At 39.3% G+C, this 144,179-nt stretch overlaps 1 protein-coding gene and 1 pseudogene across 1 annotated transcript; both read left to right on the top strand.

The window, feature by feature from the left end:
• The first annotated feature begins 40,699 nt into the window (after positions 1-40,699).
• Tmem182 (transmembrane protein 182) lies at positions 40,700-120,234 on the top strand. The gene is made up of 5 exons (XM_004651785.2): positions 40,700-40,831; positions 41,078-41,177; positions 42,858-42,956; positions 85,214-85,351; positions 120,014-120,234. Exons 1-5 carry the CDS (start codon positions 40,700-40,702, stop codon positions 120,232-120,234), a joined length of 690 nt encoding a protein of 229 aa, XP_004651842.1.
• On the top strand, positions 93,545-95,730 carry LOC105945109 (annotated as a pseudogene).
• Positions 120,235-144,179: the final 23,945 nt, after the last annotated feature.

The following is a 144,179-nucleotide window of genomic DNA, read 5'->3' as shown; positions in this document are numbered from 1 at the left end:
CAGCAGATTACTCAACATAATCGTTACAAGACAAAAGGGCTTAGAATGATATATTCAAAGTTCTGAAAGATAACAATTGTCAACCAAGTTTACTTTATCCTGCAACGCTATCCATTCAAATAGACAGAGAAATAAGGACATTCCACAACAAAAGCAGGCTAAAGGAATATTTGAAGACAAGCTTTACAGAAAATACTTGACAGGATCCTCCATGCTGAAGAGAAAGAAACAGCACACATATAAGGAACGGCAGGGGGGGGGGGAACACAACATACTCACATACTATTTAATACAAGAGAGCAAAGGTAAAACCAGAAGAACTACAAAGCAAGAGAAATGGTAAAAATAAATTCATGGGGCTGGAGAAATGGCTTAGCAGTTAAGGCACTTGCTCGCAAAACCAAAGGACCCATCGGTTCAATTCCCCAATACCCAGGTAAGCCAGATGCACAAGGGGGCGCATGCATCTGGAATTTGATTGCAGTGGTTAGAAGCCCTGGTCTCTCCCTCTCCCTCCCTCTCCCCCCCCTCTTTCTCTCCCTCTCCCTCTCCCTCTCCCTCTCCCTCTCCCTCTCCCTCTCCCTCTCCCTCTCCCTCTCCCTCTCTCCCTCTCCCTTTTTCTCCCTCCTTCCCTCTCTCAAATAAATAAATAAAAATAAAATACTTTTTTAAAAAAATAAATTCATACCTTTCAGTAATAATTCAAGGTCAACAGCCTCAATGCCCCAACCAAAAGACATAGGTTTGCAGACTGGGTTAAAAAAAAAAAAAAAAAAGAAAAGAATAAAAAAGCAGGATTCATCAATTTGTTGCCTCCAAGAAACTCACCTTTCTACAAAGGATGGACACTGTCTTAGGGTAAAAGTTTGGAAAATGGTGGCTCAAGCAAATGGGCCTAGAAAACAAGCAGTGGTCACTATCCTAATATCTGACAAGGTAGACTTCAATCCAACATTAGTTAGGAAAGATAAGGAAGGTCACTTTACATTGATTAAAGGAACACTCCAACAGGAGGGCATTATAATCCTAAATATATAAGCACCTAACATGGGGAGGGGATCCCAACTTCATCAAACAAATTCTACTAGAACTAAGGTCACAGATAATGTCAAACACAGTTGTAGTGGGTGACTTCAACACTCCACTGTCATCAATTGACAGGTCATCCCAGCAAAAAATAAACAGAGATCTGGATTAAATGAGGTCATAGAACAAATGGACTTAACAGATATATATATATATATATATATATATATAGGACATTTCATCCAAATGCTGTGGAATGCACATTCTTTTCAGCAGCAAATGGAACATCCTCTAAAAAAAGATCATATATTAGCACACAAAGCAAATCTTAACAAATACAGGAAAATTGAAATATTTCCTTGCAATCCATCTGATCACAGTGGGGTCAAACTACAAATCAAATGCAAGAAAAGCTATAGAGCATACAAAAAATCATGGAAACAAAACAACACATTACTAAATAATGAATTGGTCAATGAAGAAATCAAGAAGGAAATCAAAATATTCATAGAGTCAAATGGCAATGAGAATACAACATACCAAAACCATTGGGACAAAATGAAGGCAGTCCTAAGAGGGAAATTTATAGCTTTAAATGCCTATATTAAGAAGTTAGAAAGGTCACAAGTAAACAACTTAATGCTCCACCTTAAAGCCTTGGAAAAAGAATAACAAGGCAAACCAAAAATCAGTAGATGGGAAGAAATAATAAATATTCAGGCAGAAATTAATGAAATAGAAATAAAAAGCAAAGAATCTATGAAACAAAAAGTTGGCTCTTTGAAAGATGAAAAAGATTGATAAACCTTTAGCAAACCTGACCAAAAGAAAGAAAGAAGAGACACAAATTAATAAAATTAGAGATGAAAAAAGGCACCATCACAATAGATACTAGAGAAATTTTAAAAAATCATAGGGGCATATTATAAGAACATATACTCAACTAAGTTTAAAAATCTGAATGAAATGGATAATTTCCTTGATTTATATGACCTACCTAAATTAAATCAAGATGAGATTAACCACTTAAATAGACCTATAACAAATACGGAGATCCCAGCAGTTACCAAAAGTCTCCCAACTAAATAAAATCCAGGCCCAAATGGATTCACTGTTGGATTTTACCAGACTTTCATGGGAGAAATAACACCAATGCTTCTTAAACTTTTCCATGAAATAGAAAAAAGAAGGAATCCTACTAAACTCCTTCTACAAAGACAGCATCACCCTGTTACCAAAACCAGGTAAAGATAGGACAAAAAAAGATAAAAGAAAAAGAAAATTATAGACCAATCTCCCTCTTGAATGTAGATGCAAAAATTCTCAACAAAATATTAGCAAACAGAATATAAGAATATATCAGAAAGATCATTCACCCTGACCAAGTAGGCTTAATCTCAGAGATACAGAGATGGCTCAACATATGGAAATTGATAAATATAATACATTATATAAATGGACTGTAGGACAAAAATCATATGTTCATCTCATTAGATGCAGAGAAACCATTTGAAAAAAATACAGCATCCCTTCATGATAAAAGTCCTACACAGACTGGGAATAGAAGGAATATATCTCAACATAATAAAGGCTATTTATGACAGACCTACAGCCAACATAATACTAAATGGAGCAAAACTTGAAGCTTGTCCATCAGGAAGAAGACAAGGGTGTCCACAGTCCCCACTTTAATTTTATATAATACTGAAAGTCTTAGCTATAGCAATAAGGCAAGAGACACACATAAAAGGAATATAATTGGAATGGAAGAGATCACGTTATTATTTGCAGATGACATGATTCAATAAAGGACCCTAAAGACTCTACCAGCAAATATACCTGTAGCCATGCAGAAGGATACAAAATAAACACACAGAAATCAATAACCTTCCTATATGCTAACAACAAACACACAAATGATGAAATCAGAGAATCACTCCCATTTACAATTGCATCAAAAAATAAATAAATAAAGGAGTTTGAAATAAACCTAACCAAGGAAGCAATGAAAACTTTAAAATACTCAAGTGAGAAATTGCAGCGGACACTAGGAAATGGAAAGACATCTCTTGTTCCTGAATCAGAAGAATAAATATTGTGAAAATGGCAGTCTTACCAAAAGCAATCAATGTAATTAATGTAATCACCATCAAAATTCCAATGGCATTATTCACAGAATTAAAAAAAATCCAAAATATCATTTGGAAACACAAACAGCATTGAATACCTAAAGCAAGTTTGAGCAACAAAATAAGGCTGGTGGTATCACCATATCTGATTTTAACCTATATTACTGGGCCGTAGTAACAAAAACAGCCTGGTAATGGCACAAAAATGGACATGTAGATCAATGAAACATAAAAGAGGACCCAGATGTAAGTACAGACAGATTTAGCCACCTGATATTCGACAAAAAAATGTCAAAAATAGTCACTGGCGAAAAGATATCCTCTTTAGCAAATGGTGCCAGGAAAAGTGGATGTGTATCTGTAGAAGGATGAAAATAGATCAGTATCTCTCTCCATGCACAAGAATTAAGACCAAATGGACTAAAGACCTTAATATCAGTCCTGAAACTCTGAAACTGCTAGAGGAAAAAGTAGGGGAACCCCTTCAACATATTGGTATTGGCAAAGACTTTCTGAATACAACCCCACTTGCTCAGGAAATAGAACCACAGATCAACTGCTGAGACATAATGAAATTACAAAGCTTTTGTATGGCAGAAGACACTGTGAAAGAGGCAATCTGCAAAATGGGAGAAAATCTTTGCTAGTATACATCTGGTAGAGGATTAATATCTAGGATCTATAAAGAACTCAAAAAATTAAATAATAAAAATCAAATGACTCAATTAAAAACTGGGCAGTGGAACTAAATAGAGAGTTCTCAACAAAAGAAATATAAATAACATATAAACATCTAAAAAAAAATGTTCTACAACCCTAGTCATCAGGGAAATTCAGATTAAAACTACATTGAGATATCATCTTACTCCTGTCAGATTGGCTACCATCATGAAAACAAATGACCATAAATGGTGGCAAGGATGTGGAAAAAGAGGAACCCTTCTACACTGTTGATGGTAATGCAATCTGGTCCAGCCATTGTGGAAATCAGTGTGTAGGTTCCTGAGACAGCTAAAACTAGATCTACCATATGACCCAGCTATACCACTCCTAGGCATATATCCTAAGGACGTGTCTCACTACCTTAGAGATACTTTGTCAACATGTTCATTGCTGCTCTCTTCACAATAACTAGGAAATGAAACCAGTGTAGATGTCCCTCAACTGGAGTGGATAATGAAGATGTGGCACATTTATACAGTGGAGTACTACTCAGCAGTAAAGAAAAATGAAATTATGAAATTTGCAGGAAAATGGATGTACTGGAAAGGACTATACTTAGTGAGGAAACCCAGGCCCAGAAAGCCAGGTGTCACAGGTTCTCTCTCACATGTGGATCCTAGCTACAGATGATTGGGCTTCTATGTAAGTAGGAAGAAAACTCAGTAGCACATGCCAGTTAACTAGAAAGGAGATATAAAGGGAATAGAAAGTGAGTGGGGACTTAGTAGGATGGTATTGTATATATGTAGGTAGAAGAATAAATTAATGGGGGTGAAAATGCCCAAGTGGGATCAGGGGAAGAGACTGAGTAAAGGATAGGTGGATGGAGGGCTAAATAAAATCTAAAAGGATGTAAGTAAATCATATGGAAATAAACTTTTTTGGACAATAGATCACTCAGGAGCCATAGATTGTTACTAGAAAATTTTCAGTGCCAGGGATGGGACACCTTCCTGTGAGTTGTTGGCCAGGGAGGTCCTTGATGCCCCCAAAACATTACAGGCCATTGCAAAGGCCCTTGGCTCCTCATCAGGAATAGATGGTAAAACCATATTGCTGAAGACTCCACAAACTTGGGCTGCAAGGTCACTGAGAAATCCTGCTAGAGCTGAGCTGAAAACCTCCTCCATGTTGACAAGATGACAGAAAGCTGGAAAAAGCCACACTGCATGCAGTTCAATGGTATAGAGAGAAATCACCAGTGAAGATACTCAACAGTGGACACTGCAAACCTTATATTTAGCCAGCCATGACAAATAAGCCAATGAGTGCAATAGTGGCATGTCTGTTATGGAAGAAACCAATCACCCTCTAAGTTGACTGGAGGCCCTCTCCATGGGAGGGAATACATCCCTGATACTGAAATCCTATAACAGGGGTAGTCTTGAGTCCTAGGGGTGTAATGTCTGCTGTTGTCTTCCTAAATGTATATACTATGTTCATCAAACTGCCCAGTAAGCACTCTTCTTAATGTTCATACACATCTATTATTTCTACTCTCACTTTTGATTAGAAAAACTTCTCTTTTCAGGTGGCAGTGACCTTGGGATGACTCAGAAGGCACCACAATGCTGAGAAGTGACAGAGAAGTACACAGCAATGAAATATCTCTACCACATCTTCCAAGGCTCGGGGTCCATTGTGGAAGAGGTGGCAAAAAGATTTTAAGAGCAAAAGAAAGGGTAGGATTCCTTAAAACATATTCCTCCAGACACAAAATGGCCGGGCTTGGATATCCATGACCTCACAGTACCTGACACTACCTACACAAGACCATCATAATAGGAGGAAAAGATTATGACATCAAAATAAAAAATACTGATGGAAAAGGAGAGGGGATATTTTGGAGAGTGGAGTTTCAAAGGGGAAAGTGGGGAGATGGAGGGAATTACCATGGGATATTGTTTACAATTATGGAAGTTGTCAATAAAAAACTCATCAAACAGAAATTCAGAGAATATAGGCAGCTCAACACTGAAGGAGACTTGTAAAATGCTAACAGAGGTTCTGGTAACATTGCTAAGTGGGAGTGGAAAGATTGTAAGAGCCACAGGATGGGAAGAAATATCCTGAAATATGGTGTTTAACTCTTCCATAAAGACTGATTAGTGTATTCATGACCCCACAGTGAATACCAGTAATCCTACTAAGGAGAGGGGATGGGGACATGAAATAGGGGATATAAGAGTATAACCCAAGGGGAATATTACAAATATGCAATATGTTCGTATAATGAAGTTTATAATTAATTTTTAAAAATTAGAAACAAAAATAAGCATATAGTTAGGTCAGAGAAAATGAATGGAGGTAATTATGTTTATAAAACCAATAATATGAAGAACAAATTGACCCGCCTGTGTACAGTCAAATCAAATGATTATAACTCATTGAAACTGTAGATACAGGCCAGGAATGGTGGTGCACACCTTTAGTCCCAGCACTTGGGTGGCAGAGGTAGGAGGATCACTGTGAGTTCAAGGACAGCCTGGGACTACAGGTGAGTTCTAGGTTCTAGGTTAGCTCGGGCTAGAGTGAGACTCTACCTCAAAAAAATCAAAATAAATAAATAAAAATAAAATTTGCAGATAAAATGGTATTACTTTAAGTTACTCAACTCAGGAACAGTTTGCAATACCATAATAGATAACTGAAAGAGATATTACTTCTCAGCATTACATAAAACACAGTAACATTACTTACTTTATAAATGATGATTCAGATTATAATATATGAAAAGCTTGGAAGAATAGGGGTAGTATCATTAAACAAATATGAAAGTAGGACAAAGGTGGTAAAAGGATCTCCTTATAGAATGCTGTGTTATCACCAAGAAGACATGGCTATGGCATGAAGCTATTTACAGGGTCAATTAAAGGGAAAGTTGTAAACAGAGGATTGCAAATCAATCATAGATTTATGGAGCTGCTGGTGCCCTGGGACAAAGGATATGTTTAGGATGGTTGGAGATATTTGGTGGGAAATTAGTCTGATGAATCAGACCACAGATAGAAAAAGTAGTTTAAATGCATTATATTCTATTCTGATTAAAAAACTTGTTCAAGAATGATCTCCAGCAAACTTCTGGATAGAAGACAAGTGTCACTGATAAAAGCACAAACTCATTTGACATATATCATCTGTCACATCTTTATCATAGATACCTAATAATTTCCTTAGACGTTGTTCCCATTTTCCTTATAGTCAGAGATTCATAATTAAACCATGAGCTTGAAGTCACTCAGATATGAAAGGAAACCCCATTCTTTTAAAAAATTGTTTATTTTTATTTATTTATTTGAAAGCAACAGAGAGAGAGAGGCAGATAGAGAGAGAGAATAGATGTGTCAGGGCCTCCAGCCACTGCAGATAAACCCCAGATGCATGCTCCATGCATGAGCACCTGGCTTATGTGGGTCCTGGGAAATGGAGCCTTAAACCTGGTTTCTTAGACTTCACAGGCAAGCGCTTAACTGCTAAGCCATCTCCTCATCCAAGAAACCTCACTCTTATGTCAGTCAGATTTTCATTCCAGAAGGCTGGTAAGGAAGTAGAGTATCTATTTGGGGAAGGGAGCTCTTGCCTGTGGTTCATTGTCATGCTCTTAAATATAATGCTCCCATAGCCGCGGGTGTTTGTGACTGTTTCTTACTTAGTGCCCACCTAATAGAGCATTTGGAATCCTGCTGGAGGAAATGTGTCTCTCTTTGGATAGAGTCCAGTCCTGTCTGTTCAGAGTTAGATGGTGCCTGCTGTTCTCTCTCTGCCGTTGACGTGTGATGAAGTGAGCCAGCTTCTTTTGCCATGATGAATCTCCCTCTCAAAACTGTAAGCCTGAATTATAAACCTTTCCTCACATAAGCTGTTTCTGCTTGGCTGTTTGATCTAGCAACTAGAAAGTAAATGCAATACTCATCTTATCCTGGATACATACTTTCAGTCCCTGCTCAGCCCCATTAACTCTTCCTCTAGACTTGGTGTCACAGAGAGGATGAAGACCTTATGTAAAATGGAGGAAGGTCACATTTAGAAAATAATCATAGAAATATAACTTATAAATAATTGTGAATTATGCCCAAACACAAAACAGATCTATGATTCCATAGTCCTAGCAGAAAAACGTTTTATGTACTGTAAATGAGCTCAAATCTCATTGTGAGTTGGGTTGCATTTCTCCCTGGATATACTAGAGGATAAGTCTTTTCATTGCTCTTCCAGTGTTTAGATACTGTCAACATTTCTTTGATTTGTGGCTTCATATTTTCATTGTTTCCACTGTTAAACTAAAAACTCCCTGATCCCTTTCCACCTGGTCATCCAGCATAATGCCAGGTTGGATAACATTCATAGATTATGTGGTTGTGTTACCAGTTTCTTAGGTCAGAGTTTATTGTCTCATTATTGTAGAGAATGACAAGTGAAGACAGTAGAAGGGCAAGCAGGCAAAATTTTAAATCCAAAGGAATGTAAAGTAACAGCTCCCTACAACAGGGAGACATCCCAGATTGGGTCACCAAGTAGCACTCTGCACTGGAGAGTTTTATTTCTTAAGAATAAACCTGACTGGTTTCTGTCTAGGCATCAAGTTGGGGTGAATGTGTTGGTTAATATGAACATACAAAAGAGATCCCAAGTGGTCATAGGGATTGTGTAGGAAAGGGCAGATTCAGAAAAAGCCCCCCCCCCCCTAAAATAATGACCTCATAAAATAGTCTCAAGGAGGAGGAAAAACCAGGAAGTAAAAAGAAAACAGAATAAAAGGCTGGTGGTCAGCTGATACCATTTTGGGTTTCAGCTCCCAACCTCTCTCTTCTTTAGGTTATCACTGATTGTGCAGGGTTCAATAGGAAGCTTCTGTGTTCTTTGAGTTGACTACTGGTTGTGCCAGTGCATGTAGATATTTTTGTTCATTTGAGCCCATGGCCCTGAGTTGCAGAATAAGGCTGCCTTGCTCCTCATTCCTACAGTAGCATTTAGAATTTTCAGGAGGTTGCTGCCATCCTTATCACAGTATGCAGACTAGGAATGCGGTAGTGTTAAGTTAGGCTACTGAAGTTAGTGCTTATAAATTCATGCTACCTTGGCATTAAGTTTTCAACATAAGATTAACTTATTTTTTTAGGAAAAGATCTTTATTAACATTTGTTTCAAACTTTATTACTAGAATTCAGTTTAAATAGCTAAAAAGAAATGAATGTGTATAAGCAAACACTGAAAAGAGCTGCAATGTTTAAAGGACTTGGGATTAAAAGTATTATAGACCTAGATTTTATCAGATCCACAAACAAAAGAATTTTTAGCAGCAGTCATAATAAATAATAGCATCTCACTGTAATTTCTATAAATTTAATCTTTGTCAGAAGTTGACTAAGTTTAATTTGCCTCCTTCATTTTATTTTTATTTTTATTTATTTATGTTTGTTACAGACATACTTAGTATGGATACATCATATGTTGGTACCATCCTTTCTCTCATCCCTGCCCCCATTCTGCTGCAACCTCTGTTCAGTGGGGTTTCAGGTGTTCCCCATGGGGTTGTAGGTTACACATCATGGGAGCAACAGTCAGTTATCCAGGGGGAGGCAATGCCTTTGAGCACAGTGTCCAAATCTGTGACTCTTACAATCTTTCTACCCCCTCTTCTGTAAAATTCTCTGAGTCCTAGTGAGTGTGTTTTAAGGCTACTTTAGTGATGAACTCCTAGGAGCCTCTGGATCCCTGCTTTGGTATGTGTTGAGTAACCTCAGTGTCTGTCCCTTCACCCTGGCACTAATTGTCAGGCTCACTATGGAAGCAGCATTCTTGCTCCTCTCCCCAATTCCTCTGTGCTTTCAGCTGGGGCTTGGCTGAAGTGCTAGGTAGTTTATCTCCTCAGGTCTTGTTACCTTTGGAAAAAGAAGAACAGATGTCCAGTGAAGAGTGAATTTGGCACAGGTTAAATCAGACAAGCATTATTGATTTAGGAAGAATTTGATGGATATAGTCCCTCTTTTGGCTAAAGACTAGTGAGAGATTGACACTGGAGGAGAGCACAATCTCTGTGACCATAGGATTCTTTCTGGTTTCCAACTCAAGATTTGGTTTCCTGTCCACTGAGTGGATCTCTTCAGTTTGCCTACTTCTTCAAGTTTCCTGAAAATTGCCCACAACACTGGAACTTATTATCGTTGTCATCATCATTATCATCTTCAACAGCAAGTCATGGTTTCCTGTCCATTCTCACTGAGTTATTCAGACTAGCTACCCTGCACTGACTTAGGATGCTGGGAACTGGTCAGTTGTTCTGTCTCAGCATGCTTGTCATGGTGAAAAAAGTTTTGGCTGTCAGGTTGGGAACTGAAGTTTGGACTTGAGGGATGGTAAAGTAGACCATTGGTTCATGATTTTTTAACATATTCACCTCTTCAATATCAGGGACATTGTTTACCTTCGACTTCTTTAAGAACTGAAGCCTTTTATCATCTGCTGCAGCTGTTTTATGGCAACCTTCTTTTTACAAGCAGCTCCTTTCTTACCAATGTGCTTGTGCCTACAATTAGAGTTTCTCCTGATTCATCCTTATTTCTTTCATCTTGTTGGAACAGAAATGGGGCTGTGTAGGGGACTAGGTTTGGTGCTCAGGAGTCTCAGGCAGACAAACTGAGATTACCTGCACCCAGGATCAAGTTTAATTTTCTAATCATACTAGGTTTTGCTTGAAAGTTTCTAGTTATAAATCACACTAATGGCTCCTCCTGGTGGTCAAAATAGGAACTTACAAACATGTCTCTACCTGGCAGGCTGTGTTTCCTACTTTGCTGTCACTTTCTTAGAAAGCAAAATAAAATAAAATAAATCAGATATATTCTTGTGGATGTCTCTACTCAGACACAGTGTGACCTCCACAACTAGTGATCACTTGCTTTAAACCATTAATTAAAGCTTTCCTCAAGAAATCGGCTTAGGTAAGACCTTGGATCTAACAAAGAAGTTGGTCCACAGACATGTTTCTCAACTTGCCTGTATTTCCTGACCTCCCTGTGAGTGGCTTTGGGGCATGTCATGTAATCCTAGAGCTGTAAATTCTGAAAATGTCTGAAAAGTTTATGGTGCACTTATGTCACGGAAGTTATGCTGCAGTCTCACCCTGTCGATGTGGCTGAAAGAACTTTTGCAAATGTATCCTTGGCTCTTCTACCATCCACTAAGGGCTAGTAGGCACACTGGAAGCCACTCTTATTCAAAACAATTACAACTCACAACAAGATGCTTGAAAAGTGCAAGAAAGAACCTGAACTGAAAAGATTGTCACAGTAGCAGTTTCACAGATGCTTGAATGAAAAGAATGTTTAAAAAAGGAAGATTGTAGTTACAACTAAAAGGAGGCTATGGATTCAAGAGGCAAGAGGTAATGACAAAATATCAGGAAGCTCTGTGCCATGATGGATGATTTCAACGTGTTGTGTGTGATCTCAGGGGATGGATTAGGATGAATATCAACACGCTCGTAAGCTACAGCTTTTGGCAGGATGTGAAGCAGAATTGTATAGCCAGTGGGAAGAGCCCAAACCAAAGTAACACCATGACAGACTTTAAATATATTAATAGGCCTAAGTTTCTGTTTCCCTGCAGGGTCCAAATTACTGACACAGCACTTTGCAGTTACTGGGAAAAACAACCACAATTGCTCAGTACTCAAAATGATCCCTGTACCTGGCCAATCAAAAAGGAACAAGTGGATATTATACATTCCTGTGGCTCTTGTGACTGTAGATGTTTGCTTAACGTTCCTCAGCTACCAATCAGCTTACAACATATATTATCTTGCTAAATGTCAACCTATTATGTAATTGCTACATTGGAAATTCCCCTTTTCTTTGTTTGAACCTACTAAAAGCTCCACCTAGGCGCCATTCAGGGCTCTTGGATGGACCCACAGCATTGGTAAAGTCTGGAGCCTGAGCTTAAGCCCAAAATAAAACTCTTTGCTGTTGCATTCATGTCCAACTCTCTTGGTGGTCTTTAGGAACTCCGTGATCTAGGCATAAGAAGTGTCTTGGATGGCACAGGCTAGATATGCCATACCTAGCTTGTGCTGAGTCTTACACTTGAGCACTGGTGAGGGTCAGTTCATATGAACTTTTAATTCCATTTCACCCTCACAAGTAGTGCCTTTATGGTGTAAATTTTATCCATGGTCTTTTTACACATCCAGATCCATATAGGAAGACTCAACTATGACCGTTCATCTTTATTAAGGATTTTCCATCTTCACATAATCCATCCTCCAGATTTACCCTGCACCAAACAAAAGAAGGGAACAGGGAAGCTAGCAGAGTGCACATTCATTCTTAGAACATTAAGTAGCTCATGTTATTGTTGAGAAACAGATTAGTGGTCAGCCTGAGGTTATAAATAGCATACAAATACTTTTTAAAAACATTGTCATATTAAGATGTGGATATATAATAATGAATTTGTATTAATAAGGGTTCTCTAGAGGAACAGAACTGAATAATATATTAGAAAGGTAATTTATTGGATTAGTTTATGGTAGTCCAATAGCAGTTGTAGGCTCGACAATCAAGGAACCTGATAGCTGCTTAGTCTGTGTGGTCAGATGCCTCAGCAGTCCCAATCTGGCACTGAAGTCCTGGAGAATTCCTGAGGAGCCATTGGGTTTTGATCCACATGGGTCTTCAGTTGATGCTGCTCTTCAATCCATGCTAGAAGGCAGCAAGCAGCTCTGGCAGTCATGTATAAGTAAGGAAGGGGCTCTTTTCACCCTGAGATTCCTTACATAAAGTCCTCCTCTGTGAGGGGCTGCACATTCTGGAGGAAGGGGTCACTCTGGGGTAAGGACTTCCTCCTTCAGTTAATCTTTCCTGGAAGCTACCTCAGGAACCCACCTGAAAGGGATTTCTGTAGATTACTAAACAGGTCAACTTGACATCTTAACTATCACAAGTCCAACCCTTGTCAACTTGATACTAAACCACATCACCTTATATCATACTTAATTTCCAAATGAAAACAGTAACAAGCTCATAACTCTGACTAACATGGTACAACTATCCCACATACAAACAAAAAGGCAAAATCTTCCCCCCCACACAAGGCAAGGTTCCTTGAGGAATGTTTAGTCTCTATTACAATAGGTATAATATAAATCCAACAGTTAATTAGTGATATAATCTTAATATTGGTATAGATATGTACAAACACCCTGTATCAAGGTAGGACAGAAACATTGCAATTGCAGTCCTCGTTTCTGCAAGTGGTCACGTGGCCTTAGCTGGTATTTGTAACTACCTTCTTCTACTATCCATTCTGCATTTCCTCCACCTTCATCAAGCACTTCAGCAGGTCTTGGTTCTTTACCTGGAAGGGTGACTCATACCTTCATTTCTGAAGTATCTGGGCCATTTATCACACTACCTCAATTGAGTTGTTGCAGTTGTCCATTGACTTTGATAACAGGGCATAGTAAAACCAAGAGATGCCCTAAAGGATCTCCTGCTCTCCAGACATACTCTTCCTTACCTCCATTGTGGAGCAGCAGTCCAATTTCCCCTTGGTAGTCTGGATAAATCACCTCTGCTATCACTGTAACTCCTTTCTCAGCCTGTTCACTCAATGGCATCAGGAGCCCAAAGTAGCCATGGGGGAGTCTTAGCTTCCAGTTCAATGGAATATTCTTTTTGTCTCCTGGCAAAAGCAATACCCCATCTGGCACCAATACCTATAGGCCAGCAGAGCATATGGTTGTGGGAACAGGAAGCAAAAATTTAGCTAATGGGACTTCCTGGTAAGATAATGGCATAGGAGCCAAGCCAAACTAGCCTATGGAGGGATTTAAGCAAAACCCCAACAAAATACACTCTTCTTCTGAAAAAGTGAAGAGTATAGGTTATTCATTCACACAGCAGAGAAACCAGAGAGACCAAGATCCACCAGAAAGGAAGAAAATGGCCCAATCAGCACAATACTTATACCCACCTGGCACCACCCTGCCAGGTGTGCCAAGCGGTGGCAGCAGCAGAAACCAAACAAGGGGCTTTTCAATTTCATTAGGCTCCTTGAAAAGTTAAGAAAACAGAAGTAAAGACAGCTAAGATTAACCAAAGAGCTACTGAAAGGGATATAGGTGGAATTCCATGAGCAACTACAGAAGTCTGAACTCCCTGATCCCCCACCATCAGAACCAGGAACCTCCTACATTCAGCCCCCAGTGGCAGAGCAGCCAGCAGGGCTGATCAGAGCTCCAGCTTCACAACATGGAGGGAAGGAGATGGGCACTCAGCATTGGTGAGATTGGAAGACACCCCTAAAGGCAATGAGGCCAACTGACAAAAAAAATAAAAAAAGGAAAGAAAGAAAACAGTGCTGGAGAGATGGCTTAGTGGTTAAGCACTTGCCTGTGAAGCCTAAGAACCCAGGTTCAAGGCTCAGTTCCCCAGGACCCACATTAGCCAGATACACAAGGGGGTGCACAGGCATCTGGAGTTCATTTGCAGTGGCTAGAAGATCTGGTGCACCCATTTTCTCTCTCTCTCTCTCTTGCTCTTTCTCTCTCTGTGTTGCTCTCAAATAAATAAATAAATAATGAACAAAAAAGAGCCGCACTGCACATACTCAGGAAAGAAAGGCAAGACATTAAGGATTCACTGTGTCTTTTAGGGGAGAGCAATCTCTAATAGATTGCCAGTGGGAGGGCACAGCAGGGGAAAAAGCAGGGAATTGTTGATTCCCACTCGTGTGGGTAGCCCATCCCTCCCCCCCAAGCAGCCACTGTACCCACAGTCCCAGCTTCAGGGAACTCCTGCACTTATTGGAGGAAAAGGGTCCCAGGCCAACATAGTTCTACTTGCCTCACTGCTCAAGGGCGATTGCCCTGCTAACCCTGCCCACAAGTGACCTTGGCCAGGCTATGCCTGCTGGCCCATTGGAGCTCAGGCTCCTTTGATCCTGCCAAATGGCGCCAATCTGCCGATCCCTGCTTTTGGAAGCTTGGCCTGCTCCACCCACTCACTCACTTACTGCTTCAGCTGCTGCACAATTATGCATGAGCACCCAGGCCCATTTCAACTTCCCACACGAGCTCAGACTGTGTCTGTTGCTTGTGCTAGCCCAGGTGCCATCCCCTCCCTGTCTGCTGCACTGGCTGGCAGCCATTGTCCTGTTGCAGGGGAGTGCAGGCTGCTTCCAGTTCCCATTGTTCCACCACACCAGAGTTTGGGCTGCTTCAGTGCTCGGTGCCTCAGTGTGCACAGACAGCTTTGGCACATTACCGCAGCTCAGCTCAGGCAACTTTGGTGCCCCGGTCAGGCAAGAGCTCATGCGGCTTTAGCAAGTGACAGCCAAAGCCCAGACTGCTTGGCAACTGTCTCAGGCTGCTTGAGATATCCAATGTCGTTGAGACCAGGCTGATCCATCAACCTAAGTGCCCATACACTGCAATGGGCAGACCACAGTGCATAAGAAATGACATGAAAACTCAAGTGCAAGAAAATCCAGTTAGATTACCCAGTCCTACACTGAACATCTCTAATCAAAACATAGAAGAATTATTAGGATCAGAACACCAAAATGAAGCTATGAGCAATGCAACCCTGACCAAGCTACTGATAGAATTTGCAGAAAAGCAACAAAGGACCAATGATCATGAAGATGCTGCCATCACTAGATTAGACCTAACAGATAAGAAAATGGAAGGAGTTCAAGGACAGTTAAACAATATGAGGGAGAGTGAAAAAAAAAGAGGACCTCAAAACTTAGCTGGTGGTGCTAAATGAAGACATAAAGAAATGCAAGGATGAATTTCAGGAAGCATCAAGAAAATCAGAAAATGATGTGAAAAGGTAGCTTGACAGAGGGATGGAAATTATACATAGAAAAGTAGTAGAAAATGCAAACTTAATCGAACAAGTCCAAAACTCTCTAGAAGCTCTCAAGAATAGAGTCAGCCATGTAGAGGATAGAAACTCTGATCTGGAAGACAAGATGGAAGAAACAGTTTGAGACTTCAAAAATTTCAGTAATTCAAAAGTTTCTGTGAACAGAACATGAGGGAATTGTGGGATACACTTAAACGCCCTAGTATCAGGATCATTGGAATACCAGAAGGAGAAGAAATTCAGATCAAAGGCATGGAGAACTTATTTAACAAAATAATTGAAGAAAACTTCTATTTCTTTCTCTTAAAAGAAAGGCCCATCAAGATAAAAGAAGCCAACAGAATGCCAAACAGACTGGACCAAAGGAGACACTCTCCAAGACATACTGTCCTTAAGACTCTAAACACTGACACCAAAGAGAAAATCCCAAAAGCAGCTAGGGGAAAACAGCACACCACTTTCAAAGGTAACCCTCTCAGAATTACTCCAGACTTCTCAATGGAAACCTTGAAAGCTAAAAGGGCCTGGAAAAAAACACTGCAAAGACTAAGAACCTATGGCTTCCAACCCAAACTACTCTACCCAGCAATAGTATCCCTAATAATATATGGTGAAAGAAAAACTTTCCATGACAAAACTCAGCTTTACAATTCTATGAACACAAAACCAAACCTACAGAGAGTATTTCAGGAAATTCTCCACAGAGAAGAAACAAATAATCACACTCAAATACCTACAAGAACAGATCAGAATAACCAAACTCAGAGTAGGCACAAAAAACTTCAAAGTCCATGAGAACACCAAACCACATGACCAACACAATATGGCAGGGATCAAATCAAATCTCATAGTCATTACCCTAAATATTAATGGCCTTAATTCACACATCAAGAGCACAAGATAACAGGATGGTACAAAAAATTAGTCCCCTCAATCTGTTGTCTTCAAGAAACCCACCTCACCACTAAAGAAAGATACCTCCTCATGGTGAAAGGGTGGTAAACAATATTCCAAGCAAACTGGAAAAAGAAACAAGCAGGCATAACTATATTAATATCAGATAAAATAGACTTCAAAACAAAAATAATCAAAAAAGACAAAGAAGGCCACTTCCTACTTATCAAGGGAACGATCCATCAAGAGGATATTACAATCATAAATCTGTATGTACCAAACACAGGGCACCACAGTTCATAAACCAAAACCTACTTGACAATAAGACAGAAATAAGTAACAACACCATCATAGTTGGGGGCTCCAATACACCATTATCAGGAATAGACAGATCATCCAAACAGGAACTCAATAGGTAAGTAAGAGAGCTCAACAAAATCATACATCACTTAGACCTAATGGATATATACAGAACTTTCCATCCCAAATCCACTGACTACACATTTTCCTTAGCAGCCCATGGAACATTCTCTAAAATAGACCATATACAGGGTCACAAAGCCTGCCTCCACATATTTAGGAAGATTGACATAATTCCCTGCATGATATCAGATCACAATGTTATATTGCTAGATATTAACAACAAAAGACCCACCAAGAATCCCAATGGAACCTGGAAACTGAACAGCACACTTTTAAACAATAAATGGATAGTGGATAAAATTAAACATGAAATTGTAAATTTCTAGAATTGAATGATAATGAGAACAGTAAAAACTCAAACACCCCACTCACAAAATGGGGCAAAGAGGTGAACAGGCAGTTCACAGAGGAAGAAATACAAATCACAAATACACACTTAAGAAAATTTTCATCATCCTTAATCATCAGGGAAATGCAAATTAAAACAACTATGTGATTCCACCTTACCCCAATAATGATAGCAAACATCAAAAAATCAATGAAAATAAATGCTGGCCAGGACGTGGAGAAGAAGGAGCACTCATCCACTGTTGGTGGGAATGTAAGATGGTACAATCACTTTGGAAAACAATATGGAGACTCCTGAAAAATCTGACTATAGAGATACCAACAGATCCAGTTATTCTCTTATTGGGCATCTACCCTAAAATCTTCAAACCACAGGCCAGAGAGATTTGCTCAACCATGTTTGTAGTGGTTCAATTCATAATAGCTAAGAGCTGGAATCAACCCAGATGTCCATCACTAGAAGAATGGATAACTAAGAGGTAGTATAATATATATAATATTATAAAATATATATATATATATATATATATATATATAATGGAAGTCTACACAGCAGTAAGAAAAAATGACACAATGAACTTTGAGGAAAAATGGTTGAACCTGGAACAGTTCATTCTCAGTGAACTTACCCAATCACAGAAAAAAAAAAAAAAATTGCCACATAGTCTCACTCATCTACAGCACCTAACCTGAATCTACTCAAGATGCCCTACATACCCAGCAAGCATCTCGTGGACTAGACAACAGGATGGGTGGGGTGGGAGGGAAGGGCAATGGACGGGGTGGGAAACACAAATCTAGACCCAAACGGCAATGGCAATGGTACCATAAAATTCTATATCCTAAAAGGCAGACCAAATGGCTGAACCTCCACTAGGTCCTAAGAGGGAACACCTGAGCCACAAGACACTGGAGAGGGTATGATGAAGACTGTCCTTAATCTTCTACAGCTTCTCTCTCTCTCTCTCTTTATCTCTCTTCTCTCTCTTTTATATTAGTTTTTTTTTTTTTTCTACTTTTTCTTAGTGGGCACTACCTGTAACTCCCAGTACCAGCATGGGAATATCATCCACAATGAGCTTTTGATCAAAGAAACCTACAAGGATTCCTAAAAGAAAGACAGATTTCTGTCAGAGTATTTGATGACCCACCAATGGTTAGTGGTAAGACCCTACTGCTGAAGACCTTATGTGGTTTACACTTAAAATGTAATGGCATGGCTGGAAGCTAGAAGAGAGTCAGTCCTCAGTTGGTCAGCGTGTCTAGTGCCAGAAGGTGCTACATGGGCGACTGGGGGAAAATGACCAATATCGGTCCACACAACTCATGGTCTAACCTACTTAGCAGCAAATAACCTGTCATGATGCTCACATAAGTGCAATAATGGTGTGCACAGCCATTGTGGGAAACCAACTGCTCTTGATTTGGCTAACTGATACCTTCAGTGGTACGGGACCCATATCTAGAGCTGGGAAACAAGTCAGAACCATATCCAAAAATGAGCCCACTCTCCATTACCAAGCTACTACCAATCGTGGGCTACAAGAGGGCCTACATCTATTAAGTTCTCTATGAAAAGTAAGGGTTATCTCATTTGTCTGGTGCTAACTTACTCTCCATTGGAGAATATACTTCTCTTTTTCAGATAGATGCAGATACTAAGGAGATAGCCACCCCATCATACCTCAAAAGGGCCCTGGTGAAACTAAGAACAATTGGTGAAACTAGCAAGGGTGCTGTTTTCTTGGTGAACCAGGTACCAGCACAAGGGTGAAGGAGATCATCACAGAGAAAAATCAACTCCTACCAAATCAGAGATCCAGAGACCCAGAGGCCCCCAACACCTCATCACTGAAGCAGACAAAAATTGAATCCAACATGAATCAGGGAAATTTTGCAGAAGAGGGGGCAGAAAGAATGTCAGAGCCACATGTTGGTTCATGATATGCATAGACATTTATCCTATCTGTAACTGTGGCCTAACTCCAGGATGAATGACCCATATACCTCAACAAGGAGGGGCTAAGGGGAGTGGGTAGGTCATGGATGAGCCTAATAATGGTACCAAATTGACTGTATTCACTCAGTACAACATTAATAAACAAACAAATAAATAAATAAATGAACATAAAAATTTAAAAAAAGAAAAAAAGAAAACAACAACAAAACAAAACAGCTACTTTGGCCTGCATTGGAAGAGCTAATCTCTCTTTCTTTGTCAGGGTAGGTTATGGGGTATATATTCTTGGTTGGTTTTACCATATTCAAATAGCCTTTTACCATATTCACATAGTATTTGGGGGTTGAATGTTGTTGCCTTTAATGCATTCAAATTTATAGGGCCTTTGTCTTTTTCTTCTGTCATTATTGGGGGCAGGGTCTGATCCAGATCCAGGTTGACCTGGAACCCAATTCATAACAGAAATCTCTACCTCCCAGATGACAAGATTAAGGGAGTAGAAAGCACACTTCCATAGGGAATTTGGTTTTTTAAGATTATCTGTTTGATTTAATCTCCACAATTGCATACTTTGTGATAGTTTTTATTGATTTTGTATGTTGTTTGGTTGAAGTCTAGAATTTGCCAGTAAATTGTTCCACCCAGTGCACTAGAATACTTGCTTAGCAAGCAAACTCAACACCTAGGATTACTTCTGTGGCTTGATTGTGGGACAAGAGCTACACTTGGCACCTTGAACTCATATCCTGAGCATATATAGAGGTGGATTACCACATGTGAGAACACTGCAGATAAGTAGAAAACCCAACCATCAAATCAATTCAGGATGCAAAAGTTGCTATAATATAATACAAGAAACTCAAAGAATCAAGACAATACTATCTCATCAAAAACTATAAATCCATCAGAAATGATCACCAACGTGTCTGTTATAGATGAAATGCCTGGCAAAGATTTCAAGAAAATGATGGTATCTATGCTCAAAGAAATCAAAGAAGAAATGAAGTGAATCAAAGAAGAAAACAAAGGAATTAAAGAAGAAAACAAACTTCTAAAAGACAACACAGGAAACCAGCTTAAAGAAATAAGGAGGTCATTACAAGACATGAGTAAAGAAATAGAAACACTGAGGAAAAACCAGGCTGAATTCCTAGCTGTGAAGAATACAGTCAGTGAAATAAAAAAAAACTTTTAGGAAAGTCTCACCACTAGAATGGATGAAGGAGAGAACAGAATATCTAAATTAGAAAACCAGAAGGCAGATATAATACAGTCCAACAAGGAGACAGACAAACTAATAGGAAGGTATGAATAGAAAATTCAAGATATCTTGGACAGTATGAAAAGATCAAACTTAAAAAGTCAGGGAATCATAGAAGGAGAAAAATTTCAATCCAGACTTAGTAGGTGTTTCCAGCAAACCCATAGAGGAAAATTTTTTTTGGAAAGAAATGCCAATGGATATACAAGAAGCTTTTAGAACACCAAACAGACAAAACCTGGAAAGAACCTCTCCTTGCCATGTTATAATTAAACTACTAAACACACAAATCAAATAAAATACATTGAAAGCACGTAGAGAGAAAAAGCAAATCACCTACAAAGGCAAGTCCATCAGAATAACTGTAGATTGCTCAACACAAACTTAAAAGACAGAAGGGCTTGGAATGATGTATTCCAAGTTCTGAAAAATAACAACTGTCAACCAAGATTACTTTGTCCTGCAAAGAAAGCCATCTATCAAAATTTATGGAGAAATAAGGACATTCCACAACAAAAACAGGCTAAAGGAATTGATGATAACTAAACCAGTTCTATATAAAATACTTGAAGGAATTCTTCATGCTGAAGAGAAAGCAAAACACACACAGAGGGAATAAGAAAAAATAAAGCAGACTCAAATAATAGTTAAAATAAATAAGCAAATGGACAACAGGAAACACTAAAGAATAAGAAGAATGGCAAAAATAAAGGCATACCTTTCAATAATAACTCTTAAAATCAATGGCCACAATGCATCAACCACAAGACACAGGCTTGCAGACTGGAAACTCATCTCTCATTAAAAGATAGACACTATCTTATTGGTATTTCAAGCAAATGGACTTAGGAAACAAGCATGGGTTGCTATCCTAATATCCTAATATCTGACAGGATAGACTTCAAACCAACAGGAGAACATTACAACCCTCAACATATATGCACTTTACATGGGGGCTTCCAGTATCATCAAACAAACACTGTTAGACTTAAGGTCACAGATAACATCAAACACAGTTACAGTGGTAGACTTCATTACTCCACTTTCATCAACAGACAGGTCATCGCAGCAAAAAATAAACAGAGAGACATCTGAATTAAATGATGTCATGGAACAAATGGACCTAACCAGTATCTACAAAACATTCCATCCAAATGCTGCAGAATATACATTTTTCTCAGCAGCACCTGGAACATTCTATAAAATAGACCATATATTAGGACACAAAGCAAATCTTAACAAATATAGGAAAATTGAAATAATCCCTTATACCCTATCTGACCACAATGGGGTTGAATTGCAAATCAGCAACAAGAAAAGTTACAGAGCATACAGAAACTCACAGATACTAAACCGTACACTGTTGAATGATCAATGGGTCAATAAAGATATCAAAAAGGAAATCAATAAATAAATTTATAAAATCAAATGATGATGACAATACAACATACCAAAACTTTTGGGACACAATGAAGGCAGTCCTAAGAGGGAAATTTATAGCTATATGTGCCAATATTAAGAAATTAGAGCATTCACAAATAAACAACTTAATCTTTCACATTAATGCCATGGAAAAAGAAGAACATGGCAAACCAAAAATCAGTAGATGAAAAGAAATAATAAAGATTAGGGCAAAAAGTAATGAAATAGAAACAAAAAAAAATTGAAAGAATCAGTGAAATGAAGAGTTGGCTCTTTGAAAGGATAAACAAGATTGATAAACTCTGAGAAAATTTGACCAGAAGGAAGAGAGAAGAAACAAAAATTAATAGGATTAAAGATGAAAAAGGCACCATTACAAGAGATAGCAAAGAAATTCAGAAAATTATAAGGACATACCTTAAGAATATATATGCCACTATGTTTGAAAATCTGAAAGAAATGGATGATTTCCTTGATTCATATGACTTACCAAAATTAAATCAAGATGTGATAAACCATTTAAATAGACATATAACAAGTTTGGACATCCAAGCAGTTATAAAAAATCTCCCAACTAAAAAATGTCCAGGTTCAGATGGATTCGCTGGTGAATTTTACCAGATCTAATACCACTAATACTATTGCTTCTCAAACTTTTCTATAAAATAGAAAAGGAAGGAATTCTACTGAACTCCTTCTATGGATCCAATATCACCCTCTTACCAAAACCAGACAATGACAGAACAAAAATAGAAAATCACAGACCAATCTCCCTCATGAACATAGATGCAAAAATTCTCAACAAAATATTGGCAAACAGAATACAAGAATATATCAAAAAATTATTCACCCTGACTAAGATGACTTCATCCCAAGGATGCAGGGATGGTTCAACATATGCAAATTAATAAATGTAATACATCATATAAATGGTCTGGAGGACAAAAAACACATGATCATCTGAATAGGTGCAGAAAAGGCATTCAACAAAATCCAACATCTTTTCATGGTAAAAGTATTATAGAAACTGGGAATAGAAGCAACATATCTCAGCATAATAAAAGCTCTTTATGACAAAACTACAGCTAACATAATACCAAATGGAGAAAAACTTGAAGCTTTTACACTAAAATCAGGAACAAAACAATAGTACCCACTGTCCCCACTTTTATTTAATATAGTACTGTAAGTCTTAGCTAAGACAATAAGGCACAAGAGACTCATAAAAGGGATACAACTTGGAAAGGAAAATATAAAGTTATCATTATTTGCAAATGACATGATTCTAGACATAAAGGGCCCTAAAGACTCTACTAGCAAACTGTTAGGGCTGATAAACACTTTTAGCAATGTAGCAGGATACAAAATAAATACACAGAAATCAGTAGCTTTCCTATATACTAACAAAAACCATGCAGAGGATGAAATCAGGAAATTTGTCCCATTCACAGTTGCCTCAAAAAAAAGCATTGTTTAGTATACAGCCTAGATAGAGTAAGCACCTGATCCTAAAACAGCCTAGGCAGAGTGAGAACATGATTCTAAGGCATTGTTTAGTACACAGCCTAGGTGGAGAGAGTGCCTGATAGAGGGATTAACATACAACCCTGGTGAAACTGACCTTAGGCAGGTAAGCATGTCAAAAATGTTCTATCTTCTATATATAAGCTATGTCTGCCTGAATAAACCCCAAGCCTTGATCAGAAAGAAAAAAAGAAAGGAAGAAAAAAGAAATAAAGTACCTTGGAATAAACTTAACCAAGGAAGTGAACAAAATCTACAATGCGAACTTTAAAGCACTTAAGTGAGAAATTACAGAAGACACAAGGAAATGTTAAGACATTCCATGTTCTTGGTTTGGAAGAATCAACATTGTGAAAATTTCAATTTATTTAATGAAATCCCCATTAAAATTCCGATGGCATTCTTCACAGAGATCAAACAAAAAACTAGAATTAATTTGGAAGCACAAAACAACAACAACAACAACAACAACAACAACAACAACAACAAACAAAAAAAACCTTGAATAGCCAAAATGATTTTGAGCAACAAAAATAAGGCTGGTGGTATAACCATCTCTGATTTTAAGCTATATTACAAAGCCATACTAACAAAAACAGTATGGCATTTGGAAAGACATGACATGTAGATCAATGGAATAGAATAGAGGACTCAGAAGTTAATCCACGCAGCTATAGCTGCAGCCCCCCACCCCGCCCCCACCCACTGCCCCAGGTAGTGCTGGGGGAGGACCAGGCTTCCTCCCAAGGGGTTGAGGAGGAGGATGGGAGTTGATGGCCAGGAACAAAACCACCCAGCAGGGAGTCTCTTCAAAGCAGGAACTCACTTAATTGTTGCTGGCAGGTGCTTATATAATGTTAAGAATGAAGGCCGGGATTTTAGGATGGGGTGAGATGTAAGGGCCAATACCATACCACCACCTCTAAGATGACTGGTTCTAACTCTCTAACTTCCTGTGCGGAAGTATCAGGCTAGAGGCCATTTGACCCCCTGCTGAGTGTGGGCTGGAACTCTAATTTCCTGTGTGGAAGCATCAGGCTTGAGGACATTTGGCCCCCTGCTGAGTCATAGCTAGGCAGAGGCAGTTGCCAAACGTTAGCTAGGCTCAGGAAGTTCCACTAGGCCTCAAGTCGGACCTCTCAAGGCCCAACATACAGCCATCTGATTTTTAACAAAAATATTCATTGGAGAAAAGACAGCCTCTTCAACAAGTGGTGCTGGGAAAACTGGATATCTGTATGTAGAAAGATGAAAATAGATCCTTGCCTTTCTCCATGCACAGGAATCAAATTGAAGTGGATCAGGAACCTTAATATCAAATCTGAAACTCTGAAATTGCTTGAGGAAAAGGTAGGGGAAACCCTTCAACATATTGACATAGGTAATGACTTTCTGAATATTGCTCAGAAAATAAAACCACTAATCAACCACTGGGAGCTCATAAAATTACAAGGCTTTTGTACAGCAAAGAATGAAAGGCCCAAGAATTCAGAAGCCCAGAAATACTATCACGCTCCAAAGGGAGCTTAAGCGGGCCCCTGCATACCTCAAACTCCAGGCTTTACTCTCTGTTAAAAGCAAGTAAAGAATCCCTCTTCTCATTATATCAGAGCCCGCTCCTAATATAAAACTAGGTAAAAAGGACATGAGATAGCCCTCAAGGAGGGAAATGAGTAATAAAGTGAACCACTTATTTGGTTTCTGTAAATAGCCTGCACCATAAGCCTTAACAGCCCACACCGTAAGCCTTAGTAGCCTGCACCATAAGCCGTAGCAGCCTGCCTCAGACCACCAAGGTCATAGGAGACTGATACCACACTCTGCTACTCCCACCCAAGGACCTGCACAAATGCTGACCTCCAAGGTCATAGGAGACTGATTGGTCTAATGCACAGGCTTTGTTAGAAACCCTATAAAAACTGTCCCGTTTCTGCATTCGGGGCTCTGCAGTCCTCTACCCCTGTGCGGTGTATGACTGTGGGCCCCAGCGTGCTTGGAATAAAATCCTCTTGCAGTTTGCATCAAGACCGCTTCTCGTGAGTGATTTGGGGTGTCGCCATATCCAGGCAGTGTGTGGGGTCCTCGTTTTGGGGGTCTTACAAAAACACTGTGAATAGAGCAAAGAGACAACCTATAGAATGGGAGAAAATCTTTGCCAGCTACACATCTGACAGGGGATTAATATCCAGACTATACAAAAAATTCAAAAAACAGAACAACAAGAAATCAAATAGCCCAATTAAAAATGGGCTATAGAACTGAAAGGCCCAAGAATTCAGAAGCCCAGAAATACTATCACGCTCCAAAGGGAGCTTAAGCAGGCCCCTGCATACCTCAAACTCCAGGCTTTACTCTCTGTTGGAAGCAAGTAAAGAATCCCTCTTCTCATTATATCAGAGCCTGCTCCTAATATAAAACTAGGTAAAAAGGGCATGAGATAGCCCTCAAGGATGGGAAATGAGTAATGAAGTGAACAACTTATTTGGTTTCTGGAAATAGCCTGCACCATAAGCCTTAATAGCCCACACTGTAAGCCTTAGTAGCTCACACCATAAGCTATAGCAGCCTGCCTCAGACCACCAAGGTCATAGGAGACTGATACCACACTCTGCTACTCCCACCCAAGGACCTGCACAAATGCTGACCACCAAGGTCATAAGAGAATGATTGGTCCACGAGGGGCTTGAACAAATTAAACTAATTGGCTTAGAAACTATGGGGTGGCACAAACTGACTGGCTCGCACCCTGTGGGCTCCTGATATTAAAGAATGATTGGTCTAATGCACAGGCTTTGTTAGAAACCCTATAAAAACTGTCCCGTTCCTGCATTCAGGGCTCTGCAGTCCTCTACCCCTGTGCGGTGTACGACTGTGGGCCCCAGCGCGCTTGGAATAAAATCCTCTTGCAGTTTGCATCAAGACCGCTTCTCATGAGTGATTTGGGGTGTCGCCATATCCGGGCAGAGTGTTGGGTCCCCCTCCTGGGGTTCCTTCATTGGGGGCTTGTCTGGGATCTGAAGGCCCCCCACACACCCGAGAACTGACTTGGAGGTTAGGGGGGCCCCCCTGGAGTGAATGTATGCCGGCCGGTGTTTTCGTTCTGAGTATCTAGTTTCTGGGACGCGCGCTTTTGGCTTGGTTTGATTTGCAGCCATCCTCTAGGGCCGTAAAGGACCAGAGGGCTGTGATCAGTAGACATGCTAGGAGGATCACAGCCTGCCACCCTGGGGGACACTCTGGGAGGTGAGGAAAGCCAGGGACGCCTGGTGGTCTACTACTGTCGGTCAGAGGACCGAGTTCTGTCGTTAGAGCGGAAGCTTCCTACTTCGCGGTGGTCCAATTCTTTTGCCTGCTTGTGGAAGACACGGATGGGTCGCTAGTGTCTGGATTTGTTAGTCTCAGTTGTGTGTGTTGTTGTTCTTTGTGTCTTTGTCTATAGTTCTAAAATGGGACAGACGGTGACAACGCCCCTTAGCTTGACTCTTGACCATTGGACTGAAGTTAAGTCTAGGGCCCATAATTTGTCAGTTTAGGTTAGAAGGAGACCCTGGCAAACGTTTTGTGCCTCTTATCGGCCAATTTATGAGGTCGGATGGCCATCAGAAGGAACCTTTAATTCGAGACTATTCTGGCTGTTAAAGATATTATTTTTCAGAATGGACCAGGCTCCCGTCACAACCAAGAGGCTTATATCCTCACCTGGAAGGATTTGGTGGACAACCCCTCGCCGTGGGTCAGGCCGTGGCTGAATAAACCAAGGAACTCAAGCTCCAGAGTCCTGACTCTCGAAAATGCAAAAAAGCCCTCTCCTGAGGGAGCCAGACCTCCCCCTCGCATCTATCCTGAGATTGAGGAGCCTCCGGCTTGGCCAGAGACTCAGCCTGCCACCCCCCCTTACCTAGTCCCAGGAGCTGAGAGAGGGCCTCTTACCCTTCCCGAAACTCTGCCCTCCGCCCCTCCCAAGCCTCCGCCCCCCACCCTCCCCGAACCTCCGCCTCTCAGCTTGCCCAAGCTTCCTCCCTCCGCCCCTCCTGAGCCCCTGGAAATGGGAGGGCCAGCCGCCAGGACGCGGAGCTGGAGAGATGCTACCCCGGAGGGTGCAAATGGAATTGTAACACTGCCACTACCCAAGGCAGTTCCTCCCATGCTGGGGGGCCAACTACAACCCCTCCAATATTGGCCTTTTTCCACTGCAGATCTTCATAACTGGAAAGCTAACCACCCCCCTTTTTCAGAGGAACCCCAACGCCTCACGAGGCTGATGGAGTCTCTTATGTTTTCTCATCAGCCTACCTGGGATGATTGCCAACAGCTGTTGCAGACACTCTTCACAACCGAGGAATGAGAGAGAATTTTAATAGAGGCCAGAAAAAATGTCCCTGGGGCTGACAGGGCCCATGCAGCTGCAGCATGAGATAGACATGGGGTTCCCTCTGACTCGCCCTGTTTGGGACCACAACACGGCTGAAGGTAGGGAGAGCTTAAAAATCTATTGCCAGGCTAGGGTGGTGGGTCTCCGAAGTGCCTCCAGAAGGCCCACCAATTTGGCCAAGGTGAGAGAGGTGATGCAGGGGCCAATGGAGTCTCCCTCAATGTTGCTTGAGAGGCTCATGGAAGCATTTAGGAGGTTCACACCCTTTGACCCCACCTCTGAGTTTCAAAAAAGCTCAGTAGTCAAGCATTGTGTACCTTGCCAGATGGTCAATGCTAATCCCTCAAGAATGCCTCCTGGGAAGAGGCTAAGGGGAGACAGCCCAGGTGCTCACTGGGAAGTGGACTTCACTGAGGTAAAACCAGCTAAGTATGGTAATATGTATTTACTAGTTTTTGTAGACACTTTTTCAGGATGGGTAGAGGCTTAGCCTACCAAGAAAGAAACCTCAACTGTGGTGGCTAAGAAAATACTGGAAGAAATTTTCCCAAGATTTGGGATACCCAAGGTAATAAGATCAGACAATGGTCCAGCCTTTGTTGCCCAGGTAAGTCAAGGACTGGCCAAAATATTGGGGATTGATTGGAAATTACATTGTGCATACAGACCCCAAAGTTCAGGACAGGTAGAAAGGATGAATAGAACCATTAAAGAGACCCTCATCAAATTGACTGCAGAGACTGGTGCTAATGATTGGATATCTCTCCCACCCCTTGTGCTCTTTAGGGTCAGAAACACACCCGGACAATTTGGACTGATCCCCTATGAATTGCTATACTGGAGGCCTCCTCCACTGGTAGAAATAACCTTTATACATAGTACTGATGTGCCGCTTTCCCAGCCTCTGTTCTCTAGGCTCAAGGTGCTCGAGTGGGTGAGACAATGAGTGTGGAAGCGACTCCGGGAGGCTTACTCAGGAGAAGGAGACTTACAGGTCCCACATCGCTTCCAGGTGGGAGATTCGGTCTATGTCAGACGCCACTGCGCAGGAAACCTTGAGACTTGGTGGAAGGGCCCCTACCTCACCCTACTGACCACTCCAATGGCCATGAAAGTTGAAGGAATACCCGCCTGGATCCATGCATCTCACGTCAAGCCTGCTCCGCCACCGGGCCCCGAATGGCAAGCCGAGAGGACAGACAATCCCCTTAAACTTAGGCTTCTCCGTGTGGCTTCTCCTTCTCCAGCTAGGTGATGCCTCCAATCCCCATGCCCCCAAAAAGTTGACTTGGCAAGTGCTTTCTCAAATGGGGGATATAATATGGACTGCAACTAGGGAAGTGTCCCCCTGGACTTGGTGGCCTGTCCTGACCCCAGACATATGTGCCCTGGTAGCTGGGGTAGAATTTTGGGATATCCCAGAGCTCACCCCGGAGGAGGTCCCTAGTGAAGTCCACTCTCATGTGGCTAAGCGGGCACTCATGCAAGGGGTCATCTCCCAAGGCCAATACAGGGCAGACAACCCGGGGTGCAGCTCTGGGCCAGCCCAACGTAAGATGCAGCGTACTCCATTTTATGTCTGCCCCCGAACTTCTAAATGAAGTTGTAGAGGGATAAAACAGTTCTACTGTAAATACTGAGGTTGTGAAACTACAGGCAATACTTACTGGCACCCAGTTTCCTCCTGGGACCTGATTACTGTGCAGGAAGGATTAGATGGGAAAAAAGCAGTTCCTCTCAGCATCTCTTTCAACCCCCAAGGTCGAGAGTCCCGAGACTGGATAAAAGGAAAAACTTGGGGACTCAGGTTTTATATGACAGGATGGGATAAGGGCCTAACCTTTACTATATGACTTAAGATAGAGCCTCCCACCCCAAGACCAGTAGGACCTAATAAAGTTCTAGTAGAACAGGGACCCCCTAAAGTGGCATTACACAAGCTCCCACTCACAGTGGCAGTCTCAGGAAGGGGGGCATGTATAGGAAAGGCCCCCCCCCATCCCACCAACATCTTTGTAATGTTACTCTGACCTATAGTCAGACTTCAGACAACCAATATCTAGTGCCAGGGTATAACAGGTGGTGGGCATGTGATACTGGGCTAACTCTCTGTGTTTCTACTTCAGTTTTTAACCCATCCAAAAATTTCTGTATAATGGTCCAGCTTGTCCCCCAGGTTTACTACCATCCTGAGGAAGTAGTCATCGATAAATATAACTATCATCCCACCCGATCCAAAAGGGAGCCTGTAATCCTTACCCTAGCAGTCATACTTGGATTAGGGATAGCCGCCGGTGTGGGGACAGGGACCATAGCCCTGGTCACGGGACCACAACAATTAGAAAGAGGGCTTGGTGAACTACATGCTGTCATAAATGAGGATCTCCAAGCTTTACAGAAATCTGTTAGTAATCTAGAGGAGTCCCTGACCTCCTTATCTGAAGTAGTCTTACAAAACCGGAGGGGATTAGACCTACTGTTCCTAAAAGAAGGCAGATTATGTGCAGCCTTAAAAGAAGAAGGTTGCTTTTATGTAGATCACTCAGGAGCTATCAGAGACTCCATGAGCAAACTCAGGGAAAGACTAGAAAAGCGTCAAAGGGAGAGGGAAACTGACCAAGGATGGTTTGAGGGATGGTTCAACAAGTCCCCCTGGATGACTACTCTGCTTTCCACAGATCACTCAGGAGCTATCAGTGTCTCCATGAGCAAACTCAGGGAAAGACTAGAAAAGCGTCAAAGGGAGAGGGAAACTGACCAAGGATGGTTTGAGGGATGGTTCAACAAGTCCCCTTGGATGACTACTCTGCTTTCCACCCTGATGGGACCCTTAATGGTTTTGCTTCTGATGCTTTCAGTTGGGCCTTGCATACTTAATAAGATTTTTACTTTTGTTAGAGAACGAGTGAGCGCGGTCCAGATCATGATACTTAGACAACAATATAAGGGCCTTCAGGGCAGAGAGGAAGATTATATTTAGTCCTTCCAAGTTCTAGGATTAGAACTATTAACAAAAGAAAAGTGGGAAATGAAAGGCCCAAGAATTCAGAAGCCCAGAAATACTATCACACTCCAAAGGGAGCTTAAGCAGGCCCCTGCATACCTCAAACTCCAGGCTTTACTCTCTGTTGGAAGCAAGTAAAGAATCCCTCTTCTCATTATATCAGAGCCTGCTCCTAATATAAAACTAGGTAAAAAGGGCATGAGATAGCCCTCAAGGATGGGAAATGAGTAATGAATTGAACCACTTATTTGGTTTCTGGAAATAGCCTGCACCATAAGCCTTAATAGCCCACACTGTAAGCCTTAGTAGCTCACACCATAAGCTGTAGCAGCCTGCCTCAGACCACCAAGGTCATAGGAGACTGATACCACACTCTGCTACTCCCACCCAAGGACCTGCGCAAATGCTGACCACCAAGGTCATAAGAGAATGATTGGTCCACGAGGGGCTTGAACAAATTAAACTAATTGGCTTAGAAACTATGGGGTGGCACAAACTGACTGGCTCGCACCCTGTGGGCTCCTGATATTAAAGAATGATTGGTCTAATGCACAGGCTTTGTTAGAAACCCTATAAAAACTGTCCCGTTCCTGCATTCAGGGCTCTGCAGTCCTCTACCCCTGTGCGGTGTACGACTGTGGGCCCCAGCGTGCTTGGAATAAAATCCTCTTGCAGTTTGCATCAAGACTGCTTCTCATGAGTGATTTGGGGTGTTGCCATATCTGGGCAGATTGTGGGGTCCTCCTCCTGGGGTTCCTTCACAACTAGAGAGTTCTCATTGGAAGAAATACAGAAGGCATATAAACATCTAAAAATGTGTTCTACATCCTTAGCAGTCAGGGAAATGCAAATTAAAATTACCTTGAGATTATATCTCTCTCCTGTCAGAATGCCTACCATCAAGAAAACAAATGAGAATAAATGTTGGTGAGGATGTGATAAAATGGGAACCCTTCTGCATTGTTGGGGGAAAGTAATCTGGTATAGCCATTGTGGAAATCAGTATGGAGGCTTTTGAGACAGCTTAAGATAGATTTGCCATATGTTCCAGCTATAGCACTCCTAGGCACATATCCTAATGACTATTCTGACTACCTTAGAGATACTTGAACAACCATGTTTATTGTTGCTCTACTCACAATAGCTAGGAAGTGGAACCAGCCTAGCTGTCTATCCACAGATGAATGGATAATAAAGATGTGGTACATTTACACAATGGAGTTCTATTCAGCAGTAAAGAAAAATGAAATTATGAAATTCACTGGGAAATGGATGGATCTGGAAAGGATTATTGTAAATGATGTAACCCAAGCCCAGAAAGACAAATGTCACGTATTCCCTCTCATATGTGGATCTTAGCTACAAGTATATAGACTTGTGAGTGATCTAGAACTAAAAAAGTCAGTAGCAGAGACCCATAAGCTAGAAAAAGGTATAAGGGAAGGCAAAAGGGAGACGGAGGACTTTAAGGGATAGTATTGTATATATGTAAGTACAAGAACAGATTACAGCAAGGGGAAGTCCTAAGTGAAATCAGGGGAAGAGATTGTATAAAAGAAGGGTGGGGGTGAGAGTCAATCAAAATTCAAGATATTCTGAATAAAACATATGAAAATCTACTTTCTTGAATAATGGCACATCCCATCCAGAAGTCATAGATTGTTACTAGAAAATATTCAGTGCCAGGGATGGTGTGGTGGTTTGAATAGAATAGATGGCCCCCAATATATTCAGTTGTTTGTTTGTAGTTTGCATCTCCAGCCATCTGGCTGGAGACAATGTCACTGGGTGGATCTTTAGGTGTGGTGGTCGGTTTCAGATTCCAATCTAAATATATGCAAAGTGTGACTAGCTGGAGTTCCTGAAGTGTGCTGTGTGGCTTTTGGCCTCTTGGCTTGTACTTCTCTCTCTCTCTGCTTGGGCCTGTAAAGGCAGGCCATATTCTTCTGCCATTATGGAACTTCCCCTGGATCTGTAAGCTTCAATAAATCCCTTCCTCCATAACTGTGCCTGGTTTGGAAGTTTATCTCACGGAACCTGAATCTGTCTGCTACAGATGGGATACCTTACAGTGAATTGTTGGCCAGGGAAGTCCATGTTGCTCCAAAACATTATAGGCTTTGGCCAAGGCCTTTGGTTTTCTGTGATAAAGAGATGGTAAGACCCTATTGCTGAAGACTTCACATGCTTGAGTGGCAACATCACTGAGAAATAAAGCTGGTGTTGAGTAGAAAACCTTGTCATTGTATCCCATTCAACTGAAAGCTGGAAAAAAGCTGCATTGTATGAGCCTTATGGGAGACAGAAATCATTAGCAGTGAAAACAGTGGACACTGGAAGCCTCAAGTTTGGCCAGACAGGGCAAATGACTAAATGAGTGCAATAGTGGCATGTCTGTTCTGGAGGAAACCAACTTTTTTCTAATTGGACTGAAGGCCCACTGTATGGGACAGAATACATGCTTGGTACTGAAAATCTAATCAAAAGCCTATGGCAGGGGAGGTCATGAGCCTTAGGGGTATAAAGCCTGCTCTTGTCTGGATAAATGCATATGTTACTTTCACCAAATTGCCCTGAAAACACTACACTTAATGTTCATATTCATATATTAATGCTACTCTCACTTCTTGTTAGAAAAGCTTCTCTTTTCAGATGGTGATGACCACTGGGATGCCCCAAAAGGCAACATACTGATGAGAAGAGATGGGGGAGTGTCCAGCACTAAAACATCTCACACCTTCTAAGGCTCAGCGTCCATTATTGAAGAGGTGTCAGAAAGAATTTAAAAGCCAAAAAGTTAAATAATAAGGAATCAAACAAGCCAATCAAAAAATGGGCTATGGAGCTAAATAGAGTGTTCTCAAAGGAAGAAATATGAATGGCATATAAGCATCTAAAAAAATGTTCTATGTCACTAGTCATCAGGGAAATGCAGATTAAAACTACATTGAGATTCCATCTCACTCCTGTCAGATTGGCCACCATCATGAAAACAAATGATCATAAATGTTGGCAGGGATGTGGAAAAAAAGGAACCCTTCTGCACTGCTGGTGGGAATGCAATCTGGTCCAGCCATTGTGGAAAACAGTGTGGAGGTTCCTAAAACAGCTAGAGATTGTTCTACCATATGACCCAGCTATAGCACTCCTAGGCATATATCCAAAGGACTCATCTCATTTCCTTAGAAGTACGTGCTCAATCATGTTTATTGCTGCTCAATTTATAATAGCTGGGAAATGGAACCAGCCTAGATGTCCCTCAACAGATAAGTGGATAATGAAGATGTGGCACATTTTTTTTTAAAATTTTTATTTCTTTATTTGAGAGCGACAGACACAGAGAGAAAGACAGATAGAGGGAGAGAGAGAGAATGGGCGCGCCAGGGCTTCCAGCCTCTGCAAACGAACTCCAGATGTGTGCGCCCCCTTGTGCATCTGGCTAACATGGGACCTGGGGAACCGAGCCTCGAACCAGGGTCCTTAGGCTTCACAGGCAAGCACTTAACTGCTAGGCCATCTCTCCAGCCCAGATGTGGCACATTTATACAATGGAGTTCTACTCAGCGGTAAAGAAAAATGAAGTTATGAAATTTGCAGAAAAATGGATGGACCTGGAAAGTATTATACTAAGTGAGGTAACCCAGACCCAGAAAGCCAAGCGCCACATGTTCTCTCTCATATGTGGATCCTAGCTCCAGATGACTGGGCTTCTGCGTGAGAATGAAAATACTTAGTAGCAAGGCCAGTAAGTTAAAAAGGAGACATAAAGGGTAGAGAAAGGAAGGGAGGAGGATACTTAATAGATTGATATTGTATATATGTAATTACAATGATTATAATGGGGAGGTAATATGATGGAGAATGGAGTTTCAAATGGGAAAGTGGGGGGGGGTGGGGAGGGAGGGAATTACCATGGGATATATTTTATAATCATGGAAAATGTTAATTAAAAAAATAAAATATTATTATTGTTACCTTTACTGAAGATGAGTAAACTAAGACTCAGAAATGTTTGCTATGGCATGTCAGGTTAACGCCCTCATGTCCATGAGTACCAGAACTTAGTGGGGATGTGATTGGCAGGTCCATCTTGGCCCTTAACTCCTGGGTGGCCACACTGCCCCCTTTGTCCTCTATCACTATCACTAATGACAGGTTTTTCAAATACAGAGCCCTTGCATACAATAGCTTCATACAAATGAAAATGCATAACCAGAATAATAGTCTATACCAGTAAGGACCAAACACTGCCCTTTCATGATGGAAGTGGTACACCTGCCACTGAGTTGTTGGCTGGTCACCCTGAGGAATGCTACCATATTGAAGGCTCAGAGTTGGTTTCTGCTGCTGGAAAATTTTGCACCCAAACAATTGGCCACAACACATGAAATCAGTGTATAACCACACATCTGGCCATTTTCCTTTCCAAGCAAAATGCACAACCATGTGCATTGCCCATAGTTCTGCCCATTGTGAAGACTTCCATTCACCACAGTCCTTCAGAGTTGTCCCAGAAAGGGGCTGTAATACTCCAGCTGTCCACTTCTGGGAGGTGCTTGCATAATGTGCTGAACCATCTATAAACCATGCCCTTGCCCTTTCCTCCTCAGTCAATTGATCATAGGCCACACCCCATGTTGCCATAGGTGCATGCTTGGGAACAGAAGGCATTGTTACAGTAGTAGACACCATAGGCATTTGAGCAACTTCCTTATGTAACCTACTTGTGCCTTCAGGGCCTGCTTGAGCCTGATTACAGAAATATCTCTTCCACTTGATGATGGACTGCTGCTGTGCACGTCCAACTTTATGGTTTGGTGGGTCAGATAACACTCAGCTCATAATGGGCAGCTCAGTTGGCGTAGTAACCTGATGGTCCATTGTCAAGCATTCAGTTTCCACTAAGGCCCAATAGTAGGCTAAGAGCTGTCTCTCAAAGGGGAAATAATTGTCTGCAGATGATGGGAAGGCCTTGCTCCAAAATCCCTAAGTCCTCCAGTGTGATTTACCTATGGGCACCTGCCAAGGGCTCCAAACAGAATCTCCATCTGCCACTGACAACTCAAGTACCATCAAATCTGCTGGATCATATGGCCCAAGAGGCAGAGCAGCCTGTACAGCAGCCTGGACCTGTTGAAGAGCCTTTTCTTGTTCTGGGCCCCACTGAAAACTAGTAGGTTTGTTGTATGGGATGGACTAAGACACCTAAATGAGGAATGTGTTGTCTTCAAAATTCAAATAGGCCTTTCCTTAGTGGTAGGAGGGGCCAAATGCAACAGCTTACCCTTCACATTAAAAGGAATATTTCTGAATGCCCCACACCACTTAACTCATAGAAATTTCACTGAGGTGGAAGTTCCTTGAATTTTGGATGGATTTATTTTCCATCCCTTGATTCATATATGCTGTACCAGCAACTCCAGAGTGGTTGCCACCTGCTGCTCATTTGACCTAGTCAACATAATGTCATTGATATAATGGACCAATGGACCTCGTGGAAGGGACAGGCCATTAAGATCCCTGTGAACTAAGCTATGACATAGGCCTGGGGAGTTAATATAACCTTGAGGTAAAACAGTAAAGGTATACTGCTGGCCTTGCTGGCTGAAGGCAAATTACTTCTGGTAGACCTTATGGACAGGTCTCACAAAATCAATAGTTGCATACCAGGTATCAGGAGATGTGTTAATCTGCTCAAGTAAAGAAAACACATCTGGTACAGCAGCTGCAATTGGAGTCACCACCTAATTAAGTTTCTGATAATCTACTGTCATTATGCAGGATCCATCTGGCTTCCAAACAGGCCAGATAGGTGAATTAAAGAGAGAGGTGGTAGGAACCACTACCCCTGCATCCGTCAAGTCCTTTATAATGCATTAAGTCATGAAATCCCTCCAGGGATGCTAGACTGTTTTTATTTCACTATTTTCCCCAGTGGTGGGAGCATCAGTGGCTTCCATTTGGCCTTTCCAATCATAATAGCCCTCACTCCACAAGTCAGAGAGCCAATGTTGTGGTTCTGCCAACTTCTCGGTTTATATATATATCCCAATTATGCATTCTGGTACTGGAGAAATAACCATAAGGTGAGTTCCGATTGCCAAAACCTCATTGATCACCTGACCTCCATAAGCACCTACTTTAATTGGAGGGCCAAGATGCTTTCTGGGTTCTCCTGGAATCAATGTCAATTCAGAGCCAGTGTCCAGTAGGCCCCAAAATGTCTGATTATTTCCTTTTTCCCAGTGAACAGTTACCTGGAAAAAGGCGACAGTCCCTCTGAGGAAGAATAGAGTAAGCTTAAAATTGAAACTTTTGGGGGTTGTAGGAGGGTCCTTGGGACCCATCTACCACTTCAATGAAAGGGCTCAGGATCTGTAAACTGGCTCAAGTTTGGAAACTGATTAAGAGAACTTGATTCTCTGTTGCTATAATTCAAAGTCGCTTTATGTTCCTTTGCTTAGGAACTTTTCTGCTTATACAGATCAAGCAGGAACTTAGTAGTCTTCTTATCTATTTGAATTATGGGAATACCATGATTAATCAACCAATGCCAAATACTTTTACTGTCTATTATGAAAAACATGTTCACCTCACCTTTGGTGATCCAGCACTGCCACTTGGACCTTGTTACACTGAGATCAGTTAGACCCATTGCATCTAAGTCACCTAATGTAGCAACTGCAGTTCCAACTGCAATGTCTTCTTTATATAAAAGACCAATGATGAGGGACTTTAAGTATGCTGGCGCTCCCCTGACAAATCTGTTTCTATAGTCTTAGTGAAGGACACATCTTCTGGATGCTCCCATTGTGGGGGCAAAGATGAGTTTACATGGCCAATCCACTCCAGCCTTCCAAGTTCTCTGAGCCATTTACTCCCTTCATCAACATTAAGCCAAGGGATATCAGGCAGCTTGAGCTCATTCACCATAGGCCATCTTTGAATCCATACTTCAGCCAACCAATCAAATAAACTCTTGGCACCTCTTCCAACTGCAAGAGCTGCAATGTTAAATCTAAAATCTCTGCTCAATGGGCTCATTTCAGTAAATTCATCCTGATCTAGTCTTATGTTCCTTCCTCCATCACCCCACACTATTAAAGTCCATTCCATACACATTCCCCATGCTTTTGCCTGTACAAGTTAGAAAACTCCTAAAGTTCTTTAAGGGTGTATCTTACCGCTTGTGTCACACTTTCTATTTCACCTTTAGGGACCTGCCTAGCCTTCTGTCTGGTTATAGACCTAGAGGCAAAGATGGGTGGGAAATGAAAAGCATCAGCACCTCCTGCTGGTTCCTCAGACAAGGAGGGAAAAATTTTCTCAGGCAAGGGTGGGGAGGATAATAAGTCAGGGTGTGGAGGCGGGGATACAAAGGCTGCTAAGGGAAGGGAGATCATAGTTTCATCCAAAACAACTTCTTCAAAATCTGGCACTTCAATGCCACCATATTCTTCAGGGTCTTCCCACACATGACCATCCCAAGCCCACTCTTTTCCAATCAGTACCCTTTAACTTCTGATAGCTTGTGAGGCTGGGATTTGGGTTTACATTGAAAGTTAGCCAATCTTACAATGAGAGCTTGGGTTTGGTTTTCTGCAATTTGAGTCCTGATCTGGCTAGAGAGGAGAGTATCCTCCAGGGCTCCCTTACAAACCTTCAGATCATATATGTGATTCTTAAGCTTAGAATTTTCCTTTCTGAGCTTCTGTTGTTCTCTCATTAGTTTGTCCAGAGTTGCTAGAAGCAACCAACCAGCCTCATCATTTGTCTTACTTTTCCATAAATATTCAAATGTTTTAAATACAAAGTCACTAAATTCCTTGCTCTTTACAAGACATGAGTGAGGATCACCAAAAGCATTTATCCTACAGAGTTTTTTAAATATTTCACACCATGGATTATTAGTGCCCACCTGATTTCCAGTAAAAGCACTCTCCTTATCACCAGTAGGGCCTTTAGTAGCCCTGAAGTTGATAAGCCAACCCCAGATAGCCCACCAGAGAAATCCATCCTTACAATTCTATTTCTCTAGAATCACTTCTGGTACCAAAATCTGTATTAGTCAGGGTTCTCCAGAGGAACATAACTGCTAGAATGAATTATATTAAATAGGAAATTTATTGGATTAGCTTACAGTAGTACAATAGCAGTTGTAGGCCCTAGAACCAAGGAACCCAGTAGCTGCTCAGTCCACTTGGCCAGATGCCTCAGCAGACCAAATCTAGCACTGAAGGCCTGGAGGTTTCCTTAAGAGCCTCTGGTTTTACAATCAACATGGGTCTTCAGTTGATGCTGGTCTTCAGTACACGCTGTCTTCAATGCACACTGGAAGGCAGCAGGCAGCTCCAGTAGCCAAGTGAAAGGAAGGAAGGGGCTCTTTCCACTGAGAGCTTACTTATATAAAGCTCCCCTCTGAGAAGGGCCACCTGCTCTGGAGGAAGGGCTCACTCTGAGGGAAGGACTTCCTCCTTAGTTACTCATTGCTGGAAGCAACCTCAGGGACCCACCCTAAAGTGATTTCTGTGAATTACCAATCAGATCAAGTTGACAACACCTTAAATGTCCCAGAACTGTAAAGAGACAAAGACTGGGGCTAGAGAGCTGGCTTGATGATCAAGTCACTTGCTGGCAAAGCCAAAGGACCCAGGTTCAATTCTCCAGTCCCCACATAAATCAGGATGTACAAAGTAGCACATTCATCTAGAGTTCATTTTCAGCAGATAGAGACCCTTGCTCATTCATGTTATCTCTGTCTGCTCCTTTCTCGCAAAAATAAATTAAAAAAAAACATTATGATTTTTTTTAAAAAAAAGGATAAGGATTGAAGATAATTTAAAGTTGTTTTTTTGGAGTGGTTTGTATGGATATTAAAGTATGACTGAACATTTAAGATAGCTAGATATTTTAAATGTAGAAATAAAAGCAGACCAGAGCCTTCAGATTAATCCAGAAAACAATATATTTTTGAGACTTTTTCATCAGTTCACTTTTGGGATGATCATTTAGAATTTGGATTGGCCCATGAGTTGCCATAGAAGATGTCATCTCATATCACTAAGTGAATGCTCCATAAAGATGTAATTTTAGTACCATGGCTGTTTTGGATCTCCTAAGTGTGTATTTGAATGTGTAAGTTATAAACTTGAAAAAAAAATATCCCAAAAGTGTCCATAAGGAACAGAGATTAATAATAAATTCAGTTGTACTTAAGAGGTCTTTGTTGTTCTTTTTAATCATGATTTAGACTTCGAAGAGAATCTAAAATTTCTTCCAGGTTGTCATGGTCACTCTATACCAATAGGAGCTTGCTCAAATATTTAAGATTTGAGGCCAATGCCGTCAATGACTTCAGAGCTGTTCTTTCTCCATTCCACTTCTGTATGGATTACCCAACAGCAATCATAATAATCCCAGCCAGCTCCTGTTATAGACAGGGGAAGGTCAGCTATTTTTTGATCCCTATGGAAGAAAGAGAGTGCCTCAATCAGAATCTTAAAATAGCCTGTAATTCTCAGCTGCTGGGCTGGACCCCCTCCAGCAAGAGCAAAGGGATAGGAATCTGCCAGCTGGGTGGAAATGAGAAGCTACCACAACCCTAGCTAGGCCAGACTTCTCCAGAAGAGCTTATTGGATCTTTCTACTCAAAACTATTACTCTTTTTTTTTTTATTGTTTTTGAGTCTTTGACTGTTTACAATTGCTTATTTTATTTAAAAGGAAACTAGTGGGTTGAAGATGAGACTAAATGTCACCATCTTCTTTGGGGCTCTCTTTGGTGCTTTGGGTGTTTTGCTGTTTTTGGTGGCTTTTGGATCAGATTATTGGCTTCTTGCAACTGAAGTGGGCAGATGTTCAGGTGAACAGAATGTGCGTTCCTTCTTCAAACTATTGGTGTACATGGTAGTGTGGATAGCAGCCTTATGCACCCCTACATTGTGTGCTGCTTTCTCTGGTTCTTCATAGAAGAAATCTTTTAGGGAGCTGCTAGTCAGCATCATTGGGTATCAAAGAAGTTTTTTTTTTATTATTTATTTATTTTAATTCCCTAGAGACAGTGGATGTGATTATCTTCCTTGGGTTAACAGCAGGTGACTTCATTTGTTTTCTGTGTAGATTGAGAATGTCACTTTCCACCATGAAGGGTTCTTCTGGAGATGTTGGTTCAGTGGGTTTGCTGAAGAGAACAACTCTGATATCTGGAAGTTCTGGTACAGTAAGTGCACCTGATCTTTGCTTTTTTCCTTATATCTGAGACAAAATCCAATAGCTTATTTAGCCCATGTCACTTTCAAGAGGATACCTAATTGTAATGTCTTAGTATGATGACTTCAAAGGATTTATGAAGAGAGTCCTTTTCAATAGAAATGTCTGTAGGAACAATGTATCTTCTATCATAAAAAGAAGAACTTGAATATGTATAGCAAATCTGAAGTACATGTTGTTTCTCTGCCCACATTTAAAGTACACTATCTTTAGCAAACAAAGCATTGTCAGTAGTATTTTCTTTTCAAGTGTCTATTATGGTCATATTGAAAGTAAGTGTTTAAAAATTTGGCTATGAACTCCTAAAGTCTCTAATGTAAAATTCATAAATACAGGTATTATTTTATATTTATGGCTTCAGTGTTTTTAAGTCTATCTTTTATAATGAATCATAATTACCTGTGTTAGCAGATGAAAGCATTTTCCTTGGGCTTTGCCCAAATTAGTAGGCAATATCAAGAAATGCTTTGCTTTTGATGTTTGCATTCTCATATAGAAACTTTAAAGTTCCCCTTTGAAGTCAAATAACTTTTAAGACTATGCTGTACTCTTTCAGTTGCATTCCTTATATTGTATTAATCTTTACAAAGCAATTTGTTGGAAATATCCAGTATCAATTTTATTTCCTATAGTAATGACAGAACTCTTTATTAGTCCAAAGCTCATTGAGGGTTGAAACAATTAGTCTTCTTATCAAATACTCCTATGAAGAATCAAGGTATATATTTACACAATAGTCCACAATTATGGAATATATATTAAGAACAGAAGGCTACTGAAGACCTAAGCAGGCTGATGGCATAATACTACTAGTAATAAAAAAAAAAAAAAAACAAAAAAAAACAAAAAAAAACCAGAAACAAAGGACTGATAGAATGGCACTTAGAGAGGAATTCTTGGGAGGCCTTACAATTCATTTTGATCTGAGGAATAGACATGCAAGTTGCTTGTGGAAATTATTTACATATGTAAAAGAGAGAAAATCAGACTGTACAGGAGGTAGATTGTACCAATGAAAAATGTTTCACTTATGTAACTCCACTTTAAAGTGTACATAATGATATTTTTAAATTTTCCTACAGCATAAATGCTTCTGTTGTGTTTTCCTCAAGTGCTAATTTTTCTGTGTTGTTACCTTAATCATTTTAATCATTTCTATCTTTTTCCTAAAAAGTAAATGAATATAGAAGAAATTTTTCATTAGTTGAAGCTAGCAAAATTTGGATTTAACTAAAAATGGGGTGAAATATTATGCATTTAGTTTTAGGGTACTAAGGATTTTTGCATGTATTCTACTAAATTTTATCATGAAGCTAGATGTTTTAGAAAATTCCCCTTCCAAGTTACCTGTGTTTTTCTAGAGGTTTTTTTTTTTTCTTTTTAAAGTATATTATCTTAGCAAACAAAGCATCATCTGTAGTATTTTGTTTCAAGAATCTATTACTGCCATATTGCAAATAAGTGGTCCAAAATTTCAACTCCTAAAATCTCAATCAGTTCTCTGGATTTGTTGACAGGCCAGCAGTTCTGTTTTGGTTATTACCCTGGTTCCTGTAGTTTTGTGGCCTTGAGAGTGAGTCATTGCTGAGCTCCTCAGTAACAGTTCCCGTTTCTCTGCTCTGCTCTCTAGCCAATCAGTCACCGTCCAAGAACTGCACACATGCCTACCTGTCACCATACCCCTTCATGCGGGGCGAGCACAATTCTACCGCCTATGACTCTGCAGTTAGTAAGTACCTCATTCCCCACTTGTCTCTGGTGAGGACTTGCCTTGTTACAAGATTTTGATGAGTACTTCAAATGAATTTAACTCCTGTTTATCTGCTATTAAATAGTTAACTATAAAATATTATTCTTTTTAACATAATAATTAGTTTACCAGAACATTAATTTGATCTAAAATTATAGCATTTGTAATTCACTTGCTACTTAGATACATAATTTTAATGAGTTTTGGTAGGGAGGCTAGATATCAATGTTTGTTAGGATGGATTGCTTCTTAAGATTTTACCTGACCAAAGCAAGTCTTTTAACTGAAAATGTGATATACATCCTCCTTTAAAAATAGTTTTTGCAACTATTCATACAAAACAAATGGACGCTACTAACTGTGATATCTGCTGAATACATACATTATTTACTGTAATTTATATAACATTGTTTTAATAACTAAAGCAAGAATTCATAAAATCAATTAATGCCTTATAATGTTGTTTTGAAAAACTTTCCAATACATATAATACTTGAATAAAATTGATAACCAATAGATCACACACATACACACATACACACACATACACACACTTGTTTTTTAATTGTTATTATTATTGGTGGATTACTTCCAGGAATCTCCATAGATAGCCAAATCCTCATATGCTCATGTACCTTATATAAAATGTATAGAATATGTGTATACAACCTTCACATATCCTGCTATATACTTTAAATCATGTCTGGGTTTTTTTTTTATAACTAATACAATGTGATGTATAGTTAAATAATTAATATACTGTATTCTTTTGGGAATAATGACAAGAATAAAAAGTGTATACATTCATAATACAGGCATTGCTTTTCTGAATCTTTTCAACCCATGGTTGGCTGAAACCATCAATGTGTATTCCAATGGGAAGATAAGGGAATGAGGTAGAGAAATGTAAAGAAATTATCTATCTATCTATCTATCTATTATCTATCTATCTATTATCTATCTATCTATCTATCTATCTATCTATCTATCTATCTGCCATCTATACATCTATCTTTCTTTCATTCATTCATTCTATCGATAGAATTTCTGTCTATTGAAAGATTGATTTTTAAGGATTTGGCTCATTTGTGTATAGGGCCTGGCAATTCTGAAACCTGTTGAGGTAGCTAGCATACTAGAGATTCAGATAAGATTTGATGTTGTGATCTTGAGTCTGAAGGCTGTAAATGCCAATCAGTTTTTATGTTGTAGCCTACTAGATAAATTTCTTTTTTTTATAGTAATTCTATCTTTGTTCTTTAATGCCTTCAGTTACTGAGATTCACCCACTTATGGAGAGTAATTTATGTTTCTCAAACCAATTAATTATAAGTGCTTAATCAAACCTGACAAACACACCTACACAGAAATATCTAGCCTGTGTTTGGCCCACATGCTTGGCACTGTCATCTGACCAAGTTGACACGTGGCATTTACAATCACAGAGCATAGCAGACCTTCTCATGAGCCTCTATTTTCCATCTTTTGTCAGATATGTATTTCTGTATATTTTAGGGTTTGTTTGTCAAAGATCATAGCATATCGCTTGAGCACATTACCATTACAATTTATGGAACTGGTGTCAGGTCTGGACAGGGATAAAAACAAGGTATCTGCAATTGTCCTTGTCCACCCAAGATCCTTGGGTCCAACAACCATAGCCTTGAAAATACGTGTAGTATGGGTGTTCCTTCCTCAAAAAACACATGGAGCATCTCATTCACATTTGTCAGAAAACCCCATGTCCTACAGAATGTGGGCATTTTTACTGGTAACAGAAAAGATGGGTTGTACAGGTAAGAGAAGAGCAAGTTATTTTTGTATATGTGGGAAAGTTATACAGAAGATGTCCCTTACTCAATATCCTTCGTTTTATAAAGAGAGCTAGAAAATAATTTGGAGTTGGATTTCCAGAACATCAGGTAGTTGCTTTCATATTATTGCTGTTGTTTTTATTCATATGTTGATAGAGATTTATCAATACCATTTATCTGAAAGTCTGTACTTTAAGGGGATAGTGGAGAAGTAGAAAAACATGGTAACATCAGCAGCACATAATGATTATGATAGAGATGGAGAGTAAATGCATGTCAGAGAAATTACACTGTAATTACACTTAGAATTATTATGTAGCACTGCAAGTAATTAGTGTGCCATTTTTTGGATCTACTGACAAAACTACTTCCAATTTTTTTAATTATCAGACACTTGTTTGGCATACATATTGCAACTCCTTATTCATTTTAAGCCACTTTGTTGAATGCTGAGTAAAATTGACTGAGATGTACAAAGATACATCCTAGAGCAGAAATAATAAATGAGTTTCATTTATCCTTATAGAACTGTACATGAGTATCTGATGTTTGTGTGATTTATATTTTTCTTATTTTTCTTTGTTTCTTGTATCCAAGAGAATATCATGGATTTCAAGAAAAATGGTCTACCTTACTTTTGTATTTGTGTTTCTCTGAGTTACTACATGCTTTTATATAGCTTCATAATTATCAGGTTTTACATACTTACCAAGATATTTTCAGTAAATTGCAAGTATTTATAAAACATAATATATTTTGACTTGGAAAACTATTGTTTAGTATGTTTGTATCCACTTGAATTTTTACAATGACAATTGTAAAATAATACTAGTTTGGTATATAATTCTTTTGGGATGTCTGCTTTAGAAAAATAGAGCAGTATGAATGACTTTAGAACAGAGAATTCAAGAAATCATAGGAGTGTATTATCACAGTTGGTCAAACTAAAACAAAGATACAAATCTCTGGACCCTGTTTTGTTGATAATCTCATAACTACAGTGAAAGAAAAGGGTGATTGTATGCTCAATGTGAAAAACTATGAGGATGAGCTTGGTGGTACATGCGTGTATTCCAGTACTCAGGAAGCAGATGGGCAATCCAATACCAGTCTGTTACATAGCCAAGACCCAGTCAAACAACAACAACAACAGAAAACAAGCAACAACCTAGTTTTTTGTCTGAACCAAACTTGTGTGTATGTACAGTCATTTCATTTCTTATTTGGTATTTTATTTCTTTGAACTTCTTTTTAAATGTTAAAGACACATCCTGAATTTACTTACTCACAAATCTAGTTATCTGAGTGATTTCCTGGGCCTAGTGAGTAGGGTCTGATTCTCAGAATTGCTTTTGAGACAAGCTTGTATATTTTGAAGTCTATGAAATAGTTGTATGACCTTTTTAGGTTTGGTAGAGTTCAGATATTCTACATTTCATGCTTAGAGTTCATCACATTTTACTTCTTTGATAATGATGTCCTGGGCATAAATTAAATTGCAAGATGATTCCACCTTGATTGAATTGATATTTTCCTTTCTTGGTGTCAACATAGTATCTGGCATTCCCTCCCACCCACATCTAGGTGCTGTTATGCTTAAATGCTTAAGTATAATTGCTCATCTCTGCTTCTTCCTGCTTTCCAATAGTACAAAATGTAACTTATTTGTATTTATATCCTTAGAGGTAACTGGTAGATGCATAAAAAGTTTTTGTAGAATGACTTCATGTAAGAATGACATTTAGAGGCTGAGGAGTAGTGATAGAGTACTTACTCAGCATCCACAAGGCTATGGGTTCAATTCCCAGCACAATAGGAATGAAGAAAGAAAGAGAGAGAGAGAGAGAGAGAGAGAGAGAGAGAGAGAGAGAGAGGGAGGGAGGGAGGGAGAAAGGAAGGAAGGAAGGAAGAAAGGAAGAAAGAAAGAATGGGTTTTCACCAACAAACTACTTATTTTAGGTGTGAAAAAATTAGATGAATTACACCCATGATTTTTCTTTGCTTTGGTTGTATTGGAGATAGGACCCAAGGCCTTCCACATGCTACCTGCAAGCTGTCCTAGAACCATTGATATTCCTGCCTCCAGTCTCCCATGTACTAGAATTACAAGTGTGTGCCACCAGGGCCACCTTCTATTTTCTAATTAGGCAGCATATATTGAACATATTGTTATCTTTTCTAGTAAGTGACAACAAATATGCACTCCTAGGCGGGTGGCCAGAACTTTGAAATCCTTTATTTCCACAGATTTGATATTTCTCTTTGGTCTCTGGGAGACTTTAAATGTAATGACCTCTGAATTACATCGAAACATGCTGTTGTTCTTTTCTTACACACGCCTTTCATTTCTCTAAATGATTTATGTTTCCAGCTAGTTCAAACATCAGTTTTCTGAGGAAGTCTTCCTTGTCAGATCCCTGGAGCAGCCCAGGTTCACCTTTTAAAAATATTCTTTTAATACAGACATTTCAATTATTCACATGGACAGCTTTTTGTTCATGAGTTTTCTCATAACTCAAGTCTGAGCTCCATTTTCACTTTGTTTGGTTCACTATTGTAGTGCATCCACTGTAGACTAAATGATCCATGAGTATTTCTGGACATGCTGCATTGCTTCAGTGTACTGTGATGTGGATACTGGTGCCTAACAGCCTAAACAACTATTCATGTGTGTTGCCTTTCCTAATAAAGGTTCTTTTGTATGATTTTTGTAAGTTTCAGCATTCAGTATTTTTTTTTCCCACTGGTCAGCTTCCTTAGCATTTACTGTCAATGTCTATGTCTTAGTATTCTTTCCCAGTCTTTCCTTTCTTAGTCCTGATGTGAAGTGTAGCTGAAGTGAATGGTATTAAACTTAAGTAGCAGAAAGACAGCTGGGCAAGACATTAGTCAGCAGCAGTACATTAGAATGCAAGCAACAGCAAACAGATTGCTAAAACAAGGGTTATTTTAGTCATACAAGAAGGTTGAAGCCGGGCGTGGTGGCGCACGCCTTTAATCCCAGCACTCGGGAGGCAGAGGTAGGAGGATTGCCATGAGTTCAAGGCCACCCTGAGATGACAGTTAATTCCAGGTCAGCCTGGACCAGAGTGAGACCCTACCTCGAAAAACCAAAAAAAAAAAAAAAAAAAAAAAAAAAAGAAGGTTGAGGGCAACAGCTATGATGGGTTCTGTGAGGGATCCATGCTTTTTTTTTTTAAATTTTTTTTTGGTTCATTTTTTATTTATTTATTTGAGAGCGACAGACATAGAGAGAAAGACACATGGAGGGAAAGAGAGAGAATGGGCGCGCCAGGGCTTCCAGCCACTGCAAACGAACTCCAGACGTGTGCGCCCCCTTGTGCATCTGGCTAACGTGGGACCTGGGGAACCGAGCCTCGAACCGAGGTCCTTAGGCTTCACAGGCAAGCGCTTAACCGCTAAGCCATCTCTCCAGCCCGGATCCATGCTTTTTGATCCTTGCCTTCACCTTTCCCTCCCAAGTGAATAGTCACCATGTCATCTTCATGCTTTACTAATTTCATCCTACAGTGGTGTGAGAACTTACTACTAAGTTTCTAACAATTTGTTTTATATAGCATGGATGTTGCTACATGTTCCATAGGATACAGAGCTTGGGATGTAGAGAGCTTAGTTTTTTAGTTACTGTGAAGGATGAGGTTAAGGGAAGAAAGGTGAGGATGAGGACTAAGTGAATCAACCAGGAAAATTAACCCAGGGATCTGACATCATAGTCTTGCTTAAAAAAATCATTAGGGTAGAATAAACTTATGAGAGAGAAAGATACAAAGAGATAATGAGTATAATAAATATGTGAAGAATGAAGTTGTAGACTGTGATATCCCAACAAAAGAAGTTGGGGAAGTGAAGAATGAACAATTTCCTTTCCAGGAATGTTTAATTCATATACTAAAAAACAATATGCTTTACTTCTTAACAATAATTATTATTTTAGGGCTGGAGATATGGTTTAGCAGTTAGGCACTTGCCTGTGAAGCCTAAGGACCCTGGTTCAAGGCTTGATTTTCCAGGACCCATATTAGCCAGATGCACAAGGGGGCACATGCGTCTGGAGCTCGTTTGCAGTGGCTGGAGGCCCTGGCACTCCCATTCTCTCTCTCTCTGCCTCTTTCTCTCTGTCTCTCTCAAATAAATAAATAAAAAATTTAAAAATATTTTTAAAATAATAATTATTTTAGTATTTTTATTTTGTTGCTTTTTATGCTTATAATTTTTTATATGCTACAAAGTTTTACTCATTATATGCACCAGTGGACATCTTGCTTTCTCCCTACTGTTGTGTTACTACATATATATATATATATACACACACACACACATATATATATGTGTGTGTTCTATGTTTTTTTGCATGTGTGTATTATGTATTATGTATGATGTGTGGTATATAGCTATGTGTGTGCAGATGCACGTGTCCTCTGCGGGATCTTGCAAAGGGCCAGAGGAGAAAGTTGGGTGTCCTCTTAACCATCATCTGTATATATTTTTTGAGATTCTGTCTATCTTTCAGTGTAGAGCTTCTGCCAATCAGCAAACCCCAAGGATTTTCTGACCTCTGCCTACTCCTTAAGATTGGGGTTACTGACATGTGTGGTCATATCCGTTTTTGTTTTTACATGGGTTCTGAATAGTCAAACTTGGGGGTCTCTGGCCCAGAAAGCTCTCATGCTTAAGCAACAAGTACCCTTAACTCTGAGTTATCTGCCCATCTCCTTCTCATGTTTTGTCTAGAAATATCTCAAAATTTATGCAGTAGCCACTACCTATAGATTAAAAATAATTTTATGTAACATTTTTCATAATTTACATGAATTCTTCAGAGTACATTGCCAGATGTGTGAATAGTAAAGTAAAAGATAGAGAGATAGAGAAGTTCTTTAGTGGTTAAGATGCTTGCCTGCAAAGCCTAAGAACACAGGTTCAGTTCCTCAGTACCCACATAAAGTCAGCTGCACAAAGGGTCAAATGCATCTGAAATTTGTTTGCAGTGGCTAGAGGCTCTGGCACTCTCCCACTTTCTCTCTCTACTTGCAAATAAATAATAGCAATTTATTTTCAAAAAAGATAAGAGCAGATTTCCCTTGTCACAATTGTGTTGTTGTGCCCAGTTGCTGGACCACTGGTCCTTGGCAGTAAATGACTCCTAAGTAAGAAAATTTGATTAGCTTTACCTCTCCCAAGTGAGAAAGTTTGATTAGCTTTATCTCAAAAGGAGGAAATGTGACTTTAAGAAAATGAGGAACAAGGAAGGGAATGTCAAAGCTTCTTTAAGAAAATTCAACTATACAGGATCAGGATTTTGAAAGCAGTATATTTATTCAGAAAAGAAGTTAGTAACAGGGCAGCTAATGTTTATTTAACATATCTAGCATTGACTTGATTTCTCACCAAATTGGATTAGTAGCCTGATTAATGGACACGTACTTATTAAAAAATTATAGAACAATTCTCTACCTTCTGTGTTTGTAATTCAATTTCAGGGAATTATTGTTTATAGTTAAAAGTAGGAAGAAAAGGAAGAGAAAGTTTGATCAGGATAGAAATATGATCATGAAGAGAAATGATATACTTAGAAGTGAAGGATGTTGCTTTATTTTGGGGTGAGACATATTCAATTTGATCTGATGATAGAATAGCAGTGAAAAATCAGTAAGTACTTTGATATATAAATTTGTTTTTTCTAAAAAGTATTAATTTGTCAAGCAGATAGTAAGGAGAAATAACAGAGGTGAGTTTTGATATGAAATGTAATTTTTCAGAACAAAAATCACCAGGAAAAAACATAAATTATATTTGGGGCAACAAGAATAAATAAAAAAAAAAAACAGTCCAAAGGTGAGAATGACACATGGAAACAAGTTCGTAAATATTCTAGTGCCTTATTAAAATAGCCAGAGGAGGAGAGGGTGTCGGAAAGGAGACATGCTCCCTAATGAAAAAATGCAAACTGAGAAGGGTGCAAGAAGTTGAATCTTGTGCTGATGATGTGAACATTCAGGGAACATTCAGCAGGTTCATGTGCTCCACTACTATGGTGCTTATATATATTGCTTCTCCCAGACACCTACCTCGACCCTGAGTTCATGCTATGGTGGTTCCACTGAAGAGTTCTGACACTCTGGCTCACAGCTCCATTCCCATTCTCTAGAGTGAATTTAAGGAGTTTTCCTGCAAGTGCTCTTCTCCCCCTACTCCAGGCGCCTCTTGTTTTTCCTGCATATTTTATCAAGTCATAATCCTCTTGAGATCCAAGTCCAAGCCCAGGCTTCCTCTTCTCTTCTTCCAAATGGCAGTTCAGGAAGCTACTATGCAATTCATCAAGGGTGGGGCCACAGAATCTTGGAATGTGAAACCTCACTGGGATGTTCAGGGAGTGGGCATTGAGAAAGCTGAAACCTGTGCAGTTAGCCAATAACTTGGGTTTGGGTTCACTACCCCAAGAACACAGCATTATTGAGAGTCCTTACAAACACACACACACACACACACACACACACACACACACACACACATACATGCACACATGCTTTACTAGACAAAAAAAAACAAATTAGAAATAAATGTCCTGACGTTTGATCGTATGAAATTGCAGAAATTAATTCAGTTTCAGTGTAGAGACCATGTAAATGTTAAATATTTAGGAAATATAGTGACATGTGCTTTGTATCTGTAGAACTGAAAGAATGAATTGTATTAATAGGGAATTTATTCTATCATGAACTGGTAGCTGTTCTGTCCACGAGGCTGGATGCCACAGCAGTCCAAACTTGGCACTGAAGGCCTGGAGGCCTCCTTGAGAGACATTGCTCTTTAGTCCATGCTGATCTTCAGTCCACACTGGAGCAGCGACTGCAGCCAGGTGGGAGGAGGGCATTCTTTCCTTTCCAGAGCTTCCTAAAATGAAGACGCCCCTCTGAGAGGGGCCACCCACCATAGGGGAAGAGCTCATGCTGGGGGAAGGATTCCTCCTTTAGTTAATCCTTCCTGGAAGCCTCAGAAACCCACTTATGAAGAATGTCTGTGGATTCCTAAACAGATCAGGTTGACACAAAACTTAACCATCATAGTATCCAATCACCTTGTGGGGAAACTTGCAGAATGACTTTCTTTTGTATCTCTGTCTTATTTATCAAGTCCTACATATTCATGCATGGTAATTCTGCACATTGTTCTGTAAGCTTTGGGAGTGACCAAGACCATGTAAACTACTCTGAAGCAAAGATTAAAGCTTTTATTTGTGAAAAGCACAAGCTGCCAGGGCTTACTCACAAGAAAGGAGCACAGCCAAGTTGAGTTTTCAGGTAGTGGGTTTTATAGGGCTTTTTCAGTTGAAGGAAGGTGAGGAAGGGAAAAGAACTCACTTTTTAAGTTGAATAGAAAAGTTCCTTTATGGGAGATCATTAACCATTTAAAATAGCTGGAATGTGACACCAGAATAGTGACCAAGTAATTTACAAGACAAAAGGGCAGGAACCCATGACCTGGGTCATTGATAGGGAAGCAGGGGATAAGGAATGGGTGGTTTCTTGAGGACTGTGGATAATCCACTTTCCTATGCCTCTGTTACCATTCTGCCAATTTTGGTGACTCCATCTTTTTTTTTTTTAAATTTTTTATTTATTTATTTGAGAGCAGTAGACACAGAGAGAAAGACAGATAGCGGGAGAGAGACAGAATGGGCGCGCCAGGGCTTTCAAGCCTCTGCAAACGAACTCCAGACGGGTGCTCCCCTTGTGCATCTGGCTAACCTGGGACCTGGGGAACCGAGCCTCGAACCGGGGTCCTTAGGCTTCACAGGCAAGTGCTTAACCGCTAAGCCATCTCTCCAGCCCTGGTGACTCCATCTTGAGAGCACCTAACCTAACAGTTCCTAAATCAGCAAATGTTCCTAAATATTAAATAAATCAGTCTAATTTTTCTTATGAATAAAAATTAAAAAACAATCCACTGTAAAATTTATTAGAAAATACAATCTGGTCATTTTTTCCCATGAATGCTAAATGTCTACATGTTTGTACATGTGGTAGCAGCTTAATTTTCTGCTATTCATTCAAATATTTAGGATCACAGAGTCATGACAAAGACACAACATAAATCACAGGAGTGGCTGCAGTTTGTGATTAACAGCTGGTATTTCATAAGAGACCCGAGCTGAGGCTCCATGTTGTTGGGAGTATGAAGGCCACCCCTAGAGCCCAGCTCTGAACTTTCCCAAACAGGAACCCTGAAAGTAGAGCCTGCTTTGTACATGTAGGGCCCAACATCACAGTTATAGTTGAAAATCACTCTTTTGCAGGGTGCTATTTTGTATTATCTAAAACATGTAACTTTCCCAAGATTGGTTTCAAGCTTGTAGAACATCTCTCCAGTAATGGGAGAGGATTATTTTCTGAATATGAGACTGTACGGTTAGTCACACCACTGTAGCTTGGCTTTCTTTTATGAGGAGAGGTTTTTAGCACTGAAGAACTTTCTGGTACATACAAAAAAAAAAAAAAAATCTGCCATGCTTAGAAATGGAATTCTGTTCCCATGGTAGGGGCTTCCATGAGTACAGAGTAGGGCTTTTCACCTTGGTGCTATTGAGGACTAGAGAATTATTTGTTGTAGGGACTCTCTTATACATTTTAGGATATTTTGTAACATCCCTGGCTTCCATCCAGTAGGTCTCCTCAGTAGTGACTACTAAAGATGTCTCTAGATATTGAAATATGACCAAGAGGCATAAGGGGTGGCTGGAAAAAAATTGTCCTCTGATAAGAACCTTGGGCACTTCTATATGCCTGTCCCAACATTTCTGCCTCAGGGCACAAGTTCTTTGGAATTACGTGACACATCCATCAATTATTTGTGGAATTGGTTCCAGGAGCACCCACTCACACCCAGAAAATGGCATACATGGTCATTCAAGACCCTTGTAAAAAAATGGTGTCACATTTTTTCATAGGACAACTTTTTGGTATTGGTCCTTGATTTCCACCTCATTTGAGGCAAGGTGTCTTATTCACTGCTCAGTTTTCCAGGATAGGTGGCCCACAAGGTTCTGGTGGATTCTCTTGTCTGCCTCCCTTTTTGCCATAGGTGTCCTGTGATTACAGATGTTTACTATATAATCCACCCTTTACATGGGGTCTGGAGTTGTGAATACAGGTACTCAGATTTTCAGGGCAAGAGCTTTATCCACTGAGCAATCTCCCCAGTTTGAGAATAGTGTCATTTTGGCCAAAAAAAAAAAAAAATACCCAAAACTGTGCACCTCATATCATATCCTTTGACTCATTTCTGCATAGCTACTGATACCTAATATGATATAAATGCTTTATAAGTATTCATTGTGCTATATTGCTTTGGGAAAAATGACAAGAAAAAAGTTGTGTCTGTGTTGAACACGTACAATATTTTCTTTTTTAAAATTTTTTTTTAACTTTTATTTATTTGAGATCGACAGACACAGAGAGAAAGAAATAGAGGGAGAGAGAGAGAATGGGCACGCCAGGGCTTCCAGCCTCTGCAAACGAACTCCAGACGCGTGTGCCCCCTTGTGCATCTGGCTAACGTGGGACCTGGGGAACTGAGCCTCGAACCGAGGTCCTTAGGCTTCACAGGCAAGCACTTAACCGCTAAGCCATCTCTCCAGCCCTGCAATATTTTCTTGTCATTAATACATGAAAACTTTATTAACATTTAAGTTTTCCTTAATATTTGATCCAATGTTGGTCAAATCATTAGGTGTGAAACCTGTGGACATGAAAGTCATCCTGCCTACACTGTGTTGCCAGATCCAGTCCTCAGCCCCAAGTCACATTACAGTAGTTACTTTCTGTCTGCATCTTTCAGCTTGAAAGGAGTGAGTAGTTCATTCAGGCTCTTGTGTTTTCATGTTACCTCTTTGTCCCCACTGTGGATCTTGCTTTAGAAGACAGTATCAAAACAGTAACCTGGAATTATTAAAGGAAATACTATTAAGTGCCTCTAGTATGTCTGAAACTGTTCTGCATGCTTTAGGATAAGCAGTAAGTTTTTGTACTCATGGGGTTAGTTTATAGTGAGAAAACAAAACATAAAAATGAAACACACAAAACTGGAATCAGAGAAGCAGGAATCTGAGAGATATGAAATACTGTAGGGAATGTAATGTAGGGAATGTAATGTAGGGAATGTGAGAAGTCTTCAGCAAAATGGTGAGGGAGTCTTTGTGAGATCTTATCTGTTTGAACTGGGCTGCTTGGATCGGAAGTGGGCCCTGTTGTGTGGCTGAGTTGTCTCTGTGGCTTCTAGGTCTCTCTAGAGGCAAGATGTGGGCTGTGCAGTGATTCCTATATGGTGTGGTTCATGGCTAGTTTCATGGGAACTGTGAGTCTGGCTTCTTGTCCATGTTCTTCCCCTGGCACCACCCCTTGGGCTAAGAGCACTCATGTAGATTTCTCTGTCTCCAAACACTGGGGTTAATATCAACATGAGAACAGGACCCACCTTTACATATGTTATGAAAATGAAAAGATAGTAAGTTAAGCATTTAGCAAAGCAGTTGTCATATTATCACATCCAATAAAAATTAGCTATCCTATGATGCTTCTAGAATGAAACATCATCAAGCCACAAACATTCATCATAGCTTTTCACTAGAATATTCCCTGTTCTGTGTGTGTGTGTGTGTGTGTGTGAGAAAGAGAAGGGGGGGGGAGATAAGATATGTGGTAATTTCTACACAGAGTAAAGGTTTCATAAATAAATGTTTAATGCTATTATTGTTGTCATGTTATTACACTAGTGCATGATCACTGATGTCCCATGTGTAGTTGCCAAAATTTGCCATTTTTTAAGCTTTTAACAATGTTTATTATTTAATTATTACACAGAGAAAAAGAAAGGTAGAGGGAATGACAAATAGAGTATGGGCACTCCAAGGCCTCTAGACATTACAAATGCATTCCAGATGCATGTGCTGCCTTGTGCATCTGGCTTTATGTGGGGGTACTGGGGAATTGAACCTGAGTCCTTTGGTTTTGCAGACAAGCACCTTAACCACTATGCCACCTCTCCAGACCCTAAAATTTGCCATTCTTTATCTGACAATATTGGTATTCATTCAACAATTTATACAACAAAAAGTTAAGTGCTGTGGAGAAACATAAAGTGAGGAAAGGAACTGGAGGCTAATGGCCTGGAGGGATGGATAATAACTCTCATTTAGTCAGAGAAAAGCATGATTCTGAGACCTGAAGAACATGAGGTATTGAGCCATGGAATGCCCAGACAAGGGCCTTCTAGAAAGAGGGAATGCCGGTTGCAAAGGCCTTGAGGCCATAACATGTCTGATGAGTACACAGAACAGAAGAGAAGCCAGCACAGCAGAGTGAGTGAGGGAGAGTAGACTTCTTCACATAGAGGCTCTGGGTGGGGGGAGAAGGCTATGGTATACAGCTGGTTCTGACTCTAAGTGAGATGAGTGAGAAGAGGGAAGTGTTTCTACATTAAAGGACCTTCCAGTTTGGTGCATTGTTAGGAAAGGAGTAGAAGGGCAAGAGTGGAATCAAGTACCTAGTAAGGAAACTCTGTCTTCCAGAAGGCTAAGAGTAGAATACTAAGAAGTAGAAATGTGCCTAATTCTTGCACAGACCCATCAATTGTTTATTTAATGTATTTATTTATTTGAGAGGGTGGGGGAGAAGCAGATAAAAAGAGAGAAGTGTGCCAGTGCCTCTAGCAACCAGATGCATGTGCTGCATAATGCACCTGACTTTAAGTGGGTACTGGGGAATCAAGCCTGGGTCCTTAAGCTTTTCAGGTGAGTGCCCTAACCACTGAGCATCCTCTCCAGCCCCCATCACAATTACTCAAAGAAATCTTTCAAGCAAATATTAGTTATAAATATTAAAGAATTTCAAACTGTATGTGGAGGGACTTCGATTTATCTTAAAATATCAGACTGAGATTTTAGATCTGGCCTTCTTCCCTGTAGCCCAAGTTGTCCTGAACTAATTATGTAGATGAAGCTGGCCTTGAAATCTTGGTGATCTGCCTACATTAGTCTTCCAGATGCTGGGATTATAGGCATGAGCCACACAACATCTCACTCTAAAACATCTCATATATCATCCACTGTCCACACACCTGCACCAGTAAATGGCCCCCTTGGCTTTTGTGTTTATTTTTCAGTTGGATTATTTGCTTTTAACTGTTGAGTGTTTTACATATTATTTTTTATTTTAAATATGAATAAATTCTTAGATATTTAGTTTATAAATTTGCTGCAGTGTATTGATTCATTGTCTTAACAGGATCTTTTGAAGGTTAAAATTATGATTTTTTTTTTTTGGTCTTTTCGAGGTAGGGTCTCACTCTAGCCCAAGTTGACCTGGAATTCACTATGTAGTCTCAGGGTGGCCTCAAACTCATGGTGATCCTCCTACCTCTGCCTCCCGAGTGCTGAGATTAAAGGCACGAGTCACCACACCTGGCCAAAATTGTGAATTTTGTTGAAGCTTATATTATTTTTTTAAAAATAACAAAGCATGCTTTTGGTGTCATGATTAAAGAATGTTCACCAATCTTTAAGTCTTGAAGAGATTTTGCATATTTTCTTCTAACAGTTTTATGATTTACAATTGAATCATGATAAATTATGAGATAAATTTTGAATAATGTAAGATACTCATTTTTGCTAGCATGTATCTGATTTTTCCAATAGTTGATGTTAAAACATGCCCTTCCTCCATTGAATATTTTTGGCATCAGAGTCAAAACATTGTTAATCACACTTATTTGGCTTATTTTCTGGAGTCTGTTTCAATGATTTTTGTATCTATTTCTCTGCCAATACTACATTATTATGATTATTTTAGCTAAATAATAAATGCTCATGCAGGGTAATTCCCTTTGCTTTATTCCTTATTTTTCAAAATCAATTTTATTTTTATCCTTTGTTTTTCTACATAAACATAATTTTTTTAATATTGTTGTCTTATACCTTTTTACTACCTCCGGTTATATCAAAATACAAAAATATTACTGGAATTTTAGTGGGAATTATGTTATGACTATTTATAAATTTTAATAATTATATTGATATCTTTATTGTATTTAGTCTTCCAATCCCTGAAAATTATATATACATCCACTTATTTCATAGCTTTCCATCATATAAACACTGTACATGTTCTGTTATGCATGGTGGTTTGAATGCAAATTTATGTCCCCCATAGATTTAGGTGTTTTTTAAATATTTTCATTTTATTTATTAGAGAGGGGGTAGAGAGAGAGGGAGATTGAGAGACAGAGAGAGAATGGGCATGCCAGAGCCTCTAGCCACTGTAGACGAACTCCATATTCATGTGCCAACATATGCATCTGGCTTACATGGGTAATAAATGGGGAATTGAACCTAGGTCTTTAGGCTTCACAGACAAGTGCCTTAACTGGTAAGCCATCTCTCTAGCCCAAACGTAGGTGTTTCATTAAGCTTGTAACTTGGATTTCTGGCTGCCTGGCTAGAGGAGGTGTCACTGGGGACAAATCCTGGGGTCCAGCCCTAAGGTGCTCTGGAGGGCAGATCTGACTCCAAAGCTCTAGCCAGGTGTTTGTTAGCTCATTGTGGTTTCTTTCTTTGCTTGGTTTTTGAATAGGAGCCTGCTTCTTTCACCATTAGTGGAACTTCCCTTGCATCTGTAAGCTTGAAATAAAACCCATTCCTCCCCTCAACTGTGTCTGGTTTATATGTTCATCACAGAACTGTAGAACTGACTATAGTAACAAATAATTCACTTGTGAATAATTATAAATGGTACTTCACTTTGAACCTTCTGTTTGTGATATAAGCACTCTACCATTAAGGTAAATCTCCATCATTTATTTCTAAATAGGATCTTAGTATGCAGACTATAATATTCTTAAACTCCTTCTGTTTTTCAGGCTGGCCTCAAATTATGTATGTAGCCCAGACTGGCCTCACATTCATGATCCTCCTGTGTTCATTTCTAGAGTGCTGTGATTACAGGAAAGATAAATTTTAATTTCATATGTTTGTTGCTAGCATATAAATACTCAGTAGATTATTGAACAAAGTATCATGGTAGTTTTAGAATGACTTTATATTTATAGAAAAATTGAGTAAAAGTACAAAAAGTTCTCTTCCATTACCTATAAAGTGACTCCTCTTATTTTTGATGCTTTTTTACAATAAATGAGCCAATATTTATGTATCATTATTAATTACAGTCCATCATTTACATTCCAGTCACTTTTGTGTAGTTATACATTCTAAGGGTTTAAACAACTAGATTATGACACATGCCCACTATTACAGTGTAAGAGTGGTTTCATTATTCTCTAAATTCTCTGTGCTCTACTCTTCTCTCCCTTCCTTATGAATTTCAATAAAGATATTTAGTACAGATGTATCCACAGTGTTTTAACATGAATCAGTTTATATACCTTCTATAGTCATTGTTCAAAGTATAACACTATAAAAATTTCATAGTTTATTCTTTTGACATTTACCCACAAATTTAGTGTAAAACTTTATCTACCATCATGTCCCTTTACCTTCTAGCAGTGATAATTCTCATAGTTCTTCCACATGTGCTGAGACCTACATACAACAGGTTAGCTTTTTTCACTTTATTCATCAAACATACTTTAGGAAAGTCAAGAGGAGTTTGAAAGAGCATTGCATCTACACTTTTGTTCAGACTGGATGATTTCTATTCTTCTAGTGCTAGTGCCGAGTTCACTGAATGTTTTCTTTCTTCCTTTTGATAGTGTACTTTTTGATTTCCTAAATTTTATTGTATTTTTTGATATAAGATATTTGTTTTACTTTCCATTTATTATTTGGTTCAAGCGTTTTTGTGGTTGTATTTTATATGAGCCCATTACTTTGCTTCAAAATCTTGATGAGATAATTATACTATCTCTACCACCTGTTTACAGGTTGTTTTTTTTCTCTTAATGTTCAAACTGACTTGTATTAAAACTTAATTTACTGAATATCCTGTTATGAGAATATGAGTCTTGCTTATGCCCACCTGATAACTGTAGGCCCAAGGGAAGAGCAGCCCCTAATTCCTTCTTCCACTGACACTGCTCATGAGATTCATACAACATAAACACTGGTACTATTGGATTCCTGTTCTGAAATGAGGATACTGACCTGGAAAAGCTATCACTAGTGGAGACATCAAATGTTCCAAAGTATCATCTTAATTTTTCTTGGAATTTATTTATATTCTTGTTTATTCCTGTCTTCTTTTGAAACCTACTAACATTAATCACTCATAGAAATTAAAATTAGGATTTTATATTGTTTCATAATACTTATAAATATCAATATAAAATAATGTCATTTCATTTTTATTTACAATTGAACTAAAGGTGGGAACATACATGGAGCCAGCATTACATGCAACCCTTGTGCTGACTCCCCTGCTATGCTTCTGCATGTTGTGTCTAGAATTTTGGCTGCACCATGTAGGACTTGTAGTAGACAACTGAAAGCCAAGGAAATAGATTTAGTTTTACATCCAAAGACCACATGGTGTCATTTTCTAGACTTGTAGTTTGCTAGATCACTTGTAATCAACCTCTTAATGATGTCAGTACAAAACACAGCTCTCACTCCAAAGGGAGAATGTGGCAGCTTATTCCAGGCCAAGTATATGTGACCATGACTCACGGACATGGATTCAGGTTACTCTGAACGATATGTTCCACTGTGGAAGCACTCAAATGAACTTTTGCAGTCACAGAACAAAAGAGAATTATAAATCAATGCATATGCCAAATACCTCGATAAGGATGGCAGGTAGACAGGTTAAACTAAGATAGTTCCTGGGGTAGGTTTTGGTTGCTCTCTGTTAACATTCTTAGCTTTTGGCTACTCGATATGCTAACTTAATACATTAAAAAAAAACGTTTTACCCAATAGTGCAAAGATTACTAGTCTAGATACAGAGATAGAGAAAATTGTGGTTCTTTGTCTCTGACATTCAATTCTTCACAATCAGAAAGCTCTAATCTGTCAATCTGCAGAATCTTCAACATAAGTGGGGCTCTTTCAAGAAATGTCTGCATACTGTAACACCTAAAGGAAATTGCTTTATATGTTCCTCACAACAACACACACTTGAAAACAAAGGCTCTCTATTAACTATTTGATAAGTTTCACAATTTTACTTCTTAACTTTGGCATTGTGGGTCAGTCTCAGTTTTTTATTTATTATTTTTCTACTTTTCACAAACAAGTTTGGGATAGAGGAATAAAGCTAAACTGTCTTCTCGATATAATTCTCTTAAAGAAAAAAGCCTGCTTTTTTTTTTTTTTAATCAGTGTTTTTCTAGTATTTAATTCACTGCTTATTGTCTGCTCATGCCCAAGGCCAACACTGTGTTTATATTAATAGTCCATTGAGGGCTGGAGGGATGGCTTAGCTGTTAAGCACTAGCCTGTGAAGCTTAAGGACCCTGGTTCGAGGCTCAATTCCCCAGGACCCACGTTAGCCAGATGCACAAGAGGGCGCACGCATCTGGAGTTCGTTTGCAGTGGCTGGAGGCCCTGGCGTGCCCATTCTCTCTCTCTCCGTCTCTATCAGCCTCTTCCTCTCTATCTGTCACTCTCAAATAAATAAATAAAAAACAAAAAAAATTAAAAAAAATAGTCCATTGAATTAGTGTTGTCAATGGCCCTGTGAAATATTTATGGAAAGGAAAGAGTTAATTTGTTTCCAGGGCAACAGCAGTTGTTATTCAGTATGAGGGTATTGGCTGTAACAGCTTGTGCTGAGTAGCTAGGGAGGGAAGGCTTCCAAAGATGTACCCTATCATAGCAAGTAAATGAGTAAAGCAAAAGCCCTGCAAACATGTCAGGAGTAGTTGTGGGAACACTGTTTGATCTTTGCAGTAATTTTCTGCTTAAAAATGAGCAGTTTAAGGAAGCGGGTTCTACCCAGCAGAGATTTGGAAGTTCCAGCATATTCAGTCCATTATTAAAAGGACATATTCATAGCCAACTTGTCAAACAGAAATGTTTGAGGTGACTTCTGAAGCTACTGGTTCTGTTTATAACAAGAAATGGGAAACCAGCGGGCTAGATAAGTGATTAACTTGTAAAGGACTCAAGGACTCAAAGCAAATAGTTGTTAGGTCAGCGAGGAAAGTAGACCTAGGCTGCCAATGCACAAGCCTATCACGTTCCTTGTATTCCACCTTTGACCAAGGCCAGGCCAATGGAAGGTGCCCTAGGAGGCCTTGTGAAGGTACTTTGCCTCTGCTGATTTTAAAGTTTATGCTAATATTAAAACTCCATTGAGAGAGGAAATGTTTCAGTTGGCCCCTTGAAAATTTGTTAAGAATTGGCAATAGACTGAGCAGAGAAAAGACACAAATTTAGATAAAGGGAATTCAAAGTGTCATCACTCAACAACTCAACACATAGAAATTTCCATATACATTTCTTTTAAGAGAAGTGTGTAGGCAGTTTCTAGGGAAAAAGTAAAATATTCAATGGATTTGGAAAAGCATCTACTAGCCTGAGATAAAATATGCTAGGCCTACAGAACAGACAGTGGATTATAAATAATTACCTTTTTGATAATGAATAGTACCTAAATACACAGAGTATGATGAAACTTGTTGCAGTCAGGTTTGCATTGCTGGTAGAAATCACCCAACCAAGAGCAGCTTTTGAGAAAAGGGGCATTGTTTTGGCTTACAGGCTTGAGAGGACACTCCATGATGGCAGGGAAAATGATGGCATGAGCAAAGGGTAGACATACCCCCCTGGCCAACAGAAGGTAGACAACAAGAGAGTGTGCCAAATACTAGCAAGGGGGAGCTGGCTATAATACCAATAAGCCTGCCTCCAACAATACACTGCCTCCTGGAGGTGTTAATTTCCAAATCTCAATCAGCTGGGAACCTAGCATCCAGAACACATAAGTTTATGGGGACACCTGAATCAAACTACCAGATTCCGCCCCTGGCCCCCATAAGCTGATAACTATACATGATGTAAAATGCAATGCATTCATCCAACTTTAAAAGTCCCCATAGGTGTTTTTTAATCAATTCCAATCATGTTCATACACTGAGCCATAATACCAAAAAATTCCCCCCACCAAAACCCATAATGGCACAAAATAAACATTCACACTGCAAAAGATGGCATTGGGCAGAGCACAGAAATATTCAGCCAATACCAGATTTAAAATAATCAAAGTAAACATCAAACTCTGTAGCTTCAAGTCCAACAACTCTAGTCAGTGACAAATCTCCAAGTCTGATAATTCTAACAAGCAACAAGTCTTTGGTATTCTAATTCTACCCCTCCAGCTAGTCTACTCACAGTGCTGGAAAGTTTCATCCAGAGCAGGCAGCTCTCCTTGGCAGCCATCTCATGGTCCCAGAATCTCCACTGGGTCTCCACTGCAACACATGTTTCATCCTCATACCTCCTTCTGGTCTCCATGCAGGCATCCAGCAAACCTGCTTCACACTGCCCATGGCCATTTCTAAAACAAAAGACTGCATTGCAAGCTCAATGACCCTATCTTTCCTGCATTTTTTATACTCCACAATACCAGGTAGGGTGCCAGTTTGTTAATCCAGGGGGTAATAAAGCAGACTTTGAAGAACAGGACACTTTTTGAACACTCAGACCCCTTCAAGAGTATACATTCTTCCTCTTGGCCCAATGTAAGTCACCTGGCCCAATCTGAATGGTTGTAATTTCTCATATAATGGCAGCTGAACAGGGAGAAGTTTCAGCCCAAAGATTTCTTTCTGTGTCATATCACCCTTCACATACCAATCTGTCTATATGCACTGCAACCCTGCACAAGTTCTCAGGACACAGGTATAACAACAAATCTCTCACACGAACTGCTTCTAGTCCAGTTCAGACAAAGCTTCTTTTCACCCTCATAAGCCAAACCTCATACTCCATAGTTCTTACTGCATTCAGGTCTTTCAACTCTGATCAGAAGAGTCCATCAAGCTGTACTTATAGCACTTCAAGCTGTCTCTTATGCCAAGGTTTCAAATCCTTCCACATTCCCCTTGAAAATCAGCTCCAAAAGGACTGAGCCACACAGTCAGGTGTCTAGGAGCAACCCCACTCCTTGCTACCAACATTAGTGTTATAGTCAGGTTCACATTGCTGGCAGAAATCACCTGACCAAGAGCAGCTTTTGGGGACAAAGGGGTTTTGGCTTATAGGCTTGAGGGGAAGCTCCATGAAGGTTGGAGGAAACGGTAGCATGAGCAAAGGGTGGACATTACCCCCTAGCCAGCAGAAGGTAGACAACAGGAATAGGAGAATGTGCCAAACAATTGCAAGGGGGAGCTGGCTGTAATACCCATAAGTCTGCTCCCAACAATACACTGCCTCATGGAGGTGTTAATTCCCAAATCTCCCTCAGCATTCAGAACACCTAAATTTATGCGGGACACCTGAATCAAACCATCACAAAACTCTTCCAAGAGAGCTGGCAAGCTCCGGTCTCTCTTCCTATGTTGAGAGTTGACGTAAATGAAAACTCAGAGAAGGGACCAGAGGTAATTCTTTTTTTCCATTGGTGAGTCTATACCTTTAACAGATTGGGAGATATCACAGAAGCCTCTTGCAGCAACTGCTACTAAGTTCATTACTTTAAAATGATCAAAAAATCAGAGCTCTAATTTGAATGTGCAATGTGAGAATGCAGGGACGCCAGCCATGTCCCAGCTGTCTTGTTTAGCTTAAAGAGTCACTTATCTTATGTCACTAGTCCTCAGACTCACATTCTTTGCATTTGTTGTTCACATCCCAACCCACTCAGGTCCTGCTTCTGCAGTGGCTGAGTCCCTTTCTGACACTTCTACCGGCAGGCCCAGGCCATGGTTGATGGCATGAACCACACCCCAGCAGTGATGGCTGATCTCCCTCAGGGATGTCCCTTTACTTTCCTTCTAGAATCTTTTGGATCCTTTCTTTTTTGTTGTTATTGTTCAATTCCCCAGCTCATTTTATCCTCACAACAGGGAAAGTTAGTTTCTGTAAAATAATATCAGAATTTTTTTGGTGATTTAATCTCAAAATACATGATTTTTTAAAAAAGACTAGAAAAAATGTAAAGCTTTGTAAAAAGGAAGAGGGAGTATGTGAACTTTAGCCTTTTGTCTACCTTTTTGACTGGAAGCCCCCCTGTGCAAGTCAGTTTGCTTCCTTCATGGTTTTGATATTAGTAATTCAAAGATCCATGTGACCCAGTTTGTTTACGTAAATTAGGAACTAAATTCCTTTTCATTTCTAAGAAAAGGTCACAAAACTTGATCCAGAAATGTCCTACAGGAAAGTGACCATGACCTCATTAAGGAATTCCTGCCTCACGTCTGCAACCTCTTCCCTGGTACCAAGCTTGTCACAGATCTGTACCTTAGCACCAGAGCCCTGGCACACTTGTACTACATTCTGTTCCTCTGTCTCCTTTGTGTCTTCTCAAAACTGGCTTTACTGCTGCTATTGCTACTTCGGCTTTAACAATCACTTGCCCCAAGAAGCTTTACGTACTGTGCTTCATTGGCCCAGCACTTTTCATCTATTCTGTGTAATGTGCTGGACTCCTTTTCTTCCTCAGACTAAGCATAGCTAAAAGCTGAAAGCTTTCTTCTTGTTCATTTTTCTACATGTTTACACATTTCTGATGTTATAACAGTAATAATTAATAATTTACCACAGTGTGTGGTACAAGGTAGAATCTCAATCGATGTCTGAGCATGGATGGATATAAGAATAGAATCCAGACTGTTGAAATGGCTCAGTGAATAAAGTGCTTACCATGCAAGGGTCACACTGATTTTGGATTCCCAGAACCCATTTGAGCTGGATGCATGAAGGCAATTCCATAGATTCAATGATGATATTGGAAGAGGCGTGAGGACAGTCCCACTTCTGATACAGTGAGATGGGAGGCGGAGACTGAGAGCTCACAATCCTGGTAGCTTGGCATACACAGTGGTGAACAATAAGAGACCCTGCCTCAAACAATGTAGAAGGTGAGGAGCCAGTGGAAGGTGGTTCTCTGACCCTTGTGTGAGGGTTGTGGCCATGTATCCCCTCTCGTACAGCAAGCACAGTCATGCACACAAAGATAAGAATATGATGTTCGGTTCAGTTGCTAATCACCTCCTGGTTGTGTATTTTATGATACAAATGTAGAGAAAATATCAAATCATTTTGGCACTATGAAATTCCTAAGCTAAATTTTCTTTGGTTGAAATGGTAGAAACAACTTTGAGGCACATCCTACAGAGGAAAACTCCTAGATATATAATGGCATTATCTAATAAAAGACCACAGATTGCCTGAAGAAAAATGATCTCTAGGACATTTAAGATTTGCAGAAGCAAAGCACCTGAAAGTTGTTAAATTTAAATAATCCAGGATCCTAGAATACTTAGGATGGAATACAGAATACCTGTAACTACAGTAGTAAGCCTTTGCTATAGTCTTCCACTACTACCTGTACAAAAATGTGGGCAAGCAATTTCATGTTAAACATGTCTTTGCAGATGTAGATCAAGTCTATTTTAGAATTTTTTTAAGTTATTTATTTACTTAAGAGAGGGAGAGAAAGAAAGAGAGAGAGAGAGAGAGAGAGAGAGAGAGAGAGAGAGAGAGAGAGAGAGAGAGAGAGAGAATGGGCTCACCAGGGCTTCTAGCCACTACAAATGAACTCTAGACACATGTGCTACCATGTGCATCTGGATGTATATGGGTCCTAGGGAACTGAACCTGGGTCCTTAGCCTTTGCAGGAAAGTGCCTTAGTAGCTAAGCCATCTCTCCAACCCTATCACAATCTTTTTCAATGAAAAGGAAATCAGTGAATAAGAAAATTTGCCTTTCTCCAGTATTTAGAGTTGGGTAGGATACCCCTATAAGCCCTCATGCTCTTGATTCATGTTAATCATGTTACTCAGGTGCATGGAAAGGATGACCTAGAAATCTTCAGTATTTTACTTACCCCAGGTGCTCACATTTGTTCCCTTGACTCCTCAGCTTTTCCTTTATGTTTTTTTCCAGTACAGATTAAGCCACTGCAGTAGAGAGATCTATACAATGGACTCCTTTCCTTTTGAATCAATTAGCTTCAATCTGTTCCCTGGCCATTGTATATCTCATTGACCTTGAGGCTACAGTGAGGATGAGGTGAAGAGTTAATGGTTATTTAGTATTTTTAACATTTAATTTTAATTTATTTATTTGAGAGAGAGAGAGAGAAAGAGAGAGAATGGGAACTCTAGGGCCTCCAGCTGCTGCAAACAAACTCCAGGCACATTCACCACCTTGTGCATCTGGTTTATGTGGGTCATGGAGAATTGAACCTGGGTCCTTTGGCTTTGTAGGAAAGTACCTTAACTACTCAGCCATCACTCCAGCCCCTCATTAGTATTTTATTGAGAATTTATTACATGCTGGTCAAAAAACTTACATTGAGTTAGATGAACAAGGTTGAATCTGTGCTCTAAGGAGTTCATGGGCAAAGGAGGAGGAAGATATGTAAAGATGAACTACAAGGCTGAGTGCTCAGTTCAGAGACTGGCATGTATCAAGAGCATTACTTAGTCTTTGGGCCAGAAACTTTGCCTAGAGCTTATCAGCAATGTAGAAAAGTTAATGGTATTTTCACTTTTTATGGGAAGAAATTGAAACATCATGAGAGCAAGTAATTTTTCCAAGGTCATAAAACTGGTAAGAGACATTTCAGCTCTTAAATTTGTCTATATTTCTACTTGGCATTCCCTCTCTCTCTGATTTGGAATCATGTTTTTTTTTTTTTTTTGTTTGTTTGTTTGTTTTTGTTTTTGTAATGCAGGCAAGGAACAATCCAACATGTATTTCCAAGGAGGAAAGGGGGTATGATCAGGTCATGAAGGACAAGTAATGTCTTAGCTCAGCAAGCTATATGAATGTATTAAATCCTGTGTGACTTAAGGAACAGGTTCCTATTTCCCAACATTCTGGGGATTGAATGTGGAGTTAAATGCCACCATAGCCTGTCTGGAGAGACCCTCTGCAGTGTTGCAGATGCCTGCATTCTTCTCACTGAGTACTTACTTGGCAGATGGAAAGCAGCTTGGTATTCCTCTTCTCACAGTCATTTATTCCATCATGAAGGTTGCAACCCATTGCCGCATCTAAATCTGTTTTCCTTCCCAAGGCCCCACCTCCCAGTTCTCACCCATGGGGCTTGGTTAGATCTGCCACATATGAATATGGGTAGATAGGGAACAGAAATAAACATGCAGCCCACCATAAGCAGGGGGACTGCTTATGTAGTGAGGGGAATGAGGAGTGCAAAATCCTTGAGGCCTAATAAAATGCTGCCCACCAAGGAACTTTACAATGTAATTTCCGTGTTTCAGAAGATGAAGGAGGAGGAGCCTGACTTAGGAGGATTTGTGCCTAGCCTTCTGTCAGTGCTGTTTTTGAAAGACACAACCAAGAGGCTAGTGGTAGCTGAGACTCCAAACAGCTCTGCAGTAAAATCTTGACCCTGAGCTTCACCTGTAAACCATACCATACATAGTAGCTGTTGATGAAGGAAAATATATTTGTGAAGGCTCAGTTGCTTACAGGGTTAACTGTGACCATAACTGAGTAAAAGTAGCAGGTCTGAGCCATTATGTGTCTGCTGGTTCTGAGCCTAGCTGTTTATCACAATCTCCTAGTGGGATTTAAGACCAATGCTCATGGACAAACTCAGAGATTTTCATTCAGTTAGTCTGCTTTCCAATTTGAAACTAAAGTTCGCAAGTGGCCCAGATGTGCTTGCAGGGATTAGATTCCTTGGAGATGAAGGTTGAGCCTGGGGTGCTCACTGGGTTTCGCGGACTGAGCATAGGATGGTTTTGTACACATTGCCTCATTCCTTCCTACCTGGACATTTGGCTTCTGTTTCTACCAAACTATCTTGTGCAAGGTACTCCTCTGAAAATGAAGATGTGTTCTGTGAAGCCATCATCTGTAGAAAATATCATGTTGAAAGTGCATTGAACAAGCTAAGCTAGTGGGCACTATAGCTCATAAGCCAAGCCCCCTGAAGGGTTCTTTTTGACTTCCCTCTGTGAGGGTAGAGCTGGTTGTATGCTGCAGTTGGCTGCTGTGGCTTAGCATCATCACAGGGAATCCATCACATGTTGCTCACCTAGGAAAAGATCCAAAGTCAATGCATGATTTCTACAGAATGCAGACCACACTGACACCCTTGTAAATCAAAGATTACAAGGGACTCCTAACTTAGGGACCATGTGGATTCCTATTAGCCAATACCCCTACTACCTTCAGTATCATAAAGCTGCCTGAACGCTGGAAAGGCTTCCTCCCACCACTAAGCTCCTTTGGAGGTGTGAAAAGAATAGTGAACATGGGTGCACTTAAATCTAAATGTTCTCTCCCCTTTGGTAAGAAAGCCAGACTTTTTCCACTTCAAGGACTTTTCCAAGGTCACAGCCAGAGTGCTAATTTTGTAGTAGGGAATTGAACAAGCTCATGGGATCTCTAGGTGTATCTTTTGCCCTGAGAATAGACCATGGCCATAATGAGCACTTGCTTAAGGTGGGCCGGACCACTCTGTGAAGTTCAGATGTAGACACACTGTACAGACTGTCCTTCTGTCTTTAGCAGGCGTTCCTGTATTTTTAGTCCTGCTAAACTCTGCCAAGACAAGCAGTTCAGGGAGATGAAAGACAGGATCACTGGCTTGTGAAATAGAAGTGACCTGCTTCAAGCTATGACAACACAAGCTAGATGTCTTTATTTATCCTGATGAGAGATAGAAAGGCTGCTGGCTTTGTTTGGGCTTCATTGATAATGTGTAGCATTTCACACACTGTGTACACCTAGGGTGTACTGAAACAGGATGAGCTGTATGAATGAAGTCGGTGGGTGTCTGAGGCAATAGAACAAATTTATTCCAAGACAAATTTCACTGGTATGTGATAAATGACCTTCCAGGACTTGTTAGCACTTGGAAAATATAGGATCAACTCTTTGGTAAAAAGCAAAAGATTTAAACGATCTGAAGAGAAACCAGAGTATAGGACCAAGTCTTTGGAATAGAATAAATGCTTTCAGCAGTTCCTCATTTTCTTAGTATATGTTCATGGAATTCTTTCCCCATTTGGACTGATCTTGTCTCTGGCTTTTTCCTTGTGTAATTTTAAGGCCAACATTGAGTCCAGGAAAAAGTGGCTTTTCTCATTGCTCACCTCTGAAAGGGTCTCTGATATTTAAGCTACCTGTATTGAAGCACTTAACACATGTTATTAATTCAACCTGGTTTTTCCTGCTGGAATGAACTCATGAGGAAAAAGATTGTGTCTTACCCTAGAATTCTTACCACCGTGTACTTTGAGAGCTCTTAGCATGCATTTGCTAAATTAGATGGTTTTTGCTTGCCAGGGACTATAAGGCCATTCTTAAGGATTACTGGATTTATGTGAATGTCTTGAAATGGAATTTACTATAAAGTGACTCACAGTTAAAGCTGCAGGCTAATTTTGCTCATCATCTATATTAATGAGATTTTACTACATTTTCATTATATTCTCACTGGAAAAATAAGTACATGTGGTGATGTTTTTCTCTTTGTGTGAAATTTGGGATTTTTGTCATTTTTGTCCATTCATATATTACATTCCTATCTGTAGTAATCTGCATGCATGCATAGACACACAGAAATACAGATTCATATACAAACATATACATATGCACACAAACACACAGAGACACATCTATATATGTACCCACATATATTTATATTATCATATATAATTAATAGTCCATGTTATTTCATAGTTTTCCTGTCCTTTAGTTTTAGGTGATTATAAGAATTTCTTACTGAAAAAATTTTAACTAGTGTTTTCTTATACTTCCTATTTGTATCATTTTGTAATCTGACCTTTTAGTTAGACTCAAGATATGAGCTCCTTAATGTGGATCAAAATTTGAAATCTGTAGTTCTGTGAGGTTTGTAGTCTTTAGAGCATGAACATTTTACTGACGCATCATGCACAATCTTATATCCTATATGCATTCTTTTTAACAATCTACACAGTCTCTAATGATTTGATAATTTTTGTTCTCTATGAATAAAACTGCATAAGAACACACACACACACACACACACACACACACACACGGGCTTCTGATATTTAATCCAGATCTATATAATGAAGTCACCAAATATCTAGCTAATGAAAGTGATCCTGTAAAGGGAAAACTGTAATCTGGTCAGGAAAATAACCTCTAGCTGAACCATTATACTATCTGTGCTTAGACCAAATCCTAGCCTTACTCTTCAACATTTGCCCACAGGATACTGTGAGATCAACTCACTACTTTTCTTATAATTAGCAGAATTTAATTACTTTGATGTAGTCTTCAATTCTCAGCTGCCATGAACTCAGATGGAATTTTCACTTAATCCTAATTGTGATCACATAGCTTACATGTAAATATATGTACATTGAAAATTTTGTTTCATATTCTAATAGGATTAAAAACAAGTTTAATATTGTTTAAGTTTAAACATTGAAGAGAATCATATGGACTTTTAGAAGTATTTGTCATAGTCCAAAACTGTTAAGGACAAGGTTGCACTCTTTAGATCCTTCTGAAGAACAACAACTGAACTCTGGTGATACAGTCAAGATTGAAGAATCTAAAATAATATAAAACATCAGCCAGACAAAAATATGCACCCTACAAAGTCTTCTATGAATAAATGCAATACATATCCACAAAGTAACTCACACATGAAAAGCCTGGAGACTTTATAACATGTGTATTAGAATTGAAAGCCTGCCTATCCTAGGTCTGTGAAACTAGATGATATATGTTAATGTCAACTCCATCATTGACAAAGCATTTTATTGTAAGGTGTGATAATAGCATCCTATATTTTTGAGGGTTATCACATGCAGCCATTCCACATGCTATTTTACAAAACATATGTAAAGATCTTGCTTTTAATGTTAGAAAACCAGAATCTATGATACTCACACCATTATTAAACAGAAAACCTCTAATCTGTGGGAGTTTGTTTTCTGTTGGTGATCCTCTGTTGATTCACTTTAGCCAGTGACTGCACTCAATTCTATTTAAGAATTTTTTGGTATAAGTAAATATTTTAATTCTGGAATCAAAGTCCTATCAACTAAAGAAAGAAGCAGTTTTAAGAAATGTTACAATATGGTTGAAGGCATATACTTTTAGTGTTAGAAGCAGAGGCAGAGAAATGAAGCATGTCATCATCACACCCAGGAAGCTCACTTGAGGCTGTTTCTGCATGGTCAAACCCCACGTTGGGGCTGAGGAGGTACTCAGTGGATAAGCTGCTTCCAGCTCAAGCCTGAATCCCTGAGTTCAGAACCCAGACCCCATGAGAAAGCCAGAAGCATAACAGGTTTCTGTAATCAAAGCATGTTCATGTTGAGATGAAAGGCAGAGGTGGAAGAATTCCCTGACAAATGCAACAGTGAAAACAAGAGACCTTATTTCAAGTATGGCTTAAGGCAAGCACGTACCCTTCAAGCTATACAAAAGCTCCACATGTGTGCCATGGCAAACCCATACTGCATCCCAACACAACCCAAGTAACCAGTGCTTCTAAGCCATTTCCCCTGTCTCTGACAGGGACTTTACAATGAGAAGTCCAATAATATACATTAGTACTTGGCCTCACGGGGAATGTTGGTTCTCTATCTATTTCTGCTTTTCATTCTATTTCTTCTCCCTCAACAAGTATTTCCCTTCTTTTACATCCCACTCAGCATTGCTGTGTACAGAGATTCATCCTGCTTTTTCATGATTCAGGAGCCATGGATTTTGTTTGCCCTGGCTATAAAAGATCATTATTAGTACTTCCTTTTAGCTTCAAAGATACTGCCTATCACCTCATGTTTCCAGTTCTCCAAACATCTTCTAGCTTATCAAACTCAGTTTTTCAAACTATGGATGAGAAATCATGGGTCTGATGTCTTTTTATTGGCTGTCTGTTGTCAGCTGCTGGCTATCATTTATTTGTGTGTAGATTCAGAGCCACATGACTCACATGATATAAGACTTGGTCACTGGGCTTCTGGACACAAAATGGCTGTGACATTTATTACCTCACAGCAGTTGAAGTTACCTGCACAAGACCATTAAAATACTGGAGCCATTGACATATCATCACAGATAATGGAAGTGGGAAAAAATGACATTAAAATCAAAGAGGGAACAGTTGGAAAGAAGAAGGTGTCTGGGAGAGGCTTGGGAAGGGGAGACAAAAGAAAGTAATGGGAATGGATTATGATCAAAATACATTATATATATATATATATATGTTAAAATTATCTATGTAGAAGTCTAAAGAAGACATGACTATTTTTCTTAGAATGCTAATGAACACAAAAATTCCATACTATTTAATGTACCTTCTGGAGCTTGCTGAGCACTTGCATAGATGCAACTGTCCCAGTGCAAATGGTGAGGAGTTTTCTCAGCCTCAGGGATCCAAGAAAACAGGGTACAGGGCTTTCTTTGGAAAATAATTTATTATATGGAAATTTTAACAATAGCAGCCATAAATTCAAAGCCCCAAATAATAATGCCATTCATTGATCCCTTACTACCCAGCTTCTTAAATGTTGATCAAGAATAATTTAACTGAAACCTGGGGGTTTGCACAAAATTTGGCATCAGTCAAGGCTTCTAAATGTGTAACAACCAAAACTTATTTTAAAGTCAAGAATGTAAAGAGCCAAAATTGTTCTGACAATGCTCTTTCATGTTGCATTGCATACCCTCACTGAAGCTTTGGTTTTGATACACTCATCTGAACTTTGCAATGTACTTGCCATCACACCTGCCATTGTAAATCAGTGCAATGTATGCTGCCTGTCACACCTCGGCCCAGATGTGATGCAACTGAATGTTACGAATTGCAGCATTTTCTTTTCTTTCTCTATTTCTTTCTCTCTTTCTCCCTTCCTTCCTTCCTTCCTTCCTTCCTTCCTTCCTTCCTTCCTTCCTTCCTTCCTTCCTTCCTTCCTTCCTTCCTTCCTTCCTTTCTTTCTTTCTTTCTTTCTTTCTTTCTTTCAGAGAGAAAGACAGATAGAGGGAGAGAGAGAGAATGGGCGCTTCAGGGCTTCCAGCCTCTGCAAACGAACTCCAGACGCATGCGCCCCCTTGTGCATCTGACTAACGTGGGACCTGGGGAACCGAGCCTCGAACCGGGGTCCTTAGGCTTCACAGGCAAGCGCTTAACCGCTAAGCCATCTCTCCAGCCCTTCTTTTCTTTTTTATAAAAGTTCAACCCATACAATTTTCTTCTTATTATTATTTTTATTAATTGGTTTTGTACTCAGTGAATACAGTCAAGTTGGTACCATCGTTAGTCTCCTCCATGTCCTATCACCTCCCCTTTTACCCCTCCTTCTTGAGGTATATGGGTCTTGCTTTGTGGACTTAGCCCACAGTTATGGGTAGGAGGAAATCTCTCTCTCTGTATATCATGACCCAGTGTGTGGCTCTGACATTCTTTCCACCCCCTCTTCTGCAAAATTTCCTGAGTCATGTTGTGTTTATTTTAGGTCTGCTTCAGTAAGGAGGTGTTGGGAGCCTCTGTGTCTCTGGATATTTGATTTGGCAGGAGTTGATTGTTCTCTGTGTCTATCTCCTTTACCCTTGTGCTGGTACCAGGTTCACCAAGAAAACAGCACCCTTGCTTGTTTCACCAATTATTCTTAATTTCAGCTGGGGCCCTTTTGAGGAATGATAGGGTGGTTCTGTCTTTAGGATCTGCATCTATCTGAAAAAGAGAATCAAATTCTCCAATGGAGAGTAAAGTTAGCACCAGATAAATGGGATAACCCTTATTTATTTATTTATTTATTTATTTATTTATTTATTTATTTATTTTTAGTAGAGAATTTAATAGGGATAGGCCCTTTTGTAGCCCATGATTGGTGGTAGCTTGATATTGGAGAGCAGGCTCATGTTTGGATATGGTTCTGAAATGTTTCTCAGCTCCAGCTATGGGTCTCAGTCCACTGAGTGGATCAGTTAACATTTTCAATGTACATACAGAGTTTTCTGTACTTACAGAAACATGATGGTTTAGTTACAGAAAACAATTCAATATTTTCCTTCCATTGTGCTTCAGAATATATCAACTCTGTAGATGTTGTGCTTCTATTGTGGTAGACAGTTTGATTTGAAAAATTACTACTTGAGGGCTAGAGAGATGGCTTAGCAGTTAAGCACTTGCCTGTGAAGCCTAAGGATCCTGATTTGAGGCTTGATTCCTCAGGACCCATGTTAGCCAGATGCACAAGGGGGTGCACGCATCTGGAGTTTGTTTGCAGTGGCTGGAGGCCCTGGCCCACCCATTCTCTCTCTCTATCTGCCTCTTTCTCTCTCTGTCACTCACAAATAAATAAATAAAAATAAACAAAAATTAAAAAAAAAACTACTTGAGTTATTGTTGACTTGAATTTTAGAAAGAAAAGTGTTAAATGAATATTGGCTAGGGTTAGATAAGAATTAAAAATAATTTCTGCAATGGCCCTAAACATATTTCTGTCATTTTGTATTACATATTCTTGCAAAGTGGCATTCTCAGCATTGACAATTATAAAATAAAAGCACTGATCAACTCTGAAAAATGTTGAGAATGCTGTAATATTACAGTACCAAATATTCAGCCAAGGGTTAATTCTTTACATACAAAACATCCATCTCATTACTATGCAAATATGCCTTTATCTTTAATAGGTGGTAAAACACACACACACACACACACACACACACACACACACACACATATGTATATCATCAAAGAAGTATTTTATTTTTTTGAAGCAGAGTCTCATATAGCTCAGTCTGGCATCAAACTCACTCGGTAGCCTTGAATGTTGGGTCCTTCTGCTTTACAATTATAGACATGCAATGCACAGTGGTGGCACCTAGTGTATGTGATGCTTGGAACTGAATTTAGGGCTACGTGCCTGCAAAGAAAACACTCACTACCAACTGAGGCACATTCCCCAATCCCCATAGAATTACTTTAAAATAATTTACTTATGATTTATTATTAGCATGTGCTCAATTTGTATATGTTTCATATGTATTACTCAAGATTGTGTAAAAATTTCATAGGCCAAAAAGAGTCATGAGCAGAAAATGTTCAAGACACCTGCCTTATAATATATGCCACTCATTGTAATATGATCTTCCAGTAGCTCTATTGGATCCATAGACACATCTGGGTTTCACAGAACAAAAGATAAGTTCGGAAAGCTCTGGCAAACATGCAGGGCACCAATTCTAACAGTTTGCTAGTAGAGTCTTTAGGTCCTTTATGTGTAGAATCATATCATCTGCAAATAATTATAACTTGATCTCTTCCTTTCCAATTTGTATCCCTTTTATGTGTGTCTCTTGTCTTATTGCTATGGCTAAGACTTCCAAAACTATATTAAATAAAAGTGGGGACAGTGGACACCCTTGTCTTGTTCCTGATTTTAGTGGAAAAGCTTCCAGTTTTTCCCCATTTAGTAATATGTTGGCTGTAGGCTTGTCATAAATAGCCTTTATTATATTGAGATATGTTCCTTCTATTCCCAGTCTCTGTAGGACTTTTATCATGAAGGGATGTTGGATTTTGTCAAATGCTTTCTCTGCGTCTAATGAGATGATCATGTGATTTTTGTCCTTCAACCCATTTATGTAATGTATTACATTTATAGATTTGCGTATGTTGAACCATCCCTGCATCTCTGGGATAAAGCCTACTTGGTCAGGGTGAATGATCTTTTTGATATACTCTTGTATTCTGTTTGCTAGTATTTTGTTGAGAATTTTTGCATCTATGTTCATGAGGGAGATTGGTCTGTAATTTTCTTTTTTTGTTCTATCTTTGCCTGGTTTTGGTATCAGGGTGATGCTGGCCTCATAGAAGGAGTTTGGTAGAATTCCTTCTTTTTCTATTTCCTGGAAAAGCTTAAGAAGCAATAGTGTTAGCTCTTCCTTAAAGGTCTGGTAAAATTCAGCAGTGAAGCCATCCGGGCCTGGGTTTTTTTTAGTTGGGAGATTATTGATAACTGTTCAGATCTCCATGTTTGTTATAGGTCTATTTAAGTGATTAATCTAATTTGATTTAATTTAGGTAGGTCATATAAATCAAGGAAATCATCCATTTCTTTCAGATTTTCATACTTTGTGGAGTATATGCTTTTATAGTATGTCCCTATGATTTTTTGAATTTCTCTGGAATCTGTTGTGATGTTACCTTGTTCATCTCTGATTTTATTAATTTGTGTCTCTTCTCTCTTTCTTTTGGTCAGATTTGCTAAGGGTTTATCAATCTTGTTTATCCTTTCAAAGAACCAACTCTTTGTTTTATTACTTCTTTGGATTTTTTGTTTGTTTGTTTGTTTCTATTTCATTAATTTCTGCCCTAATCTTTATTACTTCTTCCCGTCTACTGATTTTTGGTTTGCCTTATTCTTCTTTTTTCAAGGCTTTAAGGTGAAGCATTCGGTCATTTACTTGCAACCTTTTTAATTTCTTAATATAGGCACTTAAGGCTATAAATTTACCTCTTAGGACTGCCTTCATTGTGTCCCAGAGATTTTGGTATGTTGTGACCTCATTATCATTTGACTCTATAAATTTTTTGATTTCCTTCTTGATTTCTTCAGGGACCCCTTCATCATTTAGTAGTGTATTGTTTAGTTTCCATGATTTTGTGTATGCTCTATACCTTTCTTGCTACTGATTTGTAGTTTAATTCCATTGTGGTCAGATAGAATGCAAGGAATTATTTCAATTTTCCTGAATTTGTTAAGATTTGCTTTGTGTCCTAATATATGGTCTATTTTAGAGAATGTTCCATGTGCTGCTGAAAAGAATGTATATTCTGCAGCCTTTGGATGAAATGTCCTGTACATATCTGTTAGGTCCATTCCTTCTGTGACCTCATTTATTCCAGATGGCTCTCTGTTTATTTTTTCCCAGGATGACCCGTCAACTGATGAGAGTGGGGTGTTAAAGTCACCCATTACCACTGTGTTTGGTGTTATCTGTGACCTTAGTTCTAATAGTGTTTGTTTGTGTGACAAATTTGGGAGCCCCCATGTTAGGTGCATATATGTTTAGGATTGTAATGTCCTCCTGTTGGAGTGTGCCCTTAATCAATATAAAGTGACATTCCTTCGCTTTCTTGACTAACGTTGGACTAAAGTCTACCTTGTCTGATATTAGGGTAGCAACCCCTGCTTGTTTTCTAGGCCCATTTGCTTGAAACGCTGTCTTCCAACCTTTCACCCTAAGATAATGTCTATCCTTTGTAGAAAGGTGAGTTTCTTGTAGACAACAAATTGCATTATCCTGCTTTTTAACCCAGTCTGCAAACCTATGTCTTTTGGTTGGGGCATTGAGGCCGTTGATATTAAGAGATATTATTGAAAGGTGTGTATTTATGTTTGCCTTTTTTTTTTTTGTAGTTCCTGTTCTACCTGTGCTCTCTTCTATTAACTAGTATTTGAGTATTGCTTGTTTTTTCTAGGTTCCTTATATGTGTGCTTTCCCTTTTCTTCAGCATGGAGGATTCTCTCAAGTATTTTCTGTAGAGCTGGTTTTGTCTTCAAATACTCCTTTAACCTGTTTTTGTCATGGAATGTCCTTATTTCTCTGTATATTTGAATGGATAGCTTTGCAGGATAAAGTAACCTTGGTGGACAGTTGTTATCTTTCAGAACTTGGAATACATCACTCCAAGCCCTTCTGGCTTTAAAAGTTTGTGTTGAATAATCTGCTGTAATCCTGATGGGCTTGCCTTTGTAGGTAACTTGATTTTTCTCTCTAACTGCTTTCAATATTTTTTTCTTTGGTTTGTGTGTTTGATAGTTTGATTATAATATGGCGAGGAGAGGTTCTTTCCAGGTTTTGTCTGGATGGGGTTCTAAAGGCTTCCTGTATCTGCATTGGCACATCTTTTCCAATTTGGGGAAAATTTTCTTCTATGATTTTGTCGAAGATGCCTACTAAGCCTTTCGAGTGGAATTCTTCTCCTTCTACTATGCCCTGTATTCTTATATTTGATCTTTTCATAGTGTCCCAAATATTTTAAAATTCCCACCCATACATTTCTATAAGTTTGTCTTTCTCTTTGTTGGGCTTATTAGATCTGCCAGCTGGTCTTCTAGCTTAGATATTCTGTCCTCTCCTACATCCATTCTACTGGTGAGATTTTCTACAGAGTTTTTTATTTCATTAACTGTGTTCTTCATTGCTAGTAATTGTGACTGGTTTTTCTTTATTATTTCTATTTCCTTATATATGTCTTGTATTGCCTTATTTATTTCATGAAATTGGTGTCCTGTGTCTTCTTTGATTCCTTTGATTTGCTCTTTGAGTTCCTCTTTGACTCCTTTGATTTGTTCTCTGACTTCTTTGAACATATTTACAAACATTCTTTTGAAATCTTTCTCAGGCATTTCCTCTAACTCGTTCTCACTGGAGGACATTTATGATGCATTAATACTTTTAGGTGTTTTTATATCGTCTTGCTTTTTAGTGTTTCTTGTGTTATAATGTATATATTTTTGCATCTTAGATTAAGTTAATGCTTGGATTTTCTTGCTAGCTGGGTATTCTTAGCTGTATCAAATGATTTGATATTATATATTTTCAGGGTAGGAGCTTAAGGTGTTAGGTGTGGCTCTTAAGACTCTCAGAGTATCTACAAAGGTGTTCCTAGGGGTTGAGTTTCCCTGCTATGGGAATATTCAAGCAGGCTGAGTGGAATAAAATACAGGTAGATTCTAAAATTTAGCTAGACACTGTACACATTCAATCAAAAATAGCCCCAAGTATGTATGCAAGAGTAGTTATTATAATGATCAGATCCTCTATCAACAAAGAGGTTAAGATTTCTGGTCTGTTGAGGGATCCAAGTCAGCTTGCGACCAAGTGAGATCCTTCCTTGGTGCAATCCCAGTTACCTCGGATGATTTTGGTCTCAGTCAAATTGCTGCCTGGGTCATCGGGAGGCTGTTCTGACTTCTGGAGCTGGGCACTGGTTTTCCTGTGGGGCAAATTGAGCCTGGCAAGTGTGGCCCTGCAGATCAGCACCCCTGCTGCTGGAACTGCTGCTGCTAGAGCTGCCACTGCTGGGTCTGTAGCCGCTACTGCTGAAGCTGCTGCTGCTGGGTCCACCGCTGCTGCTGCCTCTGCTGCTGCTGTAGCTGCCACTGCTTGAGCCACCACTGCTGCTGAAGCTACTGCTGCTGTGTCCACTGCCGCTGCTGCCACTGAAGCTGCTGCTGCGGGATCTGCCGCTGCTGCCGCTCCTGGGTCTGCTGCTGCTGCTCCTAGGTCGGCTGCTGCTGGGTCTGCCACTGCTGCCGCAACTGGATCTGCTACTGCTGGGGCCGCTGTTCCCAGTGCCAGAGCCACTGATGGTGTTGCCAAACTGTGCTCCTGCTTGGGTCCTGCTGTTGTCTCAAGTTGGCGTGACCGGGTCCTGGGACTGCTGCTCTGTTCGCTGGATCTGGGCTCAGGTGGTGGGGGAGGGGAGGAAGCCGCAGCTGCTCTGGTTCTCTCGCTGTTCCACGTGTTCTTCTACCTCATGGTCTGCTCCTCAGTTGCTCACTGCCACTCTCCCTTCACATTTCCTGAGTTGCAGAGAGTGCCGGTGTGAGTGGAAAATCCCTGCACCTGGCTTTTCCTGTGGCTGGAGCCGAGTCTGGCCGCTTTCTGTTGCTCTGCCACCGCTGCGGTTGGCGGAGCTGCCGGAGCCGCTTTTGCCGGCCTGTGCAAGCTCTGGATGCTCTGGATCTCTTCTAGTTCTCCGCTGCCACTTCAATTTTCTATACACCTCACTTTTTAGTAAAAGTGTGTATTTTGCTGAGTTTTTTTGGTCTTTTTTCCCCCCTAGGCTGCTTTGGCGTGGTACCTACGCTGCCATCTTAACCGGAAGTTCCAATTCTAAAATGGGCTTTTTTCTACTGTTTCCTACCAATTGTATTTAAATATAAATATATGCTGTATGTAAATAGAATATATAATTTCAGTATCCAATTATATTTAAAAAAATAAGAACATGATAGACACCTGTACTCATAGATATAAACCATTTTCCCTTTTTCTCTCCCCTTTCTGGGATTTTCAATATGCTCTAGAACTGTATTCCCTAAATAGAAAAAAAGAAACTTTCTTCAGTAATTTTTATAGTACATGTTTTCTGTGACAAATTCTTTCTTCTTATTTCACAAATGACTTTATCTCATCTGTATTTTCCTAAGTTGTTAGCAGATACAAAATTTTAGGTTGGTGGGTTTCTGGCACCTGACAAAAATGTTATTCTATTGTTTTCTTTAACTATTATTTATTTATTTGGGAAAGACAGAGAGAGAAAGAAACAGATAGAGAATAGGCATGCCAAGCCCTCCAACCACTACAAACAAACTCCCTAGGCATACCCTACCTTGTGCATCTGGTTTACTTGAGTACTGGGAAATTGAATCTAGGGCTATATTCCTCAGTTTTATGTTTGTGTCTGAGTGACTTTCTTTGATATTATAACATTTGGAGTTTCTTGTACCTAAAAGTTTATCTCTCACCACATTTGGAGAGTTCTCAGGCTTTTCTTTTATGAATATTTGTTCTACACCATTATCTCAGACACTGCTTTAGAGATTCCAAGGACATAAAAATGAGGACCTTTGAAATTGTCACACAAGTTTCCATTTCTCTCAATTGTTTTTCCTTGCTCTTCTTCATCTTTGAACATTTCTATTGCTCCATCATAAAACTACTTACTCTTTCCTTTCTCCTCTCCATCCTGTTTGTGAGCCCACCACCTGGACTTTTAGATTTTAGATATTGTCTCTTCCAATTCCAGAAATTCAACTTTTGTTTGGTTATAGACTTTGTTTCTCTTTATGCATTTAAACAACATTCACATCAGGGCATAGATAACTCCCAATCTGAGTCATCTGGTGTTGTCATGGGCTCACTGAGTGTCCCCTTGAGAGCTAATTCAATTTTCATGACCCTGGTTTATCAAGTACTTTTTAAGTGATAGTTTAAACCTTTATAATGTTCCATTTTCAGAATTTTCATACTGTTAAAACCCTCTGGAGAACTTGATCCATTATTGTTTTACTTGGATATCTCCTGTGCATGGGCATCTTCTATGCATATTTGAAGTGAGCTTGATGCTTGTAGACTTAATCACAGAACTTCAGTTTCTTCTCCAGGTTCTCTGTGAAGTTTCTTCTACTCCTTCTCACTCCTAGGGTCTCTCTCAGTTTCTCTTCCCAGAAAGATTAAACACTCTTTTGAGTTTTGTCCTTCTGTGTTCTGGCACAGTTCCAAATAATTGTGCCATGGAACAAAACAAAGGACAAGAGAAAATATTTTTTTGAATTTTTTTTTTACTTTTATTTAAGAGTGACAGACAGAGAGAGAAAGAGGCAGAGAGAGAGAGAGAATGGGCTGCCAGGGCTTCCAGCCACTGCAAACTAACTCCAGACACATGTGCCCCTTGTGCATCTGGCTAACATGGGTCCTGGGGAATCGAGCCTTGAACCGGGGTCCTGAGGCTTCACAGGCAAGCACTTAACAGCTAAGCCATCTCTCCAGCCCAAGAGTTTTACAGAGCTTCCCCCACTGTACAACCAAAGTCTTTCTTCCTGGTTTTTTCACCCAGAGACTAGGCCATCTTTTGGATCATTTATGTCCAGGTCTCTAGTGGAATTAGCAGGCAGAGATACAGATAAAAATGACTAGGAGAACAAAAGAAGAAAAACAAAAACAAGGAGCCCAACTACTCTATCTCCAAAGTCCCCTTTCCTGGAGCTCTAGCCAGAATGATGGACCTGACTAGTAGATTTTGCTATTTGTACCATTTATATAGCTCCTAAGTTGGCCTGTAGGTTAAGTCCATTAAGAAAATAAAAGAGAAAACCAAAACCAAAATAAAATAGAAAACTATTTTCAGCCAAGTTGATCTTTCTTTAAGGATTGAGTTCCCTCCACAATCCACTTGCCATTATTTACTTTTCAAAGCCCTGACAGTTGTCATCCTTATCCAGTTTTAGTTGTGATGGAGACTGACAGCATGGACTTCTTATCTCAAATTCTTGGCCCAGGACCTGCATAAGGAAGACAACTCTAACCTTTCTGTAAATGAAATGAATGGAAATAAAAATAATGCAAGGCTCAACTATTATCTAGTATATTCTGATAGGACAGGAATGATAAATATTTGGCCCATCGTCTCTCATTCTCATTTTCCACACTAAAAATAGAGATTAATACAGTTGGTCATCTGTGGTGGTTTGAATGCAAAATGCCCCTCAAAAGCTTACATGTTTGAACTCTTGGTCCCCAGCTGGTGACATTGTTTGAGAAGGTTGAAGCAGCTCTAGACAGTGGAGACTTGTTGTAGGACCTGTGTTACTGGACGTGGCATTGAGGTTTTATACCTTCTTGTTCAAACTTTTGTTTGTTTTCTACTTCCTGAATGCACTGCACTGTGACAAACCAGCTTCCTGTTCCTGCAACCATGATACTGCCATCCATGATACTTCCACTCTAAACTGTAAACTGAATTAAACCGTTTTCTTCCTTAAGTTGCTTCTGATCAGGTATTTAATTATACTCTGAGAAAGTAAATAAGATGTTCTCTAGGTAACTGGTTCAGACATGCCTATAGATACTGAAATCTGCAGATGATCAATTCTTTTAAGTAAAATAAAATAGTGTCTGAATAAAATCTATATGCACCTTCTTGTATACTTTAAATCACCTCTAGTTGAAATACATAACAGGATATAAATGCTCTTGTGCTACATTGTTTAGGGTATGGAGATAAAAATAGTTTATATATATGTTCATTAAAGATATAATTTTTTTTTATGTAAGGTTCATTAAATCCTTAGATATAAAACCCTTGCACTGAGGTACACCTGTATTTCTTTTCTTTTGTTTTGATTTTTCAAGGTAGGGTCTCACTCTAGATCAGGCTGACCTGAAACTCACTAGGTACTCTCAGCATAGCCTCAAACTCAAGGGGATCCTTCTATCTCTGCCACCCGAGTGCTCGGATTAAAGGCATGCACCACCACATCTGGCTACACCTATATTACTTTACTGTTCTTCTACTTGCCAGTTTGAACACATTTTCAGGACACTTCATAATATGACAAACCTGAGAGTCATGGCCAAGGGGTTAACAGTGGCAAGTGAGGCAAAACCTGATCTTTGACTCCTGTCTTCAGAACTTCATTAGATAGCCAAAGGTGAAGCTTTTCTTTTCTTTTTTTTTTTTTTTCTGAGATGGATTCTCAAAATTTTACCTTCCTATCCACTTTTTCCTAAGATTGCAGTTGTTTGTAATTTTTCTTCTTTTTATACATGGTTAATATGAAAAGGAATTTTTGCTTCATAATAAAGGTCCTTTCTATATTTTCTTTTAAAATGATAATTTGACTAATATGTTTCACTGAGATTCCTCCATTTACACCAACAAAAACTCATTTTAGTATTTTAGCCTTAGGGAAATGATGAATTTGTTTAATAGATTGGTAATTATCCAGCTCAAAAATGATCATTAGAATTCCTTTTCATTTGATTACTATAAATCGCCAGACCAACAATCCATTTATCACCAGCTGTATCCATTAACTCAGCCTTATTTGTCCTTGAGTGGGACTCCTGAACTCATTTTGGCACTCTCACAGTATAAAAACTAATAAGAAGTTGTATTCTGCAAGCATATCTGATATAAAATTTCACATTTTCTTAGAAAGCAAATCTGTACAAATTTTTCTTAATGGTATAACTTTTATTATCTTACAATATTTTCCAATTAAGCCATGCTTTAAGCAGAAGTGGGCTTTGTGATTAGGGATGGGTAATTATTATTAGATTTCCAAGGTCTACTACTGTACAAATGCCATCTTTGCAGAATATTTGAGGCTGAATTTACAAGTTAAGGGAATATCTTTCTTTGCTTTGCACATTTGGCATGAAAGATTTATATGTGACCGCTGTGTAGAATTTTAGTTAGCCCCACTTCTAAATTGTAAAATATAGCCAGAGAAATAAGTCCTGCAGAATATGTGTGTGGTGCAGATACTAAGCATGAAGATTCATTGAAAGTCATTACATGGAAACCACTGAGTTATGGTCACTTGGTCAAAACTCCTGTCTAAACTAATTCCAGATCTACTGTCTGTGATCCAACGCTGCAGAGCTCTGAATGAAATTACAATAAGGAGGCATAATAAAACTCACTGTGTGACAATCTTCAGTGTCCACCATCTAAGTGTGTTTTCCTTTCCTTCTTTTTTTTCTTGTTTTCCAGTTTACCGTGGTTTCTGGGCAGTCCTGATGCTACTGGGTGTAGTGGCTGCCTTGACCGCAAGCTTTCTGATCATCTGTGCAGCCCCTTTTGCCAGTCACTTTCTTTATAAAGCTGGAGGAGGCTCCTACATTGCTGCAGGTAGGTATGGTACCAAAGGAACGATTTCTAGCTATGGTTTTACCCTATATCCTCACTATTTGCATTTCTAGATATAGGTCTAGATTTTAGACTTCTATATTAAATGGAATCACACAATCTGTGTTCATATATATATATACATATATATACACACATATATGTATGTATATATATATATATATATATATATATATATATATATATATATATATGTATACATATACATACACACACACATAGATATATATGTATGTATGTATACACACACACACACACACACACACACATATATATATACACTTATTTATGAGAAAGAAAAAGAGGCAGAGAGAGAATGGGCACACCAGTGCCTCCAGCCACTGCAAACAAACTCTAGATACATGCACCATCCGGCCTTGTGTATCTGGCTTATGTGGGTACTGGGAAATCGAGCCTTGAACCAGAGTCCTTAGGCTTCACTGGCAAGTGCTTAACTGCCAAGTCATCTTTCTAGTCTACTTTCTGGTCTTTGTGCTTGGTTTCTTTCACTGAGAGTTCCTCATTTATAATCTCTCATTCTAATCTAAAATTCCATAAGCACATGTGACTGTATACCTTAGGGTCTTCTTAGCCAAACAGTTTTTCTCCCCTAAAGCCCATTCTACACTTGCCTCACTCAAAGCTCTACTTAGATGCATGGTTTTCTATGGTCTTTCCAGAAGGAAGAGCTCTCAGTTTCTTCTCAGGATTTGCTTTCCTTTTAAGACTTAGCTCATTAATAAAGGGGATATATAATAACATTAGCTAGTACTAACCCTGTGGATAGCAAGACCTTTAAATTTAGAAGAATTTTGAACCTGGGTTTGATCTTGTTTGAGAGCTGCATGTCTATGTGTGTAGTACATAAAAAAAATTGATTATTTTTTACTTCAGAATTTGCACATAAGAGTAGCATTTCCAAATATTATATTTAGCTAAGAATGAATGCAGTAGAAAGTTAAAGTATTTGATATGTACTCATATAATCATATGCATGTGGCCAGTGGGATTTTTGGTTCATGAATTTCATTCTGATATGGTAAGGAGTTGGTAAAATGTCCTTCTTGGTGCTTTAAGAAAAATACACAGGGTATTCTGGGATTCCATCCTGAAAGTCACTGAGCTACATGATTATCAGGATTCTTCTACATATTTGGCTTTTAATTTCCTTGATGGCACATATGTAGACGTGTGTGTGTAGATTAGATATAGATATAGAGAGAGTTTATGATATTTTTGTGGAAAGAGTAAGAGATTGCTGCATGAAACAAAGTATGACCATTTGTTTTATTGAAGCAGGAAGAGTCAGATATGCAAATTCAACTAAAGGTGACTACTACTAGTATTTTTTCCTATGAAGTGCCATCTTAAAAAGCAGTTATGTAGCCAATAGCCATCCTTAATCTTGAGCTCTTATTCCCAGCAGAATTTATAAGCTATCACAAGTGTTTTTGTAAGGCTGTGTGTGTGTTGTTATTGTGTTTGTAGTGCATGTGCCCTTGCTGCAGCCCCTATGCTCACCTCTGGTGGTGTGGGGATGCTCACTAACAATATCCAGAGTGGAAAGTCAGGTCAGGTGACTCATGCCATCACTCTTCTGAGAGGATATTTGTTTTGAGCCAGTCTCTTTGCTGAGTAAGGAACTTGTGAAGCTCCAATAATCCTTGGCTTCACATGGGACTGGAGTCTCAGGCCCCATCAAGTCCTCAAGCTTGCACAGAAATCACACTTAACCACTGAGACATCTCTCCATACCAACAATCTGATAATTTTATCCTTCCTCCATTACATGCTATCTTATAATGCTGTGAAAGTAGGGAATCTTTTCCTTGTTTTATGCTTGTCAGCTGGGCAAGATTTCCCTTTGCCACGTTTAGCACAGAGATCTACAAATAGCCATTTGCTGGGTTATAGTGAATTGAGTCTTTATAATTCTGCTTGAGATCTTAGTCCATGGAGCAAATATTCCAGAATCCCATTCCTGTTAGTGTTTGCCCCATTGTCACTGCCTGAATCTCCCATGGCTGTCCAAGGCCAACTCTATGCTGTTTTAACAGTTTAGAACAGCTGTAACTTAGGCTTAGGGTGGTGTGACCAATTTACCCAAGCCATAAACAGGATAACACACTTTATTATTTGAGTACATGAGTCTCAGGAAAGGACACAGCCAAATTACAAGTGATTTTCTCGGGCATGTGCACATAGAAAGACTCTTTGATATTAGCAGAAGACAGTTTGGGGGCATTCCACACTTGGCAGAAGGGCAGTTGTGTTCAGCTGTTGATGAGGGTTAGGGGTTGCTCTGTCCTATCTCTATGCTGCATCACCAGGCTCAGAGCCAGGCTTGAAGGCAGCTTAGCCCTGCACTGCACTTAAGAAGATGCTTCCTCAGGAAGCCAGGCTGTGTTTCCTGAGAAGGGTCAGTTCTGGACCACATGGGTAATAGTTGTCAGGATGTCATGACCCTAATCCATAATGTGGTAAGTCTTCACACACCTCAATAAGCTTGAGTAAGTGGTGCCATTTGTTTTAATGTGGATTTATGAAGAACTCTGATACAAAGGATATCTGATATTTGTCTCTGCTTTCCAGACAAGTGTTAACCTGTTTTGGATACTGGTTATGATGACAAGGCAGAGGAAGTGTTAGAATGGGTAGGCATGGCAATCCAAATGCTCGTCTAATATAAAGAACATTCTAGTGCTGAATGTTCCCCATCTCAGCACTGGCGTGAAGGGAGTAGCACAGGTATTGCATGAGCAAGACGTCATGATTCCTGCAAAGGAGCAATGATAGGGCTTGAGCTTCAGCGGTTTGGAAAAATAGCCATCAGTACCAGACCTTTTATTTCTCCAGCATGTCAAGATAGTGAAGCTTTCCTCTCCTCCTGCCAAGGATTGTCTCATTCTGAGCACCATACTGAGGTTGCTACAAAGCTGTGTGCTGATGGTAGGGGTGGACAGAATCTCTTACCTGGGAGGAGAAGCCCCAAAGGTCTCTATCTCTGTCAAACTCCTGCCAGCCTCTTGAGTTGTCAGCATCTTCTAAGCCAAAGGGATCAGGATGTTTAAATGGAAAAAGACGATACCTTTGCCTTGTGATTCTGACACTGGACAGGTTAGAATCAGAGCTTGCTTGGTAACACACACACACACACACACACATAGTATGTATATATAACTATCTATATCTATACATTTCTATATCTACACCTACATTTACATTTATCTCATGTCTATGTCTATGTGCTTTGCTCCGTCTTATGACCCCAGAGTGTGCTCTTCCTCTGGGACAGATGTCTCCTGGACTAGTCCTGCTCATCATGGACATGAGCAATAGAAATCCTCAGCCATGCAGGACAATAATCTGAAGCCCAGTCTTCCATGACTTACCCAGGCCCCTCCCATTCTGAAGAATCACTGTATGAAAGTGGAGTGATATGAACATTTCTAAAAAGAGTATAAGTAAGGCCAGTGGGTGGAAAGACAGCAAGAAAATCCCATAAAGCTGATTTGGAAGAGAGTGAGATTTGTAGGTATCCTCCACTTGTTTCTTTCAAAAACAAGGACATTGCAATAGCTGACTAGTAAACCGTGTTTATTCCTGCATGTGATAAGAGCTACAATGAATACTTCATATAAGAAATGTTTTCCTCGGTATGAGAAGAATTAGCTTAGAGGATCATCTTCTTTGGCTGAGACTAAACACAGAGGTGCTGTGCTTATGCCGGGCTGTCGTCATCCTTCTCCATAAAAGGAGGAAGAGAGAATCACATGGACAGCCCTGATCCTAGCAGGAGGTGACAGGAGGCAGGAAAGGATTAGGGAGACACTGTTGATGGCCTGGAGGTTCTGTGAAACTCTGCTGCCCCAGCTCCCCAGCTCCTGTGCAGTAAACAGCGCTGTGATTGACAATAGGGACTCTTTGTGAACAGCCTGGAAAAAACACTTGACTACAGTGTCTTTGTCAAAGCCACATGTCTTCACCTGTGTATAGCAAGCAAGCAGCCTCCCAGGAGAAATCCCAGTCTGAACTTCTCAAAAGGGAACATGATATTTCTCCAAAGCTCAGGGCTTCCTTTTCCCTGGAGCTTTGTTGTCTTGGAAGAGGGTGGTGGCAAGATAAAGTGCTTAATGAAACCTATGTATTCTTGACCAGCTCCAGGGACCTTTGTAGTAGACTTTATGTCCCAGTTATCACTTACGAAGCAAGTAGTTTTTTGCTTTCCCCAGAGCAGGTTCTGAGTGGGACAATGAGGACCTGGCCATCCTGGTGCTTCGGAGAGGCCCTGGGCTGTCACATGGCACCTCCTGTTTTCACATGTACCATCTGTCTAATGTGTCTTCCTGATACTGATACTGATTCTGCTTTGTGGGAAGGCTTTCCTTCAACTTTTAATGTGGATTTTCTAACACCCTGGGTCTGACATTTCACGTAAATGTCAAGTAGTAGAGGAAGTGAGTCTGCCCAATCCCATACAGGAAGGAGCTGTAAAGAATTTTGATTTCAAAAATATTTTAAAATGTTATGACTTTTCCCCTGATTCTTCTGGGAGAGCAGATTTTCCCCAGAGTGTTTTGTGTGGGTAACAGGCCCTCAGAGGCCCTTGATCCAGGGGTGCTCCCTTTGTGTGCAATAGGACTCCAGGAAGACAGAGTCAAAGCCCCAGAGGAAAAATGCCTGGGCACCTCTCAAATTCTGTGCAATGAGCCAGGAACCTCAGCCAGCAAAAGACACAGAAGGAATGGTGTGAAGACGAGACACAGGTGGTTTCCTGGGAGCGCTCTCCCTGTGCCTCTCCTGTGCTCCCCACACCCACCTGGCTCCTTCTTGTGTATCTATTTTGGAGACATTTAGGATGATGTTTCTGACCAGGGAGATCAACTAATCGAGAGGCCAGTGCCATATTTTCAGTGGGGCTCTTCTGATTGACCTTAAACTTCAAATTAGACCAAATGTGTTCCAAACCTTCAACACCACCCTTTTAAAAACAATGCTCTTCTTCTGAGAACTATAGGTGAGGCTTCAACATTTATTCAAAGTGACATATTATTATGCTATGTAATTAATCTTCGTTTTTTTCCCCAGGGTTTTCTCAGATGTATAAAATGGCAAGATTATTGCTAGTCTATAAATAGTGCATCTCATCTTGAATTAGGTTTTGTCATCATGGGCAGACTGAGTTCCCATATGTTTATTCTCTTCTTCCAAAGGGTGAGGATCATTTATAACCACTATTTACTTAGTAGAGTAAGGAATTGAACTGTGCAAGTGTTTTCTTTCATAATTTCCCCCCAATTAGTCACTTTGCTCAGAAATAAAATGTGGTTGATAAAAGTAAAGAAGGTTTACATTTGTTGTTTTTACTGAATTTTATAATTTTCATAATGTCTTTGTTGTTTCCTTTACATTTGCTCCTTGGTAAAACGAAGCACATTGAGTATACACTCATATTGACTTATGCTGTGCCTGTTCCAGAAAGAATTTTCACTTCATGTAATTAAAGGGAGCTTGCAGGAGTTGTCCTATTTCCTCCATTGACAAGACACCTACAACTGAAAGGGAATTTAGAAAAGCCTCAAAAACTAAAATTTCTCTCTCTCTTTTAAAATAGGGTCTCACTCTAGCCCAGGCTGACCTGGAATTTACTATGTGGTCTCAGGGTGACCTCTAGAACTAACAGTGATCCTCCTACCTCTGCCTCCTGAGTGCTGGGATTAAAAGTGTATGCCACCATGCCCAGCAAAAACTGAAAATTTTAAGATAATCAAGATATTAAAATTAACACATATTGCAAAGGTTTGAAAATACTATAGCATCTTAAAGTGATTTTATGTAATGTACTAACATGCTACACATACATAGCTGAATGTATGTATTATCTTTAGAGATGAGGTCCCAAAACCCAACCGCCGGAAGTGGAGGCTTTATCTTGGATGATACCAGGTCCTATAGAGACTATATTTTCCTCTACATATACCATATATGTCTCTATGGTAAAATTTAATTCATAAATTAAGCATAGTAGGAAATTCTTAGCAAAAATACTAATAAAACAATTGCCAAAATATAGCATAACAAAAGTTGCTAAAACCATGAATTTTTAAAACATTTTATTGAAATTTTTCATAATTATAGACAATAAACCATAATAATTCCCTCTCATTCCCCACTTTCCTTTTCTGAACTTTTCCATCTAATAGGTTTCGACCCCATGACCTCAAGTAACAAAAAGTGAGTAAAGTATATAAAGCAGCTTATAGATATCATCTAGAACTCAAGGCAAATAACATGAGGGGACACTGAGGTTTCATCCCAACTGGTTCAATTGCTTACCTATTCTCACATAGCCAGTCTCTTTTCATCTAACTCACCATAAAGCAGTAAATTTTTTTGTTGTTTTCAGTTTTTTGAAGTAGGTTCTCACTTTTGCCCAGGCTGACCTGGAATTCACTATGTAGCCTCAGGGTAGCCTCAAACTCATAGTAATCCTTCTACCATAGCCTCCAAAGTTCTGGGATTAAAGGCATGAGCCATGCCCAGCTCAAGCTGTAAAGTTAACATGCTGAATGAAAGGCTAGAAAGCTCCTTACACATGAGTCCCAGAAAAAGTGGTGCAAGAGTGGGTAGTGTTTGGATTCCTGGGATGAAGATTAGTTCAAAGATGTTTGCTTGACATTTAAGGTTTCTTAGATTCATTTACATGTAATTCTTACATATTTCAAATAATACACAATGAAAGTTCAAGAAAAAAGAAGGAACTGAAAACAGCCCATCTCAAGACAGCCCTAGAATCTAAGGAACTAGGAAGCTTCAGTGTATAGTCAGTGCTACTGGGCTACTGTCAAGAGCTTTGCTTAGAAAAAAAAGAAAAAGATACCGAGGAAGGTAATTAAGTCAGTTTCTGTTTCTAAGAGCAATGTTATCAATTGAGCTTAGCAGGGCAGCTAGGTTATTGTGGTTGGAGAGAAAGTAGGAAAGTCCTGCTAGGTGCCTTATGGTTTTGCATCATCCATGTGATGCAATGTCATTTTATCACTTAATTACACCATAGTATTCCATAAAAATTTATTGCCTTATTTTTCAAAATCACTTGGCCTAAGCGAATGCTATCCAACATTCTCTAAAATTCTATAAATATGTTAGAACATCACACAACAATAACTTACAGTAACTTAATTTATAACATCCCTAACCGAGAATTACTCAAATGTCCATCATCAATTAATAAAAAAATGCTGGGATGTCCTCTTACAAAATCAGTAATGAAAGAAAATGCACTGCTAAGATGTGTGACTATAGGGATAAGCAGTCCCTTAGTAAAACATGGCAGAAACTTAACAGTCTGCTGTAGTGGTCTCATTTATATGATATTCTAAAGGTCACATTAGTTAGATCTAAGGTGGTGAGTGCTGCGGTGGTGGTAGGGGCATAAATAATCTTTTCAAGGCCGCTGCCACCACTAGTGGAAGAAGATGTTTGAAGGCGGGTGGCGACCTGGACACCCAGCAGAAGTTCTGACATCGCGATGCTGCTCAACATCGTGCTCAGGAAAGGGGACACTTGGTACCTAGTTGATAGTCACTGATTTAAACAGTGGAAAAATTATGTTGGCTTTGACAGTTGGGACAAATACCAGTTGGGAGATCAAAATGTATATCCTGGACCTATTGATAACTCTGGGCTTCTCAAAGATGGTGATGCCCAGTCACTTAAGGAACATCTTATTGATGAATTGGATTACATACTGTTGCCAACTGAGGGCTGGAACAAACTTGTCAGCTGATACACATTGATGGAAGGCCAAGAGCCAATAGCAAGAAAAGTGGTTGAACAGGGTATATTTGTAAAGCACTGCAAAACTCTGTAAAATGGAAATAGAAACAATGTTGTAACTCGAAGATTTAGCAAAGCTGACACAATAGATACAATTGAAAAGGAAATAAGAAAGATCTTCAATATTCCAGATGCAAAAGAGACCATATTGTGGAACAAATATATTAGTAATACATTTGAACTACTGAATAAACCAGATAGCACCATTCAGGATGCTGGCTTGTACCAAGGACAGGTATTAGTGATAGAACAAAAAAATGAAGACAGAATGTGGCCAAGGGGTTCTTCTTCTTCTAAGTCCCCAGGTGCATCCAATTTGTCAACTTTACCAAAGATCTCTCCTTCACCTCTATCAAATAATTATAACAACATCAGCAACAGAAATGTGAAAAACTCAAATTATTGTCTTCCATCATATACTGCTTATAAGAACTATGATTATTCAGAACCCGGAAGAAATAACGAACAGCCAGGCCTCTGTGGCTTAAGTAACTTGGGAAATATCTGTTTCATGAACTCAGCTATTCAGTGCTTGAGCAACACACCTCCACTTACAGAGTATTTTCCCAATAATAAGTACCAAGAAGAGCTGAATTTTGACAATCCTTTAGGAATGAGAGGCAAGATTTCTAATTCATATGCAGAACTCATCAAGCAGATGTGGTCTGGGAAGTTTAGCTATGTCACTCCAAGAGCATTTAAGATGCAGGTAGGATGTTTTGCACCTCAGTTCTTAGGGTGTCAACAACAAGACTGTCAAGAACTGTTAGCATTTCTCTTAGATGGACTACATGAAGATTTGAATAGAATTAGGAAAATACCATATATGCAATTAAAGGATGCTGATGGAAGGCCAGATAAGGTGGTTGCTGAAGAAGCCTGGGAAAACCATCTAAAAAGAAATGATTCAATCATTGTTGATATATTTCATGGCCTTTTCAATCACTTTAGTGTGTGTGCTAAGCTTTCAGTAACATTTGGTCCATTTTGTTATTTGACACTTCCATTGCCCATGAAAAAAGAACATAGTTTGGAAGTTTATTTAGTTATAATGGATCCACTTACTAAACCTATGCAGTACAAAGTGATTGTGCCCAAAATTTTAAATATAGTAGATCTTTGTGCAGCATTGTTTATCTTGTCAGGAGTACCAGCAGATAAGATGATAGTTACTGTTATCTACAATCATTGATTTCATAGAATATTTGCCGTGGCTGACAACCGAAGTAGATTTATGGAATGGGATGATATTTATGTGTTTGAAATTGGAATCAATAGGACAGAAGATACAGAGCATGTGGTTATTCCTGTTTGCCTAAGAGAAAAATTCAGACATTCAAGTTATACCCACTATACTGGTTCTTCACTTTTTGGTAAGCTTTTTCTTATGACTGTACCACGAAACAATACTGAAGATAAACTCTATAATCTCCTACTTTTGAGAATGTACTGGTACTTCAAAATATCTACTGAAACTGAAGAAACTGAAGGATCCCTACATTGCTGTAAGGACCAAAATATTAATAGAAATGGCCCAAATGGCATACATGAAGAAGGCTCACCAAGTGAAATGGAAACAGATGAACCTGATGATGAATCCAGCCAGGATCAAGAACTTCTCTCAGAAAATGAAAGCAGTCTGAAGATTCAGTTGGAGGGGATAATGATTCTGAAAATGGATTGTGTACTGAAGAAACTTGTAAAGGTCAACTCACAGGACACAAAAAGAGTTTGTTTACATTCCAGTTCAACAACTTAGGCAATACCGACATCAATTACATCAAAGATGATACCAGGCATATAAGATTTAATGATAGGCAACCTAGGCTAGATTAAAGAACTTTTTTGACATTGGATTGGGATCCTGATTTGAAAAAGAGATACTTTGATTAAAATGTTGCTGAGGATTTTGAAAAACATGCAAGTGTGGAATATAAACCTCCTAAAAAGCCTTTTGTGAAATTAAAAGACTGCATTGGGCTTTTTACGACAAAAGAAAAGCTAGGTTCTGAAGATCCCTGGTATTGTCCAAATTGTAAAGAACACCAGCAAGCCACAAAGAAATTAGAGTTATGGTCTCTGCCTCCAGTACTTGTGGTTCATCTCCAGCTTTTTTCCTACAGTCGCTACATGAGAGACAAATTGGATACTTTAGTTGATTTTCCTATCAATGACTTGGATATGTCAGAATTCCTAATTAATCCAAATGCAGGTCCTTGCCGCTATAATTTGAGAGAGGAGGACATTATACTGCTTTTGCCAAAAATACAGATGATGGAAAATGGTGCTATTTTGATGACAGTAGTGTCTCCACTGCATCTGAAGACCAAATTGTGTCCAAAGCAGCATATGTACTCTTCTACCAGAGACAGGACACTTTCAGTGGAACGGGCTTTTTCCCTCTTGACCGAGAAACTAAAGGTGCTTCAGCTGCTACTGGCATCCCTGTAGAAAGCGATGAAGATAGCAATGACAATGACAATGACAATGAATTAGAGAGTGAAAACTGTATGCACACTAATTAACAGAAGTCCTAGGAACCATAAGAAACTTTCCTGCTGGAGGTATCTATGGAAATGAAGTCACCCACCACATTAAAATAAAAGTCTGAGATGGGAGTTTCAGATAATCGAATGTAAATCCTTTATCAGATTTTAACTTGTGCAGTACTTGAAGTAAAACACAATGAAAACTTTAACAGAAATTGTCTCTTAATACATTTAAAGTCTTGTATTTACAAGCTGAATATATAGGAAATCACAAATAAATCCCTTTTAAGTTAAAAAAATCTTTTCAAGTGCTGAATACCTTCTATTTTTAGTTATTTAGAGTTATGTCTACATTGGCGTTTACTTTTGTCAAAACTAAACAAATAATGCATTTCACATTTTCAAACTTTATTGAATTAAAATGAACCTAAATTTTAAAAAATGAAAATGATAAATAGAAACTCCTGGAAGATCTTCACTCATTAAAAAACCTTCAACATATTAGAGCTTAATATATATATTTCCATTAGTAAGCATGACTTAGTTTAATAAATGTTTATATGAAGACTATGCATTGTTTGCAAAAACACATGTGGGAATGTTGCAAGTAATGCCATTCACTGTCAAGTGTAAAGGCTCATGATTTCACTGTCATGATGAATTACTGTTTGCATAGCGTTTGGTCTTTCTCTAGAGACACTAGATAAAGAGGGGTTCTCCACTCCACTGATGCTGTCTGTCCTGATGGTCTCAGTGACATGCCCATCGTCCTGGAATTAACTCCCAACACCTTGCCATGTAGCTCCGTTTTGAAGAATGCCAAGTCTCTCTGATGCTTCCCAGAAATGTTTTCTCTCTTGTTAGATGCATGGAAATGTCTTTAACATAATGAAGAATACTTGCCAGCAGCAGTTTCTAGTCTTAGATATATCCCTGGCTTTGAGTTTAACATTGGGGAACAGTCAGCTACTATTTTCCTGTTTTCTCTCCCACCCCCTCCTTCTCTCCTCTCCTTCTCCTCCCCTCCATCCTCCTGTCTGTCTTCCCTCCTTCCTGCTCCTGTCATCCCACCCTTTGTCCTTCTTGTCTTCCCTCTTGCCCTCCCTTCTTTCTGCATCAACCTCCCAAGTGTTGAGACTTTAGGCATGAGCATCCATACATAGCTCACAAATTTCATTTTTGTCCTCTGAAAATATCTGTAATGGGAACTAGATCCTATGATGCTTGTGTCCTAGTTCCATGTAGACATTCACTGGATATTACTCTGCCTTCTGATTGAATGACCCTGTGTCCCAAACTCCTGGATCCCCTGCTCCAGAGGGTGCTTAGGAGGACTGAATTGGCCAGAGCTCCTGGTTGGTTTCCTACCTCCAAGTTCCCTGGTCCCTGCAACCATGGTCCTTCCTTGGAACCACCTGGTCTTGGTGTGTGTGAGGGGGGGAGGGGATGCAGAAGCAAGCCTTTGCTCTGGTTTTGTGATTGACTGGACTGTGGGTACCCAAATCACTATTCCCTTGAGTTAGAAGGTAAATAGGCCACTGGAGGAGCTGGCCTCTTGCACCTGGCTCTCCAGCTTCCTGGCTCTTGGTTTCCCAACCCTTAATTTTCATGTGCTAAAGAGTGCATGCAAGTGGAGTAAGTAGTCCAGAGCACCCTGTTCCCCAGATACCTTTGATACACTTGCAGTCTCCACAACATATGCATTGGTGGCTATCACTGCATTGTATAGCAATCTGGTTCACATTTAATGGACAAATACTGGCTTCCCCCTCAATAGAATAAACTGTTTCCCCAAGATGAGTAGACCAAAGTGCAAAAAAACACTACTAAAGTCAGAAAACTGAGCAATCTCCACCAAGGATGCCTAGTCCACAATGGAAGCCTCCAATGAAATCATAGAGAAATCAACACAAATTCAATCACAGAATGAAAACACATTAACCAATGTGTCCTGAATCATAAGAATTGTTGAACTAGAAGCAAACCATCTAAAACCCAACAATCACATCAGTGAAATTGAGCAAAATCTTCTCTTAGAACACTCATCTTTTTTTTTTTTTTTTTTTTTTTTTTTTTTTTTTTTTTTTTTTTGGTTTTTCAAGGTAGGGTCTCACTCTGGCTCAGGCTGACCTGAAATTCACTCTGTAGTCTCAGGGTGGGCTCAAACTCTCAGTAATCCTCCTACCTCTGCCTCCCGAGTGCTGGGATTAAAGGTGTGTAACACCACGCCTGGCTAGAACACTCATCTTTTGACAGTAGGCTTAACTTAATTAAAAAGAATGTTAGAGGCTTCAAAAGAGATATAAATGAATTGAAGGTAAATCAGCAAATAGAAGATGTCAATGATAAGGTGATTGTGCTTAATGGAGACTTGATCAAATGCAAGAAGAATTCTAGGAAGCATCAAGAAAATGAAAACTTGAACTGAAATTTTGCCTCAAAAGGAGATGGACATGATGCAAAATAATACAACATGAAACAAAAATCAAACAGAGCTTATAAAAACTTCTCTAAACATCCTCACTAATGGAGTTACTTATGTGGAAGACAGCACCTCTGAGCTAGAAGATAAGACAGAGGAAATTGATCAAGAGGCCAAAAACTCTGCTAAGTTAAAAAAAATCAGAATGTAAGGGAACAGAATATGAGGGAACTGTGGGATAGCCTAAAATGACCAAACATCTGGATGATAGGTATACCAGAAGGAGAGGAAATCCAGTTCAGAGGAATAGAGACCATATTCAACATTATTACTGAAGAAATTTTTCCCAGTCTTTCAAAAGAGAGGCCCATCCAGATATAAGAAGCCCACAGAACACCAAACAGGACAAAAGAAGGAACTCTCCAAAGTACATCATAGTTAAAACTCTTAACAATGAAAAGAGAAACTTGAAGAAATACTCCACACAAAACAGTTAAACAACCAATCCCAAGAGCTTATAAGAATATCAAATTAACCAAACTAGACCAGGCTCAAAAAACTACAAAACACAAGAAAGCACCAAATGCCCTAAAGTACCCTCTCATGAAAGGGGTTAATTCAAACATCACAGTAATAACCTTAAATATCAATGGTCTTCACTCACCCATAAAAAGACAAGTTATCAGGATTGATCAAAATAATGGACCTTTCTGCTGTCTTCAAGAAACCCACCTCACCACTAAGGACAGATACCTCCTCAGAGTTAAAGGATGGAAAATGATATTCCAAGCAAATGTAAATAAGAAACATTCAGATGTTGCTATATTAATATCTTATAAAATAGACTTCAAACCCAAAGTAATCAAAAAGGTAAAAGAAGGCCACTTCTTACTCATCAAGGAAATGATTCAACATTAAAACATCACAAACAGAAACATATATGTGCCAAACACATTTGCACCACTTTATAAAACAAAACCTACTTGACAATGAAATAGAAATAAACATCAACAACATTCATAGTTGGAGACTTCAGTACTCCACTATCATTGACAGACAGATCATCCAAGCAGAAAATTAACAGGAAATAATAGAGTTTAACAACATCAAAGATTAACTAGACCTAATGGACATCTATAGAATTTTCCACTCCAACTCTTTAGAATACAAATTCTCCTCAGCAGCCCATGGAACCTTCTCTAAAACTGACCATATATTAGGCCATAAAGTGTGCCTCCATAAATTCAGGAAAATTGAAATAACTTTCTTCATCATGCCAGATCACAATGCTTTAAAGCTAGAAATTATCAACAAGAGACATATCAGGAACTCCACCAATTCCTGGAGACCGTACAACACATTTAAAAAAAAAATTGTTCATTTTTACTTATTTATTTGAGAGAGCTAGAGAGAGAGAGAGGGAGAGGCAGATAGAGAGAGAGGGAGAATGAGCATACCAGAGCCTCCAGCCATTGCAAATGAACTCCAGACAAGTGCACCCCTTGTGCATCTGGCTAACATGGGTCCTGGGGAATCAAGCCTCAAAGAGGGGTCCTCAGGCTTCACAGGTAAGCACTTAACCACTAAGCCATCTCTCTAGCCCCACAACACATTTTTTAAATAATGAATGAGTTGCAGAAGAAATCAAAGAGGAAATTATAAAATTCCTAGAATTGAAGGATAATGAAAATACACCTTACCAAATTTACAGGACACAATGAAGGCAAAGGGAAAATTTATAGTGCTAAATGCCTTTATAACAGAGAGATCCCAAATTAAAGTCATTGGAAAAACAAGAATCCCTCCCTAAGAGCTCCATACGGAAAGAAATAATCAAGATCAGAGAAGAAATGAATGAATTGGAAACAAAGAAAACAATTTAAGAAATGGATGAAACAAAGAACTTATTCTTTGAAAAAAATAAATAAGATTGATAAACTCCTTGCCTATTTGATCAAGCAAAAAAAAAAAAAGCGAAGTCTCAAAATAGCAAAATTGGAAATGAAAAATGAGAGATCACAACACACACAAAGGTACTGGAAGAATTGTTAGTGCATACTTCCTAAACCTCTACTCCACAAGATTGTATTATGTGGAAGAAATGGATGAATTTCTAGCCACATACTAACTACAAAAAGTAAATTCAGAGCATATTAATCTCCTGAATAACCCTATCACATCCATTGAGATTGAAAAGATAATCAAAAACATCACCAAAAAGAAAATTCCTGGACCAGATAGTTTCCCAGAGGAATTATATCAAACTTTATTTGAAGAACTGAAACCAATCTTTCTCAAACTGTTTCACCTAATCAGAGAGTAGGGAATCTTACACAATTCCTTTTAGAAAGCTAGCATCACCCCAACTCAAAAGCCAGAGAGAAATACAACAAGAAAATAAAGCTGTAAGCCTATATTCCTGATGAATTTAGATGCAAAGGTCCTGAACAAAATCCCCACAAACTATATTCAACAACTAATCAAAAGCATTACCCACTTTGATATAGTAGGCTTCATCTCAGGAAGGCAGGGATGGTTCACCATGTGGAAATTGGTCAGTGTAATCCACCACATAAATAAACTTAACTATAAGAAGAGCATGATCATCTCAATTGATGCAGAAAAGGCCTTTTACAAAATATAACACTGCTTCATGATCAAAAAACTGCTCAGAAGCAACCAACCTGATAAGAAGTACACACCATTGCCATAGTGGCACACACAGCCTTGGTAATAACCAACAGCTTTCTGATTGACTAAGAGGTCCACTCAGTGTAAAGGAACCCATATCAGGAATTGGAAAACAGATCAGAATCCTATGGACATAAAGATTATGCTCTCCAGTATCAAGGTCTCACTAATCTTTTGTTAAAAGAGGGGTTCCATACATCAGATACTCCCTAATTTAATAATGCTTATCCTGTTTAAAACTATGCTGACCTCACTCTCCATTGGAGAGTCTGTTCTTCATTTTCAGATGGTAGCAAGACCTCAGAAGATAAACTACCCATTGTACTTCAAGCAAACCACAGCTGAAACCACAAAGGAATTGAGTTGATAAGCATGAGTGCTGCTTCCACGCTGAACCTGATAATCAGCACCAGGGTGAAGGAGACAGACCCTGAGGATCAAAACACACCAAAACAGAGATCCAGAGGCTCCTAAGAGCCCATCACTGAAGTAGACTTAAAACACACACACCATGGCTCAGGGAATTTTTTGCAAGCATAAGGAGAAGGCTTTTTAGAGCCACAGGTTGAGACATCATGCCCAGAAGCGTTCCCTCCCTCTAAAAATAACTGACTGCTGCTCCCATAACACATAAATCACTACAACCCCATAGGAAATACCTGCAACCCCATCGAGGAGGGTCCCAATGGAATGGGGGAAGGGATAACAGAAAAGGAGGTACCAACACATGAAGTATCCATATTAAATATGTTGATAATAATAATAATAATAACAGAAGAAAAATGAGAAAAAATTTTAAGTTCAAAACCATCACATTGAATTCATGATTTCAAATTGCCATGTCATTAATATATCACCACTAGGATTAAAATGAAAACATACTTGGAGGAAGGGTAATCATACATAAGCAATTTAAAATATTCTAAAAACCATTATATTTTGCACCCCCAATGCATAACCCACAATCCCCATTGGGATGACCTGCATCCTCAATGAAGTGGGCCCCTTAGGAAAAAGGGGCAGGAATGAGGGAAAGAATGGTATCAACATGTAATGTTTACATACTAATATGTCCATAAATAATAAAAATAAATTTACAAAAATCAAAATAAATAAGCCATCATATTTATTGTTAGATAAGAATATAGAAGTTTGACAATTTGCTTATCTGTTTAGAACATAAAATTTTAAATTCCATGTGTTTTTCCCCCTAGAAATGTGTTTTTAAAGTATGGTTTTATAGTGTTTATAGTGTTATCTGCTTCCTTTTCTGTGTTTTTTGTATAACATTGAAACGATATTTTGTTATTCAGTGTTTGACTTGGCCTTGCGGGAGCCCCTGTGTTTTGTTCCTGCACTGCAATTGATTCTTTTTTTTTTTTTTTATTTACTTATTTTTTTATTGACAACTTTCATAATTATAAACAATATTCCATGGTAATTCCCTCCCTCCCCCCTGCAATTGATTCTTTATTATTCATCATCAACACTTGTATTTCCCTTTGTTACTAACTTTTATATATCCTTCATTTCAGGCAAAAAAAATAATAATTCTCCATTTGAATTTGTAGCATGCAAAAGGAAAAAAATTAATTTTATGAAATAATCCATATAAAATTTCAAGCTTAAATGATGCTTGGATATGCTGCCAACAAGACAGTCAATGTGTTCTTCATGCCACTCAATTATTTGCCCACGGGTTTACTATGATCATAAATCTTCATGAACTTGGAGGCTATGTTTTGATATGTTTTCCCCTAGGAACAATTTTATGTTCTTATTGGGCTTCAAAAAATAGGTATCATAAAATTTAATTGTAAATAAACTAGCACTTTCAAAATATATGACTGAATTGTATCATAATTTTATTTTAAAACAAATTGCTACCAAAATGCTAGCAATGTCTTCTGTTCCTGCTAAACTCATTGCTGGAAGTGAGTTTGAAATGTAATTCATTTCTTACTCAGTCTTATTAGTGTTTACAATTTATAAATATTCCTTAAGCTATCAAGGTTAATAGGCTCTTACATAGCAATAGAACTGTCCCAATGGGCACATTCCACTTGTAATGTGGACAAAGTCACTGAGATGATGATAGTCCTGATGTCCTATGAATTTAGGTACATCATTCCTGTGCATTTATATACTGCCCTCCTCCACTCCCCACCCCCTCATGTTTTTCCCAATACATAAGGACATAAACTGTGCCATACTTTTTGTTTCAGGTCATTAAGGTTTGATTTTGTTTTGCAATATATCCAAACTTACATAGAAATTGAAAGAACTTCTACCCAGTGACCACTGTTTTTTAACTGTTCCATTAATGTCCTACTCATATTGAAAGGAATTGTATTTACTTGTGTGTCACATTAGTATCTGTCCAACCAGAACCCCTTCTTTGACCTTCATCATCAGGTTATTTTTGAAAAGTATGACCTATGATTTTATGGAATGATGATGAATTTGAGTTTGTTTGATGTTTCTTCATGATTGGATTAGGCTCTGCATTTTTCACTGTGATATCATCGCCATCCTGTGTTCTTCCTACTGCAACCTATAAAGTGGCATGAAGAAATGGCATTTGATAGGTTTCATTAGTAAAAAGTAACTCTTTTTTTCTTTACAATTAATATTTTGTGGAAAGTTTGATCTTATGTAAGTATGCTTTATTGATTTAATTTCATGTACTACTTTTAGCACCCATTTTTTTTCATCTTACTTAAGTTTTACTTTAGTTTCCAATCACATATCCAAGAATTTAAATTAATATACTTTCAATTATTTTAAATTAACAGCATCATTTTTGTTCTTTTTTTAAAATTTAATTTATTAGTTTTCTTTTAAGTAAATACAGGCAGTTTGGTACCATTGTCTAGGCTCATCTGTGATCTACCCCCTCCCATTGGATCCTTCTTGTTGATGTAAATGGGTCGTGCATTATGGAGTTAGCCCCCAGTTATTGGTATCATAAATGTCTTTGCAAATCATGACCCAACATGTGGCTCTGACATGCTTTCCGCCCCCTCTTCGGCAAAATGTCCCTGAGCCATGTTGGGTTCATTTTTGGTCTGCTTCAGTGATGAGGTGTTGGGGGCCTCTGAGGCTCTGGCTCTCTGATTTGGTAGGAGTTGATTTTTCTCTGCGTTGGTCTCCTTCCACTTTGTGCTGGTATCTGGTTCACAGGAAAACATCACCCTTGCTTGTTTCGCCAATTGTCCTTTGTTTCAGTTGGGCCCCTTTTGAGGTATGTTGGGGCGGCTCTCTCCTTAGGGTCTGCATCTATCTGAAAAAGAGAAGCTGATTCTCCAACAGAGAGTAAGTTAGCACCCGGAAAATTGAGATAACAATTACTTTTTGATAGAGAGTTTGATAGGTGTAGGCCCTCTTGTACCCTGTGTTTGATGGTAGCTTGATATTGTAGAGTGGGCTTGTGTTTGGGTATGGTTCTGACTTGTTTCCCAGCTCCAGCTATGGGTCTAGTACCACTGAGTGGATCAGTTAGCCAAATCAAGAGCAGTTCGTTCTTCACCATGGCTGTGTGCCACTATTGCACTTGTGTGGACATCACATTAGGTTATTTGTTGCTAATTAGGTTAGACAATGAGTTGCTTGGACAGATCTTGGTCATTTCCCCCAGTCGCCTATGTAACACCTTCTGGCACTAGACACACTGACTGTCTGGGGACTGACTCTCTCCTGGCCCATGTCATTCCATTTTAAGTGTCAGCTGCATATGGAGTCTTCAGCAATAGGGTCTTACCACTGGCCTTTGGTGGGTCATCAAGTACTCTGACAGCAGTCTGTCATTGTTTTGGGAAACCTTGTAGGTTTCTCTGATCAAAAGCTCATTGTGGATGGTAGGCCCAAGCTGGAAGTGGGGGTTACAGGTCAGTGTCCACTAAGAAAATGAGGAAGAACATAACTAATATACAAGAGTTAGAGAGGAGAAAGATAGAGGGGAGAGGGGGAGAGGGAGGGAGGGAAGATGTAGAAGATTTAGGTTAGTCTTGATCCTACCCTCTCCAGTGTCTTGTGGTTCAGGTGTTTCCTGTAAGGGTCTAGTGAAGGTTCAGCCATTTGGTCTGTCTTTTAGGAAGTAGAATTTTATGGTACCGTTGCCATTTGGGTCCAGATTACTGTTTTCCACCCTTCGATGACCTCCCGCCCTCCCATCCATCCTATTTTCTAGTCCATGAGGTGCTTGCTGGGTATGTAAGGTATCTTGGGTAGATTCAGGTTAGGTGTTGTAGATGAGTGAGACTATGTGTCGATTTTTTTTCTGTGATTGGGTAAGTTCACTGAGAATGATCTGTTCCAGGTTCAACCATATTTCCTCAAATTTCTTTATGTCGTTTTTTCTTACTGCTGTATATAATTCCATTGTGTAGATATACCACATCTATGTTATCCATTCATCTGGGTTGATTCCAGATTTTAGTTGTTAAGAATTGAGCTACTACAAACATATTTGAGCAAATCTCTCTGGCCTTTGGTTTGAAGGTTTTAGGGTAGATGCCCAGTAAGGGTATAACTGGGTCTGTTGGTATTTCTATAGTCAGCTTTTTCAGGAGTCTCCATATTGCTTTCCAAAGTGGTTGTACCATCCTGCATTCCCACCAACAGTGAATGAGTGTCCCTGCTTCTCCACATCCTTGCCAGCATTTATTTTCATTTGACTTTTTGATGTTGGCTATCCTTATTGGGGTAAGGTGGAATCTCATAGTTGTTTTAATTTGCATTTCTCTGATGATTAGGGATGATGAACATTTTCTTAAGTGTGTGTTTGCCATTTGTACATCTTCCTCTGTGAATTGTCTGTTCAACTCTGTGCCCCATTTTGTGAGTGGGTATTTGTCTTCTTATTGTTTAGACTTTTGAGTTCTTTGTAAATTCTAGAGATAAGGCCTCTATCAGTTAGATAACCTGCAAATATTTTCTCCCATTCTGTGGGTATTCTATTGGCTTTGCTTATTATATGCTTGTCTGTAAAGAAACTCTTCAGCTTCATATGATCCCAATGGTTGAGTGACTGTTTAAGATCACGAGCTACTGGGGTTTTGTTCAGGAAGTCCTTTTCCATTCCTATATCATGGAAAGTACTTCCTAACTTTTCTTCCAGTAGTATTCAAGTTTCTGGTCTTATGTTGAGGTCTTTGATCCATTTGGATTTGAGTGTAGTGCATGGTGAAATGTGTGGATCAAGTTTTAGTTTCCTGCATGTGGTTATCCAGTTTGTCCAACACCATTTGTTGAAGATGCTATCTTTTTTCCAGTCTATATTTTCGTTGTATAGATCTTTTACTTCCTTGGTTAATGTTATTCCAAGGTATTTTATTTTTTTTGTTGCTATTGAAAATGGGACTATGTCCTTTATTTCTTTTTCTGTGTCTTTGTCATTTGCATACAGAAATGCTACCCATTTTTGTGCATTGATTTTGTATCCTGCTACCTTTTTAGCACCCAATTCTGAAAGTGTGTGCATGTGTGTGTGTGGTGTATGTGGATGCACACATGGCAAGATTTGTGTGTAGAGGTTAGATTACAACTTCAGGGAGTTGATACTCTCTTCTTCCATCAAAAGGGAGCTTCTACGCTGTCACTCTGGTTTTTTATGCCACTAGAAAGGAGAGACTAGTTGGCTTTGGGGTTCTCCTGACTCTATGTCCCATTGTCATAGTCATGCTGGCAGTACAGATACATGCACCACTGTTGTTTTTGGCATTAATTGGCTGTTGGGTATCTGAATTCTGATGGGTAGGCTTGCAGAGCAAATACCTTTGTTCACTGAGGCATTTTCCCAGTCCTTTAACATCCATTTGATGATTATTATCTCTGTTTGTGGTACAGGAAGCCTATTGTCATAGACAGCTTCACATTGATGTTATGAACTTCCAAACCAGGCACAGTTTATGGGAGTAACATGATTTGTGGAAATTTACAGATCCAGAAGAAGTTCCAGAATGGCAGGAGTAGTTGGCCCACTTTCATAGGTCCACTCAGAGAGAAATACCACTAAAACCACCATAAGAAAATACATTCCAGAAATCCCAGGCAGAGCTCAGACTGCTAGCTGCATACCTTAGGTTGGAAACCCAGTTCCACACCCAAACACACTTTAGGGCTGGACCCTAGTATCCACCCACAGTGACACCTCCTGCAACTAGGCAGCTGGAAATCTAATAAGTTACAAGCTTTAACAATCCCCTGAATCTACTGGAGGACACATTCAAGCTACCACATTCTTCTTCTGGATCCCAGTATATTAAAAACCATCACATATTATAAATTGAATATTGTTTTTAGTCCAAATTCAAAGGTCCCATAGTCATTACGAACTTAAAATAGTTCCAAAGTCCCAAGTGTCATCAGAGATTTAAGATTATATCTTAGCAGTGAGTTCTGTAAAATCAAAACAAGTTATACACTTTCAACATATAAAGCATTTCAAACTTCTATAAGGCATAACAAAGAGAAACTGGACTAATGCAAATTCAACCATTAAGCAAATATCAAACATCTGCAGTTCAAGTCTGATATCATAGCCATTGACTGACAGTTTGTGGATTTTCTAATTCTTGCCTTCCAGCTGAGATTAATAGGCAGGGAAAACTTCTTTCCCAAATCAACAGTGCTCCAGGGTATCCCTGGTGTATCTAAACATCTTTTGGTCTCCACTGCCAATCATGGTCCATTTTCCAATGACTTCACTAGCCTATCATGGTTTTTATGCCCTGCCTCACTTGCTGCATCATAGCAGCAGTTTCTGGAACTGTGTACATCTCATGACCCACTTGTAAGGAAAGTATAAAAGAAAAGAGAAAGAGAACACTGGACTTGATCTCTACAGACAGACTGTTTATTGAGAGATACAGTGAGGGGCAGCAGCCTTCCCATGGGATGAAGGCTGAATCACTGAGTCAGGCTGGAGTTCAAACTTATAAAGAGGGTCCCAACAGACTGAATCAGCTGCAGGGCCAAATGTACCAGATAAGGAATCAATGTTATTTGTGTACTTTCTCAGAAAAGGCTTTTTTTTTTTTTTTTTTTTTTTTTTTAAGCAGAATTGCCTAGGGAGAATTGCCCATCAGGTGGTTTCTGAGCTAAGGGAAGATTATCAATTAGGGTAGTTGTTTGGCCTTTCAAGACTGGATGTCTCCATTCTTTGGGGCCTTCTAATCTTGTTAGTTATTAACTTTTTAGTTCCTTCTAGTTTTCAGGGAAAACTATTCATCCTCCAGTCTAGACTCTGGAAAGATAAAAATATTGGGGAGAACTGGGGATGGTGGGACATTTGAAGGCGGACTATGAGGGTTGGAACTGGGGTGAAGAGATCTCTCAGACTACTTCCTGCTGGAGGGGGCAGTAGATCTGTTGGGGTATCCTGCACAGTCCTGTGGAGGTTGGATATCCAGAGGCTGATATTCAGTTGCCATGGAAAATTCAGTGACTCATTGTGAATTGAAGACATGTATTCTTTCTTGGAGGAATTCAGTGAGGAATCTGTGTATACATGGACCAAAAGAAAGGGTGAATATTATTATAATCAGGGGAATAAAGCACCTGTTAGAGACAGGATAGGTTTAATTTGAAGGTAATAGTGCTGTGAGAATTTTTTTTAACTTAAAACAATAGATATTCTAGCTGGCCACAGAGAGATATCAGGTCACATGCAGAGAAATAATATTATTAGTTATTAAATATGCTAATATTACTCAAAATATTATTGGCTCTGGGTTGGTACAATTTATTTTTCCATAATTGCTGAAGTCCAATGTTGAAGTTTCTAGTAACAAGGGGTGGCTTCTGAGAGCCTCAGGTTTTGGTTCTCCATTTGATCTTATACCTTGTATACATAGCAGGCTGTAGTTCTACATGGCTTTTGTGAATAGGCAAGGTGGCAGCTCTTCAGGAGAGTGATAATTATCTGAGCCATTAGGAAAGAAACTTGTAGATTATATTAAATCTATTAGCCATTGTTATCTGGTTAATATCTATGTATGAATTTTCTTGTATATGACATGGCATTACAGGTGATATGAGTTTTATAACAAAGGTTGAAAAATAATGACATAGGTAAGAAAACACAGGTGCTGTCTGTAAGAATGAAGGAATTGTTAACTTGGATGGGGAATTAACAGAAATTTTTGGAAATACACAGATTTGGTTTAGGTAAGGTAAGAAGTATAAGTATAGGAGCAAAATTTAAAACACCTTAAACAAGTTTAAGTTTAACTATGTTAGAGATTAAGAAATTAACTAATTTTGAAGCTTAGTTATCTGATTTAAAACTTTTTTTTAAAGTTCTTACTATAGAAAGCTTATAGTGTTTTTGCTAACTTGGTCCAGATATCAAAAGGTCTTGCTTCCCATTAGAGGAACTAATGGAGGTATGTTATGCGAAAAAGTTTAAAATTTGATTAATTATGCAGGCACAATAAATTTTATATAATTAAGTCCAGTTTTTGTGTGTGTGTTCTTTTTGAATAAGTACATAACAAACAAATAAATGTTTTACCTAACAGGGAAACATATAAGAATAGAACATTTAAGAAACCTGTTGTAAACAGATGTTTATGCAACAAAATATAGGCTTTGTCAGATGAGAAATGTACAAGCTCAGCATTTGGATATAACTTGGTTATCTTAATCAGAAATATTTTTACAACCCTTTTAATCTATCAGCATGTATTATGTATTTTATGCCTTTGTTTAGGATCAGAACTTTGGTGAGGAGAAAGTGTTTTTTTTTTTTTTTTTTTTTTTTTTTTTTTTTTTTTTTTTTTAGTGTTATCAGAGACAAAGGAAATTGAGTCTGTATTTTAATGACCCCCAAGACTAATGTTAGTTGAGAGAAACCCCAAGATTTTGGAAGATGGTTGGCGGTTTCAAGTCTGACTTTTTAAGCTGAAGTAGGACGGTGAAAGGGGGAGTCTCTACTCCTGTTGACTTTTAGGTCTTGGAAAACTAGCAAAAGCGGCCCAGGTAGAGGGAGTTAGTCTACTATGGGGACCCCTGAGGTGAACTGGTGGAACTGTAAACGTCAAGAAGGTCATTTATGTCAATCTTGTAAGAAGAAATATAAGGTGATTTTCAGTACAGGTTAGAAGCTGTAATAAAAATTGTGGTCTTGAAACTGCACAAAAGTTACAGTGTCAGTACCAAAGATTGTGTAGTATGAAACATTACCAATACAAAAGTCTATTACAATATAGGACGTAACATGGGTCAGGGGCTTTTACATATTATAACCCCAAATTTTATCTCAATATAAGCCAAGGCACAATGAGATAGTTACATATTGTCTAAAAAGGGTGAGGCCTAGAGTCAATTCCCATTTGTTTACCTTTAGTTGTAAATTTTTACAGAATGTTTGTTATCTATTAGCTATCATAAAGGAATCTTCCTTGCAGCAGTTTCAGAAGAGGAAAGTGTAATATCTATTGCTTCACTGAAAGTCTTAGATGCATCCACATAGTTTTATAGATACATATGTCTAAAAATGGCCATACTGTCTTTTTTTTTTTTAATTTATTTATTTGAGAGCGACAGACACAGAAAGACAGGTAGAGGGAGAGAGAGAGAATGGGCGCGCCAGGGCTTCCAGCCTCTGCAAACGAACTCCAAACGCGTGCGCCCCCTTGTGCATCTGGCTAACGTGGGACCTGGGGAACCGAGCCTCGAACCGGGGTCCTTAGGCTTCACAGGCAAGCGCTTAACCGCTAAGCCATCTCTCCAGCCCCATACTGTCTTAAAAGGTAGTTACATACTGTCTATAAAGGGTCAGGCCTGGAGTCAGTTCCTATTCATTTAACTTTAGTTGTAAATTTTTACAGAATGTTTGTTATCTATTATCTATCATAAAGGAATCTTCCTTGCAGCAGTTTCAGAAGAGGGAAGTGCAGTATCTATTTCTTCACTGAACGTCTTAGGTGAATCCACACATTTTTATAGATACATGGATATGCTCCATCCAGATTGATATGGGCTAGGAACATAAGAAATATGACATTTTTCAATAATTTCATTCAATAAAAAGCATGTATACCATGTCTTAACATTGATAAATGTAGGCAATACATATCAATACATTTTTGTTTTGTCAGTAAACCAAATTAATAATTGCTCTAAATATTTAAGTCATAAACATTTAGAAGGCATTGTTAGAGGCAGGATCAAACCATGGAATATAATTATGTAGTAAGTATGAACAAGCATAAAATCAGAAATATATCATAAACCTGGATTTAGTAAATTGTTATCTTAAAATATATCTATAAGCAACAGAACATTTAATGGCCATAATTATTGGAAAAATTAGTGACCACGAATTTAGTCACACATAATGATAGACTACATGAAACACAGAACACATGACATGACATGGCTGGCCAGAATTAGACATGACAAAGAACATGAAACACAAAGGGACTTTTTTTTTTGAAGATTTTAGTTTTTCTTTTTCTTTGGGAAGACTCTAACAAGTGGTAGAGGCCTGTATGCCCTCTGGGAAGGTACGGAGTTGATGAGCAGGTCCTATTGATTCTACCTGAATCTATACAGAATAATCTATGTGGTCACTGTTTATGACGGGCAAAGGAAGTTACACACAGGAGAGAACAGATTCTCCATCTCACCATGTGGCTGTTGATCATAGACAGCTTTATCTGGGAAAGCAAATCATGTTAGAAAAGTTCAAAGTATAACAAGAGGAGCAAGGAAGCCAGTGGAATCTGGAGAATGGGTTGGAGGCCACTTTCAAAGTCCAGTTTTATAGCTGTACATTGAACAGAACCAGGTTAAGAAAACTTAACTGCAATTTAGGATTAGAGACAGGGAGAGAGAGAGAAAGAGATGTCATTTGTAGATGCACAGTAAAGGAGGGTTTGTGGTCATCTTCTTGGGCAAAAGAAAGGTTAGTCACTAACAGGAACTGTTTAATGGAGTGGAAAGAAGTTTGTTTCCCCAGAAAGTCCTAGTTCAGAGAACAGAACTGACAGAGATAAGATCAGGAGTAGAAGAATAGAGCCAGTTGCCAATCCAGTTTATGAAGTTATTAAGATCTTTAAGAAATTGGAAGCCAAAATGTCATTTTCAGCCAAAAAGAATCATTGCTCAATTTCTTTTGTGGGCAAACCATATTTCAGTAAAAAATGAGGTACTTGGACTTTATGTTTCCTTTTATGCCAAGAGTTTTAAGATTGAGCAGGAGATAGCCCAGCAGGGAGGCCAGTGGAGTTTTGAAAATTTTGGAGCCCATAGGGGGGTGAGAAGTGCCAGAGCATCTTTCTGAGGATCAGTAGTCCCTAATCTGAAGACAGAGGTTGGAGACCTTCTGCTGGAGAAGGACGGGGGTTAAGCATCTGACTGGAGACTCCCTGGGCAGGCCTATAAGGACAAGACAATGGAGCCAGGTATGTCTTCCTAAGTTATCTTAGGAAGACAGATGGCTGGAAGTTTAGTTGACCCCTCTTAGGCATAAAGATGAAGTGGATATGGCAAATGGCCTATGTTTGGAGGCAGGGTAGGTGAATTATTCTATCTGGCTGTTGGAGGTATGTTCCAGCTATCTGGGAGTTTTGGGAATCCAGGGGAGTTAGAAGTTTTAAGCAATTTATCATGGTAAAAGGAGAGAGAGAGAGCGAATGGGCAGATATCAGAAACTGTATGGGACAGGCAGCCCCAATAACAACAGGGCAATAGCTGCCCTTAATTTGAATTTAAAGTTGCCTTTTCCTTTTACTATTAGCTTTTAGCCACAGGCCAGAACCACACTAGGTACCTGTCTTTGTTTATTTTATTTAGCTGTGAGGTGCTTGCTGTTTTACTGTGATTGCCCCACCTCTCTTGAAGGATTTTCTCTGGCAGTAAAAGGGAAATGCCAGGAGAGAGAAATTAGGCATTGATATGCAAAAGAAGTTAAAGAGGGGCTGGAGAGATGGCTTAGTGGTTAAGCGCTGCTTGCCTATGAAGTCTCAGGACTTGGGTTCAAGGCTCTATTACCCAGGACCCATGTTAGCCACATGCACAAGGGGGCGCACGCGTCTGGAGTTCCTTTGCAGTGGCTGGAGGCCCTGGTGCGCCCATTCTCCCTCTCTCTCTATCTGTCTCTTTCTCTTTCTGTCTGCCACTCTCAAATAAAATCAAAATAAAAACAAAAAAAAATTTAATAAAAAGAAGTTAAAGAAGCCCATTAAAGATAAGAATTTCTTTAAGAAGGCAGGGATTTTTTGATTTATTTGATTTAGTGAGGTGGCTTGAACTTGGTGTGAGAGGGAGAGACTCTGGCAAGTCATGACCATCTGACAGAACTATGTATGAGAGCTAGAGTTTTAGGAGGGTCAGGATCAGGGAACAGAACCTCGCATACCATTTAGTGAAATCCCAAGTACCAAATTTAGGCCAACAGTGGCCACTATCTAAGGAATATCTAAGGAATAGTGGGTGAAATTTGAACATAGTCAGAGTAATTTGGCAAGCAGGAGTGCAGGAAGTTCAAGCTCCTTTAAATTAGTCTTGAGACATTACAATGGAGTATATTTTGGAACAGATAATTTAGAGCCCACTTTAGAGGACAAGGACTTGTTTTGAGTGGCCAATCCTGCCACCAGGGATACCTCCCAGGCTTAAGGAGGACAAACAAAACACAAGGATTAGGAGACAGTGTCTCCACAGTCTAATACTTGGCGTGTCCAGTGGAATGATAGGTGGGAGGTTCCCAGAGTCTCTGATCATCCATGGAATGAAAAGTGAGAAACTCCCAGAGTTTCTAAGGTCTGAAATAGGGTGTCTCTGCCACAGACTGAGAATGAATACCTTGTCCTGAAGGTGTAATTTGATGAGGGTGTGTATGCAGATGGCCACATAGCAATAGCCTCTCATCTGGATTTCAAAAGTCTGGTGGAACAGAGTGAAAAGAAGAAAAGGAAGAAGCCCAGGTATCAAGCTAGAAATACTGGAAGTTTTAGGTCATAGGCAGTTGTTTAGTTCAGATTAAGGAGCACAGCATGTTTTTGTGCTTCTGAAGAAGTGAAACACTGGCAGAAAGGTAGAGAGGAGAGAGAAAAAGAAAGGGAGGGTGCAGCCTGAAAGTGCTGGAGGGTTCTGATCTGAGTTATGGCACTAAATATATGGAAAGTGGAAGACAAAAGCAAAAAGAACACTGGACTTGATCTCTACAGACAGACTGTTTATTGAGAGGTACAGCGAGGTGCAGTAGCCTTCCTGTGGGATGAAGGCTGAATCACTGAGCCAGGCTGGGAATCAAATTTATAAGAAAAATCTTAAGACAAATGGACTGAATCAGCTGAAGGTCCAAGGGAAGCAAATAAGGAATAAAAGTTATTTGTGTCTGTGCTCAGAATAGGATTTTTCCTTCCTTCCTTCCTTCCTTCCTTCCTTCCTTCCTTCCTTCCTTCCTTCCTTCCTTCCTTCCTTCCTTCCTTCCTTCCTTCCCTTCCTTCCTTCCTTCCTTCCTTCCTTCCTTCCTTCCTTCCTTCCTTCCTTCCTTCCTTCCTTCTTCCTTTCTTCCTTCCTTCTTTCTCCTCTTCTTCTTCTTTTTTTTTAAGCAGAATTATCTGTGAAGGATATCCCACCAGGCAGTTTCTGAGCTAAGGGAAGATTACCAATTAGGGGAGTTGTTTGGCCTTTCAAGACTGTATGTCTCCATTCTTTATGGCCTTCTAATCTTAAGGTTAGTTATTAATACTTTAGTTCCCTCTAGTTTTCACGGAAGACTATTAATCCTTTACCAATCCAGGCATTTTTCATACTTCTAAAACCAATATCAGGTGTTCAGGACACAGCCCTATTCTTAAATCAGGGACAAAATAAATTGTGACCTTGAAGAACAGGTATTTTTCTTTCAGTCACCTCCTTTAAGAAGAGTTGGCAGGCTGGAGAGATGGCTTAGCAGTTAAGTGCTTGCCTGTGAAGCCTAAGGACCCTGATTCGAGGCTCGGTTCCCCAGGTCCCACGTTAGCCAGATGCACAAGGGGGTGCATGCGTCTGGAGTTCGTTAGCAGAGGCTGGAAGCCCTGGCTCGCCCATTCTCTCTCTCTCTCTCTCTGTCTTTCTCTCTGTGTCCTCTGTGTCTGTCACTCTCAAACAAACAAATTTAAAAAAAAAAATTTAAAAAAAAGAGTTGGCATTTCTACCAGTCAGTCGTTTCTCAGGCATCCTTTCCATTGTTTCAATGTAAAGCAGTTGGGCCATTCTTAGTCATGATAATATCTCCTTAACAATAGCAGCTTCAGCAACCAATCTCAGTGCTGGTAATTTAAACTTGCTTGAGGTTTTCTAATTTTAAATCTTAGTTTTTTCAGTTTTATATCTTTAGCCAAGAACTTCAGTCCATTACAAATTTTACCTTGATCATTTTCAATCTTTCACCAGAATAGTCCACAAAACTTGGCTTAGCACTATGGAAGGCATCTTAAGTTGCAAGTACAAAGTCCATACCCATTTCTCTTAAGCAAAATTTCCAAAAGACCAAAATCCACATGTTTAGATTCATCACACAGCAACACCCCACTCTCTGATACCAGTTCGTTAGTAGACAGCTTCATGTTGCAGGGATGAACTTCCAAACCAAGCACAGTTTATGGGAGTAACAAGATTTATTGAAACTTATAGAGACAGGGAGATTCCATAATGACAGAAGAAACTAATCCCCTTTCACAGATTCACTTAGAGAAAAATATCATCACCAGTACCATAAGCAATAATACTCCAGGAACCCCAGGCAGAGCTCAAACTGCTCTCTTAATACCATAGACTGGAATTCCAGATCTTACTGTAAACTTACTTTAAGGCTGGATTCTAGGATCTTCCTACCATGAAACTTCCTCAAGCCAGGAAATCTATTATCAGTTCCAAGCTCTAATAAACTGATTCTATTAGAGGCCATCCATTCAAACTATCATACCCAATCACGTTGGGTTCTGTAAAACAACTCTCATTGTTTAAGCACACCTTCACTTTCTAGCATGAGGTGTTTTAGACTTCTTGTGCATTTTATGTCTCAGCTTGTGTCCAGACATTTACTTAGAAGTCACAATCTGGACACTGGTGCACTCTATGATACTAGGGTGCTGATTCTCCCAATCACTTTCATGGAACAGAGCCAGGAAATATATTTAGGCATATAGAGACATGCACATTTTAAAACCAGCATGTGTGCATGAGCGCGTGCGCACACACACATACACTAGTTTCATTTTTCTTGTTATGGTTATTTGGAAGATTTAGTGAGTGAGACAAAAAATGAGGTGCAGTAAGGTGACCATGATGATAGATCCAGAGACATGGAAAGGAATATTGCAGAACAGTGCTACCTTGACCATGGCTAAAATTATGTGGTGTGTGTGTGTTATGCCCAGTTCTTGGCACCCCCAGTGACCACCAAGGAGAACCAAACACGTATGCAAGGGCAAGGAGCTTTAATTTGGGCTTAAGCTCAGTCTCTTGACTTCACCAATGCAGTGGGTCCATACAAGAGCCCTGGGTAGTGGGAGGGTAGGGTTTTTATAGGGATTTGAACATAGAAGAAGGGGCTGGGTACGTGATTGGTTGATTTAAACAGTATACTCTTCTGGTTGGCTTAGGATTTTGGTGGGCAAAGTTGGCAGACTGGAGCTAGGGGAATTGAGCTCATCCATGACTATGGGAATGGCTCATGCCTTCACGAATGTATGGCATAATGTATGGCATAATCGGTTTAACTGATAAGCCTACCCTTACGGCAAGGTCGGTGGGCTGGAGCTAGGGGAATTGAACTTTATGACTTAAGGAATGTATGGCATAATCAGTTTCCAGTAACTGTTAAGCCCATCCTTACTGGAAAATAAAAACTTAAACCTTGCCAGAAAACAGAAATTTAGGCCTACTGAGGACTCTGAAGCCTGTCATGGCATCCATCTGGTTCCTGAGTCCTTCAGTGTGAACAGTCTAAATACAGACTACTGCTCAGCTATCATGCATATATGCATACTTTGACTTCTATAAGTGGTTCTCTTCCATCTAAGAATCTATCACCCATCATCTATGGAATACCACTAATTAATTTTGACGTATTCAATTCCAGTCCAATATGATAAAGCTCATTCTAGTTTTCCATACTTTCCAGATCTGTCACTAATTTTTTGGAAGTGAGACACAACTCCAATTAGATTTAAATCATTTATTTATTTGTTCAGTGTAGCTATAAGTAGCATATACTTGACTCCCCTCTCAACTATAGACCTCATATGTCCTGTGATTAATTTTTGCCTTGTCATCAATGAAATCACTGTACTTACTTTGCCCATGTTAATTAGCTTATTTTCTTCCTCCTCTCTTTCCTCCTCTACTTCCTTCTCCTTTTACTCCTCCTCCTCCTTCCCCTTCTTCTTCTCTCTCTCCAATTGTAATTTAATTGGTCTGGAGGTACTGGATGTTTTATTTATCAGTGATATATACTAATAAACTGATTTCATACAAATTAAACAGACTGTATGTTCAAGTAGTGAAAAAGTTAAAGACTACTGTCATAGAAATTACTATTCTTCAATATTTTATAATGCTAATTCCTCTTCAAATAGCAGCTATGTTAACTATGTTAATTATTCCTTATTAATAAACATCTACGTTATGACCCACAAAATACCTCTTAACATTCTAAACCATTAATAAAGTCTAAAGCTGTTGAAAAGATGTGTATAGATTGGCTTGTCTTTTTTTTTATAAAAGCAATTTCCATTTTTCATAAATTATCTGAAATCATGAGAGTCACATGATAGAAGGAAGATAAAAACCTTATTAACAAATAACACAGATGTTTTTGCATGACGCATAAGATACTATGCAAATGCCAAAGCTGGGCTTCTACATTAACAGAGAACACTGTCTTTATATTTGTTGCAGAATGCATGTGAACACTCAGAGTTGCTAGACAACACATGGCGTGACCATATTGTTGTCACAGTCTGAAGTACAGCTTTGTCAGGAGTGTGCTTGCTGGCTACAGCTTTACTCTTTGTCTGTGACGTAGCTGCTCCTCAGTGGCTGTTGCTCTATCCTGTTCACAACTATTTGCACTTACATTATAGACTATAGTATGCAGAATGTTTCTTATTAGTGAAGCATCCAGGTGGAATATTTACGGCTCTGTAATTGAAATTGTCATTATGAGCATTATGAGAAAATTTAAGCTCTCCTGGCCCATGTACAAGTGCTTCTTTTGTGTTTAATTCTCAAGATTCATTAGAACCTTGGTGGTGGTCACCCTCAATGCAATAGGGGCTCAATAAAGCTGCTGTGTGTGATCAGAGGCTGAGCTCTTAACAGCTTTTCTCCTGTGTTAACTTGCCTCAGTCTCAGCTCCTATTATGAGAACTGTATTTAGCATTCAGATATATAACTAATTAGAATATGAAGGTATTATACCTGCTGTAACAGTTACTTCCTCATTTCTGGACAAACCACCATTCCAGAAGCAGCTTACAGAAGGAATGGTTCATTTCTGAACTATAGCTCCAAGGGAACATTTCATCAGGTCAGGAAGAGCATGGTGGGGTATACAGCTGATATCACATTTCCTTATCAACAGGAAAGAATGAGGGTGAGCTAAATCTCACAAATGGTACTGGGATATTAAACCACAATGCCCACTCCCAGTGACACAATTCCTCCAACAAGTTTCCACCTCCCAAAATCACAGACAGGGACACAAACTGAAGATTCAGTTTTCTGAAACATGTGTCTATGGGAGACATTTGACATTACCTGCAATGCTTTGGATGTGGAGTGTCTATGTTACATTCTACTGTTTGTCACTAATATTTTCAGGCAATAAAACAAGCACAACTCCTCTTCATTCTGTAAACTTGGTAAGTCAATGAAGACACACTAGAAATTAGCATGGTCACTACATTACAATTCTACAAAGACTTCTGAGGTATGGATTTGTGTAAATTGTCATATACATCACCAAGTAAGCCAATTGCCTTATTATCAATATAGAGTAGCCACATAAGTGTATTAGAAAATGAGGATAATCATCTGAAATTTATAAAAATTCAAACATTTATGAAAAGCAGCTTGCATGTGAAATTTAAATGGCATACAGTCCTCCTGAAAAAGGTTCCATTCCAATGTTCTACAAAAACAAATTTTATGTTCCCATGACATGAACCAATCAGATGCATTTTAGCATCCTCAGGAGAACTTAATGACACACTGTAACTTAATCTATGGTCAATGTGCATAACAGAATCCCTAATTATTATTTTCTGATAATCAAGTCAAAAGCAAAGAAGTAAATGAAGCAATATAAAAATGAAACATAATAGATAACTAAGATGTGGTATATCTATACAATGGAATTCTATACAGCAGTAAGAAAAACTGACATTGAAATTTGAGGAAAGATGGTTGAACCCTTCCTCTCTTTCTATTCATATTTCCCAAATTTCTTTCTTTCTTCTTCTTCTCCTTCAATCTGTATCCCTCCCTTGTGTTTAATAAGCCGTTTGAGCTCAAGCCTATGGCTTTTATCTTCCACAGATATTATGTCATCATTCATCTTCCCTCATTATTTCATGTCTGTGTTTCCATGTGTCCAATCAATATTTAGTGCCTTTATTTCTGTTCTTATGGATCATGTATGCTTATCTTTGTACATAATACGTTGACTCTGTCATTGTGTGACACTCACCTTAACTTCTATTTTCTTGGCCATACTTAGTTACAGCTGTATGAATTGGGCTGTAATAGTGTAAAAAGATTCAGAAGGATCTGGGCTGATAATCACCTTTAAAAACCACTAGCTTCATCTACATATACATAAAGCCTGAATCTAACAGTACTTGTTTTACTGGCTTATTGCATTAACAGAAGAAGCAGTGTGTGACAGTGCTCATCTCAAACCTGTTCTGCAGTTAAAACTATGGGATCTTCAACTGCTCTGTGCACAAACAATCTGAGCAGTACCTGGCAAACAGTGAGCATTCCATAAATTCATATCAATGTTTTCTATTGTTTTGGTACTGATACAGTTTTCTCCAGAATGTTTTGAAAATTCAAGTAAACAATGTGTCCATTAAGCATTTAGCACAATAAAGCAAGGGTATTTGATTTAGCTAGAACTGCATATGGAGGTTTCTGGCTGGAGTGGGATCATGTTGGAAGATAACACTTTCAGAAAAGCTAATGTTCTCCTTTTCTCCTCAGGTGTCTTGTTTTCCCTGGTGGTGATGCTGTATGTCATCTGGGTCCAGGCAGTGGCTGACATGGAAAGCTACAAAGCCATGAAAATGAAAGACTGCTGGGAGTTCACCCCTTCTGTTCTCTATGGCTGGTCTTTCTTTCTGGCTCCTGCTGGGATATTTTTTTCTCTTCTGGCTGGATTACTCTTTCTCCTTGTTGGGAGACATATTCAGATACATCACTAATCAAACTTTTTCGACCAGAGTTTTCTTGAGAGATTTCTAAACAACATATTTTTTGTTCTTCATTTTATTGGTCTTAACATAAATTTAGTTGATGTACATTTTGAATAGTTATTTTGAATTAATCATTTTCCATGTGATTTCCTTTTATAGGAAAGTCTTAGGATTGCCCTAGAATCACATACCTTATCTATTTGCTATCAAGGACTCAGTTCTATATGTGCTAGGTGAGCCTCCTGTCCTTGGCACAGTTTGAAGTTCATAATGGCAAATGCCTTCTCATGGGGCAAATCAGGGTTTGGAGTAAAGTCTCCTTCTTGACATTCATGTCTACTGCTACTTTTTAAAAGAGAATAAGCAAGACAACAACATCACAGAACTGATTCCATTGCTTTTCCACCTATGTGACCATGTGCATCTACACATACATTGATTGGCTTCCATGAGCAAGTGACTCATTATTTACAAATAGCAGTTGCTCTTGCTAGTGGGAGACCTGCACTCCTAAGCTAAATTGGGGCATGACAAATAAAGCCTAAAATGTATGCTTGTTATTCTTTATCACTGACAGAAGTTTCATTACTTAATTTTACTCTTAATTGTGCATGCTTACAGAAAGCTTAAACTGTCTTTAAACACAACCAAATTATAAAGAATTAAGGTTAGTGTTGTGCAAAATGAAAGTTGGTTAATAGTGGGATGTAATATGGTTTAAAATATTAAAAGGCAAGCACCTCATTTTAGCACATAATTCTACTTGCTATTTTAAATTTTCTATTTTAAACTTAAATTGTTAGTATGTTCAGCATGTTAACATTTGTTGATAAAACATGTTTTTAATATTCTCTAGTTGTAAGGTTTCAAAATATGTCCATATGAATATTATAGTAATCTTGCTTTATGAAGATCAGGACATATTAACTTTCCCCAAAATTTTATGGGCTCCAGTTCTCCTGAGCATTAGATTCCATGATTTTTCACTTCAATATCTTCATCTTACAATAGATACATTAACATTTACAGATCGACAATTTCTTTTAATCTTCTGGAAGAAAAGGTTTTGTGAGAAATATAATTCTTTATTATTCACTAGCATAGGCATTATGCATATTACAGATGTTCATTTAGCAGGAATGTCCATCGGATGAAATCAAAGCCATCTGAGAGGCCTAGATTGTATTTATATTCTGTAAGTCTCCATCAAGGAGGAGTTATTGTGTTAGTGAGAAACAGAGAAGCATGCAGCACTTGTGCCTTTGTGGAGGCCCAGTGATTCATTCTGGATTTCTGCTTTAGGTCCATGTGGTAGTGCAGTGAAGACATTGCCCAAGCCTGGCGTGCAGTATGCTGTATTGTTATCTTCTGCTCTGGTCACTGGGATAGAGCCACCGAGGTCTGAGATATCCTGAACCATCAGGGCATTTTAGTGACAGGATCTACACAAGCAATAATAATATATACTTTTTAAAACATAGTGCTGGATTCTCACATTATTTTAATAATATAAATATATTTTGTGGTATCTTACCTTGGTCACCTTCTGTTTAATTTTTATATTGCTTTATTTACTTCTTTGCTTTTTTGGCTTGATTATCAGAAAATAATAATTAGGGATTCTGTTATGCACATTGACCATAGATTAAGTTACAGTGTGTCATTAAGTTCTCCTGAGGATGCTGAAATGCATCTGATTAGTTCATGTCATCTGAACATAAAATTTGTTTTTGTAGAACATTGGAATGGAACCTTTTTCAGGAGGACTATATGTCATTTAAATTTCACATGCAAGCTGCTTTTCATAAATGTTTGAATTTTTATAAATTTCAGATGATTATCCTCATTTTCTAATACACTTATGTGGCTACTCTATATTGATAATAAGGCAATTGGCTTACTTGGTGATATATATGACAATTTACACAAATCCATACCTCAGAAGTCTGTAGAATTGTAATGTAGTGACCATGCTAATTTCTAGTGTGTCTTCATTGACTTTCCAAGTGTACAGAATGAAGAGGAGTTGTGCTTGTTTTATTGCCTGAAAATATTAGTGATAAACAGTAGAATGTAACAACCTTATATTTGATTTGGCACCCTATATTTCCAAATGTCTGTCTATGTTTATTTCTCTATTGAGTACCTTAATTTCATTCATATTCTGAAACATTCAAGTGAGATATTAAATATCTTTTTTAGGGATGTTGATTTTGAATCTGAAGGTTTTGATTTAATAAACATCTGTTCAGTAGCACTTCTAAAAGGGGTGAATAAAGAGGACAGTGAGAAATGGCTTGGACTTTGGTGAAAACTGTGATGTTTCTATATGCTGAACTTGCTCAGTGGGCATTGGCAGGTCAGTGGGGGGGTACTTTATACATTAAAGATGGCTGAGAAATATAGTGACATTTGACAGTGCTCAGCTGAGATTTTCATGATGAGCTCTCTAAAGAAACACTAACTGGTATGCTCTTGAAATAGGGTTTTTGGAGTTCTGGGGTCATTTTCCCTTACAAATCTAAATGGGCATGACTTTGAAGGGTAAAAATCCATTTATAAAGTAATACATAAAAGATGATATCAGTATTTGTTAATTATCTGTCATCCACATGTACAGGTATGGTGTGTGTGTGTGTGTGATACAGAGAGAGGAAGGGAACAGAAAGGAGAGAAAGCATGTTTGGATGGAAAGATCAACTGAATGGTATAAGTCAGCATATATGAGATAGTTATGTTTAAAAGAATCACTTTCTCTGGGTAGATAGTGACAGCAATGTATTTCTCTGGCTAACATGTTTAATAGTTTTGCTCAGCTAATGACAGTAAAACTTGCCCATAATTTGATTTTTTCCTGCATGTTACCACATTCAGCTTGTAATGACCTAGAAGGTGAGAGGCAAAAAGATGATGACCATCAATGGCTGGACTTGAGCCTGTCGGTGGGGACAGCATTGTTGAAAAGAACAGTAGTCATGGGGTTTAGTAGAAAACAACAATGAGCAAAATCCAAATCAGATTTTCCTTTTGGTAGAACCTCACTGGAAATGGGAGGCTCACAGAAAGTAATAAAACAGCTAACAAAAGTTGTATTGATTTTATGAAGGAATTAGACACATGGAGACATTTCCTCAGTGATGATCAAATGTAAGTGGGAAAATTCCAAGAATTTAGGAAGGCAGTATTTTAGATACATTAAAAATCAAGTTGGGTTAGGAAATAGTTGATATCTTTCCTATTATAAAACACATTTTCATGCAAAGCAAGAACTGCAGTCTGAAAATGTAATCTGAGCAAGGAATCACTTGATCTTGTTAACAGGGAAAAGAATGAAAGGAAAATAGTTCAGAATACAATCAGATCTGGTGGTTCCAGACTGTAAACTCAGCTACTTAGGAGGCCAAGGCAAGAAGATTTTAATTCAAGGCCCACTGTAGCTTTTATGTTTCATATCCTGCCCTCACCATTGTGTGTTAAGCTCAGTGGCTTTTCTATGAACCCTTATTTGGTAATCTATAGGGAGCTATGTATTGTTGTTAGAAGGTAATAAAACTGTTTCTAGAGACCTGAATTCCAATCCTGAACTTTTCAGAGGCTATTGAACTTTGGAAAATGTTATACAATTTGATATAATCATATGTCAAATCTTATAATTCTAATAGTACTTTTACCTAGATTTTGTAGATAACTTGATCTACATAGGCAATTCAGCTATAGTTATATTTAATGTAGTTATAAAATGCTTTTTTAAGTAACTGAATTGGAATGACTTTGGATTATCCTGTATAAAATACATGATAATGACAGAAACACTACCAACTGGCTTCATGAAGTAAGCAGAGGTGAGCAGGGCCGCAAACACTGGTTATCATGTGGACCATCCCCAGGAGCAACCTCGTGGGATAAAGTACATGCACATAGCAAAGATCTTAATCTGGTCATGTTCCTGGACTCTCGGGAATTACTGTGACATAAATCACTGAGCATGAAGGACAGTTCTGGCTTTGCATGAAAACACCTGTCTTTTTACAAAATTTCCTTAGTGTTTGTTTTCCTATTAAATCTAAAGATAGTACCAGTGCTAAGAAAATCATCAGTGTTTGCAGTTAGTATTGCCATTACAAGTTTCTAAACAAATATGTGTTTAAACAAGACAACAACTAATAAAGTGGTACACAGAAAAATGCTCCTAGCTTCACATTGTAGTGCAATGTATAGAAGACACGATAGGAAATATTGATTGTATCTTTAAGGTTTTCTCAAGAAAAGGTATTTATAAAGATCTTGGAGAAATGTCAAGTACAAAGTTGAATTAACCTGTATTTGTATAAGTACCCAAAGGGCTATGCAAATTTGTATGTATCTTGGATGTGCTTGCAAATACTTGTGTAAGTATGTGAGTGTAGATAAACCTATGTATATATTTGGTATATATATTTATGTGTATAGATATATCTATGTATGGTTACCAATATACATGTGCATTTATAAAATATTTTGTATATTAGAATGCATATATGTGTATATAAGAAAAGTTTACACATATAACATACATATGTGTATATGTGTATGTATGTATGCATGTATCTCTCTCTCTATATATATATGTATGTATGTGTGTATATATATATATATATATAGAGAGAGAGATACATGCATACATACATACACATATACACATATGTATGTGTGTACATATATATATATATATATATATATATATATATATATATATAAATGTATATTTATCTGTCCCAAGCCTTACTGAGATCATCAAGTCTAATTAAAAGGAGAGTACATTTCATCCTGTGCCTTTTCATGCAAGTCTTGTTGCTGAGGGAGAGCTGAGTGGGAATAAATAAGGGGTGAGGAGGTGGTGAGTAAAGAGAGAGGTACTTGTGAGAGAGGTGAGAGGAGTAGCAAGTGAGGTGGTAGTACATGAGAGGTGAGGAGTAGTAAGTGAAGGATGAGCTAGTGGTGACTGAAGGGTTAGTTAGGTGGTGGTGAGGGTTGAAACAATGACTGAGGGGAGAGGGGAGGTGATTGAGGCATAAGTTGGTGATAAGAGGTAAAGGGTGTTGAGTGAGGGATGATGTTGTGAGGGGTGAGATGGAAATGAATGAGTGCTGAGGCAGTAGGTGGGGGTTTAGGAAGTGAGTGAGGCATTCAGTGGTGAGTAAGGAGTAAAAGGGTGCAGATGAGTGACATAGTGTCAGTGAATTCTAACATGGTTTCTCTTCCTTGAACCCAGAGCATATGTGCAATTGACTGATTTTATACTCTTAGAAGCTCCCAATGACAATGACTGCATTTTAAAATATTTTCAGGGCACTATCTGGTAACTGATGGCTAATGATAAATATTGATTTAGTAGTTGTGAACTTTTTTAAACAAAAGAAATCCTTTCCAAGCAGCAAGCCTGGCTGATTTAATCTTCCAATACCTGTACAGAAGGTCAAGGCAATTGGGTTCCCTGTGAACTCCTTATTTGTGTTAACTGTGGGGAAGCTTGCATGGTGTGGAGAAGGTAATGAACCTAGGTCTGCATTCTAATTCTGGATTTTAAACTTATAATTGGATAAGATATTGCTTCTCACTTTAGATCCACTTCTTCATGCAGCTCATTCAACTGTGTGAATTGTGTGCACGATATGTGCCAAAATGGTGGTGGGTATTGTATATGATATACTAAACAAAATAGACATGGTGTCTTCATTTCTCAATCTTGATTCCACACAAGGGATAATTATAATGTGTGAAAAAACTAAGTGTGAATTGTTAAAATTCCTCAAAAGAAAAGTACACAGGTTACAATATGCACACAATATTAATTATGCTTACTGAATCATCAGAGAAGTTCATCACAAAGAGAGAATTCTGAATATCCTGGTCTCTAAAAGATAAGAAGGGGACACTTTTGTTGAAAATTGCTTAATATCTTGTTGGACCCTTTAAACAGCTGTGTGCCTAGGCATTGACAGGAGAGATTTGTGATGAACTTGAGGAAATAAGAAGGGTGTGAATACTGGAACCAGGGGCCCACAGTAGTAAATACTAAAGACTGAAACTGGAAAGCTTGCCCCAAGGGTCAGATATGAGGCAAAGACAGGAAGAATGGAGCATAACTCAGATTTCTTTTTTATTTCTTTTTATTATTTATTTATTTTGAGGTAGGGTCTCACTCTAGCTCAAGCTGACCTGGAATTCACTATGTAGTCTCAGGGTGGTCTGAGACTCATAGCGATCCTCCTACCTCTGCCTTCCAAGTGCTAGGATTAACGGCATGCACCACCATGCCTGGCTCATGACTCGGATTTCTAGCTTAAGCAAATGAGCAGAAATACTAGAATAGGAGGAGAAGGGAGGAACAAATGTTAGGAAAGGGGAATTAATGGTAATTTTGGTGTTTGGAGATGTCCATACTGAAAGCTTGGTAAATAGTGAGACTTTTTGGTTAGGATCTTAGAAGATCTGTCTGAGCTGGGAATGCACATTCCTAAATCACCAAATTTAGAACCATATACAAAGGAGACCATAAGAGAGGGTGGCTGGAAAGACTGACTCAGTACTGCAGCACCAAACACGGGATGGTGAGTAGGAGGTGAACCTTGAATAAGAACTTGAAATAGATATGGGCAAATTGATAGACAGATGAACTTCTCTCTATCCCTTATTTCCTCAGCCCTGAGACATGAGCCCTGAGGTGACATAGGGGACGAGTTATTTCATTGCTCTCTGTGATTGTCTTGACTGGGTCCCAGCATGCTAAGGGAGGGCTTTGGTTTGCAGATGCTATGACTTTAATGGATAGACAGCCTCTCCAGCAGTGTACAATTCCATTTTTTTTTTGTCTAAGAAGATTGTCATAGATAACCATATATCCTAAATTAATTTGGTTGCTTGATCATTTCATTAGAGTGTTGTTTTAATCATAAAGTGTGGAGCCCCAAACCCAAAAATGTCACTAGCTAAGAAACTCTTTCAAAAATACTATCCAAGGCCATATTCCACGACATGATAAGACAGGGGAAAAGATGCTAGTAACATCTTATAATTCTTCAAGATGTTTTTCTTTACAGCAGTTATTCATGGATGTTAACCAATCATTCAGAAGTACAAAGGAACAGCAAGAAGCAACAAATATCACCCATACCTCTGCCACTAAAAGAGAGTGGATTGTTCCAAAGGACAACCAGAAGAGGGTCTAATAAAGTTTTGTAAATTCAGGGCTTTTAAAATTAATACTATAGATTTGACATTTTGTGCCACTAAATATATTTCAAAACTAGTTATGCTTTTTATACACAGCCAAGCAGCACATCCTGAATATACACTGCTTGTTCCATGTTTGGTATTTGTCCTGAGCACACCCACTATATTTTGGGTCAATTTGTTACTCTCCATGTGCATTATAGATTGGACCATTCATGAGTTAAATAAGTGTGAGCCAATAAAATCCTGTAGACAAAATAAAATATGTTTTCTAAATTCTCACCCAATGAAAGTTCAAGCATGATTAATAATGTTGATAAGTTTGGAGGGGCTGGGGAGATGTCTCAAGGGATAGGGTGCTTGCCATTCAAGTGATAGGACCAGAGTTCAGATCCCTATCACCCATATGGCTGTTAGTTGGGTGTGGCAGCCATCCTGCATAACCAGTGGTGCAGAGGTGGAGGCAGGGGGCTGCTGTTGCAAGCTGGCTACCTATGCTAGCTTAATTTCCAAGCTTTGGATTCAAGTGAGAGACCCTACCTCAGTAGTAAACAGGATAGAGAATGACTGAGGAAACATGAGATGTCACATGCATGCACACATGTACCCACACACATACACACAAACCACATGCAAAAAAATCTTAGCTTTTGACCTTTCTTAGTGCCAGTGACTTCTCTCAGATTGTCTGGTGGTGGTGTTTCCATTGGAATGCTGAGGGACGAAAACTGGGTACAACTTCACAAGGTGACACAGGAAGGGTTGAGGTAAATTTCCATGTGTTTGAGTCCTTATTCTCTTTCTATGATATGTTTTGTCCCTTTATTGAGAATAGAAACTTTCTTCAGCATTTCTGAGTGAAAACATAGATTTCAAAGGGTCACATATTACATTAGCTACATGAATGCAAAACAGGAATGTATAAAATAAGTCCTTTTGAAACTCTTAATTGGCTACTCAGGGTGTCTTTGTGCTGGTGTTGACCTATGAGATGGGAGGGGATGGATGATACACTTGGCATTTGTGTGATCATTGCTCTGTGACCTCAGTGACTTACATGAAGGTGAGGCAGAAGGGAGCCTTAAGCCACTTAAACAGCTCCTGTCACTCTGAGAACACGCTAGAAAGTCTACTAGTTAGAAAGCAGGTGGTTGTTTACTGTCCACAGCATCTTCAGGGAGGATTGGTTATCCAGCTGTGTGGCAGAAAAAAGACTTGCTTCTCCCCTGGAAAAGGCATGTGCACAATAAGGCAAGGCACCTAGTCTCCCTATGTTCTCTCAACAATGTCTCTGTCAAATTCCCTCAATGGAGTGCCAGTAGGGGACACTGTAGTTAAGAAAACACTGGAATAAAGAAATGTCCAAGGTTAGAATCTGAATTCCATCCTTAGCAGTGTGGTGTTAATCAATTAAACAACCACTTTTTTCTTCAGTCTCCTCTTGCATAGAAGTGGATAGTAAATTTCTCATTCCAGGTGTTTGGAACAGTGTCAAAAAGTATAGAGTACATTGTATCTACTACTACTACTACTACTACTACTACTGTTGTTGTTTTTTTAAATTACTATGTTTCAATATTTGGGGATCTGGTAATTCTCATGTTAGCGTGCTATAGTCACCGATATATTTTTCCAGATCATGTCTGTGTCCCTCCTTTCCACCCCTATCATGGGGATATCTTACTCTTCATTTACCTCTCTGTCTCAGGATGCCCGCAGGATTATGAGAGCTGGACAGCTTTAAGGAGGGTTTACAACAATCATATGATGTTTATTTTGGAGAAATAGAAAACCAAAGAATAGATGTCATCTCAGCAGGGACTCGGATGGGTTTGGAAATGTGGTTTTCAATGATCCCCCCCCCCAAAAAAAAACAGCAAAACTGAATGAATGCCCTCTTATAATAGGGAATACATTTGGATAGGTATAAAAAGGGAAACAAGAAGATAATGAAAGCTGGCTCCCTTGCACATTGACTTTCCTGGCCCTCCTGTTATGTAGCCTGACTTTGAAGCTGGTCGCTGTCCTCACCACACTAGCAGGGTGCCAGCCACCACATGGCTACTTGGCAGTGATTTAAAACTCAGATCATGTTTCTGCCCACAGTGCCAGCACCCATACTCAACACTGGTTCATGACCCATCCAAACAGAAAACAGCATCAGGTTCTCATCTCTGAAATTAAATGTTAAGACATGATCCCTGTGATCCCCCTCTCCTTTCTTTTGGCATTACTTCTTTTGGGAGCAGCATCTTGCTCACACCACAGGGGAAATTCAGCTAAGCTGTCAGTCTGATATATTGTGTTATCAGGTACATTAGCTTTTCCCCCCTCTACATTTGCTTAAGAGCTTATAAACCCTGTAGAATAATAAGAAGTGCTAAATGGAATGAAATGACCTGTCAAGGGTAGATACAGCATTTGCGAATGACTTCAAACATTTTCTTTTAGCTTCACAACCTTTTAGCCAGAGTTACTGCGCTAAGTTTCTGAGCTTTCATGAAATAAAGCCTTGTTTTACTCTCTTTTTATTCCAAAAGACTTTCAGTATCACCGATGTCAGATGATTACTTCTTGAAAAGAAACAATGATTGCCCCTTCCCAGGAAGCCAAAGATAGAAGTGTGTGGGTGACGTTGAACAGTCCAAGAACAGATCTCAACTTCACCTTCCTTATCACATGCCAGTCTGAAATGTTACAGAATATTCAAGAATGACAATCTGGGTTAGGTGGCACTTACTCTTAATTTTAGAATTTAGGAGGTAAAGACAGGAAGATTAGGATGTCATCCTGGGCTCCATAGTGACTTGCATGCCGGCCTGGGCTGCATGAGACCCTTTCTGAAGAAAACCATACGGAACCCAACAACACAAAATAAAGGCAAGCAGCTTCCACAATGACTTGGCTGATACATACACTAGATAACATGACTTGAAGTTTGAAGTTTAGAGGAGTAAAATATTTAGCATGAAATTTGGCTCGGGTGGGAATAGTTCTTTCAGGCTACTAACCAAGGAAGACAAATCAAAGTTGTACCCCAGGTCACATGAAACAGTGTATTTCTGTTGGAACAAATGATAAGAATTGCTAGTACTTGAAAAATGAGGTAGAAGCTCATGTTGACTTTTCTTGGGTTATCTTTGCAAAAAAGCCATTAAGAAAATAGTTCAAGAGTTTTCCATCTCCTGTGGTCCTGGAACAAGGTCAGCCTTGGTCATTAACTCTTATGTTATGGGTGTGCAATGGCATGGCAGTGTTTGATAAATCATCAAGGCAATAGAATTATCCCTGGTGGTCTGGAGAACAATTCTTACCTTCCTCTCCCAGCCTTTTCCAGATCAGTCTCCTCTGGTCAATCTCCACATGAGACTGCACCATGTTCTCAGGAAATTCTGAGCAATGCGAGAAGTCAACAGGCCACACTGCTGAGCAGTTCTGATGCAGAGTAAGGTCCCTTTGATCCACAACATAGAGAAAGTGGACAAGGGAAACCTAGGGCATGAATTCTGGAAAGATTGGAATGTTGGACTTTGGGCCTGGGTTTGGGTTGTGGGGCTGCTTCAATAGGTGAGTGCTGTGTGAAGAGACTTATGGCATTTCAAAATTCATTAGAAAATAAAAAATGTTCCTTTAAAATTTTGGAAGTAGACAAATATTTTCATTATGTCCTTAGTTTGTTCCCCCCACCCAAGACTCAGTCTCCTTGTGTAGCTCAGCTGTTCTTGAACTCTGACCCCTAGCCTCCTGGATGCTGGGATTGCAGGCATGAGCCATCACACATGGCCGGCTCAGGTCCTAATGGGGAAGTTATCTCCACATTCCCAGCAGTGGAACTTCAGCTGAGGAGAGGGGCAGCTGGCGCTTCTAACTATGTAGCAGCAGCTCCTCAATGTATCGGGAATACTGAATTAAGTAGTTGTAATTTACTTAGAAACATACATCATAATAAAAGGTGCTGACAATGTCACAGAGATGGGTACTATTATGTTTTAGGAAAGAGACCCAAATTTATGCCTACATAGCCAATATGCTAGTTGCATCTGGGTGTTTGACCTAAGGATAACTGGGGACCAATGATGACCCGGGCAGGTGGGTTCTTTTCCCTCCCTCTTCCTCGTCTTTTCTTCTTCATTTCCTTTCCTGACACCATTCTGTACTATGGTCATATCAAAAAAATGTTAGAAGTAGTGACATAAGCCTGGAAGATACATTCCCATTATCCATGGAGCAGTGAAGGAGGTGATGGGCAGAGGCTTAAGACACAAATGGCATAAAGCCTTGCTGGAGGCCAGTCACCCACATGCAGAGGCGCCCCGTGAACACCAGGGGGCGTTCTGCTTCCACAGGTCCGAGATTGGGGAACCTTGCTTAGCCTCCAGGCAACCCAAGTCTCTGTGACTCTTATTACTGTCTTTCTGTGAGATGCCTGTTTGGCCTTGTGAATTTTGTCTGGTCACTTCTATCTCCCTATTACCTGTGTGTAGGGTGTCCCTATACTTGGTAAGAGGACAAAACAGACAGCAAAAGAACAGACACCCGTCCTCTCTAACTCCAGCCATAAGGAGTGTATTGAAGTGTCAAAAGAAGTTTGCTGTCATCATCTGTATTCCACTGAGGTAACTCAGAAACTCCAGATTCGCTCTGTTCTAAGGGCTCATGCTTCTTTCAGCAGATTTACTTCTAACCTGTTTTTATTCCTTGTCATGGTCCTAGACATAGCTTACTCCTTCAGCTGTTTTCATGTCTCTAAAGCTTTACCTATTACTTTAAATACCGTAATCTTCAGAGTTAATGAACAATCAATTTTTGGCAAACGTTTCATTCAACACGCAATTCTTACTGTATAGATTCACAGCTCGGTATTTGCAAGTGTGTGAAGCCATGGGCTTTTAGAACACGGGTATAAATCATTCATATACAGATGTGGTCCATGTCATGACATCAACTCCAGTTGTGGTTTTGTGAGCTAATCTGGCAATACAAGGGCTTTGGAAAAGGGCATTTTATGTTTCCTGCAATCAACAAATGACCTTTTTATTCAGAGCCATGAAGCAGCCCACATGCATTTTCCAAGTGGTGTTGAGAGAAGAGAGAGGAAGGGAGTGTAGTACAGACCAGTTCTTCTTAGGACCTGCTTCTATGTGTTTCCACCAGGACACACTGAAGACATAATAAACTCATCCACTACAGAGCTTGTAAAGAACAGCTGGTATCAGCAACAACCATGATGCTCCTCCATTCATAGGACAGGGACTACATTTTCTTCAGTATGCTGTTATGCATGTCAAACGTAGAACACTCAATAAATAACTGGGAGGGGAGGGCATCGAAGGGGTGAGAAACATTAATATCTAGACCCAAAAGGCAATGGTACCATAAAATTCTACTTCCTAAAAGGCAGACCAAATGGCTGAACCTTCACCAGGCCCTTACAGGGAACACCTGAACCACAAGACACTGGAGAGGGTAGGATCAAGTCTAACCTAAATCTTCTACATCTTTTCTCCCTCCCTACCTCCCTCCCCCCCCCCCCCGCACCCGTCCTCTCTAACTCTTGTATATTAGTCTTGTTTTCCCTCATTTTCTTAGTGTGCACTGACCTGTAACTCCTAGTACCATCATGGGGCTATTATCCACAATGAGCTATTGATCAGAGAAACCTACAAGGTTTCCTAAAAAAATGACAGATTTCTGTCAGAGTACTAGATGACCCACCAAAGGTCAGTGGTAAGACCCTATTGCTGAAGACTCCATATGCAGCTGACACGTAAAATGGAACGGCATGGCTGGAAGCCAGGAGAGAGTCAGTCCCCAGACAGTCAGTGTGTCTAGTGCCAGAAGGTGCTACATGGGTGACTGGGGGAAATGACCAATATCTGTCCAAGCAACTCATGGTTTAACCTACTTAGCAACAAATAACCTGTTGTGATGCTCACACAAGTGCAGTAGTGGCACATAGCCATGGTGGGGACCCAACTGCTCTTGAATTGGCTAACTGATCCTCTCAGTGGTACAGGATCCATAGCTAGAGCTGGGAAACAAGTCAGAATCATATCCAAACATAAGCCCACTCTCCAATATCAAGCTACCATCAATCATGGGGTACAAGAGGGCCTACACCTATTAAACTCTCTATAAAAAAGTAAGGGTTATCTCATTTGTCCTGGTGCTAACTTACTCTCCATTGGAGAATCTGCTTCTCTTTTTCAAACAGATGCAGATCCTAAGGAGAAAGCCACCCCATCATACCTCAAAAGGACCCCGACTGAAACTAAGGAAAATTGGCAAAACAAGCAAGGGTGCTGTTTTCCTGATGAACCTCATACCAGCACAAGGGGGAAGGAGACCAACACAGAGAAAAATCAACTCCTACCAAATCAAAGAGTCAGAGCCTCAGAGGCCCCCAACACCTCATCACTGAAGCAGACCAAAAATGAACCCAACATGGCTCAGGGAAATTTTGAGGAAGAGGGGGCAGAAAGAATATCAGAGCCACATGTTGGGTCATGATATGCAGAGACATTTATCGTACCAATAACTGTGGGCTAACTCCACAATGCACAACCCATATACCTCAACAAGGAGGGGTCATTGGGGAGGGGGTAGGTCAAGGATGAGCCTAATAATGGTACCAAACTGCCTATAATTGCTGAGGAGAAAACTAATAAAAAAAACACTAAAAAATAAAACCCAAAATAAATAGATAAATAAAACATCAAAAAAAAAAAATAAAAAGAACTGAGTGGTACTTAGGAGGAGGGCATATTTCAGTACTATAGCATCTGTGTAGTCTTCCAAGGCCCTGGGTTCAACCCCTATTATTCTAAAAGCAAACAAGCAATCAGCAGGAATAACAAAAGTAATGAGATGTGCTGACATATTGCTGCTGATGGCCTCCCATCTCCCCATATCTATTATGACAGTGACAGATTCCGCTCTGGATAAACTGATCTCCTGTCACTGGACTGGTCTGCTATGTCCTAGGATCTGCTATGTGTCCACTTTTCACAAAAAACAAACCTACTCACAGGCTACAAATCAATTGATTAGTTCAGTGCACTCGCAGTTCTAGCCTCTGAAAGGACACATGAAAATAGCTCTCAGGAATGGTGGAAGTTTGTGGCCTGTTTTACTGGCATGAGAGTGGTATATGTATTACTTTCTTTTATGTTTTTAAAATTTTTTTTCTTGTTTATTTTATTTATTTGAGAGAGACAGACAGAGAGAGAAAGAGGCAGAGAGAGAGAATGCGCGCGCCGGGGCTTCCAGTCACTGCAAACGAACTCCAGACGCATGCACCCCCTTGTGCATCTGGCTAACGTGGCTCCTGGGAAATTGGGAAATCAAGCCTCCAACCAGGGTCCTTAGGCTTCACAGGCAAGCGCCAAACTGCTAAGTCCTCTCTCCAGCCCATATATGTATTACTTTCACTTGACAGTTCTGCTTAGAGAGGCCCCACCAAGCCTAACCAGGATCTGTCAGGAGTATCATTCTTTTGAGACCCTTGGAGGGGCTGGCCTTTATTCATAAAATCAAAATCACTAGGTCCAGAATGCCTGACCCAAAGGCAGCACCATGTCAACTGTGTTTAAGTCCAGCCCTTCAGTCAAAACCAGAAGAAGTTGGATGCACTGCAAGCCATGTTTATGATATCATTTGAGGGACAGCTGGGGTCAGTGCTAAACTTTAAACTATCAGATGCAGAGAGGCAGCTTGTGCATAATAATAAGCACAGGCTGTCACATTGAAAGGAAAATAACCACATTTTCACCTTGGAAAATCTATTCTAAATAGGACAGTAATTGTTTTTAGAAAGCTATTCAGTGACTTCCTCCCCCATCCCCAAGAATGGCTCAGGAATAAGGTAAACTTTTTATTATAATTTATACAATGTGGTAATTTTTTGAATAGTTTAGAATTTTTATAGCCTGATAAGAGATCTGCCAAATTATACACAGCCTCCTGCACTGGCAGAGAGACAGGCTTGGATGACCTGCTGGGTCTTCCCATCTCTCATGTCTGTGAGTCTTTGAAATACATCCCAGAGCTTAATTATTACAGCAGTCTTTTTTTTTGTTATTCTGAGCTCCTAACAGCACACTTTATGGGAACAATGTAAAACAGAAAAGAGTTGCTGCTTTTGCAGTACTTTTTTTTTAATTTTTTTTTAAATTTTTTATTTATTTATTTGAGAGCGACAGACATAGAGAGAAAGACAGATAGAGGAAGAGAGAGAATGGGCACGCCAGGGCTTCCAGCCTCTGCAAACGAACTCCAGACGCGTGCGCCCCCTTGTGCATCTGGCTAATGTGGGACATGGGGAACCAAGCCTCGAACCGGGGTCCTTAGGCTTCACAGGCAAGCGCTTAACCGCTAAGCCATCTCTCCAGCCCCTTTTGCAGTACTTTATACAAAAACTGGAGCATGCAAATGTTTCAAGGGGTGGCCACCCATTCTCAGACACTACAAAGGTTAGATGAGGAATAGGTTACTCAAGGGACAGTGGTGCTGGCAGATGTTCATCAAAGAAAATCTTAATTGTTCATGGATATACCTTTTGTAGAGGTAAGTTATGTTCATTTTGATGCTCTGCATTTACTGAAACAGCTTAGATATTATGTTTCATGCCTTACTGTAGTCAGTCTTGTTTTAACTTCTCTTCAGGATGATTGGTTTGAGAACCAAATCAAACACCATGTTTTTTTTTTTTTAAATTTAGACTATTCAATAGTTTCAAATATAGAATGGAGAGCCCTTTCTCTTCATATGATATCACTTATGTTCCTAATTGTTGGCATTTTATGATATCTTGGTATGCCTTTCCCAAGTAAGAAATTCACCTTGGAGCAATACAAGGTTTAACAGCACCCTTATTTACCCCTCATCAGCCTTGTCTCCAACATCCTGTATAGGATCAGATTCACATCCCACACTGAACTCTGCTGTGATGTTTTCTTGGTCTCTTCTAATCCTTGGCCACTCATATGTATTCCTTTGTCTTTTATAAACTCAATTGCTTTGAAGAATACTGGTCAGGTACTTGTCAAGTGTATCCCTTTAAGGCTTGCTCTTATATGGGGAAGGGACTCCCACACAGGTAGTACATCCTTCTCATTGCCTTATAGAAGGAGGTTTCTAGTGGCAGTATACTCCACATCAGTCATGTAACACTGAGCTGCTGATTAAAGTAGAGTGTGCTAGATCAGGGACAAATAATTTATTTATGTGGATGGGGTCAGAGACAGATAAAGAACCTTATGTTTAGTAGATATGCAAGTTAATTATCACACATGGATACATTAAGCAAAATTCAGTGCTTTGAATTATTAGCTGGGCTTGAATTTTTCAGTTTCTTTCCTCTATGGCTTATGACTATCCAGACTTATATAGTTGTAAATATACTTCAGGTGGTACCATGACTGTGGGTAGGCATTCAACATGTAATCTCTCAGTCCTTTTGTACCTTGAAATAAACTCAGGCTAAGGGACTGTGTGTCAATGGGCTTTGTGCACATTGCTCACCCAAGAAAAGAAATGCACATCTAGCTACCATTTTAGAACTTCTAATTTTATCTGCATATGTCAGCTTAGTCTCTATTTTTCTTAGCTTCACTTGGGGTTCTCAGTGTAAACAGAAATCAAGCGACAGATGAGAAGGTAAATGCGATTAGGAATGCCTATATGTGTTCCAACTCACTTCAAACACCCTGTTTCATTTGAATGGACACAGGTCACCTAGGAAGATGGGAAAGTCAGAGGGGCTATACTCTCCACTGTACAAGTGGATTAAAAAGTAAATCAAATTAGCCTCAACAAGATAATGTGCATCTGGGGATTGAGTTCCTTGCAAGGGAAGTTGAGGTAGGTAGGTTACTTGAGTTCAGCAGTTAGAGATTACAGCATGATGCAAGTACATTTTAATAAACAAACAAACAAAAATAAAAATAAGTGCTGGAGAGATGGCTTAGCGGTTAAGTGCTTGCCTGTGAAGCCAAAGGACCCTGGTTTGAGGCTTGATTCCCCAGGATCCACGTTAGCCAGATGCACAAGGAGGCACATGCATCTGGAGTTCATTTGCAGTGGCTGGAGGCCCTGGCGTGCCCATTCTCCCCCCCCCCCCTCTGACTCTCTGTCTGTCACTTTCAAATAAATAAACATTAAAAAAAATTAAAAAATAAAAATAATAAATCAAAGAAACAAAAAAATCAACTGCTGCCCATAAAGTTTCAAGGACTTGCCAAGGTCATATGTAGGCAATGGTTCAGACTCCTTTATAGGATGAAGGGTCCCGGATGCTTGGTCTGCTGAAGTGCCCCTCAGTCACACCAGTAAAGAAGCCATGGCTCCTGCAGTGGGGAATGGTTCCAAATATAAAGAGGTAACTTATATTGCTAGGTTGTTACAAAAGCTCAACACTCTTAGTGAATCACTCAGGTTCTCCACTTGGTGGTCATTTCTTCAGAAATAAAATATTCCTGGGGCAAACTTCCAATTTAATGCCAAAATGCAAATTGTGCCTCACCTGCTAGACCTGAGGTGTTATTTATACCCAAATAATACCTCCTATATGAGGACCCATTCTGCCTGTTGCCTTTTTTGGAAATTAAATTTAATAATAGCAATTAGCTGTACACAGAGGAGTATTGCAACTTGAGGTAAGAAAGGCTTAATAATTCTAACTCACAAAACCAAGGAAGAGATCCTTATGGAAATATTCAGTGCACTAGTAAGAATTATTGACATCTGTGCAGATTCACCACCAGAGGCCAGGATAACATAAATGATCAGAAAATGTTACCTTCATTCAACATATATATTGGCTACATGTAGCAGCCAAATTTCTAACTAAAAGGGATTTGAAATAAGTATGGCTCCCATTTTGACAAAGACATTTCTTTTCTTCATATCAGTTTTAGGTCCACAGTGATACTGAGCAGAAGGTACAGACATTGTTTGTGTGTGCCCTGTGCTCATGAACACACAGCCTCCCACTCTGTCAACATCTCCCTTGTAGGAGTTGTTCACTTGCTGACAATGATGAGTCCCCAATCACAAATCATTATACAACGCTCAGCATGAAGTCTGGCTTCACTTTGAGTGTTTTGTATTTTATTTTAGACAAATTCTTAGCATCACATAGAATAGTTTTGCTATCCTAAATAATTCCCATACCCAGTTTATTCTTTCCTTCCCTTATCTTCAACCCCTGACATCCACTGATTTTTTTTTAACTGTCATGTCTTTTCTATAGTGTCATAAAATGAGAAGTAGGCAGTATTTGTGCTTTTGAGACTGGCTTCTTTCACTTAGGAGTTTGAATTTAAAGTTTCTCAATTCCTTAGTTTTCCTTTTTCTTTCTTTATTCTTTCTTCATTTCCTCCTCCTCCTTCTTCTTCCTATTGTGGAGGCAGGGATCAAGCCAAGGACCTTGCACAGGCTAGGCAAGCACTGCCCCAGTGAGCTATATGCCCAGCTCTTTTCCAATTTCTTTTAATGACTTGGTAGCTCATTTCTCATTAGTACTGAGTAACATTGAGTTGTCTGGATGAACCTTAGTTATTTATATCCATTGACTTGTTGAAAGACATTTTGATTGTTTGCAAACTGTGATAGTTTCAAATTAAGTTATGGACTTCTGGCCAAGATGGCGACCACCTAGCTGCACTGCAAATCCCGGGGAAAGAAAGGCAAGACATTAAAGACATTAAGGGTTTTCTGGGTCTTCTTGTAAGTGGGAGGGCACGGCGGGGCGGGGGGTGGGGAGGGAATCGCAGATCCCCTCATGGGCCCTCCCACCAAATAGCTACTGCATCGGCCATCGCACCCACTGCACCCACAGCCGCTGTGCCCGCTGCGCCCACCTCCACTGCTGCCGTGCTCCGATCACGCACCACTTGTGCATGATCCCTGCGTGCAGAAGCTTAAACTTCACTGCACACGCGCACCCATTACTGCTCCTGCCGCTGCACATTCAGTGAGCCCAGACCCACAGCAATTGCCACACAAGCCCAGACTGTGTCTCTCGCTTGTGCCAGCTCAGGTGCCATCCCCTACCTGTCTGCTGTGCAGGCCTTCCTGCATTGTCTGGTGGCAGGGGAACACAGACTGTTTCAGGTCCCAGTGTTCCCATCCAGAGTTTGGGCTGCTTCAGTGCTTGGTACCTCAGTCCCCCTCCAAGCTTGAAGGCAGGCAGCTTTGGGGCAATACCACTTGAGAATTCAGGCAACATTGGCACCACAGTCAGGCATTAGATAGGCAGCTTGGGCAAGTGGGAGCAAAGCCCATGCTGCTTGGAAACTACCTCAGGCTGCCTCAGATTTCCATTGCTCTAGAGCCCAGGCTGATCCACCCATCTACGTGCCCATACACTGTCATGGGCAGACCACACCGCAAAAGAAATAACATGAAAAATCAAATTCAAGTAAATCCAGTTACATCACCCAGTCCGACAATGAATACATCTAACCAAAACTTAGAAGAGTCATTAGGATCAGAACATAACATTGAAGTTATGAGCAATGCAACCCTGACCAACGTATTGGTAGAATTTGCAGGAAAGCAACAAAGGACCAATAATCATGTGGATGCTACCATCACTAAGCTAGAATAATTTGATAAAAGATTGGAAGGAGTTCAAAGAGAGTTAAGAGACTTGAGGGAGAGTGAAAAAAAAGAAGCCCTTAAAAATCAGCTGGCCATACAAAATGAAGACATAAAGAAATGCAAGAATGAATTCCAAGAATCATCAAGAAAACCAGAAAATGATGTGAAAAGGGACCTTGACAGAGGGATGGAAATGATACATAGAAAAGTAGTAGAAAATGCAAACTTAATTGAACAAGTACAAAACTCTCTAGAGGCTCTCAAGAATACAGTCAGCGAAGTGGAGGATAGAAACTCTGATCTGGAAGACAAGATGGAAGAAACAGTTTGAGACTTCAAAAATTTCAGTAATTCAAAAGTTTCTGTGAACAGAACATGAGGGAATTGTGGGATACACTTAAACGCCCTAGTATCAGGATCATTGGAATACCAGAAGGAGGAGAAATTCAGATCAAAGGCATGGAGAACTTATTTAACAAAATAATTGAAGAAAACTTCTATTTCTTTCTCTTAAAAGAAAGGCCCATCAAGATAAAAGAAGCCAACAGAATGCCAAACAGTTATACTAATATCAGATAAAATATACTTCAAACTAAAAATAATCAAAAAAGGCAAAGAAGGATACTTCCTACTTATCAAGGGAATGATCCATCAAGAGGATATTACAATCATAAATCTATATGTACCAAACACAGGGGCACCACAGTTCATAAAACAAAACCTACTTGACAATAAAACAGAAATAACCACCAACACTATCATAGCTGGGGACTTCAATACACCATTATCAGTAATAGACAGATCATCCGACCAGAAACTCAACAGGGAAGTAAGAGAGCTCAACAAAATCATAGATCACTTAGATCTAATGGACATCTACAGAACTTTCCATCCCAAATCCAAAGACTACATGTTCTTTTGTCAGCCCATGGAACATTCTCTAAAATAGACCATATACTGGGTCACAAAGACTGCCTCCAAATATTTAGGAAGATTGACCTAATTCCCTGCATGATATCAGATCACAATGCTATTTTGTTAGAAATGAACAACAAAAGACCCACCAGGAATCCCAAGAGCACCTGAAAACTGAACAGCACACTTTTAAACAATAAATGCATAGTGGATGAAATAAAAAATGAAATTGCAAAATTCCTGGAATTTAATGACAATGAGAAGACATCATACCAAAACTTATAGGACACAATGAAAGCGGTGCTCAGGGGAAAATTCATAGCACACAATGCCTTCATTAAAAAGAAAGAAAGATCCCAAATCAATAACCTAACCATCCACCTAAAGGCACTGGAGAAAACAAGAAAAACCGAACCCAAAGAGCTCCAGAAGGAAAGAAATAATGAAAATCAGAGCAGAAATTCATTAATTGGAAAACAAGGAAACAATTGAGACAATTAAGAGCTGGTTCTTTGAAAAAATAAACAAGATTGACAAACCCCTGGCCAATTTGATCAAGCCAAAAAAAGGAGAAGCTTCAAATTAAAAAAACTCAAAATGAAAAAGGAGAGATTACAATAGGAATAAGTGAAATTTGGAGAATCATCAGGACTTATTTCAAAAACCTTTGCTCTACAAAACTGGATAATGTGGAGGAGATGGATAAATTCCTGGATGCATACCATCAATCAAAGCTAAACTCAGAGCAGATTAATCACCTCAATGAGCCCATCACAATCATGGAGACTGAAAAAGTAATAAAAAACTGACCCCAAAAGAAGATTCTATTACCAGATGGCTTCTCAGCTGGATTCTCTCAATCCATCATGGAAGAACTCAAACCAATGTTCCTAAAACTGTGCCACACAATTGAAGAACAGGGAAAGCTACCTAACTCCTTTTATGAAGCTAGTATTACCCTAATTCCAAAACCAGGCAGAGATGTCACAAGAAAAGAAAACTACTGGCTTATTTCCCTAGTGAAATTAGATGCAAAGATCCAGAACAAAATCCTCACAAACTGAATCCAACAACACATCAAAAGCATTATCCATCTTGACCAAGTGGGATTCATTCCAGGAACACTGGGGTGGTTCAACATATGGAAAGCTGTCAATGTAATACACCACATAAACAAGGGTAAACATAAAAACCACGTGATCATTTTGATAGATGCAGCAAAAGCCTTTGACAAGATACAACATCACTTCATCATCAAAACTTTGGAGAGAATTGGCATGGTTCGTTCATATCTTAACATAATAAAGGCAACATACAAAGCTCCGAAGGCCCAAACAATACTTAATGGAGAGAGACTGGAGGATCCCATTATGATCAGGAACAAGACAGGGTTGTCCTTTCTCACCTCTGCTTTTCAATGTAGTACTGGAAGTCCTAGCTCAAGCAATAAGACAGGAGAAGTGAATAAAAGGGATACAGTGTGGAAAGGAAGAAGTTAAGTTAGCTCTATTCCCTGATGACATGGTTGTATATGAAAAGAGACCCAAGAGACTCAATCCCAAAACTCCTGAAGGTGATTAAATCCTATAGCAAAGTAGCAGGATACAAAATCAATGCCCAAAAATCAGTAGCATTTCTTTTTTTTTTTTTTTTTCTTTTTCTTTTAAAAAATTTTTTTGGTTTTATTTTTATTTATTTATTTGAGAGCAACAGACAGAGAACGAGGCAGAGAGAGAGAGAGAGAGAGAGAGAGAGGGAATGGGCGCGCCAGGGCTACCAGCCACTGCAAACGAACTCCAGACGCGTGCGCCCCCTTGTGCATCTGGCTAAGGTGGGACCTGGGGAACCGAGCCTCGAACCGGGGTCCTTAGGCTTCACAGGCAAGCGCTTAACCGCTAAGCCATCTCTCCAGCCCTCAGTAGCATTTCTATATGCAAATGACAAAGATATAGAGAAAGAAATAAGGGATATAGTCCCATTTTCAATAGCAACAAAAAAATAAAATACCTCGGAATAATATTAACCAAGGAAGTGATCTATACAAAGAAAACATAAAAACCCTCAAAAAAGAAATTGAGGAGGACTTGAGAAAATGGAAAGACCTCCCATGCTCCTGGATAGGTAGAATTAACATTGTGAAGATGATAATCCTACCAAAGGCAATATACAGATTTAATGCAATTCCAATTAAAATCCCTACAGTGTTCTTCACAGTGATAGAAAAAATGACCTCAAATTTCATATGGAAAGGCAGAAGGCCTTGCATATCCAAACATATCCTCAGCAAAAGAAATACCTCTGGTGGCATCACCATACCTGATCTAAAGCTATATTACAAAGCCATAGTAATAAAAACAGCATGGTACTGGCATAAAAACAGGAGTATATATCAATGGAATAGACTTGAGGACCTGGGCATTGGGTCAAGCAACTATAGCTACTTGATATTCGACAAAGGCCCTTTCAATATAGGCTGGGAAAATGACAGCATCTTCAGCAAATGATGCTGGACAAACTGGATAACCACATGCAGGGAACTGAAACTTGATCCACACATTTCACCATGCACTACACTCAAATCCAAATGGATCATAGACCTCAATATAAGACCAGAAACTCGAATACTACTGGAAGAAAATTTAGGAAGTACTTTCCATGATATAGGAATGGAAAAAGACTTCCTGAACAAAACCCAAGTAGCTCATGATCTTAAACAGTGGGATCACATGAAGCTGAAGAGTTTCTTTACAGACAAGCATACAATAAGCAAAGCCAACAGATTACCTACAGAATGGGAGAAAATATTTGCAGGTTATCCAACTGATAGAGACCTAATCTCTAGAATCTACAAAGAAAGCAAAAGTCAAAACAGTAAGAAGTAAAACACCCTACTCACAAAATGGGGCAAAGAGCTGAACAGACAGTTCACAGAGGAAGAAATACAAATGACAAACACACACTTAAGAAAAATGTTCATCATCCCTAATCATCAGAGAAGTGAAAATTAAAACAATATGAGATTCCACCTTACCCCAAAAAGGATATCAAAAATCCAAAAATCAAACGAAAATAAATGCTGGCGAGGATTTGGAGAAGTAGGAACACTCATCCACTGTGGGTGGGAATGTAGGATGGCACAACCAGTTTGGAAAGCAATATGGAGACTCCTGAAAAAGCTGACAATAGAGATACCAACAGACCCAGTTATTCCCTTACTGGTCATC

This window comes from Jaculus jaculus, chromosome 4 (assembly GCF_020740685.1).
Source record: "Jaculus jaculus isolate mJacJac1 chromosome 4, mJacJac1.mat.Y.cur, whole genome shotgun sequence".
NCBI classification, from domain to species: domain Eukaryota; kingdom Metazoa; phylum Chordata; class Mammalia; order Rodentia; family Dipodidae; genus Jaculus; species Jaculus jaculus.
This window is presented reverse-complemented; position numbering and strand designations above follow the sequence as displayed.

Bases quoted from the DNA above. Each gene is read 5' to 3' on its own strand.
- Tmem182 (XM_004651785.2), top strand. From the start codon at position 40,700: ATGAGACTAAATGTCACCATCTTCTTTGGGGCTCTCTTTGGTGCTTTG. The intron at 42,957-85,213 runs GTAAGTACCTCA...CTTGTTTTCCAG, and splicing joins CGCCTATGACTCTGCAGTTA to TTTACCGTGGTTTCTGGGCA. The intron at 85,352-120,013 runs GTAGGTATGGTA...TTTTCTCCTCAG, and splicing joins AGGCTCCTACATTGCTGCAG to GTGTCTTGTTTTCCCTGGTG.